The 144,179-nt window shown below is 35.6% G+C and overlaps 1 protein-coding gene across 1 annotated transcript; it reads left to right on the top strand.

Moving 5' to 3' along the window:
* Positions 1-33,252: 33,252 nt before the first annotated feature.
* Positions 33,253-126,106, top strand: PCDH17 (protocadherin 17). The gene is made up of 4 exons (XM_040991035.1): positions 33,253-36,565; positions 66,794-66,852; positions 66,986-67,158; positions 121,469-126,106. The coding sequence occupies exons 1-4, from the start codon at positions 33,992-33,994 to the stop codon at positions 122,149-122,151; spliced, it is 3,489 nt and encodes a 1,162-aa protein (XP_040846969.1). The 5' UTR covers positions 33,253-33,991; the 3' UTR covers positions 122,152-126,106.
* Positions 126,107-144,179: the final 18,073 nt, after the last annotated feature.

The raw sequence follows: 144,179 nt of genomic DNA, 5'->3' as shown, positions 1-144,179 counted from the left end.
GGTAATCTAGTAGTGGCTGATCCACTATATCTATGGCTTGTTTCTTTGTCTTTGAGAGAACAGCCGCATAACACACTACTCTTTCCCAAGAGTACAGTGTTCATGTACTGCCACGCAGCCTTGTTCCCAAAGGAATTTCAGATCATTTCTGTTCCTCCTTGCGAAACAAATCAAGTTGTAAGAAAGTATTGGAGTTGAGAGAATTAAGAATATGTCAGTTACTGAGCACACATGGAGGTAGAGATGCCATTGACTGAAAGTCTTTTCATAACCCAGAAAAACAAGGATAGCAAGAGCGTATGCTTAAACATGTGACTGAACCACTGACATTGGATACGTTCTGACATTCCAAGATCTTTTCTTGGCACTGCAAAGAGGGATTTCCTGTTTTGTTTTGTTTTGTTTTGTTTTGTTTTACTGTTTCAATCTGCTTCGGGGCTCGCTGTAGAGTGATTCTAGATCTAAGGTGTTCTCCAATACTTAAAAAAATTGTTTAGCACCCAAGAATCATGAAGATTTTTTTTTTTTTTACCACTGCACTTAAGGTATCTGGGCTCTGGGGTTCCTAGCGGTGCCAAGGTTCCATTAAACGAAAGGAGATAATTGATCCTTGCCTGAGATACAAATTCAATATCTCCTGAGTTAATTGCATTGTTTGTGAGGGAATAGCTCACTGAACTATATACCAAAAAACATGCAGAAATCATATCTTTACAAAGAAATTCACGATCATGCTATACCACAGATCTGACAAGTTTTGGTAAAATTAGTTGAAAATCAGCCTTCATATTTTTAGAAAAATTTAAGTTAATCCAAAGTTTTCTAGAATTAAAAAGCATTTTAATTTTTGTTTACAGAACTTGAAATGGTATATTAACCACCTGCAGAGGCAGATTTCTTAAACTAGTACTCTTGTTAGAAACAAGAAAGATTTTAACCTAGATTTTCTACAAAAGCCGCAATTTTATGATATTTAATCTACAATCCTGCTCCTTTTTTTCTTGCACAATGGAATATCACAAATATGTGATTTTTAGAGTAGGATTAAGCATTTAAATTTTTTCGGTTCAATTATGGTACCATGCTGTATGGATATAGGCATGTGTAGCAATTTAGAATTGATGAATACAGTTTTTATTTTTGTTGTTGCTTGGCATTTGTTTTATGTCCCTATTTGAAGGAACTACGGCATTAAGGAAATGTAAGCACTGTGTTTCAGATATAGGTGGCACCCAATGAGTGACAGTTAATATTACTACAGATGTTGTGTTTGTTTTCCTATCCACTTTTTACCTACCCTATATTCTATATCTCTCATGCTTTAAATTTTGGCAGAGTTTTGTTCCTCCACACAATGTAGACATAACTAATTTGTAACACCCTAAATTGATGAATGAAACAGTTACATACAGTAGCTACAGGAGCCTCTCAATTGACCACATTAAAAAAAAAAAGGATGTTTGAAAATGCTTTTGTGAAAACAATGGTCTTTGTAGCCAGTTTGTCAAAACAATGAAACGTTATAAAGGGAAGCCTGGTGTTGCAGGCAAAAATAATGACATTAGGGAAATTTCATGTCAGGGTCTTTCCAAACAAGTTTTTCCTTTTTTGGAACAACTGAGTTAAATTTAACTAAAATAGTAAGTCCAAGTAAACTCTCACTTTTTACGTAGGCATTTTTTTTTTTACCTAATAGGCATATTGTTTGCCTAATAAACACTTTGATAAGGTAAAATTGTCTGTGAAAATCTTTGCATAAAATGAGTGTAATTGCTTCTCACAAATGGTTTGTGCATGAATGATTTCAACTTGATTTTCTTAGATACATGGTAAGAGGTCTGTGAACAGTTTCTCTGCATTGTGCTGAAACACGAAATGTTACACACACACACATACTCCTGTAGAGTCAAATTTATTCAATTCCATTTCTGAAGTGAGATCGTTGAAGGCTCTATTATCCCAGATTTGCATTCAAATCAACACAGGTGAATTATATTTCTTGACGTGTTCTATATGACTAACTAGTCAGGCACACGCTATCCTCCACTAAGGGCTTCTCACAAAAGCTAAAGGCTATCCTAGTACCTCCACAGGAAAAAGGAAAATCAATGTTGAAAATTGGTTATAGGTAAGATCAGGTTAATCTTACTTACTTATAAATGGAAAAGCTCCCCAAGGTAGGTTGTTGCTAGCATTTTCAGCTAGGCTGCTAGCACTCTTGCAAAGTGGATGTCACAATTCAATCTGAAATGTCTCTGCTGATTCTGCATTGTTATATGTAGGACTAGTACAGGCGCTGCGTTAGCCTAGCAGTGTTGCGAAGACAAAGTATTAATCAACCACTGGGTAGCTAACCTCACTTTAGACCTCCTAAGGAGTCTGAAAATATTTTCTGCAGAGCAATTCTAATGCCTCTGGCAGTCAAAGGGTTTGGTATGTTAAACACAACTGCAATTTCCATGAGTGAGGGGAGAGAGACTCTGGAATGCTTTATGAAGCAACATGTAGCTTCCAAAAAGGTGTGGATTCTGTTGTTTGTTTCTGCATTTATTCTACCTGACAGAATCCTACCTATGTCATACGGCTTTAAAATCATAAAACTCAAAATGGATTTCTTTCTTTCTTTCTTTCTTTCTTTCTTTCTTTCTTTCTTTCTTTCTTTCTTTCTTTCTCTGGAGGGGGAATACAGGCAGACTGGATATATAAAAACTGATCTGAAAAAACAACCAAATGTATGATGATTTGCCAATTAATTTGTGATTAAATTGGCCTTGAACTCGGATCAAAGCTAGGGGATCAGAAAAATGAATAGGCTTACTTCTATGTCTACCACATCTAATCTGTTTTAGATTTCCCAAAACAATACATCCAATTTCAATACCATTTAATCATTTCCACTCATAGACACAATTCCTCAACTTCAACTGAAATTGAAACCTAAGGAAACTTGAATAGCTGCATAAAATTTGAATAGTTAATTGAAGTATTTTATCTAAGGCAAGTTTGAAAATGCAATAAATCATCCAACAACATTTTAAGCAATTTTTACTTATACTTGATTATTGTTTCCTAATTTAAGGAATTTAAGGTGTGAAACTAGAGTGAAGAAAAGAAAGAGGAAGAGCTTATTTCTCTTTTATAGAGAAAATAATCTCAATGAAATGAAAATGTACCAAAATAGAATTATCTTCCCATTTATTTTCCATTATTTGCTTTTCAAAATGCCTACAGATATTAAAAATTAAGAAATATTATGATTATAATATATTATGTAACAAAAATTTAGAAATGAGAGAAATGTACAATATGACATGATGTCTGAACATATGAAAACATACAGTATGTCATACAGTGTAACATTTAGAAGTCTGCTTTAATTGAAATAATCATAAAAATTGACTTTGAACAGAAAGTTATTTTAAATGTATCTTTTGTCCATAAAAGCTGCATTCAACACTATAATAATACCGATTATTAATGTCTTACAAGTCAATTCCACAAGTTTAAATCACATAGAATTTGTAGCATTATGAAAACACGAAATACAAAAAATTCTATTCTATATTGAGGAATTTAGGGCTTTTCTTCAATCTTCTCTCTCTTTTATGGTGAATCATTATTTCCATAAATGTTGACATTTGTGATCATTAACATAAGTTTTGATATTGTACTTAGTATTAAGTTCTTATAATACTAATTTCTTTTTAAAATACTTATTTTTAAAGTCAGTTGCATTGGGAGTGTTTCACGTAACTGACTTTTAAATCTTGACAATGGGATGCTGGACTCTCTGCCATTGTCTATGCCCACAATGATGGACATATGACTGTTTACGAAGAGCTGCGCTATAGTAATAATATAGGGGAACTCTGTGAGGAGGGGTTGGAGAAGAGACTTGGGGAGGGGGAAAGGGGTATATCCTATGGCCTGTGGAACTATATTATAAAATGATCACCATCATAATAATAAGAAGAAAAAGTTAAAAAAAAAAAGTCAGTTACGGAGAGAGGAAGACCCAGAGAAAGAGGTCTCCCACCTGCTGTGTCACACCCAAAGTGGCCACAAGTATCAGGCCAAAGCCAGGAGCCAGGAGTTTTATCAGGATCTGAATCCGGGATAGCAGATGGGTTCTCACAGGCACAGTAGTAAGCGACCTGTATCAGAAGAGGAGCAGCCAGGACAGTGACTGGTGGCCATATGGGATGTCACAAGTTATGTCTATAGCCACTTTTTTGACACTGTGTTGGTCTCAGTGTCTTTTATTAAAAAAAAAAAAAGCTAACTCTGAAGTAAAGTCTATTTGCTTTCTTTTACCTCCTCTTCCTCTCCCCTCTTCAAACTCCTTTTGGTTTTGAGTTTATTCCCCCGTTTTCCTCTTCTCCTTCTCCTTCATTTTTCCTGAAGAATTCTTTTTAAGAAACTAGCTTCTGCAGGTTTTAAATGCATCTCTTTTCACTTGGTAAAACAAATATGAAATATTTCTTTTATACTCACTTTGCTGAGGAATGCCCAACCTCGACTAAAAAAAAAATGTATGTGTACTTGAAAAATATAAACATAAGACACTGTGTTCTGTTCTAAATCTGTCCATACCTTTTGTAAGTTTTGTGTGATCAAGAAGGATTTTATTTTGCATGTGGATGCAACTGCTGCAGACGCAAAGTTTGGCAAATCATTTTTATTCTTATTCTAGTCTAGGTAACCTGGCTTTGCTTCTGGATGCCTTTCTAATTTTCAGCCTCCTTAGTGTCCCAAGGTCTCATCTGATCATACTCAAGAATGCTGCATCTTCAAATTACTTTTGCTGGTTTTATTCAGTGGAAGGTTTCCATAGCATGATCTATATCCGGTTTTCACTCAAGAAACTTCCCTAGTATGGTTGTTGTAATTAAATTAATAATAGAACTCATCAGTGCCTTCATAGTTCATTTCATTGTATTTTTAAACTTCACAAAATTCTAAATATCTGATTTTTCCTTTAAATTTGTTTTTAAAAATTAACAAACCTAATTGCTATGTGTATGTGTATATGTGTGTGTAAGTATGTGTGTGCATTTTCACTTGTGTGTTTTGGTTACGGGGCCACCAGTATCCAAAAATGTTAAAAGCTGTATAGTCTTGGCAAGTTTTTCAAAACTCAGTCCGTCTCAGTTCTTTCATTTGTGAACTGGAGATGCTAAGAATATAATTCACAATTTTTAAAAGTTTGATGAGTCATGAGTATATTCTGTGTGTAGAACACTATTTCATCTAGTATTAAATATCATTAAACACATATATAATATGTGTGTATATAACACTGTGGTTATATAAGGATACGTTATACATATAGATACATAGATATGTATATATAGAGATTTATATAGAGACCTATCTATAAATATATCGATACGTGGTATCAAGAAGCTGTGTTTTAGTCTTCAAAATATAGCATTCAGTTCATAAATTGATTTTCATACTTTAAAAGTTAAGTAATTTCACCTGCTTTATTTTCTCTTTTTAAATAATTTTTAAAGATATTTATTTATTTTGAAGGAAGATTTACAGAGAAAGTGAGACTTACACAGAAAGATCCAGAGTGAGTTGTGCCTTGTGCTAGTTAACTTCTCAAGCAGCTGCAACAGCCAGGACTGAGCCAAGCTGACGCCAAGAGTCAGGAGTTTCTTCCTGGCCTCCGATTTGAGTGGTAGGGGCCAAGGCAGCAAGGTTATATTCTGCTGTTTTCTCAGGTGACTCGTCAAGGAATTGGATTGCAAAATGGGCAACTGGGACCAGAGCCAGCACTCACACAGGATTATAGTTTCATAGCTGGCAACTTAATCCTCTGTGCTATGATGTCAACCTATGTGCTCTCTCCTTTGTTGTAGTTATCTATTTGATTTTTATATAATATCTTATTAATATTATTTTCAAAATAAGCTTTCTGATTTTATACTAATGTATTATTTTTGTATGTCTGTTATTCTGTATGTCTTTGGTAGTCATTGTTTTCAAATCATTTTTCTAAAACGACTGTTGTTTCACATGAATTGACAGTTTTCCTTTTTGGTTTTGTGAATCTGTTTCCAAAAGAGGATTCTTCCCTGGAAAGAAAGACTTATTATGGGCATCGTGTAAAGGGATGATGAGGGGACAGGGGCGCCCTACAGAATAAATGTAGTATAATTCCCCAAGTGCAGAGGACTTACTATGACAGTTCCATAAGTAATATTACTGGCAATTATGATCTTCCATTTTTAAAACGCTCCCCTGAGAAGCTAGAACTATTTTTTTTTTCTTTTGGTCCCTGACATTCACATTTGAAGCTCCCCGCAGAATGTTTACCATTAATTTAAAGAGTAGGTCTTAGTTTAAATCTCAGCTGCAACACTTACTGACTGTGCTTTGCATGTACAGCAAAGTGATGAAAGAGAGTAAGCTCGAGCTGACTCAGATGTTGTAATTAAAGCTCTGTAATAAATTACCTTGATGCCTTCTTCTTCTCATATTCTTCTCTTTGGATTTAGTGACCCAGAGCTTAGAGTTTCTCTCATGTCTCTTAGGAGGGAAACTTTTGGCAGGTGCTAATTATGTTCCTGTTTCATCTTTTTAAATTCAAACTCACTTTATTTTTCCCATCCAAAAAATGTCTGGCCAACTGCTTTGTGGATAGTTAAATGTATTTTCAGCATGTTATGGTTGTAGCTTTTGAAGAAAATTATTATTATATTATTATATGTTTTTATTTGGAAGATAGAAGGAGACAGCTGAATCACCTCTCCAAATAACTCATAAAATGGTAATTCCCTAATGTTAATGGCTTTTATCAGAAAAATTCAGTGCAATTTTTATACATTATTTATATATGCACATATTCCTCACTGGTCTTGATTTATTTCACCCCCACTGGCAGATAGAAGAAACTGTAGATGCATTTTCATGACAGATAACTTCCAGCATACACTCTTCCTAAGCTCTCTGTAATAGGATAAGACCTGAGTGACTGTAGTTTTGCTTGCAAATACTTATATTTATGATAAGAATTTATAATTAAAGTGTATCAATCAAAAACAAAATTTCAACAATATATTACTAGTTTATTTCTCTTTTGTATGCTCATTTCTTGAATATTTTCTGGCAGTGTCAGAATTATATATTACATAATATTTTGTTTTTCCATAAAATATTTTCAATGCTTTGTCTGCACTAATGTACATCTGAGGGATTTTTCAAAATATTGTAGAGTACCTGGCACTATGATACAACCAATTAAACTGCTGCTTGAAATTCCAGAATTGGGATGTATACTGATTTGAGTTGTGGTTATTCTCTTTCTGATCCAAGTGTCTGCTAATGTGACTAGGAAAACAGCAGATGAAGCTTCGAGTCCTTGGATCTCTGCCCCCCACATGGGACACTCACATGGGGTGCCAGGGTCCTGCTTTTTATAGGCTTAGATCCAACATGTATAGCCATTTGTAGAGTGAACTTTACTACTCAAATAAATAAGGGCATTTTAAAAACATCACAGAAAATGATTATGAGAAAAAAAGAACTATAAATTTCTAAATTTGCTATACCAAAATACATATCCTTTAACTCTACTTTTTCATGAACGTTTAACCCTGGCATTGTCCCTATGCACAATATCCTTACCTGGTATATTCGTGAGTCCAGTAAGGACCATGGAAAATTCCAATTTCAAAAGACTTATTTATTTATCTATTCATTTATGAGAGAGAGAGAGAAAGAGAAAGAGAGAGAGAGAGAGAGAGAGAGAGAGATCTTCCAAAAGGTCACAATAGCCAGGTCTGGGACAGGAAAAGCTAGGAACCTGGAACTCCATCCTCGTCTTCCAAACTGGTAACTGGCATTTTCCACTGGCACATACAGAAAGCCAGATTGAAAGTGAAGTAACCTCCTGCACCAGCAAGCAGGGGTGGTGACCCACCATTTTCCTGCACTGATAAGCTGACCAGGGGGTTGTGGGTGGCCCATGTGAGCCTGAGGATGTAGGCTTGGGTGGGGGGAGAACTAGGGGCACAGCACCAGTGGGCATGTGGGGACCTGGGAGCTCACCCCTAGGCAGGTGGGGCAAACCTAGGGATTGCCCCATATGCTTGGTACTGGGAGTTAGGGGAAAGGAGAGCATCAGGTCAACATGCTGCCTGGACTAAGCCTGGAAAACATCAATGGACCTGTATCTTGGGTGTATGCAGGGATAAGGCACCAGAGAGCACATGGGTCAGGAACTTGGGACTCTGGTGGGCAGGGTGCTCTGGATCACCACTGGGCCTCCAAAGGCTGGGTTGGAGAACCCATGCATTCTTGGGCACAAGGACTGTGGATTGATTAGGGAAAGGAGCAAGGGTTATGAGTAGGGAAGACCACCATAGGAGTATCTTGCAGGTGAGTAATGAATCCTGAGGGACTCCCAACGACAAATGCCACTGTACTTGCAGGTAAAGTGAGGGGACTGAGACCTAGTGGTTTGGAGGGGAGAGACTGGAAGACTTTTGTAGATCAGACTGATGCACCAGCCCACATGAGAAACCTGAGCTGGGCTTGTTAGCATGGAACATTGCTGACCAGGACATACCAGACAACACAAAAGCTAGGGATGGGGGACTGTCTGACAGGGCTAGATCCCAGTACCTGACTGAATGGGCCAGGTTGGTACAGGGGGCCAGGTTGTGGTTCCCACTGGTGAGCGCAAGGGCCGAAGTTGGGACTGTTGTCTGATCTGGACATAGCTGTAGTATTCCTTGGCACAGGTGTGAACTGGTCTGGGATGCAACAGACTGGATACTCACTGGTTCTAGTGGGTATAGGATAGGCTGGGCTAGGCCTTTGTCCCTACTGAGTCTCTCGTGTCTGGATGTGGACCAGACTTGGCTGGGTCATAGCACCCAAAAGTAAGAACCAGAATGGTTAAGGGGCCATCAGGAAAGGCCACTATTCCTGTTAGGACAGGAGGTGGACTAAGTAAGGCTGGCCCATTGACCTCATGGTGGGCATGAGATCTGGCATTAAGAGAGGTTCTGATGAAGGAGCTTGGGAAACTCTGCTGCAGATGAGTGCAAGAAGCAAGATAGGGAGCAACCCAGAACAGGCCAGGTAATAGTACCTACCATCATACATTTGGCTCAGGTCTTCAATGATCCAGGGTGGGCCAGTTCATATCACCTGCTGGCAAATTCAAGAATAAGAATGGTATGTGGGTTATGCCAGCTTGGGACGCAAAATCAGCCAGGACTGCGGGTTGGCTGGGCTAGGCTAGGTTATACCCCACCAGCATGAGCTGAAACTGTGGGTGGGCTGGGCCGGGACAAGCTACAGCACCCACTTTCAAATGCCAAGGTGAGGCAGACCATGTCAGACTGGGCCACAGCACACAGCCAGCACACATGTGGGATCTGAGAGGGCAGGTGCAAACCTGACAGGGGATTGGGGGAGCTCCCCTTCTGCACCATTACTCCCACTGGTGAGCATGAGAGCTAGGATTGAGAACAGACAGGCTGGGTAGAGTTACAACACCTATGGCCTGTATGTGAGCTGGACAGGGAGAAAGCCAGGCTGGGCTGACTGTACCTATGGTGCATGCATAAGCCAGAATGAGTGTGGGTTGATTGGGCTTTGCTACAGCATCAGCCAACAGAAGTTGGCACAGAGGGAAAATTCTGTCAAGCTAAACTGCAAAAATTACCAGAAGAGTGTAAGATCCAGGAATGGAAGTGGGCCCATTAGGGAAACAGTGGGTCCCAGCCTCTTGGGGTGCCACTCTCATTGGTGAGCATGAGAACCAGGACTAGGGGCAATTATAACTAGACAGTATCAATGTGGACTGGATAGTGGGGCTGGTTGGGGTGAAGTAGGCTTAAATGCCCATTGATATGTATAAGAGCTAAATGGGATGTGAGACAGACTGGACCAGTCTGCTCTACATACTGGCAACTATGGTAATCAGGGCAGGGGGCAGGCCTGGTGGAGGTTTGGGGGGTTACTCCAACTAGGCTACAGCTCCTGCTGGATTATGCAGACTGATTGTGTGATAGACAGGGTCAGGATGGGCTGCAACACCCATTGGTTTGCGTAGAAGTCAAGGCTAAAGACAGAACTGACCCAGCAATTACAATTACTAGTGTGTGTATAGGCTGATTTGGGCAATGAACTGTGTTGGGTCTTGTATTCGTAAGCACACATAAGAATCAGGTCTGGGATCACCTCAGATGAAGTTCCTTTGGGGATCCTCCCAGCTGAACCGCTGGACTCAAAACCCCATCCATGAAGAGAATTGCAGGTTGCATGGTATGACCATGAGTGCATGTGTCAGAGTTGGGCCTCTTCAGTGAATTAGACAGAGCAGTGGATAGTATTCCGGGTGTACATGGAGGATATGGCAGTACATTGAAGCCTGTTGAGGACACCTGGTACCATGATAGAGGACAGAGGACAGAACAAATTAATCAACTACCCCAGCCAGGCATTGGCATTGATTACTTGGGCAAATGGAGTCTCTATGTTTGACTATGTCAGCCAGTGGAGTCTAGAGAGATTTAAACATGATTGGTGTGGCAAGACTGACAGTAATTCAAAACCACTAAACTATCAAAACCACTTGCGGGGACCCTTGGAACATGCCCCACACTGGGGATCCTTGGATGATTGGAAGGCGGGGTGTGGCTTCTCCCTTTATCTCATCCCTCTCCCTAGGTAGAGCAAGGAAAAAAGAAAATGTGGAAACAATGATCTCACCCACTTCCCTCTATCTCTTGACCCTCCGCACCCTAATCAACTATGTAAAAATCATCAAAAATAAAAATTTTAAAAAGCAGAGTAGCAAGGACTCCAACTGCCACTCTGAAAGAACATCATAAGCAGCAACTTAATAGGCCTTAAGTAGGATGCCAACCACAGTTATTCCAATTCTATCAGCAGCTGTTGACATAGTGGAGTTTGTGTCATATGTAATTTAGGTTTTTCTCATGGAAATATAAGAAGCATGCAGTAACAATAACATGCCTTTGTGTGATGTAAAATAAAGAGAAATTTCCTTAAAACATATGATATTCTTTAATCTTACTCATTTTTTAGATTTATTCATCTTTAAAAGGCAAGTTTTACAGAGCTAAGAGAGATAGAAAGAGAAAGCCTACTCCCTTCCCCTGGCTTAGTCCACAAATGGCCACAATGCCAGAGCTGTTCTGATCTGAAGCTGGGAGCCAAGCTAGTCTCTCACATGGGTGCAGGATCCCAAGGCCTTGGACATTCCTCCACTGTTTCCCCAGGACAGAAGCAGAGTTGTATTGGAGAGGAACAAAGACAGGAACAGTTGCCCAGATGGGATGTCAGTGCCACAGGCATAAGATTAGCCTGTAAGGCCACTACGCTGGCTCCCAGACATATGTTATTTTTTTTTTTAAATGGTAACTCTGAACTATTCACACTGAAGGAAATCCATCATGTTAACAGAGCGTATACAAGTGATTCCAACTAAATATTTTGCACTTTGTAACAATTTGATACCAAGGCTAAAAACTAAGGTAGTTTAAGCTTGAATCTTACCTTTTGTGTATTTCCTCAATACTTTCAAACTATGGAAACATACATGAGGATGGAATAAAAATGTTAATATGCTTAATTTTACAGAAAATTCAAATTGATAATGTTTATCCTTTTGGTGGAAAGGGAAAAAAGGAGTAACCGTCTTGTTCATTTGCTGAGATGGAGGAATGATTAATTGATTGCTTAATATTTAAGCTGTTCTTTCATGTGCATGAAATTAACTCCTCTGTTGATAGGGTGGCTGTCATGCATTATGCTTAGACAGCTTAAATAAAGAATTATTTCATTAAAGAAACCAGAGTATCATCATTGTTATTTGTTATTCATACAAATTATGCTACTGATTGTCATGCCATATTTTATGAAGCTTAACTGAAGTTCTTTAAAATTAAGCAATAGTTTTGAGGCAATAATTCTGTGGCATCCCATTTGCAAGAGAGGGGTTGCTTTTAGAAGATGTATTTTAGTCCACAGTTACAATTTATTTTTTTATATGATAATTATTATAATTTATGAATGATGAACTTTGTAAGTGATATTAACAACTGCTGCCTGACTAGCTGAAGCCAATCAAGAGGCCATAACCACAGTTCTTCTCTTGATTTACTGTGTGCTAAGACAATTATTCTTGAATTCTCTTATTTTCAAAAAACTGTTACAGAAGAGGGAACAGAATACAGCTAAAGACACGAAAATAAGTTGGACAATATAATTCACTTTTCATTAAGGGATTATTATTTTTTAAAAACATTGCACTAGCTTCTGTAGGGCACAAATAGATAAGCGCCTTTGTTTTCCAAGTCTTAATAATTTGGGCCTGAAGACAGATGAAGAAACAATTAAAGAAAAGTGAAAACATGGGAAAAAAATAAAGTGTGTGTAAGAAATTATAAACACAATTGAGAGATTTTACTTAAGAATTAAATCATTTGAAAAATTAATAAACATACTTATGAGTATTTTAGAGAAAACAAAACTTTCGTTATTTTCAAATCGTGACATTGTCACTTACCAGTTATTGTTCAGAAGTATGTAATTCAAAGCTTATTTGATTTCAACAAAACTACATCGCTTATTTGAGATCCTACTTCCTTTTCCATAAACTGGGTAACACAGATGTGCCTTGATAGTAATATTAGCACTAATGTGCATTTTCCAAATCAATGATTTGACCAAGATAAAGGCTAAGAGACTTCTCCATGAGTGCACAGCTGTAAAGTCTCAACCCCAGATTTGATGAAAGCTCGTCTCCCAGAGTCTACGCTCCAGTCAGTGCATCCAGAGAAGAGACCAGCTGAGGAAAGCAAGAAGGACTGTCACAGCAAGCAGTGAGTGTCAGTATTTTAAAATCACTTTACTCACTTTTGCAGTTTAAAGTTTTTATTGGAATACTACACTTATCTATCATAAAATAAGCAGCAGGTAGCATGGTATCACTTTAGTGAAGCCATAGAAATAATTTGAAAGGAAAAAAATATTAGATGAGGATCTTGTTTTTTTTTTTCCACAAAAATAAACTTTAGAAAGTGTGAAATTACACAGCTGAAATATCATGAGGCAAAGATTTTGAAGGTGATCTTTCTGTCTTTATCCTGACTGAAACCTGTTTTTGATATGAAAGATCCTGGAGAAACATCAGGCAGACCAACTCCGGCCATCAAGGTTCTGCATATTTCTTTTTATGTAACCATTCTGGGACAATGATCTAGGCAGGGGCACTTTGCATTAGATGAGCCAGTATATCTCAAAGCATTCTCTTTCCATATCCTGTCATATAAAGGCAGTCAAGAAGTTTTCTTTTTTGCATTACAGCTTATTGTGCACTTTTTAAGAAAATGTCAAGAACATACTATTTAATTATTTCTGAAAATAACACACTTTAGATGCAATATAACATCATACTTTCGTGAAGTCACGGAGCACTAGAACATCATATTGGGTAAACTGGCTTTACTGAGTACGTTTGAGAATGGTTTGAAAAGAACAAAATTGGTTTCAGAGCAAAAGAATATTTTATATAGGTCATTTTTGATCCATTAGTATTCCAGCACTTGATCCCACTTTTCTTAGATATCATGACCTTTTTGTTTCTTATTCACCATATGTGCTGAATTTAATATATTATGTTTTAATCCAAACTCATTAAACTACACAATTAGCTGCATATTTAATGTTTTTTTCTTACTTTTTCCCAAAATGGTTTTCAAAGATTTACACATTAAAAGTAAATGAAATGTCCTTGAGGAAGGCTCAGTAACCGGGATTTAGTAAATATTATAAAAACAATAGTTTCTTCATCAGTATGTGGGACCACTTTCAAAAAGCTTGAGGAATATAAATTAAATGTTCTCTGGGAGAAATGGAAAAGGTTAAAATTCATCATTTTAACTGATAGGCTTTCAAAGGGAAAAAAGCAATGCAAAGAATACTAAACACTGTTTCAAGCTTAACACCTTCCCCAATATATTTTCTAAGGAGAAAAATGCTTAATTATTTCTATAATAAATTTGACTTTATGATATTTTTACATTTAATTTCCTTAGTTTTATGTATTTCTTTTTTTAAGTTTTACTTATTTGAAAAGCAGAGTGACTGTGAAAGCAAGGGGACAGAAAGATAATTTGATGGACTCCTCAGATGACTGGGGGTAGGACTGGGTCAAGGCAAATCCACAAGCCAGAGACTCCATTCAGATTCCCCATTTGGAAGACAGGGACACAAGCAGTTGCGTAGCCATCATCACCTGCTTTTCATGCACATTAGCAGAAAGCTGTATCCTAAGAGGAGGTGAGATTTATCCCAGGCATGCTGGTAGGATGCAGACAGCAACTTAGTTTATTGAACCACAACAATGTACATCTGAGTTGTAAAACTGTTGACAGGATCAGGGTCACACCATGATGTAATGGATTGAGCTGTCGCCTATAAAACTGGCATCCCATAGGGACATCCCTGCTGCTTCACTTCTGATTTAGATTCCTGATCATGAACTTGGGAAAGCAGTGTGAGATGACAGGGACAGATGCAGAAAGATTTATATTCACTTATTACTCTCCACATTTTCAGTTATGGCTAGATAACACGGAAGCCAGGAGCCAGGAGCACAGTTGAGATCCCCTACGTAGCAGTCACCCAGGAGCCTGAGCAATAACCTGATGCTCTTCAGGGTACACAACACCAGGAACAATCAAGACCACAACCAGGACTCAAATTGAACAATCAGATTTGAGAAGCAGATGTGTTAATCAGTATCTTAAATACAGTGCTAAAATCTAGCCTAACTTTTTCAAATTTTCTTTTTTTAAAAAATTTTTTATGATTAGGTTCACAAATTCCCCTCCCCCTTCCAATCTTAACCAGGGGGTGGTTTAGCCCTGCCATGCAGGCATGATTAACATTTTGAAATATATAAATTTGATACACTACATCAAAAAATGAAGAAAGAAGTCATATACTAGTCTCAATAGATGCAGAGAAAGCATTTGATAAAATCCTACACTACTTCATGCTAAACACTCAGAGAAGCATAGAAGGAAACATTCTACAACATAATCAAGGCAATTTATGAAAAATCCAATGACACCATCATAGTGAATGGGGAATATCTGAACCTTTCCCACTATAATCTGGAACTAGACAAGGATGTCCACTATCACCACTGCTATTTAACATAGTCCTGGAAGTTCTCACCGGCAGTATTAGACAAGAAAAGGAAATTATATAAATTCAAATCAGAAAAGTGGGACTCAGACAATCGCTGTTTGCAGACAAAATTCTACAGAAAGAAGTACCAAAAGACGCAATAAAGAGACTACTAGAGCTAATACAACAGGTAGCAGGGACAAAATAAATGAATGCGAATCAGTGGCTCTAGTGTATGCAAACAACTGCAGTCAATTCATTCCCTTTCAAAACAACAGAGAAGTCAATTAAATACCTTGGAATAAACTTAACTAAAGAAGAGGGAGACCTCCATAAGGAAAATTTCAAAGCATTGAAACGTAAGACTTTGAAAATGGTGAAATATATCATGTTCCTGGCGGGATAGGGTAAACATCATCAAAATGTCCACAATACCAAAAGTAATGCATAGATTCCACATGATTTCAATGATTTCTAAGTCAGTGTTACATAGGTACACAAAAAAATTGAATTGATTTAAAAGTAAAAGATACGAAATAAAGCAGAGGAAGATGGCTCAAGTCCTTGGGCCCTTGCGATCACTTGGGAGAATAGGAGGAAGATCCTGGCTTGGCTCGGCTCAGCTTTGACCTATATAGTTACTTGGGGTGTCAGCAGACAGATGTCTCTCTACTGTCTTTCCTCTCTGCAAACTCAGCTTTTCAATAAACAAACAAATAAATAAATAAATCCCTTAAAAGATACTAATAAATTTTAACTAACTAGCTTTATACAGTTGGTATTGAAAAGGCAAAATTAATCACAGCATGTGCCACTCTGAGTACTGGATGCTTTATGCATACAACCATGTATTTTTAAAGTTCTGTTTTTATTACTATCATACCTATTTAATCCCATGTTGCTAATGAAATCTAGGGTGTGGGTGACATCTGCTTTTCAGGCCATTTACTTTTACTTTGTTTATAGATCATAACCAAAATCAAAGGCGCATTGCCCTAACATTGAATGTTTTCTGTTATGAGGCCAGCCGACCTGGAAAAATATGTTGTTCTTTAGTTGCAACTGAAAAAAACAGAAACGTCTGAATCTGTACAACTGAAATCACCGAGTTTTGGTTGTTTTTAAATCAGTTACCTGTGTAAGTTATTACTGTCTCTCTCAGATTCTTAAAAAACTTCTTTCATACATGTCATTCTAGGTTGAATGTTTGTAATTTATTCAATGCATTTAATTTGAATAATTCATACAGGAAAAGGTACATCAAAAGTTCATGGAAAACAAAATTAAAAGCTTGCCTTGGTGCAATTTGAAATGCATTTTGAAATTCATGTACATGAGTGCTTTCCTCAAAAGTCACAGAGAATGCCTAGTGTTAATATGTATGTATGTGTGTATATTTGTATATAGACATACACACATATGTACATATATAGACATATACACATATATACACACCTATTTTTTTAAAAACCACCAAAATAAAATATTTAACTACCTTTTCCCATGAATGTTTTGAAGAACCAATACTTTATTTCACAGAAATGAATTGTAGCACTTACTGTGAGGACACTCCAGATATTAAGACGTCCTACAAGAAATCCCAACTTTCATTACATTCTCTGCAAATGAAAATATTATTTGAACTCATAGGTCAGTTTTCCTTTAGCATTAAGTTTGATTAATGATCCCTGTTCATAGCAGTGGTGTGAGTTAGGTTTATGATTCCCACAGGGCTGTTGAGCCTTTAGATTTGCACATACACCTTTTACCATTAGTTGGCCTCTGAAAGTGTGACTGAACATTCCACAACAGCTTATAAATCATGACAATTAACAACTTTCAAACTGCCCATCCAGAGCAACTGGCTTGACATGCCATCTGTTATTTTCCCTTTAAAACCCTCTAGTCTGTTGAATCTAGGGCAGCCATTTAACATTTAGAATGATGTCCCTTTTTTAAGGTGTGTGATGGTTGATGAAGACAAGCTTTTGTTTTAATTATCAACAAATTCTGTGATGCGATATAATTTGTGCAGTGCTAACGGCCCTTTCTAAATAAAAAGAATACAGCTAAAACAGTAATTAATGTCAAAGACTAGTCAAAAAGGCTCTACTTAATTAAAAAGTTCTAATCTTTGATTAAACCTCATCACAAATTCTCTTGATTGCAAACTGTTTCTTCAAAAGGTAATGTAATTGGGAACATAGTCTATTGTCTCTACTAAATGACATCTGCAAATTATATAAAATTACTATGGTGTGCCCCAAAAGCTAAAAATTAATCCTAAGTCACATATTTATTTTAGCTGTTCTCTTTTTAACAGTAAAATTGGAAACCTTATTTTTTATCAAATTTTATATAAGCTAAAAAACAGAAAGATGAAACAATTCACTTACAAATTTCAAATCCACGTATGTCAGCATATTTAAGATTGACTATGTCTCTTGAAGTTAAATTAAAAAATAACTAATAAAAAATGTTATTCTTGTAAAAAGGCTGTAAGAAATATGAAGCATCGAGTCAACTCATCATTGTACTTATTTTTATAAATATTTCAAAATCTATTTTTTGACTCCACATTTACCTTTTCAAACTTCATGTTCTAAAACACATTTTTACTGCATATTGCAAACACTGAAAATTCAGTTTTCTTTTGTATAATGCCTTACATTATGCTTATTACCTTTGTGGCCACAGGTTCTGATTTCACAATAAGACTCACATGCTTCAGCATAAATGTTTTTATTTGATGTAGGTTATTAAAAATTAAAAAGCAAAAACCCCCAGAAACATGTTAGTACATCACTAGAAAAACTTCATGTCATCCATTTCTTCAGTTTGCTGGCAAACAACTACACTATATTCAATACGGCAACAAGATACTCATTCAAATTTGATAAGGCTGGTTGCAAAATTGATATTTTATACAAAGTGGTTTTGATCTACTTTAATCCATGCTGACATGTTTTACTATCCATATCCAACCAATTCTATGGCATTCTTTTGTATGACCAGTCTAATCTATGTCATTTTTAAGTATCACTGCTGTGTGCAAAGAATGATTTAAGAAAAGGTAGAAAGCGTACAATCATGTATTGACCTCTATTGATTGTACTTATAAGATATTTAATGTTATTATTTGCAATGTCCATAAAAGTAAAAGATGAAATATATTTTATTATGCTGATTAAAACACAGACAGAATAACGAACATTTTAATGGTACTTGTGTTTGCTAACAACAATTTGGTATCTTTCAAATCATCCACAATACTATGATCAAATTAATGACTGAAGAAATAAGCATGTATTCTTGAGTCTATATAATGGACACTAACACACAAGGAAGTGAAAATGATGCTTATAGTATCAACTTCTTCCTAATAAAACAGTTAAATATACCTTGATAGTATACTAGATTTCCTACCTTTGTCTGCTCCTACAATGAATCATGTATGTTGTATATTATACAATATCATGTAAGTGTATTGTGATACACTTAAATAGTAGAATGTTAAACTTGTAACTATTACTAAAGGATGGAACTATGTGTAAAAAATATGGAGGGAAATCAGAAGAGAGACAAACCAAGAAGGTGGCATAGGAGCACCAGGGAAGAATTCCATACCTACAACACTGTATCATGGAAAGTAATACAAAAAATAAACAAAATGTAAATAAATAAAATGTAATTAAGTACTTGCTTGACATGCACATCACTATGGCATTAAGTCATTTTTATGTATATTGTTTAGTAAAAGTTCTCTAAAATTTACTGGTATCAGTGAAAGGTGAAATTATCTTCATAGGATAATTGAAACAATGCAAGTGTAAAAACATCATAAAATGATCCTCAAATTGATTCCTTCAAGTATTTAATATGATTTCAAACTGATAATCATCCACTTCAAATGAAAATACAAATAGAAATGCTTTTTGAATTTTGATGACTTGCAAATTTTACAGATTATTATAATCTTTTTACATACAGTCATGTAGTAAATTTCCTAAGTCTAAAGATAATTTTTATAATGAGAGGGTTAAAGGAAAATTTCCACCAGACCAATTGAGCTAGCAATGGAAAGTAAAGTATGGCTCCCTTAGCTCAACCTGTATCCAGATAGCCCATTACTCAAGGGACTACAAGGAATATGAAGAAATAAAACCCTCACATGGGCTATATATTAACTTCAACTTCTCTAGCACAGTATTGTACCTTATTTAGGTTTTCCTAATGGCTATTTTTTTTTAAGATTTATTTATTTATTGGAAAGTCAGATATACAGAGAGGAGGAGAGACAGAGAGGAAGATCTTCTGTCTGATGAGCACAAGGGCCGATGCTATGCAGATCCAAAGCCAGGATCCAGGAACTTCTTCCTGGTCTCCCACATGGGTGCAGGGTCCCAAAGCTTTGGGCCATCCTCGACTGCTTTCCCGGGCCACAAGCAGGGAACTGGATGGGAAGAGGGGTCGCCGGGATTAGAACTGGCGCCCATATGGGATCCTGGCGTGTTCCAGGCGAGGACTTTAGCCGCTAGGCCATGCCGCCGGGCCCATTGTAATGGCTATTTTTAAATGGAAGCAGATATGGAAGAAGGACAGAAAGGAAAGAACATATAGCTGTAAATCCTGCTTAAATTAAGTGCTAAGAGGCAGGAATTTGGTACAACACTAGTGATTCTTTGCAATATTCATATCGAAGCATCTGGGCTTGAGTCATGACTACCCTTTCCCATACCAGCTTCTTGCCGATTCACATCCTGGGAGGCAGCGAGTAGTTGGCTGCATGATCTACACGTGGGAAACACAGTTTGAATTGTGGATTTCCACCCTCGGGCTGGCCAAACCCTTGTTATTGTGACGCTTGGAGAAGTTAACCAGCGAATCCAAAATCTCTGTCTTCGTCTCTCCCTTGTCTAGTTGTCTTTCAAATAAATAAACATTTTAAAATATTTTAAAGGAAAGCGAAGGACAAAAGGAATAGAAATACGGCCAAAAGCTTTGGGACCCTGCACCCGCGTGGGAGACCCGGAAGAGGCTCCTGGCTTGGGACCAGCATAGCATCGGCCGTTGCGCTCACTTGGGGAGTGAATCATTGGACGGAAGATCTTCCTCTCTGTCTCTCCTCTCTGTATATCCGCCTTTCCAATAAAAAAATAATAAAATAAAATCTTTTAAAAATATATTACATCATTTTTACACTAAAGAACACTTTAACAGTAATCCTGATACTGATTAGGAAAGAATGCATTGTTATAATGAGTCAATATAACGAAACCCTACATACTCATTCAAAAACACCATCTTTTGGCAAGGATATATATGGCTAATAATTGATTACTTGAAGAAAAATGACATCTGCAAAACCCCAATTAGCATGATCTCGATTATCCAACAGTGGAGTATTTCAGTTTTACTGAAACTATGACTAAAACACATTTTGAAAATCAACGTTAATATTATTTTTTATAAAAGACAAATTTTAAATAATATTACTTTTAAAACAAATCTAAATGCTTTAATCACTTTCAAATTCTTTTTAAAAATGTAGATATTTCACAGCTCAGCAGTGTCCTGACATTAAATATATCAGGTACAGTGTATACTGTACCTCTCAATGTATCTATTTTATTCTGATTTCCTTATTTGTGATGGCAAAAAAAGAATATCAAGTATTTTATTAAATGTAAGATTTTTTAATAACAAGTTTTCATTACATTTTAAGAAAACATTAATGGTTTGGATTATGTAAAATACTATTATTAATTTGATTGTTTTGGTAATAAAAGAGTCGAATTTCACATGATGAAGCTAACTGAATCTGTATGAAATAGTTATCAAAGTCATTTACAGAAGTTGCCTTTTGGATCAAGCTGCAGAAAGTCACATGTAGACCTGTCCTCTATATAATGAACCAGTGTGTCAATTTCCTCACACCAAAATCATACAACAGGCAGCAGAACACTGCTGCTAATTGGTGTATTTTTTCTTTGAAAAGTGAAAATTCTAACCTTTTACTTGACAGATGTTTGGGTAAAATGCCACATAACATTTTGAGAGCTTATCTATGCTCTTTACAGTTATGTTTATGCTGCCTCACATTCAAGAGGCAAACAAGTGAAAAAGTAAACAAAAGTAGAAATATGACCTCATAAGCCATTTGCAATAAACATGTAAAATCAAAGAAAGTTAATCTCAGATATGTAACATATTTGATGAACCAGTCAAATAAAATATCAGCTAAGAAAAGCACATTTGTTACCATTTGGAACATATAAGAACAAATGGCATTTGCAATTGTAAGTAAATAACATTTATGACAACAAATTCATAATTTTTAAATGTTCACTCTATTTATTTTCATTACAATTTAACTATAAATATCTCATACTCTAATAATGATGGCAGCTGCTTTTTAGAGCTAGCAAAGTTTTTCCAAATATAATCTGATTCACACAAATGTGAGAGGGAGAAACCCCAGATTTTTATAATATTTTTGAGATGAGAAAATTCAGTTTCTGAAAGGTCAGTTGACTTTCCTACAGGATCATTTGAGAATAGAGCTTTTTACTGATAACATTTTCCACATAATTAATGATACATATTACCCCGAAGAGTCCACCACCACCACTCATCCTAAGATTTTATAAGAACGTATGTACAATGAAGATGGTCAGTGATACTATGCGCTTTATGATGTATGCTGATCTTGTTTCAAAATGTATTGTTGAGCAAATTCATTTGTAAATGCTTCCACTGAAGATTCTTATGAAGTCCACATAAGCCAGTTAGTTTGGCTTATGTTAGTTTATACAGTACTGGTGTCACAGACAGCTTTAATCAATAAGAATAATGATAAATGAATCCAACTGAACAAATGTGAAGGTATAATGAAGTAATCCACATTTGTCAAAGGGGGGAAAATGTCCCGCTATTGTGGCACTGATCTAAGTGATTCAATTTCAAAAATTAATCCTATCTTGGATTTCACATATACAATAGTATTGAAGTATGATAGCTTATTATACTTAAAGAATTTAGTCAGAATTTTTTTAAAAGGCAGGTAACTTTTTTTTGAAATGTTACGGTATCTCAAAGTCAGTGAGTTCTTCTTTTATTTATCCATATGTTAAATTCTGTCTCACTGATATTTCCTCAACATTACATCATAGTTAAAAATGTTAGTTAAGTATCTATACTAAAGATGCTAATATTCTGCCTAGGGACAAATTATTTAATATGAATGTTAATGGTGGAAAAAAGCAAAGAATGTAGTATAAGCAATCAACTATTTTGGAACTCCTGAATTTTGGAAAGTTGATTGATATCTGTGGGAAATAAACCTTGCCTGATGGTAAGAAGAATGAAAACAAACATAAATTCAATAATACTTCTATTAGTGATAGTAAACTGATGGCAACTAAGGGCATTAGTGTTGGAAATTGTTTTATCAGGTTATTTATATTTTTTTAACATAAGGGATGCTGGCAACATTAACTTTTATATCACAGCTCCAGCTAACTCAAAAAACCTTTGTTTACCTTTTCTGGAAACAAATTGACTTTCTTTTCCCCATCTGATTTATTTGTTTAGAATTTCTGCCATTTATAACCATATTGTGAGAATGGGTATCCTGTACCTCTCAATGTATTTCCTTTACTCTGATTTCCTTATTGTTTCACTCAATCCATTTCTCTAAGTAGTAGAAAAATAGCTGAGCTTTTTCCGGCATTTCTCTATGTCTTCTCTACTGCTATCATGTTATCGATTGACTCATTACGCATTTCACAGCACTTTCATTCACAGCCATCTATTCAAGTTTAATGGTATCACTCCCTCCGAGAATCATTATGAGACCACAAGCTTCATTTTTTTAAAAACAATTTTCTTGTTTATGCATTAATTCTACTTCACAGAAATATAAAGCAAGATTTTTTCAATGTGATCTTGGAAAGCTTACCTGCAGCACCTGTTATGCAGTGTGACACACACACCCTGGTCATCCTTTCAAAGAGAGATCGCTAAGGCTTAAGACAGACCCTCTAGGATATCTCAGACTTGTACTAAACCCAGACAGAAGTAGGGGCTTAGTGCTCCAGCACACTTCCCAAAACTGCTACTACTACTTTAAAAAGGGGGGAAAAATACTTAATCACCTCTTCTGAAGGCCTATCTTTTGTTTGTTTCTCCTCTATTCAGATGTGTTTAATTGTGCAGAATGTTTTGTGATTTTTGTATTTCCTGTTTCTTGCTTATTTTTATTTGAAAGGCAGAATTACAGATATGCAAAGAGAGAAAGAGAAATCTTTTTTCCTACTTCAAGCCCCAGATCCCTACTGGGGCTGGGCTAGACTGATGTGAAGAGCTTAGAAATCTGTCTTGGTCTCCTGTGTGAGTGCAGGGGCCCAAGCACTTGGGCCACCCTTTGCTGCCTACCTAAGCACATTAGCAGGGAGTTGGGTGGAAAGCACTGGAGAACAGAACCAGCATCCATATGGGATTCTGGTATCACAGGTAATGGCTTTACCTGATGTGTCACAGTGCTCTCCCACCCATTCTAACTTAAAAAATAACAATAAAATTAATTCACTTGAGGTGTAGAAAGGCAAATAAACACATAAAAGAAAAGATAGAGAAAATAGTTCACTGTCTATGCTCACAAAGGTTGGGTGTGGGCCACAGCTCCCATAAAGGAAACAGCAAGCCAATGCTTTCAGCCAGCATCAGAGATGCAGCCAGCCTCATGGTCTAAATCAGCAGCTAGCTTGAACTAGGAGCCAGGAGCAGGAACTGAGCCCACAGAGTGTGAAGTGGGATCTGGGTTTATTAACCTTGAAGCTAAATGTCGCCTCCCATGGAACTATTCTTGAGGACATGACTCTAGAGTCTGGGGCATTAAGACTTGACTTTGCTTCAATCTTGATCCATTTCACCTCCTTCTATAAACTGTCTTTCATTATTCAAATATGCTATTTGCTCTTTGATAATAAGCATGCTTCTTTGCTTTCCTTCATTTTTGTAGTAATAATTCCAGTAGCAATTCAACAATATTTGAGACAAAATAAGAGTAAATGTAACTACATGTCACAGATGGCCTTTAAAACAATGTTTTTAGAGTTTGCTTCATTTTAAATAGCTTCTTCTTTCAGCTATATAGGCACCAAGAACCAACTATTTAGGTTTGATTCTCCCAAGCAATTTCATTATTGGTCAGCTTAACTCACATGGGGAACTATATGCTGTGCTATCCAAGCAGTTACAGTTCTACTTTGGGATCTATGGTTCACAAGGAATTCCATGGGTTGTTTATTCATGAATGCCCTTTAACAAATATTACATATTTCAAGTATATGTAAGTACCGTGGAAATGGATTTGGGTTTTAAATATATGTAACATGTTCTTAGGAGAGTCTACGATTCCATAACTGAATTAGCACATTCATAATATAGTTGGTTAATTTATATTTGTTGAAATGGCTGAACCATAAAATAAACTTTTAAGTCCTTATCATTTTCATGTCCTTCTTAGCTATTTCTTGTTCACATCAGCAGTGCCCTTTACCTGTAACTAGAACAAAATTATATTGTCCATCTTCCCTCAGTCACAGAAAGATCTCTATATCTTAGTAGACACATTGGCGATAAACCTGAGTTGTAAAGCGAGAAGACTGCACCTGCTATATTTCACGCTTTTCTGCTGATTATGATCTATTTACCTCACAGTTGTTACAATCTAGTAAGCTTCTCACTGCAAATGAAGGCTGCGGTAATAAGTATAGGAAGATTATTTTCTTTTATAAATGCACTTCTCAAAAAATTAAATCAATTATTTTAAGTATAGTTCATCATACAACTTCCTCCCAGCTCTCTCAAATTTCATTTTTTGAGGTTTATTTATTTACTTGTGTATCATTTAAAAGGTTGCTTGAGTTGGAGAGAAAGAGATAGAGAGATCACTCAGGTAGCTACTAGAATACTCCTCAAGTAGTGGTGAGGGTCAGGGCTGGGCCATCCTAAAACCAAAAGTTAACATCCCCAGGTAGGTCACGCAGGACCCACGGGAGTGGCATGGATCCAACCAATTAGTGAAATTGTCAACTGTTCTTTCCCAATGCTGTGCATTAACAAAAAATCAGGTCAGTAGCATTGAGAGGCCAAGACTCAAACCAGACACTGCAATGAAGCTGCCTCAGGTGGCAGCTTAATTTACTGTGCCACAATACCTGCCCTTCCTAAAACTTTTAATAATAAAAGAGCAAGGCCACTTGTTTGACACTTTTTCTAAGCAGAAGTACCTTTATGTATTTATAGCCTAGTGTACTAGTCAAGCAAGTAAAATTCCAATATTAAGTTTGTGAATATATTTGTATAAGCTAAATTTATGGATAACCATCAAATTTACGAGAAATGGTTCTGTAACATTCAGCCTATTTTAGAATGGGTTCTTGCCACAAAAAGGCTTTTTAATTAGAACTGTTTTATGGATGTATTTTCAGAATATTATTAAGTTATATCTACATAAATGTTTGAACAATGTAACAAATTTGAATTCCTTCCTTTTTTGTACCATTCTCTAATTCTTTTGTAATGATCATTTAATTAGGAGAAGAAAAATAGAGCACCCCAATTCATCTACATTTTGCAGTCAATGTTTCCGAAAGTCAGTGTATATGATTCTAGGAAATATTATTCAATATTTAAATATTCATCCATCTCAATTGCTTTTAAAAATATTACTCTTATATTTATCACATGTTGGACTTTCACTTAAAAAATCCATTGGGGAGGAAAAAAAACCCTATCGCCCATGCTACTACTTAATTTCTCTAACATTTAAGTAAAATACTACAAATCATGCTATATCTATTTTGGTATTGCTATTTGCAAATGATTCTTCTTTACCTGCCTATTTTTCTATGACTTTCTAGAAACAGGTGATAATTACTCAGAAAATTGTGGATAGTCGTCAAGAATCTGAGATTAGACATCAGATTTCTGAAGCTTCATAAATCAGTCAAACCAGGTAATTTAAAAAAGCTTACATTCTAGTGATTCCTTTTGTTTAACATTGCGGACGATCTCAGCAATATCACTCAAGTAAGAGCAGAGACGACTGTAATAGATGGGTATTTGTTTATGTGTGTTTTAAGGGCAAAACCTATACAAAGGTGCTTTATCTAAAACAAAAGTGTGCTATTTCCAGGGCAACAGACAATAGCTGTTTAACAGTGCCTGGTTTTTCAATTGTTCTATTCCGAGAGTTTTTAAAAGATGAAAGAAAATAATATGCCTAGCTCACAGTGAAGAGGAATTTACATAAGTGAAACATAATTATCCAAGAAAGACCTTGTCTCTGAAGCTTGGGAGGGTTAATGATTATGATGATAATTAAAATCCGAAGGATTTGTAGAGCACATATTTGTTTTCTGAAGAGCTCAGCGTACTTTCCGTATATTCTTCCCAGATCTCTGCATGATAGCTATGTAACAGTGTGCGTGAATACCTTAGAACAATGGCAACACATGTATGACTTGTTATAACCATAAGTGATTATAAGCTTTGGATTTCTGCCTCACCTAAAAGGCAGGACCTCCTGTGACACAGCTTTTGAAACATCTTTTCAGGCCATTCTTGTAAAACTGACTCTGAGGAAAGAGTGCCACCTACTGAAGCAAATTCCTGGGTTCTATCCAAGGGCTGGTCTCCCAGCTATAGCATTGTCCTAACATGTTTAAGCATAAGATGTCATGGATTACTGTATCATGATAAAAAAAATTATATCAACTCTGCTTCAATTTACAGCTAAATTATGTTAATGACTCAGAAATCACATATATAAATAAATATTTCGTTCATCAAATCTACAGTTGTTTTAAAAGTAATGTACAAAGATTAAGCAAACCTAATAGTCCTATTAATTTTCCAAATGCCAGAATGTCTCTATTGTCAACATGACCACAAGGGGGAGGTGGTGTGTAACTTCTGATGGGGCAGGAGAATTGAAGTTCTATAATTAATTGAACCAATTTTTTTTCTGATTAAGTTAGGAAAAATTCAAATATTGCATTTTGTATTTATGAAGCTCAAGGTAATATCTATTAAAAGTACATTTTATTTAAGGCAATTTAACTCCCCTTGTACCTTAACAAATATATTTGAAACATTGTAGCATATTTGGGAGCTGCCTCCCCATGGTCTACCAATATCCACAAACACAATTCATTTTAACTACACTAAATAGCTTTTAATTATAAAATATAAATATAAAAATATTTAGTTATATTTTACATTTCTCTCAACACTTCCTAATATAGGAATTGTTCATTACTGTCAATGTATGTTTTCTTCTTAATTACAGGTTTAGAAATATATCAGCACTCATGAATTTATTGATTTAGTAAAGTTAAAAATCATCTCTTAAAGTTATAGACTACACCTTTTTGTTAGGTCCATCCTGGATTTACTCTGAGTTTTCACTGGTAACATATGTTCATGTGCTTGGAGAGGGCACAAATAGACCCATGTCATCATAATATCTGCATGACAGAGAAGATTAGTACATAGCATTTTCTGCCTTGAATATTTTTCACATACCAGCATTTTATCATTTAATAAAATCTATAAAATGTAGTTATGCTTAGATACATTTTAGATACCAAGTCTAAAATACAGTTTATAGAAATGTTTCATAATTCTTTACTGTTATGAAAATCTATTTATTAAAACATTTAAGTTCTAAGGTATTTCTCTTAAAATGTTAAATCATGTAAATAATTTGCATTACTTATTATTGTTTATTTTTGTTATTAAGAAGAAACATGTTACAGCAATTGTCTGGTTAGTGATGTGGATTTCTCAGTTGGTAAAAGGTTAAACTTTGACAGTCATTCCTCAGTGGCTAGGAATTAGAGATAACCACAAATACATCTCAAATATGAGACCAATCAGGGGAGCTAGTCCTGAAGGGAATATTATCATTCATTTCACATTTAAATATGATTGTGAAGAATAATTCTAATATCAGTAATTCAGGTATTGTTTTTCTAGAGAACCTCACTAGCAAATAGAAGTGCATAAAGTCAGATAAGTAAAGATGGTAGAAATGATGGGGGAAAAAAGAGGTAATGGAAACAAGCATTATTTTTCATGCAAACCAATAGTCATTGCATTGAAACATTAGCAACAGAAATATCTCCTAAGAATTGTATTTTATGGAATGAAAAAATATACCAAGCTGCTAAAGAATGTAAGAACTGCTATATCATGACTGCGTACACGAGCTCTCAGACTCCTCAACTACAATTAGTCAACAGAATAATCTTAAAGACTGTCTTTAAAATGGCTAAATCACATCAAGTTCTATTAAATTATACGTTGAAGAATTTTAATCAGTAAAGATGTCGTGAATGGTAATGCAGAAGTATCAGTCATGCTTCATGAGTCTATAAAAACACTCCAGTGCTTCTTTGTGTGAAGCTAATGTAAGCCATTTGACCTATGAAACTGACGGAGACCTGCACGTTTTCTTAAGTAAGCAGAGACCATTTTGATACATTTTCCAAATGCTTTTTCTGAATAATTGTGCATACATATAGTGCAGATAATCATGTAAACACTCCGGATGTTCAGCATACATGTATGAAGCAGAGAAAAAAATTTTAGCTTACCATGGGGACTAATATCTTTATTTGAAATAATGATTATAAATCAGGAAAATCTCACATTTTTCTCTTCAGGAAAAATGTGAGATCCTTATGTAGAACATCGCCTTATCCTGGCCTGTTCGGTGCAATGGCAACTGCCCATGGCTTTCTCCACTATGAAAACCAGTACAGTTTTTGAGCTGTATGATAGTGATATTCTGTTTTCTTTTAAAACTATGCTTAATATTTTAAATGTTGTTAAAAAAAGACGCTCCTCAATAACTAAATTTTAAATAGAAAAAAAGCCTGTAGAAGATAGGATTTGTGACATGCTTAAAAATTAGGAGTGGCCATAAGGTCTGGTTAAGGGAAAGGCCAACAGTTGGAACTAAGATATCAATTGATTCAGCCTGATTTTAAAAATAAAACAGCTGTCATACAGAAGAATACAAATTACTTAAATCTCATTTTTAAAAACACCATTACAATAAAATACACAAAATATTATCCAATAAGTTTTTTTTCCCCCCTCAACATCCTGTGGTATTGACCTTATGTTTGGCAGTTCTTTTTCCAAACACTAGGGGGAGGTATGACATAATAACTCTGGAGGGGTGGGGAGCGATCAGGACAATTTTCCTACAACTGGGTTTCTAATTAGACACCTTCCTCATCTCTGCTCAACTGCAAAATACTTTAGCTCATTAATGCTAACCAATAAACCGTAACATCCTTTTCTAGGAAAATTTGAACTTCCCTGTTCTTTTGTCCTATGGAAGCATCCCCGAAGGATACGCAGTGCAACACAAAATGCAGTATAAATGATTAATAAATCTGTGTATAATCACCACTCTTAAATTATCTGTTGCATGTAAGGCCTCAAAGCCTCAGCTCACGAGTCCATGTCTTTCGACAGAATCTACCCCAAGGAGACATGACCCTGCAGCTGCATCTGGTGGTGTGGCTAACCACTCAAACAAAACAACCACGACTTCTACAAAGTTCTACCTTCCTTGCTTAATACAGTCTATGCATGATAAACTATCTACTTGGAAAATACAGACATTTCAGGATCTTAACGTCTAGCTGTAAAGAGCTTCTCTTTGAATTTTTAAAGCGCAAAGCCTCCCAAGGGACATTTTGGATCCAGATCAAACTGCAAATTCAGACTATAGGTTATCTTATTGAAACCGGGAAATAAATAGCTCCTTTACTCGAATCTTTAAGCAATTATCCCAACAACAATCTTCAGAACTTCCTTGTAATTGGTCTGGATTTGATTTTCTTTGGATCGTGAATGATTCATGTTACAGACTTGTACGTTAGTCATTCACAATTCATAAATGGCAACTTAACTTCAGTATTTATGAATTGCAATCAATACTCTCGCAATCAAAAACTCACCTTTTCTATTTCAATGCTTCAATTTTCTTTCTCCACTTATTTATTTTTCTGTTGATGTTTTTAACTCTTTCCCAGAATGGCTGGATCGCCAGCCTGTTGTGTTCACTTGGGTTGGTTTGGAGAGAGTGTCGTGTGTGAATGAATTACAAACAGAAGTTGGAGAACATCAGCTGGGAATTCTGGTGGTGGTGGTGGGGTGTGTGTGTGTGTGTGTGTGTGTGTGTGGAGAGAGAGAGAGAGAGAGAGAGAGAATTACAAATCACGAATCCTAGAGATCTGTCAATCTGCTTTCATGTTTTACAGGTCACTGCGAAGGAGCTACAGAAAATGTGATGTTTCAAGGGCTATTTTGCCTTAAGGAGATAAAAATCAAACCGCCCTGAGGAACTCTGAGGTTGGAGTTGCCCGAAACAGCAGAACTGTTGCGTGTGCACGTGTTTGCCTTACCTTGACCCCGGGCTGAGGCGGAGAGGGGCACGGAGCGAGGAGAGGCCCCCTCAGCGCCAGGTGGGCTGCCCTTCTGCCAAGTGCCAGGGCGCAGGCTGCCTGGGGACCGGGCGGCCTCTCTCTCAACGGGCGCCTGCGTCTCTCCTGAAACACTTTCATAAGCCAGTGAGTCGCCTCGCGTGGGCGCCTGGGGACGACGGCTATTTCTCTGAGGAAAGTTCGGTGTTGACTGGCGTCCCTCGCGGCGTGTTGGCACCGACCGCGCGGGCAGCAGCGGGCCTAGCGAGCCTCCCCCCCGGAACTCCCACATTCTGCAGCAGCGCACCGGGAAACGCGGCCAGCCCGGGCCGAGCTGCACGCACACCGCTCCTCGCTCGCTCGCTCGCTCGCTCCTCGCAGTCGGGGGTCAGGGCGTGTGCCACACACCGCAGCTCCCACCTGCCGCCAGCCTCGTGTGTGTGTGTGTGTGTGTGTGTGTGTGTGTGTCGGTACATCCCTGTGCCGCTGGTTTATTATCAGGGTTCTGCGTTCTCTTTCCCGGGTGGGGAGGCCGGCGGCAGGGCCGTTCCCGGGACTGGGAGGGCCCAGGAAGGCGAGCAGCCAGGACAACCCCGGGCTCCGCCAGCCCCGGCCGGTCGCCCATCTAACCGAGCTAATCAATGGCTCGGAGGCGCCGCCGTCTCTGGCTCCGCCCCCCGCCGGGCTCTTCGCCACCTCCCATTGGGCGTGGGCCGAGGAGGCGGGGCCTGGCTCCTCGCGCGGATTGGCTGGCAGGGAATCAGTATCAATGTTTAAGCGGCGGCGTGAGGTGAATAGAGTCAGTCAGCGAGAGACGCTGAGGAGAAAGCCGGGCCGGGAAGCCGGGCGGCGGCGGCGAGGGCGGCTGGGGAGGCGCTTCTCCAACTGTTGAATTGAATTTTCACCTTTCATCCCCCTCCGCTGCTCGGCTGGCGGAGATGGATTTATTTGCTTTGAAATCCGCACGTTCTTCACAGGCTTTGGGGTGATTCTGACAGGCACCAGATTGAAAGAGACCACCCGTGACAGAAAAAGAAGAATTAAATTTTTTTTTTCACAAAAAAAAAAAACCCTCCACAGCAGACTGCACAATAACTATGCCCACCGACCCTGGACTTTTTGACTAGAAAATATTGAGAGAGAGAGAGAGAGAGGGAGATCGTGACTGTGGTGCAGGACTAAGCTGTGAGGAATTTCTGGAAGCCTGCTTTTTCTTTTTTTTTTTCCCCCAAGACTCTGGCCCTCTGAGGTACCTCCCGCCTAACCAGAAGGACAGATTTTTTTCATAAGTAAATAAATAAATAGATAAATAAATACACCTAGCAGAGCAGACGCCTTGCTTTTCCAGAGCCTCGGACTCCGGCAGAAAGAGGTAGAGTAAAAGTGCTGCTGGATTCCTCTCTCCCTCCTTTGGTCTCGCTTTTTTTCTTTTTTTCTTTTTTTTTTTTTTTTAAACCCCAACACGTAAACCTTTTTTTTTTTTTCCCCTTCTGTAGGGTGAGTCAGAGAAAGCGTTAGGAAGAAGCCGCAACTAGGGTCTGTGGAGAACCGTGAGGCGAGAGTGAACACGATTCGTTCCGGCGACCGCAGCACCTGCATTTCTGGATGTGTCATTCCCGGGAACAGCCGAACTGACCGCAGCGGCGCGGGGTCCGGCGCGGCGGGGCGGCCGCAGCTCCGCACACCCCCGGCCGCCCGAGTGGCCCAGGGAGCCCGAGCCGGGGCGAGACTGCAGGGACGCACCACCCAGCCGCAGCCCGCTCCTGCAACTGAAACATTTTTTTTTTTTTTTGAAAAAAAAAAAATTGAAGAAGAGAAGGAAAACCTGCACGTTGTTGGTTTCCAAGAGTCATCACTTTTCGTTCCTGGCCAAGGTTTTCCTTTCTTGATGAAGAGGACTGGGAGGCTCGACCGTTGGAAGGAGAAGCTGAATAGAAAGAAAAGAGAGGCACTCGACAGCTCGGCCTTATGAATGCAGAGACTGTTTCCCTTCTAGCGAGAGACTGAGAGAGAGAGAGAGAGTGTGTGTGTGTGTGTGTGTGCACGCGCGCCCGCGCGCCCCCGAGGACTGCGAGGGTGGCTCCCCCTTCCTTTTATTCCGCCCCCTCCCCCTTCAGATCTGCACGTCCAACCATGAGTTGCCTGTTGATTTCCTTTTGCCTGGGAAGAATAGCAAACTGGAATTAAACTGCTTGCAGAGAAGTCCCGGCAGGCGGGGAGAGGATGGGGTGGTAGCGGCGGTTGCTGGCTCGGCGTAGGGAACGTAGGGCAATCGCGGTGTGTTCCGCGAAGAGGGGAGGAGAGAGAGAGCTCTAATTCCCTCCTCCCAACAGACTCACACCACAAATGCTGATCAGGCTGTGGCTTTCTTGATTTGGGGGTGGGGGGGTGAGCCTTTTCCGAGGAAGAGAGGGCGGAGCCTGCAGGGGGAGGAAACTACAAATCGGGACAGTTCTTTGCGCTGCATTTCCTCTCCTCTATTTGGCTGCTGGGAAGAGAGAGAGAGAGAAAGAGAGAGAGAGAGAGAGAGAGAGAGAGAGAACGCTTGGCTGGGAGATGCAGTCCACCGCCGCCGCCGCCGCCTCAGCCAGCAATGCAAGATTAGATCTCTAAATGCAGCAAAACACTGCCTGAAAACAGAGCAGCCTGCGCAGCGAGCAGACATTTCACGGTGCGCCGGAGAAGATTCTGAAATAATCTGTGACTCTCGCGTCCCCACCAATTTCATCCCGGTAGACGGGTAACAAGTAAGGATTTCACTTTCCGATCTGCCTGGAGACACACCTCCCCTCTCCCTCCCCCGCCCGATGGGAAGCCTGCTCCGTAGGCTGGCGGCGGCGGTGGATTTGCGGCTCCCTAGCGGGAGACGGGGAAACCTCCGGATTCTTCCGCTCGTTATCAACCCTCCCAGGCGTGATTTCCTCCTTCTCGCCGGCCTCCTCGCTCAAGTTTGAACCCCCCCCCGAAGTCCGAACGGCAGGGACAAAGCCCCGGGCTCGCCCCCAGCCGCAGGGAGCCGCCGCCTTGCTCCCAAGCCCCTGCAGCTAGCTTCGCTGCACCCGCTGCTCTCGCCCGGTGCGGATGCTGTAGATCAACAGGTTCGGGGGGAACTTGAGCGGAATCCGGAGAGACTGCCCAGTGCCGCAGCCCGGGTGCGGAAGAACCGAACGACCCACAGACTTGGGACTCTCAGCTCCCGCGCTCGCCGAGGAGCCCGGAGCCCCAGCCTGGCGCGCACCCGCCAGCTCTGCCCTCCAGTCCGGCTGCTCCTGCCCCCACCCCGCCGGTCTGGGATGTACCTATCCATCTGTTGCTGTTTCCTCCTCTGGGCCCCCGCCCTGACGCTCAAAAACCTCAACTACTCGGTCCCGGAGGAGCAAGGGGCCGGCACGGTCATCGGTAACATCGGCAAGGATGCTCGCCTGCAGCCGGGGCTCCCACCGGCCGAGCGCGGCGGCGGCGGCGGCGGGCGCAGCAAGTCCGGCAGCTACCGGGTGTTGGAGAACTCGGCGCCGCACCTGCTGGACGTGGACGCGGACAGCGGACTCCTGTACACCAAGCAGCGGATCGACCGCGAGTCCCTGTGCCGCCACAACGCCAAATGCCAGCTGTCCCTGGAGGTGTTCGCCAACGACAAGGAGATCTGCATGATCAAGGTAGAGGTCCAGGACATCAACGACAACGCTCCCTCCTTCCCGTCCGACCAGATCGAAATGGACATTTCCGAGAACGCGGCCCCCGGCACCCGCTTCCCGCTCACCAGCGCGCACGACCCCGATGCGGGCGAAAACGGCCTCCGCACCTACCTGCTCACCCGCGACGACCACGGCCTCTTCGCCCTGGACGTCAAGTCCCGTGGCGACGGCACCAAGTTCCCGGAACTGGTCATTCAGAAGGCGCTGGACCGAGAGCAGCAAAACCACCACACGTTGGTGCTGACCGCCCTGGACGGCGGCGAACCGCCGCGCTCGGCCACGGTGCAGATCAACGTGAAGGTGATCGACTCCAACGACAACAGCCCGGTCTTCGAGGCTCCCTCCTACCTGGTGGAGCTGCCCGAGAACGCTCCGCTGGGCACGGTGGTCATCGACCTGAACGCCACCGACGCGGACGAGGGGCCCAACGGCGAGGTGCTCTACTCCTTCAGCAGCTACGTGCCCGACCGCGTCCGGGAACTCTTCTCCATCGACCCCAAGACCGGCCTCATCCGCGTCAAGGGCAACCTGGACTATGAGGAGAACGGCATGTTGGAGATCGACGTGCAGGCCCGAGACCTGGGGCCCAACCCCATCCCGGCCCACTGCAAAGTCACGGTCAAGCTCGTCGACCGCAACGACAACGCGCCGTCCATCGGTTTCGTCTCCGTACGCCAGGGGGCGCTCAGCGAGGCCGCCCCGCCCGGCACGGTCATCGCCCTGGTGCGGGTCACCGACCGGGACTCGGGCAAGAACGGGCAGCTGCAGTGTCGGGTCCTGGGGGGAGGAGGGCCGGGCGGCGGCGGCGGGGGCCTGGGCGGGCCCGGGGGCTCGGTCCCCTTCAAGCTGGAGGAGAACTATGACAACTTCTACACGGTGGTGACGGACCGGCCGCTGGACCGGGAGACCCAGGACGAGTACAACGTGACGATCGTGGCGCGGGACGGGGGCTCGCCTCCCCTCAACTCCACTAAGTCGTTCTCGGTCAAGATCCTGGACGAGAACGACAACCCGCCGCGCTTCACCAAGGGGCTCTACGTGCTGCAGGTGCACGAGAACAACATCCCCGGCGAGTACCTGGGCTCCGTGCTGGCCCAGGACCCCGACCTGGGTCAGAACGGAACCGTGTCCTATTCCATCCTGCCCTCACACATCGGCGACGTGTCCATCTACACCTACGTCTCCGTGAACCCCACCAACGGGGCCATCTACGCCCTGCGCTCCTTTAACTACGAACAGACCAAGGCTTTCGAGTTCAAGGTGCTCGCCAAGGACTCGGGGGCGCCGGCGCACCTGGAGAGCAACGCCACGGTGAGGGTGACCGTGCTGGACGTGAACGACAACGCTCCGGTGATCGTGCTGCCCACTCTGCAGAACGACACCGCCGAGCTGCAGGTGCCGCGCAACGCCGGCCTGGGCTACCTGGTGAGCACCGTGCGAGCCCTGGACAGCGACTTTGGCGAGAGCGGGCGCCTCACCTACGAGATCGTGGACGGCAACGACGACCACCTGTTTGAGATCGATCCGTCGAGCGGCGAGATCCGCACGCTGCACCCCTTCTGGGAAGACGTGACGCCCGTGGCGGAGCTGGTGGTGAAGGTGACGGATCACGGCAAGCCCACCCTGTCGGCCGTGGCCAAGCTCATCATCCGCTCGGTGAGCGGCTCCCTGCCCGAGGGCGTGCCCCGGGTGAACGGCGAGCGGCACCCCTGGGACGTGTCGCTGCCGCTCATCGTGACCCTGAGCACCATCTCCATCATCCTCCTGGCGGCCATGATCACCATCGCCGTCAAGTGCAAGCGCGAGAACAAGGAGATCCGCACTTACAACTGCCGCATCGCCGAGTACAGCCACCCGCAGCTGGGCGGGGGCAAGGGCAAGAAGAAGAAGATTAACAAAAACGATATCATGCTGGTGCAGAGCGAAGTGGAGGAGAGGAACGCCATGAACGTCATGAACGTGGTGAGCAGCCCCTCCCTGGCCACCTCCCCCATGTACTTCGACTACCAGACCCGCCTGCCCCTCAGCTCGCCCCGGTCCGAGGTGATGTACCTCAAACCGGCCTCCAACAACCTGACTGTCCCGCAGGGGCACGCAGGCTGCCACACCAGCTTCACCGGACAAGGGACTAATGCGAGCGAGACCCCTGCCACTCGGATGTCCATAATTCAGGTAGGACACTTTTAGTGTAGCTGGGACTTCACTTTTTTTTTTTCCCCCCCTCCTGGTTTTGGAGCTGTCCTGAAATCTTCTTCACAGGACAAGCCACACTATCACAGCAGTGACGGGGATGTGGGAGTGGGGAAAAGTTTGGAAAATGAACTGGTTTACACTTCTGACAGTGTGTATACAGTATATTCCGCATATAGTCCTTCCCGTGTAAATGAGCAAAGATCCAGTCCAAAGATGTAAATGTCTTACTTCTGTTCAAGTTTTAAAGTTTATTTTTTATGGGTTTATAAACAGCAGCGATAGCATTCATTTTGTTTCTTCGGGATTTGTCCACCTTTCTTTTCCATAACAAACAGTTCTTAGATTTTTTTAAAAGCTTTAATTATTACATAATTTCAATGCCAGTTAAAAACAGGCCAAAAATGAATGACATGTATACTCAAACTTAAGTAGTGAACTTCTAGAAGTAGAAAATAGCAGCCAATCAGAATTCTATGACTTAAATCAATTTCAATTGAATTCTCAACCCCTCAAAAAGTCAATTTTATATCTCAAAAGTGCTTCAAAGAACCTCAGTCTCATGTATTCTTCAGCTGAAACTGCAGCATCATGCGTTGGTTCAGCTGAAGCTTTTGAAGTGTGAGTTATAATTTGAAACATCTACAGAAGTGTGAATAAATGCAGTCGTGGGGTCATGATCATCAGCTATGCAGAGAAAGTTGCTGTTTTCTGTTTTCTGTTTGTTTGTTTGTTTGTTTTTGCTTTGTTTGTTTTTTTTTACCTGGTTTTGGGATTCACTGGGAAATGAGGAGAGCACACCTCTGGGTCATAGGCTTATTTTATGCAATTGAAAATGAGAAGCAAAGTACTCTGAACCCCTGATTGTGTTTCCCTTGCATACTGTATATTTTCAGTATATCTAGGTGATATTTAACATGAGCTATATAGTATGATACATAATTACCATAATGGCAAAAACTAAAGACAAAGCGTTAGGATTGGCGTTAACATGGGGGGTGGGGACTGTTTTGTCTTTAGTCACTGTCTAATGTAGCCACTATTGAGTTGTGATGGAGGAAAACTTAATTCTTGCTTATTATGAATGTGTGTTGCTACAAATTACTCTGGATGAGCAGTGCTTGAAATGCAAAATTGAACTTAACTAAAACTGACACTTCAGGAGGAAAATTAGTTTCGGGTAAATGAAAATAATTTGTTATAATTTTATGCTTTGAAAGGCAAATAACTTTTAATGACACTTGAATCTGTAATGTTTTTATTGTTAAAATGGAGTCGTAAAAATTCATAATATTATCTTTTGTAACATAGGTGCTTACTTACACTACTATCTAGCAAAACATATTTCCTATGAAATTATAATGTCCCTAGCAAAAGCTTGATACTACAAATCTTGGCTAAAGTATCAAATATTAAATCTCACTTCTGTAGAACTTACTGGATATCCTTACTCATGTTTTTGAAGTGTACATGAGCCTGAAAAGATTCATTGAAAGTTTTTCTTTGTGTAAAATTGGGATTTCTGGTAGCGTCTGTTTAGAAAGAGATATGCTAAAACATAAATCCACAAACCTGATGCATTTTATATAAAAAAACAAGTATTATCTATCCTTTTTGTGATTCTACGACTGAATATAAAAAGATGTCACAGAAGGTTGGTGTTTAGTCTTCCACTTTAGTTGCTATGAATTGAATTCTCTGCTAGTTTCTGGTAAAAATGAAGCTGATACTGTAGTGTTTTCAACAAGCCTTGCTTTTGGTCAAGGTAGTCAGGAACAATCTTGGATTGAAACATCCAGAAGGTTTTGAGAGGTTGCTGGTGCTTATATGCTGTATCTATCGATACATTTCTTTCCATGATGTTCTTCTTGAAGGTAGCCATTGCCTAGGGTCTTTGTTGGTCATGCATCTCCTTAGCAGTAAATCTTAAAGGAAAACACACATATACACAGGTTAAATCAAAAACACAAGACCAACCATCATAGTATTCTTCTAAAATTGTAACCCATACAAAAAGACACAAACTGAGGTTATTTCTAAGTTTTTGAAACTCTTTGCAAAGTGGATCAGTTTTCTATATTTTTATGCTATTTTTTTAAATTTCTCTAAGGAGTGCTGTGTAATTTGCTAATGTACTGATTTCCTTTTATATTGATCAGATTTACCCTAGAATATATCCTGGAGAAGAGAGTATATTAACTACTATGACTTTCTTCACCTAGTGTGCTTCAAACACAGTGTGCTGAGGTGAAATACTTAAAGCACTCAAGTATCCCATAGTCTTGTTCTAGGTGCCTTTATTTGTGTATATATTTCATACAGTCTGTTAGGGAACCACACTGGTAATCCACACATACTTCTGAAGGCAGACTTTTGATCCAAAATGGGTACTTGTTTTAACAAATTTAGTTCATCGTAATTTTCTGGAATCTTGTGTGGTTTTTAGAAGATTCACAATATATTCTGATTATTGAAGGGTAAGCAATTTCAAATTTTTTTTTTATAATATGCTGTTACTTTGCAGTGATGAGAAATTTTAGAATTTTATTAAGTAAAAAGCTCACATTACAGTTTAGGTTGAGATATCTTTACAATTCAAAGCATTTCTGTGCATCCTGGTTCTAAGAAAAAGTTTATATTTGCAGGTTTATAGTGATGAGAGTATTTTTGCTGAACTTGGGTGCAGAACAATGGTACAAGCTGGTGCAGAGTCAGTGCTTTGTGAGGAGAAATTTTGCTTTAGGTATTTTTCAAATTCCTCAAGCGAACTAAAGCCAGTGAGTGTTTAAATAGCAAATAAGTGAGTAAGATGTCCACCATAGTGTGATTCATAATGTGAGAGTTATAATAAAATAGTTTACTCATATAAAGTGATAGAACTAATTTAATAAACATGCAATTTGTAATACATAAGGCAAACAGACTGTCACACAAATTTGTAAAAAGATTTCTAGAAGTAATTTTGTTTAAGTTGTCTCACGTATTAATATGAAATCTAAATTTGAGCAGAGATCCCTGTTAATACCCGAGAATAACTTCCTACTATGGTTTATCCAAATTAGTTGTTAAGACTCAGGGTAACTTTTCAACAGGTGTTTGCAAACAAGGTCTCTGGGAAAAGGGTGAGAAAGCCAAGGACTTCCTAGTAATAGGACTTTTCAATTTGTTTAAACATGTTTTGCTTCTTTTGTAGCACTAAGACATACTTTCAAAGACAATATATTGAGCCAGCAGTAAAAGTTTTGTGTTAAAGTTGCATAAGGAATACATTCTTACTTAGTAAGTCCTAAAGATTCACACTGAAATTGGCCTTAAAACTTTTATATCAAAAAGGGAAAATTCCTTGAACTTAGTTATGTGACCTTTTCAATAAAGGAAAACCAATCTCATGGTAAATTCATAGAATCAATACAAATAGATAAAATTAAGATTTAAAAAAGATGTAGAGGATCAAGTATAAACAATGAACTATGTGTATCAGAAAGGTGTGAGAAGAAAAATGCCTTCAATAGCAAAAAGATCTACTTCTTGCCTTCATCCCCATTTCTTTAACAAAAGAGGCCCTAGAGAGACTCATTCAGGGTATTCCCCAAATCATGATCTTCAGTACTCTAGTGGATTAATGAAGTTAGTTACAAACACAAAATATGAGAAGAATTTCATCATTTGTAATTTTTTATATAGCTTGCTGTAATTTTTATTCTTAGGGATCACTAATTACTTTCATTGGTTAGTTTCTGTATATTTCATTGACATCTCTATTTATAGGGATTTTGGTGAGCTGCATCAGAAGAGAATGTCTTTTTCTTACTACATGTCTTCTGGAGTGTTGATTACTTATTTTTGTTAAATATTTTGAAAAGTAATTTCTAGTCTATTATTATGAGTATACAATCATCAAATATTTTCTATTTTATTATACATTAACTGTAATACAAAGAAAGTAAATAAAACTAATTACTATTTAGACCTTCTTTGAAGAAGATTTAAACGCAAAAGGTATTACTTTTATCTTTATTTTTACTCTTGTTTATTTTTCCTACATCTATGAGAATTTTAGCTTCTCTGCAAATCTGTTTGAATTTCTCCATTTTTACCATAAATGACACCCTAGAAGGTATGAACTAGAAACGTACATGAACTAGAAACTACAGGATTTCTTTTTAATACTAGTTGATGTAGCTTTCTACATTATAACTTTTTATTCATTAGTTCTTGGTTTACAATAAAATAAATGCCAGCAAAGTGACAATCACTGAGACTGGAAATTGTAGGAGTAAGATAATTGTTCGTTTTACTTGGGTTGTACAGGTAAAGCTTTGTAATTTTAGTAAATATTATATGCAACTCTGCACCATCAGTTTTGGGATTTTATTCTTGGCATCTTTTTAGAAATAATTATGAGGTGCTTTTGAAATATCATGTAAGAAAAATGTTTTTGAAAATTCTAACTTAAGTACTTGAGCATAGCTCAAGTAAATAGTCAAGAAAAAAAATGCATTTCCTAAAACAAGTAGCATCCTTTGACTGTATTTTTAAGCTTCCCTCACCATATTTTATAGAAAAGTTTCTCCATATATTCACACCATTATATCTGTTATTCACTTTTTCATTATATAGGTACAAATTCTAATGTATAACATTAAACAATTTATTTTTTGTCAGAATAATTATTATTTAAATGATCCCAGCTTTATCTCTACTAAGGACAACTATATTCATTTTAAGAGTGAAAACCTTCAAGATCTTCAAATAAATATTTAATAGTAATTAAGAATGCAACATACTTTTCATATTTAAGTCGTTTACAAGATTTTAAGAGTTCAAGTTTTCTGTTACTGCTATTGTTTAAGTAATATACTGTGGTAGAATTATATCTTTAAGCACAAAGGCATAAATTAAACATATTTATAATTTTTAAAGTTAATACAATTTTCTGTGTGGCTATTAAGATCAATCTGCCTATATTTACGTTAAACAAATAAAACTTTTTGAAGCACTTTAGTATGTGTGCAAATGTATATATGTATTTATATTTTCACTGTGATGTAATACTCATGCAAGCACAAATATTAGTGAATTTTTCATTTTTAGCTGAAAAGTACCTGTTGAAGGAAGTGGCTCAAATTTCTCCCTTGAAAATATGTTAAAATTTGAAAATGTCATGGTTTAATTTTGGTCAATTTGAAGTACGTTAAAATAGAACCAATCCTTTTAAAGAAGAGAGGGTATTAAGAACTTTAGTTGGCATTAGTTTTGAACTGAGGTACCTCAAGGGAAAAAAAAATTTCATTTATTCAAATCTCTTGTTTGGGATGATCAAAGGATTGCTGAAAGTGTTATGATAATATATGCTGTAAGCCTGATGATGAAACAGTCAGAGGAGAAAGCCAGTTAGGAAGTTAAACTTAACTCCCTAATGCTGAAAGTCTTGCAATACACTCAATAGCAGGTAAATTCTTGCAAATGCACCTGTTAATTATGATATTAGTCATTGCTCTCGAATGTATTCCCTTTGGTGATGCTTCTGTTTAACAAATCCCATAGGGCATTATCGTGTAGTTATATTTTAGTAAAGTTATTAGGGAAACAATATTTTTTGTATTGAATTCCTTCAACCAGTGGTGTTGGAGAATGGCATGAAGTTCATTTTGCCTATCATTTTGAAGAGAGTTTGACTTTTGCCACCCACCTACCAACACTTACAAAGTTCATCAGACCTACACTAATCTATTGTCAACCTACTTTAGTAAAGGAGACTTTGACAAGAGTTTTCTTCAGTAGCATTCAGTGTTTTATAGTTAGTCATAGCTTTCACTACTAGCTTTGACAGTGATGTATTGCTATCCTTTGGTCTACTGAAATAAATCATCGATAATAAAGAAGTGTTTAATGACATCAACATCTCTGCTGTGACTAAGCAGAAATTTTCCTTTATTTTTGTTGCTACAGAAGTAAAACCTCAAGATTTTTAAAGTAAGGGAAAAAATCTCTAATAAAATTGAGTTGCAAAATTTTAGCTGTGTGAGTAAGATTTGTTATCTACTTCTGAATAATCAGTTACTCCAGTGGTAGATAATATACATTGTTTTAGACAATATGTAAGAGAATTTACTGATAGAATTTGTCTGTTCTGGTTCTGGTAACATTCGGATTACTGCATTTGTAGGACTTGCCCTGAAGCTACCTCAAGCAGTTTTATTGTAGAGTAATTGTACTTAGCAATCATTAAAGACCTAGCATGACCATGCTTAGCATGATTGGCAAGTTTACATATATTTATTGAATAAAAATAAGATGGCTAAACAGCATATTTATGGGAAAATGAATCACAACAATAAAAGACCATTTAAGTTAACAAGCTTTGTGATCAAAGGATAAATACAGGTTGGATAAATGAGACTTTAAATGTAACTAATCTACATAATTAGAATTTGGTCTGATTGGAGGAATGGAATATATTAAAATAATGTAATGGCATTAGAAACAAATTTTATTTCATTCAATCTTACATATTTAAATATATATTTTATTTGTATTTACATTGATAAAATAATCTCATTATTCATATTTCCATTGTGTGAATAATATGCAAGGTAAATATAATTTTATGCCTGTCTAATTTGAATATATGCTGTCTGAGCAATATTTAATAATGTTTTTAATTTGTATTATATTTGATTGAGTTTAATTAGTGGAATGCGTTAAAGGGACCATTTAAAATACAATTTCTTACTCTCATTATCAGCCAAAAACAGCTGATAGTTGGAAAACTAAAGCAGATAAATTCCAAGTTTTAAAGCTATACACTCATAATTCTTTTGTAGATATTTGTTATTTTTAAGAAACCCTGACTATGTGATTGTAAATTGTATTCATACTTCATGCAGATTACTACTTCAGGCTTTAAAATAGCAAATACAACTTACAATCTGACTAAATGATTTCTTTCCTATGATTGTACTGCTTTAGATATATTTTCTTAAGCCTTTGGAACATGATACTTTAAAATGAAATTAGGCATAAGGTATAATTTAATCTATTTCTTTATATTATTTCTACCTGAAACCTTAATAATTCTTGCTGGTCAATGATCTGATTATATATATCCATTAAAACAACATGTTCTTCAATTTAATCAAACTGAATGTGTAATATGTACATTTGAGATTGCAGTTACATCTTAAATGTCAACAATTTGCTTTTATAAAATGGAACTGTGATAGGCATTTTATTGCAGGCAGAAACAGTTAAAGGGATCAAAATATTTTTATTGTTACAATATGGTTTCAGTTTATAAGTTCTTAAATTTATGTTTGCTGAATATTTAAATTAATTTTAAAAGCATAAAATCATATTTTCTACCCTTAATATACGTGTCTAATAACAATATCCAGTGTAAATATCTTTGCCAAAAGATGTTTGTTTTATTTTTCACACAGAATTTTATAGCTGAGTACACTGAAGTTATTTTATGACTGAATATTTGATATATTTTTGGTATTATTTACACATACAAGACCAATTACGTAAGTCATGCTCAATTCCGAAAGCAATTCACCTTCGATTTTCATGAGAACTATTTAAACACATATGTAAAATGGTAGTGGTTCACATTTCAATCAATGAAAGAATTAGAATGAGAAATAAAATACTAAAAATTTACTAAGAAAAATGTAGGTTTTAAGAATTTTGGGAAAGAAAGAAATCACCTTCAAAAACTAGATATTTTTCAAGTAAAATCTGATATTGCTTAATGAAACAATTTTATATAAATACCAGTCTTTCAAACTTTCTACATACTCTTAAAAAGATTTCTTTGGATTTTCACAGTAACATTCATAATTCGGAGAATTGTATTAGCTTAGCTTTTTGGGACACAATATTTCTTCTGTTTATTTTGCTTTTGCAGTTTTCTATTTATTTTAAAGCAGAGTCAGAAATTTGTGAGTTTTTAAAGAAATGTGCATTGACACCTACATGACATACTATGCATGAAATGCATTTATAATTTTATAAAACAGTGAAAGCATCTTCGTGTTACAACCCAAGTACACATTTGAAAAGATACTTACTGAGGATATTTATGAAAATAATACACATTTTAAAACTGATGTTTAGATTGAAAAATAATTGTCTATAGCTATGTAGCTTTAAGTGCTGTCAGGTGCAATTATTTGAAATGTCTTCAGTTCTTGACCTTAGGGAAGCTAGTGTTCCTCATGGATGAGAATAAAAGTGAAAATCAGGGAAATACAGTATCTAAATCTGACTCAAAGAAATTTTCGAGATTCTGCCATTAGCCGACTCTACATTGTGACCCTGATATTAGATACAGCAATACCACCAAGTGGAAGTAACGTGCGGGGGTAGAGGAAAACGGAAAAGGACAAGTAATACTTCTAAGGAGACTTTCTTTTTCCTTTTGATTTTCAGCAATAGGCTTTCCACGATTTTTTATAATCAAGACAATTACATAGTAATTTGGATTAGAATGCAAGCCCAGTTCCCCATCTGAAAACCCAATTTGTTACCACCTGTGGCTATTTCTATTAAAAAGAAGAAGAAGAAGAAAGAAAGAAAGAAACATAATTACTACGAGTCTCAGCAGTCTTAGAGTAAATTTTTGCAATTACACTACCTCCCTTGGACAGATGTGTGAAAATGGCAGATTAATTCCTGCCAGTTTCTTTCTGTTTCTTGTGCATTTTTAGGTTTGGTGTTGGCTACTTATTAAAGTGATCCTGTTTGCTCTGGTTAAAGGTTATGTCATTGTTTCTATAGTAAGTCTGTAGAAAGAAAAATCCACAAGCCAGTCATTAAATTTTGCCCTAGGCAAAAAGTTGACATATAGTGTCTCAGCAAAGAAGCAGATTTTTTTTTTTTCATTATGCTCCTCTGTTACCTGGTTAAGGTTGATATAAACGGTACAAAATCATTTGGCATTGTAGATAAGGAAGGAGTTAGACTAGCAAGTAAAATGAAAGGAAGAGGTTATGTAAAAATAATACCTAATTCAGTATAGCAGTGTAAATATTTTCTGTTCAAAGTTTATCTCAAAACTAAAGATTTTTAAAGCCAGTAATATGTGTATGCACTGTAGTACAGATGGAGTCACTGCTTAGAATAATCACATTCTACATCAAAGTGTTTGGTTCCTGGCTCTGTTTCTAACCCAGGTTCCTGTTAATATGCACACTGGAAGGCATCAGACTTAAACTGAAATGCTTAGGTCAGTACTACCCACATAGCGAGGTCTGATTCAAGTTCCTAGTCCTTGCTTTGGCCTGACCCAACCCTGGATGTTGTAGGCAGCTTTTAACTCTGCCTTTTAAACAGACAAAAGCAAACAAAAATAAAAAAAAATTAGCATTAGACGAAACCATTATAGAAGGGAAAAATTATAAAAATTTTACAATTAACTGGCTAACAGGGAATTTAGCACTCTACTAATTTCATTTTATTCCACATATATGCAAATTAATGTGTGTATAAAATATAGATGTGATGCATATGCTTTGTTTTGAATAAGGATGTGATTAATTTAGAGACCATATAATGGAATAGATTATGTTTGAACAATGTAACAATGTAAAGTTTCTCAATCAGTGTTTTAACTCTTTATTAAATTATTTTGTTTCAAGGAAGTGTGTATAACAAAACACATTGATGAAATTCTGCACAGTAGACACTTCAATAAATATATAAATTGTTTAAGAAGAAACTGACATTTCTATAGTTAAGCTGTTTTCAAGATCACTAATCAGTTGTGTGTTAGAGTTGAAATCCAACACAGATGTAAGCTAGAGCAAGCTCTAACACATGCATTTGTAAATAAGAAGTCTGAATATACAGAAATAATGCCTTAGTGGAAAATAATTTATTTCAATATGGTTTATTTTGACATTTTTTTGTAGTTCCCACTTTTTAAGTGAAAATGATGAAAATTCCTTTTTAATTCTTTTGATGCCATTACAGATTCATGGATAAAATCTGGCATTTGAGGGTTGTAAGCATAACAACACGAATAGTATGTCCAGAAAACCATGTGCTGATCAGAGTTATCTTTGCATCATGTGTCCCCCTTCCTTGGATAGCATATACAGTGTTCAATTCAGATGTTGTATCTATTTATCAAGTCTTTAAGGGTCACCTAGTGCCAATTTTATTTGAAAGGTAGATTTACAGAGATAAGGAGAGAGAGAAAGATCTTCCATCCGATAGTTCACACTCCAAATGGCCGCACAACTTAGAGCTGAGCTGATCTGAAGCCAGGAAACAGGAGCTGCTTCCAGCTCTCCCAAGAGGATACAGGGTCCCAAGGCTTTGGGCAGTCCTCCACTGCCTTCCCAGGACACAGGCAGGAAGTTAGAAGGGAAGTGGAGGAGCCGGGACATGAACCGGTGCCCGTTTGGGATTCTGGTGTCTGAAAGGTGAGGATTTACCTACTATGTTATTGCACCAGACCTGAAAATGTAATTTTAAAATGTTTAGGATTCATTATCAGTATTCACAAGCAAGAGAGACTTTCTGTGAGATCAAACCAAGGTTAATAATCATTATATAAGATTAGTTTCTAATTAAAGTGTTCTCAATATAGATGTGTATATCCACATTTGTCTAAACATCATAGTTCAAATCAATCTATAAATTCACCTTAACATATTTAGTATTGTTTGGGGGAAAAAAGGCACATCAGCAATCAACACTGCTCAGTGCAGCTGCAAGGAATGCAGCATATGCTTTGGCATAAGGTTACTGCAGGAAGACTGCTCCAGGAACACATGTTTTCTCAGATATCTTCAACCATAGAACCTATATTAATCTGTTTGTCCACAATTTCTTTATATGTGTGACTTAGTTTTTACTACACACACGTGTTCATTTAAATAGTATGGCTTAGAATTGGGTTTGAATGCAATTTCCAAAAATTGTAGAAGTCTGAATATTAATGTTTACATCTTCAGTCCACTAGTCTTCACATTGAAACATATATTAAAAATTATTGGATGGGTGTTTGGCACAACATGCATCTCAAATCAGGGATTTGGGATTTGGTTCCAGGTTCTTCATCCTGCTTCCTTCCAAAGCATACGATGGAAGCAAACATATACTGGCTGGAGTACTTGGGTTCCTGGCACTCATGTGGACAACCCATACAGGAGTGTCTGGCTCTAGAATTCAACCTACATTTATAGAGTGAATCAGAGGTTGGAAGCTCTCTGTTGCTTTTCTTTTCAAGTAAAATGAAAATAAATCATAAATTAATTTCAAAACATGTATATGTGAGTCCCTCTAAAAGGTCTTGGAGATGAAATTAAAAGAAATTAATTTTGAAATGCATGCACATATAGAGCCTTCGAAAAGTATATGGCCCAATGTGTATTATGAAAAAAAATGCATGCACTTACAAATAATTTGCACCAAAATAAACTTATCTGTTAATTTGAGTTTTCACAGACTTTTTAGTGTGTGACCTCATGTCATTTGCATAAAAATGTTGAAAACATCTTGAAACATAAGGGAAATATCATACACAACCCAAAATGTGCAGGGAATCAAAGGGATGGAATTATTTATGTCTTATACTGCCCTGTTTTCACTTTGTTCTCTTCCTTGCTATCTTCTCTCTAATATGTAACATCCAAGTCAAATATGCACTTTTCAGTAAGATATTTATGACCTTTTATATTTACATCTTATGTAAAAATATTTTTTTAAAGCCCATGTGTATGTTAAAGAAGAATCATGGCATTAATGCTTAGCTACATGTGCATTTCTGCCTAAAATCCTTCAGTTGATTCTAACATAGTAGGAATCTGTTGAAATAAGTAATAATATGTTCAGAATTTAAAAAATATACTTAATAGACCAGAAATTTTTATTAGCTATTTAAAATGAAATATTCATTCAATCTCCTCTAACTAGGTTCGACTATGAATTTTAAGAAGAAGCAATAAAATAGATCTTTACGTGATTCCTTCGCTTCATTCTTCAGGCATGCGTGTGCTCTGATAAGATATAGTGGATATACAATTTTTTTATTAATATATATAATTTTATATATATAGATTATATATATATATAATTTAAGGTGTATATATATGAAAGGAAAAATTAGATAGAAGCAGAGACAGTGAGAGAAGCAAATCTTTTACCTGCTGATTCACTCTCCTAATGGCCTCAATGACTGATTAGAAGCTGAGAGCCTGGATATTCTTCTGGATGTCTTATGGTTGCAGGGACCCAACAACTTAAGCCATCTTCTGCTGCTTTCCTAGGCCATAAGCAGAGAGCTGGATTGAAAGTGGAATCACCAACACTAGAACTAGGCAGTTGTATGGGGTTCTGGTGCTAAAGAGAAGCTTAGGCTATTTAACCACAACACCAGCATTAGGTACAATTCTCATTCTGCCACTGCTGAAAACAGTGTTTTCTTTCTTTCTTTTGTAATAAGAACTCCTCAATATACTTTTTCTCTATGTTAATACCTGCAAATCAGGGTTAGCATATGTGTCAGCTCCTCAAATTTCCTAAGAACCCCTGAACTTAAACTTGACATTTGTTTTCACTCATTCTTTAACCTGAGAAGTCTGATTATACACAATACATGATATCTTGGTTTTTGTTTTACTGGACACAAGTATGAGATGAATAAACCTGTATTAGTATCCCTAGGTGATGTGGATATCAATAATTGTAAGGTAGAAATATCATTTCACTTGTTTCACGGTAATAAACCTGTTATCTTGTTAGAGCATTAAGGGTAGAGTCAACACGTGGAGCAATAGAGTCTGTGTGAATACACTCAAATTCAATCTTCAGATTTCATTTCACCCATTTGCTCCAAGGAAATATAATCAGAAATTGGATCCATTGATCTTTAGCTGCTATTTTAAACCAGTTTTAAAATTTGGGTTTTCAAGCTTGTTGATGAAGTCAATTTGCTAAGAGCCATACTCAGTGTATTTTTAAGTCAATTACTATTTTTAGTTTTGCAAAATCTGAAAAATAAAATGAGACTTAATGGGCTAATGTATATTTGATAGAGACTTGAACCTAGTTATTTAATCCTTAGCATAGTCAAAAGCAACTCATGTTCAACTTCATTGAAGTTTCTATTTAGTAGCGAACTCCTCAAGTTTTTACTATTATTTTATGCGTAGGCTCTAGGTTGTCATTGGTTATTCTCTGGATCCAAAAGTCTCTAAAAGCATGCTTTACAGCATCCAGTTACACTAATTAGGTATCATAGCGTAAGAAAAGATCAATACAGCTTTTTAGTATTTCAGATGGTTGTCAAATTTTGAAATCATGGACACCCGCCACATCTTTTATCAAGCAAATACAGTGCCATTGAACCTTTCTTGGATATTTCTTGTGTCTTTACTTAGAAGAATGATGTATGAGAAAATTATGTACTCAGTATAAGAAATAACTTATTTAAATTGATCAAGATTTCTCGTCAGCATTTGTGCATTGCTCTGCTCACTGAAATTTTTGTGTCTTGGAAAAGTGTCATGATTCGACAGGTGTTTCTTCAGCCTTTTAGATCAGATTTCTGAAATATTTATATAACAGTGAGCCAGATGTACATGGCTTAACCTTATAATCCCATTTCACGGCTTTTCTAAATATTTAGAAACTTGTTACATGTGAAGCTGATTGTTTTGGCAGCATATCTCCATTAATGGGATTTAGATATTTCTTATTTGCAAGCCAGTGCTGTTAATCTAATCTGTTGCATTAAATCAACAGAGAAGTTGAAAAAGGAGAATCTATCCAAAGTGTAATTGACAGGGATACTTTCTTATGGCCTTTAAATCTTGTTTTTATTGACTCCATAATATCAGAATATTTCTAGTACAGTGAATAATGTATACTTTTTGGATATTATGCTAGCTCTGATTTTGATGAGAAGTGGTTACTGCTCACATTTCTTCTATTTCTATCATAATTTTAGTATAAGCCATACAAGATCATGCGTCTGTTCTTTAGTGGTACTCCATTCAGCATCATCTTAATTGCAAAGCTTACTATAATTTGACATGTGAAATTATTTCAAATGCGCTCATTTTTTAAATGAATAGAGGCAAAACCGAGTAATGTAATAATGTGTCAAGATTTTCATTATGCTTATTTATTGGTTCTGCAATAATAGGAAAAAAAGCTTATTGTTATGCTTTCAGCTTCAGCTACTTATGCGCTGTAGTATTGGGTGCACCATTTTATATTTGTAATATTTTGTCTTCTGAAGATACAAAACATAAGATTAGGATCTTTAAACTAGTTTAGGAAGAAAAGACTATATATATATTATGCAAATATAGCTGGGTCTGTCTGACTATACTTGAAAAAAAAAAAAAACTTATACACCTCCAGAAGAAGGAGGAAACCCATTTTTCCAAGGTATATGTGACAACCTGAAATCTTTTGGCGGGGTAGAAGGGAGGTTTAGGGAAGCACACAATCAAAGAGAACAACTATTTTTTTCATTTCTTAGGGAAAATTATGTGCTTTGCTACTTATATTCATGTTTATACAAATCTATATTTAATGCATAGATGAGAAGGTAATATAATCAAGTATTAGAATTGAGAAGCTTATAAAGAAGAATTTTTGAAGCATTGGTGAGATGTACATATTAGAGATTTTGAATACTGGATGTTTTACATAATGATAGAGATGCCAGAACGAAGCTATTCCACTGAAATGTTGTGCCTCTGATCCTTTGTTGTTGAGATTCAGGTGCTGCTAGTCAAGTATGTTCTGGATTTCAACTACCCTATGATTTAACCAGGAATTTGTGCTTAGCCTCCAGGGGTGCATCACTGGCATTTGACTTCAGGGCCTGTTACCCTTCTCTTGTTTGACTTTCAGTGATTCAGTAATTACCCTACCCCCCTAAAAAAAGTTTCTCTTAAGTAAAATGACAATGAATTCCACAAAATCCTGATATGCAGGAATTCATGTTTTGTGTCAAAATATTTTCAAGTTGTTTCCAGTATGATACAAGATTTTGAGTTTCTTTTTTGTATTTTAAAATTTTAACTACATTGTTTGCCTTTTTAAGTGGAATTCTCAGTTTAAAAATTGTACTAAAAAAGTGATGTGTACCAATGTGTGCTCTATAATAAGAAGTCATTATATAATTATGCACTAAAAACTAAGAAAGTTGCATTTACATATATTAATTGCCTGTAACTTACTCCTCAGAGATAATTATTGCCAGCCACTTGTTGTGTGGTTCTATAATTCCTTCTCTTCAGCCATACTGTCTAAAGGACTGAGGTTTGATTTCAGTTAAAATGATTTATAAGCTTGGTTTATTCTACTTAGTGTGTTAATATCTTTCAATTAGGACAAATATATTTTTCAAACTTTCATTGTAACCATGACAGCCCTTACAGACAACATCCGAAGGCAAGGATTTTGATTAATGGCTTGTAGCCTGTGTGTCTTGTCTTCATTTATGTGCAAAAGCACACATTTAAATATGTATACATGACTAGAGATTTTACAATAAATGTTTTGTATAGATATATATTTTTTAAAGATTTAACTTTTATTGGAAAGTCAGATTTACAGAAAGAGAGAGAGAGAGAGAGAGAGACAGGGAGGTCTTTCAGTGTCTGGATCACTCCCCAAGTGGCCACAACAGTCAGAACTGAGCTGATCCTAAGAGAGGAGCCAAAAACTTCTTCCGGATCCCCCAAACAGGTTCAGAGTCCCAAGACTTTGCAGCAAACAAATAAGTAATAATTTAAAAAGCTTACACTGGGCAACAAATAGAGTACTTTCTATAAAATAATTTTTGTAGGATAACAATAATTATTAAAAATAGATATTTGTGATTGCATCTGCTTTCATTCACATTTCTTTTCCTATAAGGAAATTAAACTACAGTAGTCTTTTCCATATAGTAGCCAGTGATGAATACAGAACTATGGTCATCTTACTCAGGGGTTAGGTTTCTTGCTCATAAAAGCATGTGGGATGTCTTGATGGGCATACATTTATCATACTGAGCAATCTACAGAGTATGAGGACATCATTTAGCATGAATAACTACTGCTATGAAGTACTGCAGCTTAGTTCTAAGAGTACAGATGAATTTGGAGAATTCTTTAAAGCTTCCATAATTCCAGCCACAAAATATTCTTCTGGGACCTATATATTGTAGAGTGCCATAGGGTCTTTCAAGTAAAAGTCAACAAAGTTTTAAGAGCTTCTCTGGATTGATATAAACAATATCCGCATTTTTGAGATACCAAAGGCAAACCCAGGATTCTCACACTTAATCAGGGAAGTGACTTTCAGTTTTTAATCTATTCAAAATTATTTGGGCATCCTTTTGGTTTTCATTAGTTTTAATCTAATTCAGAGCTGACCAGTTGCAAGAACAAAGCCGATTTGCAATGTATGATCTGACATTAGAAATTTTGTGGGGAATGTTGATTAACAAGCATTGTTAGAATAAGAGTAATAAATCTGTGAAATACATGTGACAGTGATAAATAGAAAAGAAAATCTAATACACACAAAAGCTAGCTGAATCATATATTACTTAAAAAATAGAACACAATGGGAAACGTTCAAGTTAGGAACTCACTTTGGAGACTCTAAAAAGGCCTTTCATGAGCTCCATAGGCCTCAGTTTCCCAATCCATAAAAAAACACTAATTACAGTCATTCTCTAAATGAAGTTGAAAAGTGATAGCTCCATAAAATAAGTAAAAAAATCCTTTGGTGCAATAGAACAAATTCTGGATATAAGAATGAATTCTTTGAAGAAATCAAGTCCTGAAGAGCAATGGTGCTGGGAAGCGAAGGGTATTTACTCGCATCCGAAGTACACTCCAGGGGAATTTGTAATATACTTCAAGAAACTTCGTGTGTCTAAGTGCATTTTGTTTTCAGGTGTTCCCATGGTGGTACTGTTTCTGCAGTTTTAAGAAGTTTGAAATTCAATATAAGCATGCTGCAAATCACCTAACACTGAAATTCACCTAAAAAATAGGAAGAGCTTGCCAACTGTATGCTTTTTTATATGTATACCCCATGAGAAAAGCTTAAATCTCACAGACGAAGAAATCACTTTTTTCTTTTTTCTCTGACAATAACATAGGATATGTGTAGAAATTCCTCATTAATATTTTATCTGTATGCATAATAAGAGTACAAATTTTAATTCTGTGATTAAAAATTGAGACTTGCACTTTTTAAGCAAGGTATAAACAACTTTCTCTGTCAAGGGCCAGATAGTAAATATTTTAGGGTTTGTGGGCCATGCAGTCTCTCAAGCATGAAGACAGCCATTAGGTGACATATAAATGACTGACATGGCTGAATTCCAAGAGAACTTCACTTTCAAAATCAGTGGGCCACAGGCCAAGCACTATTCTGAGGCATTCCTTTAAAGAATACTTCTTAGGTTTTTGATTTTCTGTTTATTTTTTTCATTCAAGTGTGTTTAAGGAAAAAAAAAAAACTGCATCGTGTAGTTTTTAAAGAATTCTTAACAAATCCAAAATGATTCTTATTTTTATGTGTCCCTACTACAAGCCTATGCTACAAACAAGGGAGGCTTATCGTCTTAATTAAGATTTTTTTCTTTTATTGGAAGAGAAAAAAAGTTAGAATTAAAAGATTTAAGCCAATAAACACCCTGGATGCTTAAACTAGACATTAGTAATACTATGATAAAGAGGAGAGATATTTTAATTAAATGTATGTTGGTAATAGTAGAGACACGTTACTTTATTTTAACTGGGGATATAGATATCTACCTAGAATAGAATTTTTCCACTGAATCAAATGTTTTAAATATGACTATTATTCTTGTCATTTACTTCTTATTTATTTACTTTCTTCAGAAAGTAAATGATACATATTTTGGTAATTTAACACTTAAAATTTTATTAACCATAACCTTTCCTTCAAATTTAAGAATATATTTTCTTTTGTAATAGTTGTTTCTTAAGCAGAGCATGTGTAACTGTGTGTCCTAAATCTCAATACTAATTGCCTCAAGTTACTACTATGTTTTAAAATCAGAAATTCAAATCCAATGTGTCAATTTTGGTGGGATTTAAAATTTTCTGTCATTTTTTTTTTTTTCCTTTCTGGGAGCAGCATATGAAATCACCTCTGAAGCCCATGTAAAAGCTTGAGGATTTCATAATGCCTCCCAAGGATTTGATAATAGTTGGTTAATTGATTTACTGTTTATAAGTGCAGATCTATTATCTATGTCAGTCAGGACAGAAAGGGAAAAATTACAAACGTGTTTTAGCTGTACATTTCACTTTGGATTTCCATTTTCCTGTTAGGAATTAGCATGTGCATGTAAAGGTAATGACTTGAATGACTGAGCTAAAATCAGATAGAAACTTGAAGCTATAAGAAATGTTCTATTTTATTTCATTTGCTAAATATACTAAATATAATTTCTTAGCTAAGTAATAATTGACATTATCTTCAGAAGAGTGATTTAATATTTTGAGTTGCAAGACTGATGAGCTTTGTTTAACAATATCATTGCATTCAGAAAGTATTAATTTTAGTGGGTGGTGAATAAGCTGATGAAATATAACATATATGTAGTTGGTTCATCTTTAAATATTTGGGGGGAAAGATACATAATGGCGGATAATTTCTTTTGTGCTTATAAGGTGAGTATTCAAAAATATCTGTTTTTTTTAAGTTTTATGAGTATAACGATGGTGAGTTATCATGCTGATAAGGCTAGTGAATGCATTAGAATATTTGATAATAACTGGCCATTACTACCTTTTATGTTATTAGTCAAAGAAAAAAATCCAGTTATTACATTACTATATAAGGTTCAGCATATTAAGATAATTTAAGATGAAAGTATAGAAAAGTAAAAGTGCAGATTCTTTGAAGAGTCATCTGTTATTAGCTTTGATAATGTACTATTTCTCTTAATCATAACTTTTATAAGTATTTCCAAGAGAATTTACATTCCTCTTAGAGGTGCTTAAACATTACCTTTGAGGCCGATGCAAAAGCTTAGGGGTTGCAAAATGCACTGAAAGCATTTATTACATTCATTTCTAATCAACTTATTTCCAAAAATGTTAGGTTTGTTTATTATTTTTCTTCTCTGTGTCACATAAGAAGTACTAAAAATGACTGGTGCTGGCAGTCTCTGGTAGGATACATTGTTTTACTATGAATTGAGTATACCGTGGCAGTTCTATCAAAGTAACTTAGCTGCAGCTTCTCTGTTTTAGAAATGTTGACAATAGCTCCTCTGTGTCTCTGAGTAATTGAGAAGAATGAATAATAAACATTAATAATAGTGTCTTGTAGATTCTAATACAAGAGTGCATGCACCAAATCTCCAAGAGTAGAAGGCACACAATGCCAATGACATTATGAAATGCATTCGGATTTAGTGTAGCTTAGTTTCAAAATATTTCCCTAACAGCTAAATTTATTAGACTAAAAACCAGTTTGAATATAAGCACTTCATGTTGTACTTTTTTGGTTTATTATGAAGCTTCTTAACCTGACCAAATATGAATAACTCAATAGTCATAGTGATAGTTGTAAAAAAAAAAATCATCAATTTGTCTCTTCTCTCTTTTTTTCTCTTTACATATTGAAATATTGGAAGCAGGTATTTTGAAATTGTAATGCATTTTCATTGGTCACATTTAAACCTTGAGTTTTTATTCCTGGGGGCCCAATTGTAGAGAATCCAGCTGTAGAGTTTCTTTCCAGTCGGGAAACCCTTCAGTATTATTAATAGAGATGGAAAGAGAAGATGGGAGAATAAAAAGGAGAGGGGTCTCCTGAGATGAAAATTCTAGCTGAGAAGTAGCACAAGGCAAGAAAGAAAAGGATTTTGAATTTCCCCTGCCACCACCATTGGAATCAAAAGGAAAGTCTGGGTATTGGCTAGAGCTGAGATGCGCAGCAGACCACACTGCAGGGAATGGGGGAATTGAGGATGTTGGTGTTAGCAATAATCAAGTAGATTTTGATTTCCTTCCTAAGACACAAACTCATTGCACAACACTGTACCCTTGTTAAGGAGAAAGCAGATCCAGCATGCAGCAGCACCTCAGTGGTTTGTAGTATTCAATATTCAACAGATATGTAAAGGGAGTTGTAATTCATTAGTTACCTAGTGAACTTTAACAGATATAGCACTCAACTTGCCTTTGGATTATCTCAATTTTTTCTTGTTCTTGTCAAAGAAGATTTTCTTCAAGATTCATAAATTATATTATTAAAATTTTGAAACAAGTTTTTAATGTTATCGGTGTCATTTATAAAATAATTAACATGTACAAGAGATTTTAATATATAGCCATATCATTTATACAATAGTCCCAATCAACCATGTTATCAAAATTCAGAACTCTTACATGATGCAGTTGCTCTGTCATTTTTAATTTAAAGGAATACTGTTTTTTGCTCAATGTAGTAAGGCTATCCTATGCTTTTATTGTACTTTTAGTAACAAAACACAAATGCCAAACATTCTATACTTGTATAAAATGTGTTATTTTGAAAACCACTGATAAATACAGTTGTTGCCATATTTCATGCACTTTAAGAATTCGAAAGCCATAGATGCTGTCAGATAACTTTATAAGTGGTGGCTTAAAATGCTGTTGCTACTTCAGCAATGCAGAAAGCACTGCACCGTCTATTCTGTTGAAGGTAGCGCTTTCGGAAGCAATGCCTGTGTGAAAAGGCTTAAAGTGAATGATTTCCCTCTTAACACTCCTTTGTGTTAAGTCTGCTGCAAAAAGAATGCTTGTTACCAGTGCAAAGGCAGTGCCTTTGAATGCATAGAAAAGTTCAACTTGTTTAGTTTTCTGTTCAATGACACCTATGTATGAAATCAAGCTTCTGTCTGTAGTTGGAAGAGACGTTTCAAAATTCCACTCTTCAGTTCCTCAACACTGAACATCCAAGTTTAACCGAATTTAGGAGTACAATTTAACACCTTATCTAGCATCATTTACTTTTCAACAGCACACTGTTTCCCCAACACCTGCAAGCAGATTCGTTTTTGAAAGATAAAATGATTTCTTCAGGGACTACAAAGAGGCCGCCTTACTTTCATTTTCTCTCAAGAATTTGTGTTCTAGACAAATACCTCTAGAATTAAAGTTCTCTTCATCATTGTAACTAGTTTTTAAATATTTTTGATGTATCTATTTACCCTCTAATACATTATAAATCTATAAAGGTAGTGTAGGCACAAATATATAGCCTATATAGATGTATACAATAATAAACTTCATATTACAAACAGTTATTGAGGCAAACCCTTCTGGAACCTGGAGTGGAAGGTGAGTTTTCTGTCTCAAGTGTCTAACCTGCTGCCAGGTTTATTTAATGTATTTTGAATGTAAAAGAGAGCCATTTTATTTATGGAAGTTTCTTTTGGATCTTCTTAGTGTCTTCCATTTACCTCCTTGGGGTCTAAGATTAAGGTGAAACCAAAAAAAAAAAAATTAAGGTACAAATTCTGAAGATGCCTTTCTTTACATTCTGCATTTACACTCCGAAAAAATGAGGTGATCCTTGATGGTTCATGGAAAATGCCTGGTATAATGAAAGCGTGAATTGATTTCAAAAATTTTTTTCAATGAAATCAATGTTTTCAATTCAAGTTTTCCATGATCTTTGAGCTACATTTTTGATATTTCTAATAAATTTCTCAGGTTATTGTCATTTGATTTAATTAACTCTATCATCCTTATATTTTTCATTTATAATTTTTCTCCCAGGTATGAGTTTATTGCATGCCTTGTAATTGCTGATTGGATCTCAAATATTTTGAACTTTACCATGTCAAATATTGGTTTTTTGTTTCCTATTTTCCGAACTAAATGCATATGTAAAAGATGAATTTACTTACTAGGCTGAACAGTACACTCCGTCCCACAGGTCTGCTCTATGAAAAAGAAAGAGAGAAAGGCAGGAAGACCTCAAGAGTGCTGAAAGATTGATTCTTTCCTACACCAATCACTCTGGATATGCCAGATTGGTCTTGGTGTGTCAAATTTGTACCCTGCATAGGAAATTTTCTTTCATGTGGCTCTTCAAAGGATCACATAATACCAAATAATTAATTCTAGGAATATATTTTATTTATTTTGTTACCAGAGTTTGATCTCAATATCACATATCAAATTCAATTCATTGTGTATAATGACCGTAGAATTTTATTAATGCTCATATTAATTTTATTAATGCTATTATTCTTTCTTCCTTTTGCAGGGTTATATATATACATAGTATCTTGAAACTTGTTGCTTAGAATTCATTACAAATAAGACTAAAATAACGAGGCCTTTGTTTTTTCATCCAACAGGTACCCCGTTTTATAGACATCCACATATCATTTTAGAGCTTATGATACTTTTATCCAGTTTCATCATTTTGTGATCATTGCAGTGTCTAACATAGGTTTTTAAAACTTAGAGTGTAAATTTACAATATAACTGAGTTTTCTTACATTTTCTTACTTTAGCATACAACTGTGTGTTTTAGCTACTATTATCCTAATTTTAACTTTAAAGTTATAAAACATTGCTTTCAATGTTTTCTAAACATTTTTCTACATCTTAGATATTAATTACTTTAAATTACATGTCTTTTTAGTCTTTACAAAGAAATACCATATATCAATTACAAATGAAGAATCAATCTTAGGAATTATTTTCTAAATTTAAACACTTTCCCTTTCGGAATGTGGATTCCAGTTTTTTATAATCTGTTATTTTTATTTCCTGTGTTAAGAAGGAATCTATTCTTCTGCAAGAAATTTTTAAAAATATTTTAATTACTTTTATTGTAAAGTCAGATATACAGAGAGGAGGAAAGACAGAGAGGAAGATCTTCCGTGCATTGATTCACTCCCCAAAGTGGCTGCAATGGCCAGAGCTGCGCACATCTGGAGCCAGGAACTCAGAGACTCTTCCCAGTCTCCCATGTGAGTGCAGGGTCCCAAGATTTTGGACCATTCCTGGACTGCTTTCCCAGGCCACAAGCAGTGAGCTGGATGGGAAGTGGGGCCACTAGGCTACTGCGCTGGGTCCTCAACCTGAAATCTTTATGCTACCTATTAATGGCTGAAGAAACATCTATACACAGGAAAATCTTTAACAGAAATGAAATTTGAGTTAAATTACTCACATTGAAGATGATTGCCTTACAAAACTATAGTTGTATTTGTTGATGTAAAGCATCTCTATATTCCTACTCTATTTGTATTTTATATAACTGAAGATGAGCTTTAATGGAGGATTTGGAAGCTGCTGCATATTATTTTAAGAGACAAGTTCATAATTAGTGCTTGCTAAGACTATTTAATAAAATCTACATTTTTACAATTATTTTCTTTTTTTTAAAGATTTATTTTTATTAGTTTTTGATTAGAAAGGTGGATATACAGAGAGGAGAGACAGAGAGGAAGATCTTCCATCCGATGATTCACTCCCCAAGTGAGCGCAACGGGTCGATGCTATGCCGATCCGAAGCCAGGAGCCTCTTCCGGGTCTCCCACGCGGGTGCAGGTTCCCAAAGCGTTGGGCCGTCCTCCACTGCTTTCCCAGGCCACAAGCAGGGAGCTGGAAGGGAAGTGGGGCTGCCGGGATTAGAACCGGCGCCCATATGGGATCCCGGGCGTGCAAGGCGAGGACCTTAACCACTTGCGCCACCGCGCCGGGCCCTACAATTATTTTCTATGAGGCAAAATAATTCTGAGCATATATAAAGTGTAGATGATAATGTTAGGCACACAGGCACACTGTTATTACTGTTATTAAATTAATATACAGTATGATCAATACTTTTGGAGTGTATAGATTTTTTTTTAAGACTTTATTTGTAATGGAAAGACAGATTTACAGAAAGAAGGCAAAGCAGAGAGAAAGACTTCCATTCACTAGTTCACTCCTCAAATGGCCACAAAGTTTGGAGCTTAGCTGATCTGAAGCCAGGAGCCTTCTCTAGGTTTCTCCAAGCGGATGCAGGACCCCAAGCCTTTGGCTTACCCTCCACTGTTTCTCCAGGCCACAGGCAGGAAGCTGAATGGGAAGTGGAGCAGTTGCAACAGGAAACAGCGTTTGAGCTGTTTCACCAAGACAGGAGTGTATAGATTTCTTCACATGTGTAGATTCAGGAAACAAACAAGATTCTCAAAAGCTCCATCACCTTAGAAGGTTTCTTTATGCTCCTTTATTAACACATTTATTCAGTTGTAGGCATGAGCACAACTCTATCTTAAACCATTCTTATGAAGTTTTCAAGCATGCAATCTTGGCATCTTGGCCTTGTTTATTAATGTGTTCTTGAGATTCATCCATGCAGTTGCATCAGCATTTCATTCCTTTATTGCTAACCAGTAATTCATTGTGAATAGGCACTAAATCTATTGAAAGACATTTAAGCTAAGAAAGCTTTAGTCAAGTAAAAAATTCTAAGTATTCCTGTACAAGTTCTTGTGTGCATAGAATTATGAGTTTTTAAGGTAAGGGCCTAAGAAATCGGATTGTTGAGCCACATAATTTTTGTTTGATTTTATAGGTAACAGCCAAATTGCTTTCCAGAATGGTTGTGACCATTTGATTTCTGATGCAGATGAGTTGAAATTCAGTTGTTCTTCATCCTTGTCAGCCATTAGTCTTGCTAACTGAAAAGACTTTATCTAATCTAGTGGATGTCTGGTAATATTTGACTGACTATAATTTGTATTTCCTCAATTTCTAAATACAGAAAATACTTCCTTATATTGTATATGCCACTAATGTATTTTAAATGAAGTATCTGTTCAAATTATCTCTTTTCCTTACTGTTTAGTTTTTTCCCTTATTTATTGTTTAGAATTTGTATACATATTTATTCTGTTTGAAGGGCAGAGACACATGTAATGAAAGGGACAAACAGACGTACACATCTTCCATCCACTGACTCACGCCCCATGTGCCCTTAGCAGACAGGGTTCGACCACGCCAAAGCTAAGATAAAGATCCGAGAGCTCAGTCTGGGTTTTGTACGTGAGTGTCAAGGACACAAGTAAAACCATTTTCTGCTGCTTCCAAGAGCACACGTTAGCAGGAAGCTGGAATCAGAAGCAGAACCAGGGATCTAATGGTGTGGCTTGGCTAGCAGAGTCACAGCCTTTAATGTTAGCATCCTGTGTGAATAATAGTCTGTGTCCTGGTGGCTCCACTTGTGATTTCTCACTCTGTGAATAATCTGGGAAAAGCAGCAAAAATGGCCCCAGTGTTGGCATCTCTGCCACCTACAAGGACCCAATCTAAGTCTAACTGTTTTGGCAATTTGGGAAGTAAAATAGCAAATTTATTTCTCCCTCTCTCTCTCTGGAATTATGATTTACAAAATAAACAAATAAATAGGCATTAAAAACAGAAAAGAATAAGGCATGCCAGTATGTGATGTGGGCTTACAAAGCAGCGTATTAACCATTATGATGAAGACCCACCCCTTCTCACTGTTTAACTTAGAGGACCTTACATTTACTGCGCACTCTATTATAGGTATTTTCTCCAAGGCTGTAGTTTGATTTTAAATTATGTTGAAAATTTCATTTTTTAAAAACCAGTAACCACTATTTTCAGTCCAATATTTTTTCATTCCTCTATGGATCATGCTTTAGCAAGAAGTCTAAGGGCTCTGCTTAATGTCAGGTTACAATGATTTTATGTTAGGTTTCCTTAAAAATTTTATAATTTTACACTTTGTATTAATCCAAAAACCCATATTTAGATGTAGGTCATGGAGCATTTCTACTGAATGATCAATTAAACTGTTGTTTGTGTAGGTCTACTTCTGGATATTCTGTTTATTTCCCTCTTTTATAGGTCCATTCGTTTGGCACTACTCCCTTTATGAATATGTATTCTATAATAAGTTTTTAATTAAACCGTGCTGTAGTAGGTCCTTTTGACTTGATTCTGTTTCTCATTTTTTTTTGTTTACCATGATTTATTTATATTTTAATGTAAATTTAAGAAATCTTGTATTTGCCTCTATAGAATATCCTGCTTGGGATTTAAATGGAATGGTATGGCATGCATGAATTATCTGGGAACATTGACATCTTTCTTATTCTGAATTTTGTACTCTGCAAATACTCTGGATTTAAAAAGTATTTCATCATTCAGCATATCTTTTCTACTTTTTTTTTTTTGTATTTACTAAGCATTTGATCTTTGGGTGCTGTTATAAACACATCATTTTGAAGTTTAACTTTTCCAATAGCGTATTCTAGAATGCAGAGATGTGATTGATTTTGTGTGATGAGCTGGAATGTAACGATTTTGCTGAATTCAGTTTTAATTACCTCTCAGAAGTGTCTTTTTACAAAGCGGTATTATCTGTAACTATAATAATGTTGTTTGCAAATCATTTTTCTTCTCTTCTTAATTGTACACTTTTAACTTATATTTTATTCTGCCTGATTGAACTTGATAAGGTTTTTAGGACAGTGATGAGTAGGAATTGTGAGAGTGAAACTCCTTGCCTGGAGAAAAGTTTCCATCTGTCATCGTTAAGCATGATGGTGGCTATAGCTCTACTCTTCTTTTTGTAGATACTTTTGATCCAGTTGATGAAGTTCCTCTCATTCTCAGTTTGCAGAACATTATTTTTAATACAATTAATAAAATTTGCTTATTTGGTGAGGTTTTTTTTTTTTCAATTTTTAATCGTAAAAAAAAATTCTCCTTTGACTCAATTCTACTTTCAGGTCAACTTTTTATGGCACATTCAAGCAGCCATTTAAAATCTACTTCAACAAACAAAGAGCTTTCCTAATTTCAACCAATATAGTTCACTATCACAAGGTGCTTTTGGGGGAACTTTCTAGGGGGCACATTGTTTTGAAATCATCATTTGTGTTATTGAATTCTAGTAGAGTGTACAAGTTGTACAGGGTGTCACAGTCTATTTATTTAATAGTGCTGACAAAGTTTGAACACCATTTGTAAATATATTTTAGTCTCCTGGTTAATGACAGAAAAATGAATCAAGGCAAATAATGAATAAAAATCATATCCTGGAGACTTTATTCACTTCAAATGTTAGTTTACCTGGTTACTAAATTTGTTTCTTTGTTCCCTGAACAAAATTTTATTATCATTAACAAGTAAACTTTTGTAAAAAAAAAATAGAAAAATAAAAATAGGACACAATTGGTTTTATGTCAGTTCAGATCTGTTTTTATAATTAGCAAGTAACACTTTAAAATTAAAACTTCAAAAATAATTTTGCTTCACTTATTCTTAGATATTGAAAGAATAAATGAATATAACTTAATTTTTCATAATGTCTTATTAGCATTCATGTATATATCCTCTAGTTCAAATTACCTTATTTTTTATCATAAAACTACGTATTCCTGAAATAATAGTTAAAAGTGACTATGTTTAAATTAAGTTTCAAGATAAAACACTGTAGCAATTTGTAAGAAAGAAGGAAATATTTTCAAAAGCTATAAATATGTATATATAAAATTATTCTGCAGAGAGTTGAAAACTTAAAAGAATATACCCTAATAATTATTCTTTTTCTGTGACTTAAAACTTAGGAGTTGTAAATGTAGAAACTAGAATTCAGCTTTTAGAATACAGTGTTGTAAATTATCTAAAAGTACTACACTCTCCAAGTTAAATGATGCTGGGATATGCTTTTCCTCTTTTTAATTTTTTTTATTCAAATAATGTTATTTGGTATCCATATTTTTAAATCGAGTTTTGAGATGCCCTTGTAGCTTCTATAATGAACATGTTACTTTCTATATTTAACTTGTATGGTTTTAATACTGAATTAGTTACCTTTTTGTTAAAAGGCAAATGGTTACTTTCATTATGGTAATTATATTCCCACTCTCAGAATTTCCCATTCCTAATCCTCTTTAATGGATAAGTTCAGACATTATAATAAACTTTCGATACTTTTTTACTTAAATTGCAAACCTTTAAATTGCACTTCCTGAAATTCTGCAATCATATGCAACATTTCTCTCTTTCTTCCTTTTATTTTTTTTTAAATTAATTTTTATTTGCTTCTCTTGGCTTCTCACCTGGTTTCCTTCCCTTTCCATATATTTTTGTTTCTGCTTTTTTTTTTTACTCTGCATTTTCATGTGCTTTTTCATCTGTTTTTGTTTCTCTGTGCTTTCTCTTTTTCTTTGCCTAAATCCCTGTATTTCTCCTTACTTCTTGCTTTCTTACTTTCTTCAAAACAAGGTTTGGTAGCAGCAGCAATCAGACATTCTCATTCTTTCTAGGTTCACATTCACACAAGGAAACAGATGCAGCTATCACCCTTATTAGTTCTTCATTCAATTGGGGGTGTATTTTATTTCTTCATGTGTTTCTCATTGTTTTGCAATTGTTTAGCTTTTTAATACATTGTAGCGTTATTTATACTATTATTATTAAAACAGAAGAGAAAAGTGTTTCCATTTATTTCTGTCTGTAATCAAATAGGCCTTCTACTTGATTAAAATCACAAAACTCTTTAGGATGATGAATAAGTTTCTATTTTCACATTGCATTTTATCTTTTTTCTTTCTCTCCAAGATTTTATTTTCCTCAAATGTTCTGACACTTCTTCTAAGCTTTTAACTGACACCAATAATTGATTAGATTTTTTTTTTTTTTAAATCAATTCGAAGGGCTAGCTAGAGTCTGTTCAATTTGTGAAGTTTCCAAGTAGTCATTGTCTTAAAATTAGTGACATTTTCTGGAAAACATTTTCACTATGGAGTTTAAGCTTCACTATTAGTTATATAAGCAGGTCAAGCTATTATTTAAATTGATAATTTATCATTAAAGTCACAAAAACTAGTACAACATGATAATGAAAATATCCTTGCCACCTAATAGTTAAAAGTGAGAAATTAATCTGCTCCCCTCCCCTTGATATTTATACGTAGTTTAAAGAGAATCCTTTGGACAAAAAGCATATACAGAAAGATTACAGATTGAGAAATTTTTGGTGGTTTCCTTACATCTAAACTCCTAGTAAACACTCAAGCTTAACATAAGGCTTGAAATATTTGCCTTAATATGTTTTTTTTTTCAATAGTTCACAAAGCCAAATAAATTATCATATAGAAAGAAACAGAATACTCTTACTTTAAACTAGCCTTGTTGATATAGAAAGCACATATTGAACTACATTAAGCCTTACCTTGGGCCCTCTGCTTCCTGTGTTACTGATACTTGTGTGCTGGACGGTGTTGTACGGACCCATAGCTGCTTCAGAGCATAATGGTGTGATATGAAGTGATGAGAAAACAGGCGAAGCTTTGTCACTGAGTCAGCTGCAAGAGAAAGAAATGTGTATGAATGTACAGTATAGGCAGATCTATGAAAGATCCAGTCTCTTTCTCCCAAAAGACTCTGTTCTGTGATACAAGGAGAATTCAGTTCTTTTTGGCAGACGTCCACACCAGTTTGGAAGCAGTATAAACAAGCAGAAAAACAAGAAGCCTAGTTCCTGAACGTCTTTACTCTGCATGTTCTAAGTAACACTTTCCCTTCCTAATTTTTATTTTGGTTTTCTTTCAATATCCAGAAAGAATTACATTTTTCCTCTACTGAATTCTTTGAATATTATTTCAGTAATCGGGATATAGTTAACCATGAATGACAGAGATGAGTTCATCCATATGTGACATCTTTGTATCAGTTACTGGCAAAGTTTGAAGGAAAGGCCCCGTATCTGTTAATTGAGGAGTGAATGCCTTCATGTGATATTATATCAGTAAGGACATAGAATCCCAGCAGATTAGGTAATTATGCTTAAAAATGAGTATTATTAAATAATTCACATTTTTAATACGAAGAAATGAGGTCATTTTTCTGCTCCTCCCACAAATATTCAATCTTTATATCTAAGTAATGAAACAACACAGTACTATCCATCCTGGTGCTAACAGAGAATGCCAGTTCTGACAGGCTCATTGTTTACTTTAACAGGTAATTTGTGGACCGGAATCATTTAATTGTTCTGAGTACATAATTACATGTCAGCAATTTCCAATTTAATTAAAATGTACAAATCTGAAGATTAAGGGAATTTTTGAATTATTAATCATTTTTCCACTAGGAAATCTTGTTGCTCTGCAGGAGATTTGTCCAGTGTACAACTATACGTATTTTTTTTCCTTCTCTTTCACAGACAGACAATTTTCCCGCAGAGCCCAATTACATGGGCAGCAGGCAGCAGTTTGTTCAAAGGTAAGGCCGATTAAATAACTTTCTCAGCTTCCCCATTTGCATTCCTGTCAAAATTGCTTTGCAAGAGACTACACTTCAGATTCAAACTAGTAGAGACAACACTTTCTCTTCTTTGTCTTTATATGTATTTCAGTAGCTCGACGTTTAAGGACCCAGAAAGAGCCAGCCTGAGAGACAGTGGGCACGGGGACAGTGATCAGGCTGACAGTGACCAAGACACTAACAAAGGCTCCTGCTGTGACATGTCTGTTAGGGAGGCGCTCAAGATGAAAACTTCTTCAACTAAAAGCCAACCACTTGAACAAGGTGAGTGATGTCTTCGAATGCTTACAACATGTAAAGCTTAAGCAGCCATTATAAACCTGTTAGTAGGAGCATTGCAGTTTATCACCGGGGAATGGATCCTTGATAATGAATCAGAGAAACAGAAAATCCTGTGATTGTCCCCCAAAGAAAAAAGCACATATTCAATATCACCGTTGTAACCAAAAAGTGAAGGCCATGGTTATCAGACTTTAATCCTCTTAAAATGAGAACTTGACCTACTTGTTCTAATTTTGTGATCAACTCCTGAACTTTTCTATTTTGAGCTGAATTCACGACAAAAATATGAGACACATTAGCTACATATGTACGCTACAACATACTAATTTACATTTAAGAAATTCAATACATTTTTTGGTAAAATGATAAGTTCAATGGAAATATATAATTATAACCAGTAATTATTTTTCTTTGGGATTTTAGCTTCAAAATGCTCCTCTTTAAAAATATAAGACAATAATTCTGTATTTCTTTGAATGGCAGAATTACAGAGCAGTTGAGACCTTTAGTCTGATGGTTTACTCGCCTAACGGCTGCAATAGCCAGGGCTGGGTTAGATGATGACAGAACTGAAGGTGTTCCATGTGGGTGGAGGGCCCAAGGACATGGGCCATTTTCTGCTGGTTTCCCAGGCGCCTTAGCAGAGAGCTGATTTGCCAACAGGAGCAGCAGGAAGATAAACTAGCTCCTGTGTGGAATGCTGACACTGGAAGCAGTGGCTTAACTCAGCCTCAGTGAAGCCCCGAAGCTGACTTTCAAGAGCATTAACTAATGTCTAAGTTAGAGTTTTGGCTCCTTCCTTTGATTTATATCTAAGTCTTCATGAATACCAAATACAAAAATGTTTACACTAACATAGTAACCATTTTAATACAGATTTATTAAAAACTTTATCTCTGATTTATTTATTCATTTGGCATTTTATTAGTTATAGTTTAGCATATTAAACACTGAAATATTTGCTGATGATTCATCTGAAAGATAAGCTATTTTTACATGGAAGACCTAAAAGACCTAGAAATAGGGCATTTTTTTTTTTAAGATGTATCTATCTGAAAGGCAAAATACCAAGAGGAGGAAAGAGTCATAAAGAGAAAGTCATAGTTGGGAGTAGAGGATACAGGGAAAGAGAGGGAGGAGAGAGCTTCAATTTGTTGGTTCACTCCCTATATGCCTGCCACAACCAAAAGCAAAGCCTGGGTAGGCCAAAAGCAGTAGCCAGAAACTTTATCTGGGCCTCCCACAGCAGCATCAGGGACTCAAATGCTTGAGCAGTCATCCACTGTGCTCCCAGAACATCAGGATGAAGCCGGAGAGGAAGTCAAAACCAGTTAGGCACAGGTATTCTAAACTGCCGCTCAATATGCTTTGCCACCAATAATAATTTGCCTTAGTAAATAGGTTTTTATATTCCACTGTAAAAAATGAAAAGATACGTTGTAAAAATTAGACTTTAAAATTACAGATGTATTAGGATAGTTGACATAAGTCTTCAAAATACTCATCACTTTTAAATGCATTTAGGTTTTATTATTTCATACTTTTAAAAATGAGAAACTTAGAAATTTCGACTACACACAGTTAGCTTCTGAGTTATTTGTTGACTGAAAATTCCTAGAATATAAGATTTTCTGCAGTTCAGAATATACTTCTCATACTTACAGCAGCAGATACATTATTATTAATATTTGAAATTTAATGCAAAAATACATATAAGCCAATATACAAGTACAAACATTTTTAAATTGAAAAGAAATAAATATGTATTCAATATAAAAATATATGTTAATTTTCCTTCATTGAATATATATCACTAAGTTTATTTTAAAATTGACTTCATTATGAACATTGTGAAGTACGAATTACAGACCAATCAACTTATTTTCCTTATATTTTACCATGGTAACTTTCTTTGTAGCAATGCAATGCTGTGTTTGAAATTATTTTTAGCAGAAGCAATTTACAAATGTATTCAATATTTACAATTATTACAAATATATATGTTTACTTGACATGATCTAAATGGGTATTATGTGCTGTGACCCTGTGCTACTATGATATATCAGAATTTTTAGCAGCATTTTAACTTGTTTGCTGAATCATAATAGAAGGAAACACAGCATAAGATATGTCCATCTGTGTATATGACACATCCAGTGATTGGTAGGTAGTTCATTGCCTAGTGTTTGAAAGACTGCATAAGATAATTTGCATGTGTCATCTTTATGAAGACTATTCATAAGAAAAAACAAACTGAAGCAAAAATCCTCTTGTTCACATTAACTCTTTAATTCAAATCCATGTACCAACTTAGTGATAAATTTGATTTCAGGGCATCATTTTCTGCTATAGAAAAATCAAACTTTATCTCATTTATTATGCCTGAAATGTAGTTCAAGTTGAAAAGCCCTATTTATAAACCTGATACCAGAAGTAATGTCTTAAGAATGTGGTCTTCACACTTAAGAAAAAGCAAAAATTGGGATATATTTTAGTTAACATAATGTATAATGTATTTCTAGTTTAAGAGTATGAAATGCCTATCAAGCAAGTAGTTTTAATGTATCTATTGGGAAATATGAGGAAATTTTCATGAATCTAGCTACATTTAAGTAATCTGTGAATCATGTAGGAGTACAGATTCACTTTACCTTATTTAAAACATGCTTTTAAAAATTAGCTAAAATGATATTTTATTTATTCACTGACCCACTGGTTTTATTTACTTACTTATTAAATATCTGCTAAATTATTTGAAGCTATAATAGTGTTAGACTGATCAAGGTTTCAAAAATACATTTGACTTGAAACCTGCCTTCAAATAATTATATGCTGCTAGTAGAGATGAAAGATCTCTTTGTCTACGTCTGTGTCTCTGTTAGTCTTTTTTTTCTCTCTCTCATCATTTACACCCCTCATCTCTTTCCCTATTTACCTCTCGATATACATCTCATCTATCCTTGTATCATTCTCCATTATCTATGCCATTTATCTATTTTAGATCTAGCTATGTATTCTTGTTTATATCCATCTGTCTATCCATCCAACTTCAGAGGCAGGACTTGAATTTATTGAATTCTTACCACTTACTATAATCAGTGCAGACTTACTTCGAACATTTACCTATCTAACCTGAAAAAAAAAAATCTAAGCAATTTGTGTCTATCTTTCATGTAACAGAACTGATCTTTTCGGAAATGTGTTAGTCAACACAACAGTTGGAGTTTACTCTTACCACAGGCAAAACGTGTGACTTTTGTGTGTATCTTTGATTCAACATAGAAGAATTTGCTCAAATAATCATTCTGATCCATTGATATAATGTGATAGCAAATAAGTATGGAAGAGTAAGTTAAGAACTGTTTTAAAACTGCAAGTCAAGGGGCAGAAGTTGAATATAGCTCAGGCACATGACCAAACAGCTATTCACACTTTGCTAACATTTAAAGTAAGTTGTTTTTAAACCATGTATAGGCAGGTGGGACACTTAATAAATACAAGGTAACTTTTTAATGTTCTACAGTTATAAATAGTGAAGTCAGCTTCAGAAGCATTTTTGTTTTGTTTTGTTTTGGTAATACCTTCAAAACCTGCCCTTTTAGCCTATATGTTACACTAGTCACACAATTTTTTTTGTTAAATCAGAAGCACTTTTAAGCTGTTTAAGTAGCTATTGTCTGGGTCAGTGTATTCTGTGAGTTTCCCTGAGAAACATTCTAAGAGGTGAATGTACACAAATGTAAAGAAATTTCTTTCTAGATGACTGATAATAAAAGCTGCACATCATACAGACCCTGCATGTTAAACCCAAAGTTTCCTATTCTAAAATTGATTTTAAAATGTAATACACAAAGCTTCTGTAAGGAAAAGAAAAATACAGGTAAATAAAAATAAATCTATCATCTTTTTTTTTTACTAGGAAATTGTAGTGGTTGAACAATTTTCAATGAAAACTCAGCAGCATATAGCAGTTCATATTGTAATGTTTAGGTAGATTATATTCCTATGTAAATTATCTTATTTTACAATGTTTAAAGTTTAAGTTGAGATATTTCTTTCAAAATGGAAGTTCCAAAACCAATCACATATTTAATGCCATCCTCTTTGCTAAGAATGATTTTCTTTTGGAAGAGACTAGGCTCTTTCCAGATGTTATTTGATTAGCTCAAATGTTAAATTGTTTCTCCTTTGTTGAGTTATTTTTTTCCCCAAGTGTTCTGTTCCTGGTTTCTGTGCAGTTTGACTGCTATCAGCTTAACAATCCCGAATACTTAAGAATATTATCCAAAAATGTTTGGAGGAATTCAACATTTAAACAAAGGTGTTATATATGTTACTATACCTAAAAATAACCATCGGGATATTATGCAAACATATCGTCTTGTTGAAAGAAGTTATTTCAGTTTGTTTTATTGCATTGAAAAAATTCTTAAAGTATGTTCTTATTTTTCGTGATTGCATTTTTTGCTCTGCTTCTCTATTTGCTAACTAGATTTTTTTCCATATTCTGTTTATATGTTCATTGCATAAAATAGGTTTGTTGGTAGGCAGTTGGATACATAAAGTAATCTAAATATAGATGAAAGATACACTTATATTTTATATCAAAGCTTTTTAATTTATAAACATATGCAGGAATTTGACACAGTAAGAAAATATGATTTAAAATGACAACTACTCAAATATATCTGTTATTTCTCCTGTAAAGAGTCATATACAGCTTAAAAATCACAAAACTCTTCTAGAAATTTTTGAAATTATGTTATCTCTTATGCCTCAGAATTTAATTCACACTGTGATTTCTTTAAAGAAAGACTTTAATTTTTACTTCTCTCCTCTAGGTGCTCTGCAAGTTATTTTGATTGTTGATAGTAACACTTAAAGGTTTCATAAGCATTAATCAAAATTCAATCATCTCAATTGATTCATAAATGATAAATATGAAGTCTTCATAAATGCTTATCAGCAGTTTCTTGGCACTCCTTATTGATAACCAAATGATACTTCCTAATTGTCCAGGGCAATCAATCTTTTGATATTTTTATAATTGATTGAAACCAAGTCCTTGAATTCTGATGCCAGTGGAACAAAATCATTTCTCTTAGTTCTGTTGATGGCTTCTCTTTAGGATAGCAGGAGGAATGTCACAAATTCTAACGCCAGCTCTGGATAGCCAGCTGTCAGTTCCTCACCCTGTAATGAGATTCAGAATTTTTTCTGTTTTCCCAGGATTTGTTCTGTTCAATTTCTTTGAATTTTATTGCTGCTCTTCTAATTTATAGTCAATTTTCTAGTCAGTTTTGTGGCTATCTTGTCTTTCTATTGTTAGGAAATCTGAGTTCTTAAATTGTATTCTGAATTTAAAATATTTGACAACAGAATCTGATTAAAATCTAATTTTAAAAGTTCAGAAAAAAACTTGAAAATAATAGAAACATAAAATTCTCTTGGTTTTTCATGGTTGATCCTAGTTTTAAAATTAAATGACTTCCTTACGGACTGCCTTTCCTCTCCCAAAAGGACATTTAGAAAATGATAGAAAAACGATTATTAATTTTTATTAATTTTCTTTCATTCATATTTGAATTTTTTGGATGCTGTAACCAAAATTAATTTAGGCTGGTTTAAAATAACTGCAGTATTTGTTATGCCATTTCACAAATTAGAGAAACCTTTGAGCCTTACTTCTTTAAATCCCCTTCCCTAACTCACCATGCAATGACTGTAGTTTCATGTTATTTCTAATCATGTCTGGAAACACTTCAAGGGATATTCAACAACCCATAATTTACTGTATGGGGGGGGGGGACTATGAGGAAAACTGTGTTAAGGAAATAGAAGAACAAAAACGTTTGCTCTCCCAGAAAGTGTAGATATTCAGATATGGGTGGTTTTTCAGATTGTAATTTTATATCTTGAAACCTCTTTTGTGTCCTATTTTACTGCAGCTCTGATAGTTCCAAAGCAGTCCCTTTCCCAGTCCTCTGCCGACAGCCAGCAGCACAATCCAGTAGCACATTAACGAGAACAAGGTGGTGACTGCATCCATCCTTGTTAGTAACCTTCTGTCCATCTCTGAAAATAATTTTAAAGAAAATAATGCTATGAGCTTATTAAAAGTAACTTTGCCTTCTAAATGAAATGGAAAATCCCTTGCATTTACGGGAGACAAAAAGGGACTACTGAAAATTCATTTCCAGAAAAACAAATCATTTACACATTTTTAAAGGCACACAACTTTTAATTTACATAGGTGGCATTTAAGACATTGTGTGATGTTTCCACAACTTCCTGTTACTTTTCAAATTCTGGAAGTCTTGATTTAACTGGATTCAGCCAGGAGCACCTTTATCTCGATATTCTAGCCTCCTGTGTTCTCTTTTAGGACATTCACAGACTCATCTAACTAATATTTTACAAGACAAAGTATTCCCTGAATTTTGATCCATTTTAGCTCATCTTTTCTTATCAAACATCGAGGCTGCCCCACAGTTCACTCAACTTTAAAGGTTTGGTGACATCTCTTTTTCTTTTGTGTAATCATTTGCTTTTCCGGCCCAACAGCTGGTATCATGAAAACAGAGATTTTATCATCCTCGCCTTTGTTGCTCGGTGTAAAGCCATGTAGTAAGCGTTTCGTGATTTACTGCAGATTAAATCTGATTTTGAGCTTCTTATCTTGCTTTAACTAACACAGCAATGACTTTTGCTATAACACTCCAGTTAGGGAATATCCCAAGAATATTTTCCAAAGGCTAAATAAGATCTCCTCTGAACCCCAATACAAAGATTTTTACCTTTATAATTTCTGTAAATAATATTATTTGCTATTATTAAGTACTACTTTATAAAGTAGGAAAATGCGTAAATTATAATTTAAAGTTATTATCAGTTACTTTGTTAAGTACCATAAAATAATTTTAATGTAATAACTCTAAAACATTCTCCAGAAATGTTGATGATATATCATTTGGTAGGCTATTTTAGTATTGGAAGGTATAGTTCTCTTGATAGCTGCAATACAAAATATTACAGCCAGAAGATTCCTTTAGGTACAACTCTTCATTTATAGGCAATAAAAGCAAAAAAAAGCTTATGTCATCTTCCACGATAGAGTTCTCCATTCTAAATGTTAAGTCGTTTCTTGCCTTTCTTCCAAGCCTCCAAAGTTTGCCTGTGATAGCACCATTTATTTCATTATGAATCTGAAGATTAAAGGAGTCATATTTGAGTACTTGATTGCTGATTCATTAACATGTACAAGCACGGAATTAAAATTCTAAAAGGCCAATAGAATGTACCACTCATGATGGAGTCATTTACATTACTTCATTGTTTATTACCAAGCACTAAAAAATATGAATTTGTTTAATATCTGCACAATATGTTCAGTTCTTCTAATTGCTGGTATTTGATATTTCCTTTCATTACCTAAAGACTGCTGCTTGCAGAAGAGATTTTTGTTCATTCACTTATTCATGTACCCATTCTTTCTGCAACACATGACAGTGCCGGTGGACTCAAAGATGACCTAAGGCACAAATGAGTGTACAGGAAGCTCACAGACTAGTAAGTGCATTTGACATATTTACCATGGAGTCAGCGCAGTGAGAAATGCATACACAGGATTAAATGGAGTCATAAGAATGAAAATCCAGACCAGATTTAAGGGATCAAGTGAGACTGCTGGAATAGGAGAGATATGAGTGTATGCTTTGCGAGCTTAGCAGAAGCTAGCTGGGAGGAAGAGGATGAAAGCATTCCCAGAGTCACAGATGAAATATGGGAAGTCATATGTGCTGGACAAGGGGCAGGGTGACTAGAAAGCTACTGATATGAAGTTTACAAATCATTGCTGCAGATGTTCAGGAAGTAACAATTCAGACTTTATTTTAAAAAGAAAATTTTCTGACAATGTTTACAGAGATAGGGATTCAGCTGAAAGGCTGAAGAAGTAGCTAAGGCAGGATAAAATGAAATCTAGAGTAGTAAAGGGAAAGCAAGAATGTATTAATAAAAAAATTGAAAACTTATTCTGGTAGATGCCACAATTTTCTAATTTTAATGACTTGCTTAATATTTCATTTGAAGTTGATTTTAGTGTAGAAAGGATTTCTAAAAGAAAGGGAAAGTATTTGCTGCTCAAATAATTGGGATACCATTAGAATTATTTGTCATAAGTTTAAAATTGCCTTTTTTTTTTTTAAGAAAAAAGTTACAGAAAGAAGGAGAGACAGAAAGATTTTTCATCCAGTGGTTCACTTCCCAAATGGTCTCTGGCTGGAGCTGAGCCCATCAGAAGCTAGGAGCCTAAAGATTCTTCCAAGGTCTCCCACCTGGATGCAGCAGCTCAAGAACTTGAGATATTCCCCGCTGCTTCCCCAGAACATAAGAAGGGAGCTGGAGCAGATGTGGAGTAGCTGGGACACAAACTGGACCCTACATAGCATGCTGGCACTACAGGCAGAGAGTGTGCCACTGCATATTAATTTTCTGCAAGCAATCAACGCTTTTTAACACATAGAGCTGACTGAATTTTATGGGTCATTTGAAACTTTATCATTGAGACTTGTTAATATAAAAATTCAATAAAACAATTTCATTTAATCATTTCTTTGATAGAGTCTTCAGAGTATAGTAAGGGAGTTTAAAACTATATGTTTCTGATTACCAGGAATATGACTGATGTAAATACATAGATAGTTCAACATAATCAGGGTGACCTCACCATAAGGAAATTTTTGAATAATAAGAAAACATAGTTAGAATTTAGACAACCATGTCAGAAAATTCTAAGCCTTCTATGAAGTATTATTAGGAGAAGCACCTAACAACTGTAGTACTGCAATCACAGAAGGCATAATGTAAAAATTTGGAAGCTACTGACATAGAATGATACATAAATCAAGCACATGGATGAGAATGAGTTTCAAGAGTAAAGAGGAACTAGGTAAAGATCCTATAGGAGAGTTAGAAGTTGGAAGTTGAAAGAGCTTGATAATAATGCAACCCTCCCAGAGAAGTGCTCCTTGACCTCTGTGGGAACCCATAATTTTTTTTTTTTTCAGAGCTCTTGAGGAATATTTATTGTATGGGTTTTCTGGGCTTTAAGTTTTTCCAAGTGTAAGAAAATCCCTGAATAATTGTTTCTTACATTCTAGTTTTATTGACTGTTTCATTTCTTTTTTTCTTTTTTTTTATTGTTAATAACATTGTATTATGTGATACAGTTTTATAGGTACTGGGATTCCCCCCACCCCTCCCACAACCCTACTCCCATGGTGGATTCCTCCACCTTGCTGCATAATCACAGTTGAAGTTCAATTGGGATTCATTCATTGCAAGAATATACCTAGCATAAAGTCCAGCATCTTATTGTCCAGATAAGTTCAACGGTTTCTAGGGGAGACCTTCTCTAGTCTGAAGGTAGAGCTAACAGAGTAAAGTCCCGGTCAGTTAAAAGCCCCTACAAAACATCAGCAACAATTTACAATGTTATGAAATTGATTGACATAGTATTGAGTAAACAATATGTTAAAAGTAATGCAATTTCAATTTTTCACAACACATGCATTGAGACAGGATCAATGACAGGTTCAAAAACAAATAAACCAACAAACAAATAAAATTACTGGTTAAATTAAGGCAAACATGTGGTATCTAACCTTTTGGGATTCACTCATTTCCCTTAGCATTATAGTTTCCAGTTGGGCCCATTTAGCCACAAAGAACTGCAATTTGTTTTTTTTTTTTTTCTAATAGCTGAGTAATATTCCATGGAGTAGATGAACCAAAGTTTTCTTATCCAATCTTCTGTTGATGGGCATTTCGGTTGCTTCCATGTTCTGGCAATTACTGATTGTGCTGCTATGAACATAGGGGTGCATGTTGGTTTGTTGTGAAACAGGTGTTTTGGATATATTCCTAGGAGTGCTATTGCTGGGTCATATGGTATGCTGATTTTGAGTTGTTTAAGTGTTCTCCATACTGATTTCCATAAAGGCTGTACCAACCTGCAGCCCCACCAGCAGTGGAGTAGGGGGAACCCAAAATTTGAACACCTCTAGATGATCTATTCAACTAAAACCTTGAGATTTTTGGATTTCCTTTGCAACCAAAAATGATTGTAGCCAAATTAAGTCCATCTGTTTATTAGTTTAAGCTCCTTTTGATTAAAACACAGTGATAATAAGCAGACTCTACGGCTCACAAACTGGTTTTGAAGACAATCCTGAATATGTTGGTGTGGTTCACTGATGTAGATGTGTAATTTCTCAAGCTTCCTGTTTTGAAGGAAGAACCATCACAGTTTGAGTTTTTAATTCTTTGTATAGTGACTATTAAACGTATGAAATTATTTCAGTTTCTAGGTTGAATATTTATTCAATGAATATTTATTGGGTTTCTGGTAAGTGCTTGGCATTATTTCAGTGTAAGAATTAAACAGTAAGTGAAACAAATGTTGCCATTCAGATGGAACCTATATTCCAATGAAGTTATGTTTCACTAGTGTAACTTCTTGGGAATCAAGAAAAATATTTTTAAGGCACTTATAGTTTACTAATAGAAATAAAGCATCTAAAGTAAAATAACATAAATTGCATACTATCATGTTGTTTGGGAAAGAATCTGAGTTGATTTTCAAAAAGTAGCTTGGAATACTGATTGTTGCTAAATGAAGGTTTAATGTAAGACAACTTTTTTTTTCAAATTTCATTTTATGACACAGTTTCATAGGCTCTAGGATTCCAGTCAGGAGATTAAGCCAAATAAATCCATAAATTGGGAGATTATTTAAATAAAAAAAAAGATAACATATGAGCTTGGCTTAGTGGATAAATTGCATTTTTATTTTGAAAGAAAGAGGAAGCTCAATAAAAAGCATGAATACAACTCATGGAATATGGAAAGCTCACATAGTTCTTTAGGGATAAATAACAGTTCTTTTTTTAGGTTCAAGAGGATGGGCAGAAAGAAGATGAGTTAACAATCCAAACAAAAGCAGGATAGATGGTGAAGGAGGGGGCAGGCTGGAGTTGGCACTGAGGCTTAGCGTTTTATGCTGCTGTCTGAAGTGCCAGCGTCTTGAATGTGTATTGATTAGGGTCCCAGTTTCTCCTGTTCCAATTAAACTTTCTGCTAATGAGTTTGGAAAAGCACTGAAGGATGGTCCAACTGCTTAGGCCCTTGTACCCTCTGGGAGACCTGAATCAAGCTTTTAGAACTTGGCTTCAGCCTGGCCCACACTTAGCCTTTGTAGTCATGTGGTGAATGAGTCAGTAGGAGGAGAACTTCTGTTTGTCTCTCTGTCTCTTGCTATGTTTCTCACTCCACCTTTTCTTTAAAGAACCCAAGAAACTCAGGCTGAAAGGACTGTATGTAGAATCAGGGAAATACCAAGATACTCGACTATGAGTTACACATCCTTCAAAACCAGATGAGTCCAAAGTTTTGTATTTGTTGTTTGTAAGATGTGGTAAATAAAGACCTGCATTGTGAAATAATAGGTTCAAAGTGTTGCACTGCTGACAAACTGTACTGCAGTGCTGCTTGCTGACCACTTATTTCCTATTCAGCTTGCTGCCACTGTCCCTGCAAAGACAATGGATGATGGCTCAGGTACTAGCACCACTTCAATCTATGTGGAAGACAAGGATGAAGCTCCTGGTTCCTGGCTTCTGCCTAGTTGAGATTTGGCTCATGAAGCCATTTAAGAAATTAAGCAGAAAGTGAAAGAATCTCTTCCTCCCTTTTTCACCATTCCCTTTCTGTTGTTTTGCCTTTCAATCAGCAAATAAAGGAAGAAATTTAAGAAAAGTCAAGAAACAATAACCTGTAATGCATCAAACTGAATATAATTACATTTAAACTAACTCCTTTTTTTATATTTCAATCATTGTCATTGATTTTAAAACATTTATTTATTTGAAAGGAAAAGTAACTTTGTGATAGGGAATAACAACAAGAGCCAGATCTTCCATCTACTAGTTGATATCTCAGAACAGCCATGAATGGGCTAGACAGAAGCCAGCAGTCAAAAATCCTACCTGGATCTCTCATGTGGGTGGCAAGATATCAAAGGACTTGGACTATCATCTACTGCCTCCCAGCAGCATTGGGAGGATATTGGAAGTGTGGAGCAGCTAGGTCTAAAAGGCACTCCAATACAGGGTGTCTCATGTGGTACTTAAAATTTTATGTCACAATACACACTCGTTTCATGATGTTTAACTTGAGTTGCATTTTAGAACTTTTCGTACCTAAAATATTGAGAATAAGTCTTTCTAGTGATAAATCATATCAAATGACACCACACACACACACACACACACAAACACACATGCACATATTTACCACTGAAAGACACTATTTATTCTAAAATCTTTGAAATCCTAACAGAACTGAGCAGTTGGGATTTTGTCTCAGACTGAATAAAGAAAAAGAATAGCTCATCAGCACTGCAAGAGTTTTGAGATATTTACTTTGAGAAGTTATAAAGCAACCTTAGCAAATGTGAATGTTAAATCATAGCATGCTCATTTTTAAAAATATTTATTATATTTTTATTGGAAAGTCAGATCTTCAGAGAGAAGAATAGACATCTGTTAGTTCACTCTCCAAGTGACCGCGATGATCAGAGCTGAGCTGATTCAAAGCCAGGAGCCAGGAGCCAGGAGCCTCTTTGGGGTCTCCTATGTGGGTGTAGGGTCCCAAGACTTTGGGCCATCCTTGACTGCTTTCCCAGGCCACAAGCAGGGAACTGGATGGGAAGCGGGCTGCTGGGATTGGAACCAGTGCCTAAATGGGATCCTGGTGTATGCAAGGTGAGGACTTTAGACATTAGGATACTACGTTGGGCACAGCATGATCATTTTGAGTAATCCTTTTAAGGTTCTCAGGGCAGTAATACATGTGCCTAATGTATGGTATTTGGCTTATTCTTGAAACAAATCTATATTTTATACAAGTTGATTTGTCTGCCCTTAACTTTTATTTTCTTTGAGTTTCCTAAAATTTATAGTGAGGGTATGGAATATATTTTTTTCCTTTTTTGTCCTAAGTGATTTGTTTCCCAGTTTTGATTACTGACTTTATTATATAATATAGAATAGAATCTAAGTTTTCACTCTGACAAACCAAAAGTTTCAGAAAATCTTAGAAAATTTTAATGATTATAAAACAGCTTTTTAATGTACAAAAGCAACTCATTGTACAACTAACCATAATCTAGTCTTATTAAGTGAATGTTATGATATGTATAAGATAAAATTATTTCTCATATAGAAAATAATAATTTCTGGAACTGGATGAGCTTTTGAGGGTCTAGAAAATGGAACAAATTGTGAATTTAGGATGTAAAGATGGAATGACAGTATTGTTGAAGAATTAGAGATGTGACATGTTATTGCATAATCCAGTAGTAGCAAAAGAGGAGAAATGTTTTTGTTGGGAGCTGAGCGTAAAGTTAAAATTATCTACTGGACTCTGAACTTGATTAGATCATGAATGATCTTTAAAGAAATGTTAATGAATTAAATTTGATTTCATAGGCAGTTGAAAACTTTTATTTGGGTCTCCTAAGCAAGTTTTTGATTTAGGATGATTAAAAGATAATAGACCACAGGAGGGATAGGAGTAAAAAGGACCCACTGGCCCAACTGGTCATTTGTCAAGTTCACAAAGGCAGTGAAGTGGCTAATATTTTCTAACTTTTGATACATAGTGATTTTTATAATTTGATTGCTATAACTGAGATTTTTACTCAAATTATTCCAAACATTAAACAACTCAGAAAAAAGATTGTGCAATTCATAATGCAGTCTTTATTTGTTGACTAATCAAAGTTTTTTTTTTTTGTCCTTTCTGTCTGTGTTCACAGCAGAGTTGAAACCCATACCTTAAAATGCTTTATGCTGAAGTCCTTAAAATATTAAAGATACAGAAGACATTGTATGGGGTTAGAATATTCAATCAGATAACTAAAAATTGCTAGTAATACTAGGAAATTGTACATTTAACAAAAAACACTAAGCACTTGTTATTAAGGAAATGCACCAATTATTTTTCAGTAGAGTGAAGGTATGACTATTATGACCTTTAACAGATCAGAAATCTGTGTCCTGGAAAAATGCCGATGCTCTGGGCAGTGCTGTAGTTGTCTGTCTGTGATGCGTCTGTGCTCTTTCCATGGTCATCCTTTTTGCGTGTATCTGTTTTTTAATAATGATATTAGGAGGAGAATTTGCAGGACGGTTACACTTGTACATGCACTTGAATACACGATGTGAAGAGTCAGTCGGTGGTTTTCCTGTCTGCAGCTGCAAGGTCCACCTCTGAAGATGCAATCTTGTGATCCTACCTTCTACTTCTCTTTTCAGTCTTTCTGTCTTCCTCACTATACCTTTTGAGTTTCTACTGTTGGCATTGCTCAGTTTACTTGGAATCTCTTCAGTTCCTTTGCCTTGGGTGTTTCTCTCCAGCCTGTGCTGCTGCTTTAATATTTTCTCGGGTAGACTTGCATGTTCTTTTCATTATCAGCAACTAACAAAGCAGTGATCCTCTTTACATCTGAATTCAATGTTATTCCTCCAAGTTAAACCCTTTAGTGACCTTCTAACTTTGACCCACAAGCCTGCTGTCACTCCCACTGGCTTGCCCTACGCTAGTCTTGATGTTCTTTCAGTACAGGTCTGTATGCTGAGATCTTCCTCCAGAGGCCTGCATATTGTATGTGAGAAGGAAAAAATTTAGTTACATTGTATATATATACTAGTTTTCATTTTTATGTACTCTGGACAAATTAGTTATCATTTATATAAACATAAATAAAAAGTAAAATCATGGCTAAAGAGAAGATTTTAGAAAACCTGAAGTCACTATATAACAGTTAGAGGCTTTTTGAGCTGATTAATGACATTTTACTGAATTTATCTTAAAGCTTTAGTGAAGTCAGTCTTTGTGGTCAGACACAGGTCTCACATGTACTATCTCTTTGAAGAAATGAGTGATGTTTTCTTGTGTGAACCATCTCACTTAACATAGATGATTTTCACTATTTTTTGTAAGACCGGCATTATCACTTCCATTTTAAGTAGAGAAAGTGACACTTTCAAGGTCACCAAGATGTTATGTGTGTGAATCAGATTTTCTCATTGGGGCAGCTAGTTCTATGCTTCATGGGTATTTTAATGATTTTACTGGACCAATATCTCATGTAAAACATAACGAAATCCTAGCCAGTCTGAAATATAGGTGATGCTTAGGAAGGAATCATAAGGTTGATTAAATACAAACACAAGCTTTAAATTCTTCCTGATAAAATGTAAAAAAGTATAGTAATATTTTTCAGAGTTAGGCATACCCACAGGTTTCAACACTATTACTGGGCTATAGACTAGAATTGGTTTGGCTAACATAATGTATAGAGAAAGAAAAGGACCTGAAAATAAAAAGAATAATGTAAAAAGTGGACACAGTTCATTTTGAATGAAGTTACTACAGAACCTCAAAACAAATGTACTATCCAGAGAAAGATGGATAAATTATGGCTAGCCTTTAAATGTTCAAAACTCATATTGCACTATAAAAATACGCAAACGTGAGAGGAAGTGGAAAGCTGACACATTCAGGAAAATAGTAAATCCAGTCTATACAATGAGAAAAAAATCAATATTAGAACCTTATGCTGATAAAGATTCCACAAGACTCAGCAGTGACATTTAGTGTTACTGGACTCAAAAATATTTGAAATGAAATAATAAGATTTAAATACTCACTTAAGAGGGTTTATTGGTTTGTGAAATACTAATTAAGTTAACCATGTTAGTGTACTGGTTTTAAAAACAGTTTTAATAAGTCTTTTTTTAATTCTACAGCAATACAAATGCAACAAAAGTAACGGCAGATAAACCATTTGTCAAAAGGAATAAGAAATCATTACTAAAAAATGAAAGAGTAGCAAGGTATTCACTTATATAGTAATTTGTAAAAAGAGGCATAAGTTTCTTTTCAGGGTGTGATGTGAGATCCCCTTGAGTTTAAACTTTAAGAAGAACATATATTTAAAATGATAAAGGTTGAAGAGGTAACTCCTTGGAGGACAGAGTTTTCCTAGGTTTCTTTCTTGCATTTCACCGAAGACATGAGGACCATGTTTTCTGTACACATTTTCTCTCTGTGACAATGAGACTTAAAATACCTAGGCTACACAAAACCTCAGAGGTTAAGAAATAAATCTCTTGGATTTTTTTATGAGGTGCATATTTTTGTATCTGTTTACTAAGTATTTTCTGATTTATATTCACATGCATTTGCATAACAATATATGCTTTTGTGATTACAGTTATATGTATTTATCCTGAAATTTTAGTTAAGTATATTCTATTTTTTAATTCCACTTAACCTGTAGCCACCAGAATAGTGTTAACTTCTTAAATATATTTTAATTGTGCTGAGAAATTATACCAGGTTTTGGGGGACTTGTCCTTGAAAGCACAAAATGTATAAACAGAACGTAATGCATTTTCACAAGACTTATGAGCACAAGAATATGTAAAACCTGTAATTTGTCTGCCTAATTATTTCTAAGTTCACAATACATTTCTAAGTTGACAATACTTTATTAACCACTGTTTTAAATATTTAATGTAGTAAAGGGTACAACCATTTTCAAGCCAATTGTAAGTTATTTGCTTTACATTATAAGTGCATAATATATTTTATGAATAGAGATTAAGTAGTTGCTTAATTGTTAGAACTATGGATTTGTAAATGGAAATATGCACATTCATTTTCATATATTTTTCACTCAGTGTCACCAGTACATTTGAAAATTCTGATACATTTGTTAGTATCATCAGTGAGAGATAAACTATCATTTTCTTCAAACATAACCAATTTTTCACTGATGTCAGTTCAAAAATGACAAACTATTCAAATTCACTTTAATAATACAGTGTAGTCATTAATTCTACCTTGGAATGAGCTGTCTGCATCATGAATGGCATTAAAAAATAAGTTCGATTTTTATTTGCTTTGATTCAACTCACACTAAAATTCAAATTGAGTCAATAATATGTTGCTATATAAATCCTTATTAAAATCTTCAAAGATGAATAAATATGATAGATAGTAATTGGCGTGTTAACTATGATTTGCTTCAAAACTTTTTATGGGAGACTAAAAGCAGTTTTTCATCTTTGTATAGTAAGTAACCCCTTATAATTATATTTATACTTTTAATATTTTTGATGCATTAACAATATTGACTAAGGTAATAATCTGTCTACTAAACTATGGTGATGTATGTAGCATTTCTGATTATTCATAGAGACTATTCATAGAGATTATTCTTTTCATCTGCTCAAATAGAGTCTGCATTAACTGTTTCAACAATAAGGTACAGAGTTGAGATCTATCACAAAATAAACCAAAGTTCTCATCTCGTGGAGCCTGTTTTAACTTAGTGAATGGTATGCACTGCTTTTGAAACTGATCTAATTTGATGTTCTAATAACAAACTGAGAAAAACTTTCCATCCATCATGTGAATATCTATGAAAGTATGATAATTGACTATACAAATCCAATAGAGTAAAAATTTAGTGTAGCTCAGGTGTGGAGAGTTGAAGGATGGGCATTTTATTTCTATAGTGTAAATGCAAACAACTGAGCAGTGAGATATTGCTGGAATGCCCAAACAGATAAAGGAAATGAAGGAAAAATGAAGTACATCTAAATAAGTATGGTATCTAGTCAACAATACAGGAGTCAACATTAATTTTGTCAGTAGTTCCAGCTTGATCTGAGATACTTGAAACTTTCGCAGCATCTTTTTAATTTTTCTATTAATCTAATGCAATGCAGTTTCTTTCTTTTTTATTTTTTTATTTTTTTTTTTTTTTGCGTTAAGAACTAAGTGGTCAGGGTGGCACAACTGGCCACTGAATAGGCACTAGCATCTCATTTCAGAATGCTGCTTCAAATCCTGGCTGCTCTGCTTCAGATCCACTTCCTTGTTTAACATTCATGGGAATTCCTGCCATTCACCTGCTAGACCAAGGGAGAATTTCTATCTTTCAGTCTGCTCACCTTGGCCTGGCATCGTCCTAGTTCCTGTGGCCATTTGCGGGGATGAAACAATGAATGCAAGGTCTCACTGCCTTGCTCTCTCTCTCTCTCTGTCTTTCTCTGACACTCTGTTTCAAAACAAAACAAAACAAACAAAAAAAACTACAAACAAATCTTTGAAAAATTGTTAAGATCTGGCAAAACAAAAAACATGCAGACTAATGTGAACATTTGCAGTAATCAGTAGATAAGCTGCAGGCAGGAGCTATTACAAGTAATGTAGTCACGTAGGATTTTTTTTCTATGATGTCATACATTGTCAATTACCTGTATGTAAAATGATAATCTCAAAATTCATGTGGTGATTGTTGTGAATGTAAAGAAAAACTAGGGTAGTCTGAAAATAAATAATTACCAATGGTTGGCAGTACATTTTGTTTAAAATGTATAAGTGAGACAAAATCTGAGTGATTTATGGAAAACATTTATGACATAATAACCTGATTTAGAACAGGAAAATAAAATGTATTTTATACTTTAAAAGTTGTTGTACCTAGAGAAAAAGAGGATATATTTTCCTTTAAAAGGCTAAGTATAAGTTTAACTATTTCCTCTAAGAATGTTGTAGGAGCTAAGTAGTTTGAAAGTTCCGGCAATGAACAGAAATTTGGGGAAAATTTTTAGCTTAAAAATTTTCAGTAGTGTATTTCATAAAATCTTATTATCATTATGATCCTTTTTATTGGAAATAGTGTCATTTTCACATAAACACAAAATGAGGAAGCTTTTTATTGTATATTAATACAACTAAGGGTTGTTACTAATTAAAATGAAATTTTTAGCTATCATACTAATTTTAATGTGTATACAGAATATTTATTAATGATGAGAAAGCCTAAAATAGTACATTGTTTCAATGTCAAACTTATACAATTTTGCGTAGTTAATCCTTATTTTCAACATTTGTACTTTTCATTATTGAATTTGTTTGGCATTTCATCATCAGAATAGGACATTAGCTGAGGCACTTTTAGAGAAATATAATTGATTGGAATTAACTAATTTGAAAGTGACCCATAAAACACCAGAAAAGGCTTAAAAGAAAGAGAAATGGAACTTATTCCCAAGTGTGTGGGACAATTCTCTTGATGTCAATAGAGATTCCTAGAATGTTTTTGAAGGTAATTTAACTTGTTGAAATCAGAAGTAACTATTAGATTAAACACCATCTCAATTAGATATAAATTTGCATTTTATAGGCTTGGTTGGCTCCTTGGGGTCATTCTTATTAAAGAAGCAACTCTTCATTAAAACAAAAAAATTTAAAATTACATTACAAAAGAATAGCTATGAATTAGTCTCCGGGGCAGGGAAGAAGGAGGAGGGAAAAAGTCATTACTGATTTCTATAGTGCTTTTCAATTGGGTTCAGTAAAGCATAATTATAGTATTGCAATCAAACTGGATGAAAACGACCACCAATCCAGCCATGAATATTGTAAAAGAACAATTGAATTTTTGTCCCTGCATATTGACCATAACGAAGTGTCCTCACATCATTCTTTGAGCAATGAGTTACAGACATCTTACACAATTTTTTCTCTGATAGGAAAGTGTAATTTAAATATTAATCCAGGCCAATTTCAACTTCTTCGAGATTTTAGAGTTTGTCAGCTCTTTTGGATAACGTTGTGGATGGTTTGGTAATTTTGATTCGGGTGGGGGGACTTATCCTCTGTAAGTTTAGTATAGTGCTCTTTCTTTTTGGTGGTGATCTTTATGCAATTAGGTATTTATTTATGTAAGAGAAAAAGCAAATATCATGATTATTTTTATAAGCCTAATCTTTCATTTTAATTTAGTTTTTATTTGTGCAAGTGTGTTCTATTTAAGTGCTTCATGACCTTAGCGTGTGAGTTAAGGTTATGGAAGTCTCTTATTTTGTATCATCAAATGTACAACAACAGACAAAACTGTCTATCTCATCGTAATAAATTCTGTCATCAGTAGACTCAATTTTAATATTGACTCAGTAGTAATAACATTTTCATATCTTTTACTTTGAAAGCTGCTTAACTTGGTCATACCACAAATACCTTGCCTTACCGTTTTTAGAGGGCCAAATTAGATTATTCTAACTTGTGTTGCCACTTTTACATTAACAAATACACAAAATTGGAAATTGTGATGTTTGCCATTTCAAGTTTGATTTGACAGCGTCTACTGAAATTCTACCTATTGTTTTCTTGATGTAAAAAAGTGATGATTTCCCCAAGGATAATATGTATAACCAATAATTTTTTTAGAGATGAAATTAATTTGGTGTTTTACAAAAATTTCAGTATTTAGCTGTTACAGTCATGACAGATAAGTAAGCAATGAAAACCATTATTGATTTAACTGTTATTTTGTTGTTGTTTCTTTTTTCTTTTTAAACTGAGTGTCTGCAGTAAGTTATATTGGAACAAGCAAAGACAGGGATCTTCATCAAGAAAATGTCATTTAAATCAAGACTCGCAGGTAGTGAGGGAGGGCAGTCTTGAAAGTAATGACATATACAAAGCCAGGAGCTCTTTCCACGGACGGAAAATGACAAGTGCTTTTCCATTTGTCTTGTGTGTGACATAAAAAGTAGATAGGCCGATATAGCTTAGGTACGGGAGAAGATGAGCTTGAGGTAGCAGAAGGTGTCAGGTAAGGGAGATGGGCGGGTGGAGGGAGAGGTTGAATTAGTAGGAGATATCAGATTAACAAGGGGAAAGGTGGAAGATGAATTATACACCATGTTGTAGCTTCCTTTGAGTGTGTGTGTGTCACAGTTGCATACACGTCGTTTTTTTTTTTTTAAGATTTATTAATCTGAAAGGCAGAGTTACAGAGAATAAAGATGCGTGAGGAAAAGAGAGATAAGAACAATTTATCCACTGACTCACTCTCTAAAACCTTCAGTGGAGGGGCTGTACTAGGTTGATGGAAGGATCAATATTGATCTCCCACTGGGTGGCAGAGTCCCAAGTACTTGAACCATCTTCTATCACCATTCCAGACTTATTAATAGGGAGCTGGTTCATAAGTGGAGCAACTGCGACTCATATGGAATGCCAGTGTGACAGGTGGTAGTTTAACGTTTTGTGCAACTTGGCCAAGTTCTACATCCAAATATTTGATTTGTGTGTTTCACTTAATATTGCATATTGTTCAAATCGCTGGTCCTATATTTATGCAGGATCAATAGTCTGATTCAACTTATAAGAATGGTAGTTGAGCAATTATTTTTTGATGCATGCCTCTCATTTGGAAATGGTACATTATACATCTTTTAGAATTAATTGTATAAGTGATATTATTCTAAATGCTTGTAGATAATATACTGCTGAATATATATATTATGATATTCTGTAATGATTGTGATCAGATATAATGCAATAACAAAAACATTGTTTCAAAGAATGTAGGTAGGTTTAGATTCTTCATAAAAACTAAAAATCCATTATGGAATTTAATTAAAATTAATGAGCTATATATTTCTGAAAATACTCTCATGTAATATCAGTCAGCATCAAATAAGGAAATCTTTTTAGGAAGAATAGTTGTATCTTCATATTTTATATTTAATTAAGTTTATGAAATCATTTGTGGCAAACTAATTACTTCGGTCTTGATCTGTACACTTAGGGTTTTGCTATACTATTGGCATTGTATGAGCAATAATATTTACAGAAATTGATTTTCAGAATTATTTGTTTTAATGTAATAAAGATTTAGAGTATTCTAATCAGAAGTTCTCTAATTAAAATACAAAGAGATTGTTTAATATTGTGTAAAAGGGTTCATATTCTAGATACAGCAATTTAGAAAACTTAAAATTATGAACATAATATTCACAACTGAATATACTTTATTCTTTCATATTGTGCTTCTGAAGCGATTGTGAAAGATGGACATGAGCATAATAAAAATTTTAAATAAGTGAAATATTAAAAATGTAACCATAATAAAAGAATGTGATTTCTGAAAGAAACTAAAAACTTTCATGGAAACTATGGTGCAACAAACAATTTCTGCAAGTTCTTGATAGCATAATTTACATGTATAATATAAACCATGTGGTTTTTGCCTTGTGCCAAGTATAATTTTCCCTATAATCTAACCACAGTATTTTCACTAATTGTATTACTTTAACTAGGTATGCTGTGTGCCCTTCAAATGACAGTATAACTGTATAACCTTTGAAAATGGAATCTCTTGTGGTTTTTAAATGCAGTATCAACGTTTTGGCAGAACCATTTTGCAGACGTTTAAGTTACATGTCTTTGAGTTAAAAATTACATCCTCAGAAAATTGTCAGCAATCCACTTTTTTTTGTTCACCTATTCTTGCTCATTGAAAGCATATTAAAATATTACTTCTTTGGTGGCAATTTTATAATTTATTAGTGAAAAGTATTTCTGAGTCATATGTGGAGCAATATTGAAAAATAATTATTTTAAACAAAATTCTGTTAGAATTTGAATAAATATACAAGACACAAATAAATTAATTCATTTTAAGTGAACTTTATTCACACATTAATTCATAAGCATTTTCACAGAATGTAGTTACTGTATTTAGCAGTGTGATCATGTAATTTATTATATAAAATGTCTAATTTATATGGAGGGAAGAAATATTTTTAATACTGTCACTGAAAGTTTCACATCAATGTGAATTTATGGCAATCTTCATATAGAAATATTATTCAAAATAATGGCAAAATGGATTAGACAAATCAGATATAAATAAATGGAGAGATTAAAATGAAAAGTTAAACCAAGTATCATTTTATTTGATTCTCTCATAATTATTTTTTAATGTCAAAGCTTTTAACATTTGCATTTTAATTTTTAAAAAGATTTCAAGCTATTTCTGTTACAGATAGATGTGCACACATCAATTAAAAGTTTAATAGCTTTAGAAATAGCTTTGCACATTTCCCTTGCGTATATAGAAGGAAGAATAAGGAAGTTAAAAGGAATCCATAAGAAAACATTATTTATATTATAATTCACAGATAAAATGGCCTGTAGTACAATGCTAGTTGCTAGTAATGTGTAAGCATGTTTTCTTTACGTATTTTATCTCCTTATACTAAATAAAAAGCAAAATTACACCAACTGATAAAGTTACTTTCTTTTTGAATTAAGGGACAATCTGTATTTGAATGCATATCAGACCGTGTCTTTCTATTTTGAAATGATACTAGAACTTATTAATTTTTAATACAAGTAAACCAATTTAAGGTGACTTATGGTTTAATAAATGCCAGTGAGAACAGGAAGTTAAAAGGCCTATAAAATTCAGGAACATGATTTGAACTTGATAATGCTTCATTTTGCAGGTGGTGAACATTTTCTCAATATTTCTTTTCATTTTTTGTTTTCTGCTATGCAGACATTGATTTTCTGCATTTACATGTTTTGAATAGCAGTTCTATATTTATTACTAAATTATCTGTAATATTATATAGAAATAAATGAGAGCTCTTAGCTTTATCAGTCATGTCAAAGAAACATTCTGCCAATTTTCATTTCCATATGTCAATAGTTATTTCATGGTTACTTGTCTCTGCAGCCATTTATTTTAAAATTTTACTTTTTCTCCTACAATGTTTTGAGATTATGAGACAGAGGGTAATCTTATTAGCTTGAGACATTTAACACTTTTGTATTAAAATGACTTAAGTGAACCAAATTAGTTTTATTGCTTTATAATTTATCCAATATATGAGCTATATCTGCAAATTTATACTTAAATATTTCATGTTTTATTGTAGCATCTCTAAAAGTAAAAATCTGAAAAACAATATTAGATAACAGAATCCAGAAAAAGGAAAGCACAAACTTGCGTCTTAATATTCAACTATTTTAAAGATTTTAATATTTTCTTTTTACTCTTTTTGTTGTTTATAGCTATTTATTTTCAACCCTTTAAAGAAGGAAGAATGATTGCTGATTGATTTTACCTTGTCAATTTTAAAAAGTAAATCTCATTTTCAAGCTTGTTATTTAAATAAAAAATTGTGTATTACATACAATATGTTATCTGATTTACATTTTGAAATTATTTAAAAATTTTCTTAATATGAAGAGAATAAGCTTCTCGCATGTTGTAGTTGCAATTCCAAGAGTTACATCTGCCTCCCTCCTCTCTCTCCCTCAATCAACCTCCTTCTTTGTTGTCTTTTTTCTTTAATTATTGCAAAGTCATACCTTTAATCCTCTCTGTAGTCACAGACTTAATACAACACTAATCACAATACTCAACAAATCAAAAAATACGAAGATCAGCATTACACAGGAGTTTATACAAGACCTAAAAATGGCACTTATGATCAAATTATCTGTTGACTGTTTTCACTATGATTGCTACATTATAGCAGCTGCCTTTTTTACTGTGAAGAATTATGTCAGCACCTGTATGCTTATCATAGGGGTCAATTGCTACAATCCAACATGTGAAAAGACTTTGAGAATTAAGGGAATTCTCATATATAGTCTTTCTTACGAAAAGTGCATGTCCAGAAAGTATCAGAAACATTACTTACTTCAGTTTTGAATAGAAAATTTCAAACTTCAAAATATATATTGCATGAAATCATTCATTGTTGAATAATACTACTTGCATTCTTTAAAGGAAACTGTGTAATGTTAAATTCTGTCCTTTTTACACTCTGCCGAAGTGAAGACCTTGTCATGAAACCAGGATCTAATTATTGTAAAAGCAACATTTTTGTTGTAAATTGAAACCAGTTATAATATGTCATGGTATAATGGTTTTATTTTAATAATCTATTTTCCTTTAGTCTTTGGAGAGATCCTATGTAGGACATTGCCAGTTGTGTCATTCCACAGTATATTAATCAAGGATCTGAATTAGAAAGTCAAACCCTGTGTGTCCAAAGAGCTAGGTCAGGATGTTTCTGTAATTCCCAGATGAGAAGTGAAAAGATATTGCCCTTTTGTGTTATATAGATTACAGTGTTTTGTACTGCCATTAACTATTTAATGGCTGTTTAATATAACCATTAAGTAGGGCACCCATTTAATCCAGCAAAACTAAAAGTTTCCCTTACCTAATTGAATAGAATTTTATTGGAAATGTTACCTAAAAGAAATGAAAAAAAAAATGTTTTTTCCTCTTTATAAATAAGTGAGAAACAATCATATGGACAATGAAAGATTAAATAACCTTTTCTATTTTAGAGTATCTGGTATAAAGCAATGGCTTCAAGTATGTTGATCACTGATATTAAAAACATATTCAAAAAAGGAGGTAGATTATCATGTTTGCATCGTTTGTAAGTCACTGCTTCCCATTTAGCAATTCCAGCTTAACTCCTTTCTTTTGAGACAGTGGCCAAATTAGAATTGTCTTACAAAGTTAAATAAATGTTATCTATTTTACCTAAATTATCAAGTTTTTAAAATTTACAGTCTCACAATCACTTTTTCTTCCACATAACAAGCTTTCCTGACTCACCATTTATTTTGAGAATTTTCGGCAGGTTTAAGCATTATTGGCCAATGTAATGGAATATATATATCTGCCAATTATTGTGTCCCTACTTTATACCTAGCTCTTTCTCTCTCTGTGTGTGTGTGTGTGTGTGTGTGTGTGTGTGTGTGTGTGTGTGGTGTGTGGGTGTATCATATCTGTCCTACAAACATTGCTATAATTTAGATGCTGTTCCCATGCTGCTAAGATAGAATTCTCAAATTGTATTATTGTAACTTTAAGTTATATTGTCGTTTCTAGCTTGATTTAGTTCATTATACATAGCACAAGTTCCTATAACTCCTTGAGTTCAATATCTGCTTTTGCAACTCAAAACTAGCAAACGCTTCCTTTTCTTTAGAGATTAAGTTCAAGTGTTTTGGTATATGTGAATATCATGCAGTATTCTTTGCAAGAAACAAGATCTTCACATTTTATGTTTAACTGCTGCTTTATCAGTTACTTTTAGATGTCAGCCAGCAGCACTCATTAAAAATACTGGCTATCTTAGTTTAAAAAGTAAAAACTACAGATGGTATAAAATATTTAAATGCTCATTTTAACAATTTTTTTATAGATATTCAGAAAGGATATCCTCTGACAGTTAAGCACCATTTATGATGTTTGTCTCCCTGTTAGAGTACATGGGCTTAATTCATGATTCCAGTTTCTGAGCCTAACTTCCTTATTATGGGTACCTGGCAGAGCCTGTACGGATGGTTTTCCTATTTGGATTTCTACCACCTCAATGGAAAATCTGGACCATATTCCTGTCTTCATCCTCCAGGATTCAGCAAGGCCCCCAGCCATTGCTAGTATCTGCAGAGTGGATGAGGAGATAGGCTCACTTTATTTCTGTTTGCATCGATTTCTCCATCTCATTGTATCTCAAGCAGATACCTACCTACCTACCTACCTACATACATGCATTTAAAATTCTATAGTTGAAAAGGATTTACGTCCTCATATAAATTAATTCTATTTTGAACCTAACATTTTAAGAAGAAAATGATATTTGGAGAGAAATATGATAAAAGGAATTGGCAGAAAATATCAGTGTGACTCCAGACAGACTGATTTAACAAAATAAAATGCAGATACATATTATTTGACCAGGTTAAAACAAATTTAAAAAAGTAACCAGACTATTCTTAAATATTTTAGAATGAATTTCTTACTGCTTAAAGTGTATTCAGTTCACATATCAAAGGTTTGAGATCAGAAGGAAAAAAACTAAGTAGTTCTATTTTACAAACAAGATATAAGATTATTTTTCACATTTTGAGCATTAACAATGGAGATTAAAAGTGATAAATTGAAATGCACAGAGACAAACCTTGTCTCCTTGTAAATGGCAGTGAAACTTCTAGAATTTTTTGTCAGTGTAATTAGAAAAAAATGAGTCAATTATCAAGGTTGGGAGTGCTTCATCTGCTTAAATTCCTCCTACATTCATGGCTGATTGACACTCTCAACAAATTGATAATTGCCCACTTGGTTTGTTTTAAATAATTCTTAAAATTTTTGGATTTTTAAGTAGACTTGAAGAAACCATTATGAAATGCTTGCATCAAGTGAGATTACTTGCTTTTTTAAGGTAAGGAAGTCATCATTTATGGAAGCAGTTTTCTAGCCACTGGGGCACATATTTAAATTTTCAGATAGTTCCGTTTGATTTATCAATTCAAAACCATGAATTCAGGGCCTGGTGTGATGGCTCAGTGGCTGAAATCCTCACCTTGCATGCACAGGGATCCCAATTGGGAGCTGGCTTATGTCCAGGCTGTTCCACTTGACATCCAGCTCCCTGCTTTGGGGCTGGGAAGGCAGCACAAGATGTTCCAAAACCTTAGGATCCTACACCTACATGGGAGACCCAGAGGACACTCCTGGCTCCTGGCTTTGGATCAGCTCTGCTGTGATCATTGTGGCCACTTTGGGAGTGAACCAGCAGATGTCTATCCTTCTCTCTGTAGCTCTTACTTTCCAATGAAAATAAAATAAACCTTGAAAACAAAACAAAATATGAATTCAGGCTATTTTCCCACTTTCTATCAGAGTAGCTTTATTCATTAATAATGTAAAGAACCTAAACTAGAAATTTTGCTCCTGAGTTGTGCTTCTGACTCTTCCCACCTAGTACCATAGTAGAATGGCTTTGAAATCTGCCTGATCAGACTTTCAGATCTGAAGAACTCAAATGAACTGGCTCCTTCATGTGAGGTAGAATGTCTCTTTCTCTTTCTCTCTCTCTCTCTCTCTCTCTCTCTCTTTTAAACTGAAGTGGTATCTAGCACCTGTAGAATACCAGAATAAAATACCAACTAACACTGTTATGTCAAAAATTGAAAAAGGAGAAAAGTAATTAGAACCACCTTGAAATCTTTCCCCCTACTCTGATTCATTTATATGTAAACAGAGCTCCATTTTGACAAATGTTTAGCTTGGGGCACAGATTGAAGTATTAGAGGTAATGGCAGATTTATTAGATTAACGTTGTCAAGATCTCTTACTGTCCTAAATAATTACTAGCTCTGGTGTACCTGAATGCTTTTGGCTTGTATTATTTTAATGTTGAGTATATCCTTATAGGCATCTATGTTGTGTTAAAGAGATATTATTAAATTAACACCACTACTTAGTTATGTTTCATTGAATTTTTTTTAAAGTTTCTGTGTATGAAATAATTTGGATGTGTTTTTCTTCCCCGTATAAAAAAAATGGGCATTGCTATTACTTTAGTGAGCGTTAAGAAACTACTCTCATCCATCTTTATAATTTTAATTATTGATTTGTCATTCTTTGATTTTCCAAGTCAGCCCCAGAAGAATCCCCTCATCAAATTTGCACATTCTGTTTCTCCCTTCTGTTTTGTAGGATTAATTTGCACTGTCTACTTGAGTTTTCCTTCTGTATTGAATGTCTTTTTATGCTTCTTGCATTTGTGTGTTGCTTACTAATGTTTTATAACAGATTTTTCCACAAGGCAGGTATTTATTGCTGCATTAGGTCTTAATTTGGATTAAAGTGTTTAGAATTTCTAAAATGTTATAAAGACTTTGTTAGCATGGCTTATTTTTGTTAATGATTATGCAGACTGTTTTCCACAAAAATAGTAGATTTTCTTTGTGAATGGACAGAATCTTACTTGCAATTAGTATAGAATCATGTTTCAATTCCATTTTGCATAAACACTTTGAAGTACCCTTGCACATTATTTTTTCTACTTTTAGTACTTCAAAATCTGTATTTTAAATTTTATTTGAAAGACAAATATATAGTGAAAGAGGTAAACAGGGAGGGAATTCTTTGGTCCACTGGTTCACTCCCAGGAGTGAGCTATGATGCAGGAACTCCGTCCATGTCTGTTACATGCTTGGCAAGGGCCCGGGTCCTTGGGTTATCTCCCCATGCTTTTGCAGGCACATTTTCAGGGATTGTAAGTGGATCTGCCAAGACTGTGATACAGGATGCCAAGGGTGGCTTTACCTGCTTTATCAACATGCCAGCTTCTCAAATTTTATATTATTTTTGAGAAAAATAGTTGTAAGATGTAGAACTCAAATTTGGATTAATTTTTTGGTGACTTTTCAGAACAAAGGATGCTAAATTGGATCTTCCTACTTCTCATGTATATAGTGTTTATGTCTTGGTTTACTCAGAAAATTTGTTTAGTACTATTGTTTAGATATAATTATTTTAACTATTTATTTATTTGTTTTAAAGGCAGATTGAGAGAGAGAGAGAGAGAGAAATCTTTCATCCTCTGAATTACTTCCTGTATGTTCCTCATAGATGGAGTTGGGCTATCTGAGCCCAGGTGCCAGAAGCCTCCTCCAGGTCTCCCCCATGGCTGGCAGCAACCCAAGCTCTTGCTTTCCTTGGTGTGTTAGCAAGTAGCTAGATTAGAAGTGGAGCTAATGGGACCCAAGCCAGTGCCTTAAGGAATGTTGGCACTTGAGGTAGCAGATTTTCCTGTGATAGCATGACACTAGACTTAGGTACAATTATTAATATTGGACATCTTTATTTTCAAAATTGCCTTGCTTTATACGATATTACATGTAACTAATTTGTTATTGCTAAGAAATTAATCCAAATATGTGTAAGTACATTTATAGATGTGTATAGTGTACAGACAGTCTAGACTTGATAGCAAGCACTTCAAGAAATGCAATTCTTTCTGCAGTGTTCCTTGAAGAGGTAAATAAGAGGTACTGTTGGGTACCATTTCTTTCAGGGTCAATAAACAAAATGCAAATACTCAGTAGAAGGTCAAGCTAAAAATAAATCTTCCTTATTATGCTCTCCCACTATTACATTCTATTAGAAAAGAATGCTTTGACAAAAATTTGGCCTACTAGAAAAAAACATCAACTACCCAGAAAAGCTAGCATCAGCTTTTAGAATGTATCAAATTACTTTGTAACAGCACTACTTTACATTTTTCCCCTGCCTAACTTTGTTTGGTCCTTAAGTTGTAAAAGTGGCTGTAAGGGCTAGAGTTTATATGGTAAATATCAAACATGCATTTTAATCTCCAAACTACTTCTAATTAGTGTTTGGCTCTGGCCAAATCTCTCTGAGATTTCCCAGATTTTTTTCTGGAAAAGTGTCACTAATATTTGATGAAAATCCATATAATTTTTCTTTGTATTCTACAGTTTGAATTTTATTAGAAAAGTCATGTTAACTGTTTTTCATCTCAGTTATATTTAGGAAAATATTCCATGTCTATTTTTTTAAAAGATTTATTTATTTTTATTGGAAAGGCAGATATACAGAGAAGAGGAGAGACGGAGAGGAACATCTACACGATGGTTCACTCCCCAAGATGCCGCAGTGGCTGGAGCTGAGCCAATCCAAAGCCAGGAGCCAATTCCAGCTCTCCCACATGAGTGCAGGGTCCCAAAGCTTTGGGCCGTCCTTGACTGCTTTCCCAGGCCACAAGCAGGGAGCTGGATGGGAAGCGGGGCTGCTGGGATTAGAACTGGTGCCTGTGTGGGATCCTGGTGCATTCAAGGCGAGGACTTTAACCACTATGCTATCACACCAGGCCCCCATTTGTATTTTCATATTTGATTTTGTTTAACCTGAATAGAGTTCCCATTTACAGAATCATGTGGATAGATAATAAAGATTCTGAAATTTTGAGTTCATTTGTTGTAAAAATGATCTAAAGAGAATGTAATTTATTAAAATGATTTTCATTTTATTTGTAAGTTAAAGACCACTACCAAAATATTACTCATATTGTTCATGACTTACTTAAACTGAGTATTTTATTAAGCATTTTAAAAGCAAAAGAAATAATACATTTATATGTTTTACATTGTAATGCTACAATGTAAGAGAGGTTTTTAAGAAATTTTGGATGAAAGCACTGAAATGTTGTATGCTGCCCATAAAATGTGCAAACATCATATGTTCGTCAGGTTTTTTTTTTAAAATAAAAGAAAAATCTTAATGGGAAATGTGAATTATGAAAATACAAAACCTGATTCTCAATAATTTTTTAAAGTCTTTTGTTTTTTTTAAGGCTTGAATCTAATGTTTAATTATGTATTTGATAGAGTGAGAGAGGGGAAGACAGAGAGGGATTCCAGCTGCTGGATCACTACTAAAAATGATTACAATGGCTCCCCAGTGCCACGCAAAGGTAGCGTGGAGGACCGTGATTCTGACCTCCCACTTGGCTGGAGTAACCGTTATTACTGCTTCCTAGGTTCCTCATTAGCAGAAAGATGAACTAAGGATCCAGTGGCAGGACCCAAACCAAGGCTCTCTGATGTGGAATAAGAGTGTTGCAGCTAATTTCTTAATTGCTAGCCTGAAGATGACCCTACATTATTTTAATTCCATCTTTTCTTTGAACTTTCTGAAGTAACCTTTAAAGCCCTGCAAATAAGTGGCTTTGACTTGCAAAGGTCTCTTTATAGAAATGGAGTCTGTGCCATGTATATATTTTTTTACTTCCTTTGAGCTCCTAATCCTTTTTTCATATTATAATCTACTTTCTGTATTCTGAGTTTTCTCATGGACTATCGAGTGTTTCACAAGTATGTATGCCTGTAAACCTCACCTTGTGAGGTCATCACCATTTTACACATGAGAGACTAAAAGCATAAAACTTGAGAAAGCTGACCTAGAACCATGCAGCGGAACTTTAGATGCAGCTACGGAGAGTTACTAAATTTAAGCTCTGTGCAGTAAGCAAGTGCATGTGACAAGTCTTGCAATTGCTGACTTACAAATGACGTACATGGACCCACAGAAGGACAGTACTTTTTGACTCTTGCTATCTTTGCCACAATTCTGACTTTGCTGCTGAGAGGAAATTTGAAAACTGGTGGAGAGGAAATAGCTGCAAGAAACTTCACATTCAAGGACGCTGGAGGTTGCAAGATCACACTAGCCTTATTTCATTTTGCCAAGGAAGGAAGGAAGGAAGGAAGGAAGGAAAGAAAGAAAAAAAAGGTATGGGGTGTGTGTATGCACCTGTGCATATATGTGTCTTTCAAAAGAGAGACAGGGCTAGAGAAACTGTCATCCTGCCAGTTGCTTGGGCCAATTATTTAACAGCAAGGAACTCAATCCAGGTCTCCCACATTTGTGACAATTCTTGTTCCAACTCTTGTTCTAATCACTAAAACCATCCCAAACTCCATGAAAGATTTACATTGTCAGGAATCCAGTCTCAGGAAGCAGAGCTGAGAATGTAATCCTGGAACACTGAACACAGATAAAGGCATCTTAACCAGACTCCATCATGGAGCTAAACACTCAACACCTGCTTCCACTTTCCTATTACCTGTTAGTTTTCATTAAAATTTTCCAATGAGTGCAGGAAGTGGGCTTTTGTAAGTATTGTCCTGCTCTTTTTAAAAGTACTCTTCACTAAATTATATCAATTTATAAAAGGTGTCTTTTCTAAAATGACAAGGTATTTTATTTATTAAGTTGAATGATTCTGGATATAACTGTTAAAAAAACATTTATTTGAATGTTAGAGCTACAGAGAGAGGGAGGGACAGAAAGAGAGATATTCTATCTGCTGATTCACTCTCTAAGTGGCAGCAAATGAGCAGAGCTTACTGAAGCCAGGAGCCAGAAGTTTCTTCCAAGTCTTCCACATGGGTGCTGGGACCCAAGCCATTGGACCATCCTCTGCTGTTTTCCCAAGTACATTAGCGGGGAGTTGGATTCAAAAAGGAACAGCCAGTTCTGTAACCATCACCCATAAAATATGCTGACACTTGAGGAAGAGGCTTAACTTGCTGGGCTACAATGCCAGCACATCTATATAACAAAATCAACTTATTTATTTATTTATTTAGGCCCTCTGTTTGTTAGATAGGAGCTTGACATTTAGAAACTCTTCCATGAAGGAAAAAATGACTTTAATCTTCAGGAGTAGTTAATAGGCCAACATATTATTCCTCAATTGAATAATAGATAAGGGCTAATACATAAAGGTGTGTTTGAAGCAGTGTCATTCAAATAGAGGAAAGAAAGGAGAGTAAAGAACTTCACAGAGAAAAAAATCGGCTTCATTCATTATAGTCTTGTGCCTGGAATGGGAACCTGTTCTTTTCTTTCTTCCTTTCTAAAGATTTTGCAAATTTTGTTAACTAACTAAAAATCTATTTCACTAAAACCTTTCCATGTAGAAAAATGTGTTTGCAATTCAGAGTAAAGGTAAGATAAACTTCAAGAAATTATCACAAAAATTTAATTTGTGTTTAAGGAAAACTCAGTAGTTTTATTACTTAGTCTGCCAGTGATGTTTGCTTACTTCATTGCATTTTAGATATTCATAGATAAATTTTCAGATAGAGTTTATTCCTGATGTGATTGGATATTTTTGTATTCTTCACTACCATTCCCCTGGTTACAAGGCTAAAACGAGTGAGAATTTAACTGCATAGTTTTGTAGTCTCTGAAATTTAATCACAACTCAGTCTGTACCTGTCAGTGTGCCATTTTGTTTTGACATCAAAGTGAAATGGTTTAAATGATTTCTCTTTTCTTTATAGCCATTGTCAAGGATAATGATGATTACATAGCTTATTATGTCTTCATGACTTTTTGGTGGGAATTGCACATAATAAGTTTTTTTCACTAAGGTAGTCTGTTAGATTTCAGAAATGCTATAGAAAACCAAACACTTCTCAAGCTATTTTCTGCTTTGATTGTATTTTTGATAATATTTTAAACTGTCTTGTAAAATGTAATCGGTGTCTTTGGATCACAATAATAATTGATAGACAAAAATAGGATCATTTTTTATTTTAACAACTCTTCCTTATTGTGAAAGATGGCTTAGTAACTCAAATCCCTATCAAAAACACTGAAACCTAAAATTTGGGTATAATACTTGGAAAGCGCTGTTTAAAATAAAGCGACAGCGAGTAATTTTCTATACTACAGTAAAGCATGTGTTGATTTTTTACTTAACGGAACTGAAATAAAACACAGCAGATACATTTTGTTGTGAGCAATATCGCTAAACAACAAATGCTATTTTCTCAATTTGTGTCTAGGATACTATTGTCAGTTTTGAAACACCTTTAGGCTCAGTGTTTTTGAAATATATTCTAACTTGATAAATATTACAAACATATGCATATATGTGCACACTCAAACACACGCTTCAAAAAGTTCATCGAAAATTGAATTACAAAATAAATTTATTTTGCTGAAGAAATTCATTCATATATATAACCGACGTATTGATTTGAAAGGTGAATGATACAGAGAAGGAAAGACAAAACCAAACAGATTTTCCTTCCACTGGTTCGCTCCCCAGGTGATAGCAATATTTGGGGGTGGACTGTGTTGACATCAGAAACCAGGATCTACATGCAGGCCTCCCATGGAGGAAGAGGTGCGTGGGCCATCTGCAGCCTTTTGGGTCACCTGGGCAGGGAGCTGGACTGGAAGCAGAGCAGCAGACTCTCCAACAAGCCAAGGTTAATCTGGCTGAGTCATAATACCAACCCTTCCAAAGGGCATATCTGAAGATCTGTGCCAGCTCTGATACTGGGTACTAGATGTTTATGCCACAGGGAGATGCGTTATCTGATGCACCACAACACTGGCCCCACTGTTCTTAATATCTATTTCTCCACGAATTTTTTGAAGGCCACTTATGTGTATATGTGCGTGTTTGCACTTATGATTTCATCTACTAAAAAACACCCATTGTGAAACTGACTCAATTTGTTTGTTAATCTATTCAGTATTTACTCTTCGTTTTTACAGCTGTTTTTTCTTTCAGAGACAATCATGTCTTAGATAAGAAAAATATATCATAATGTTAATATATAGGGATATAGACTCCAAAAGAAACATTTGTGTGTACTGAGCTTAAAAAGAAATTCCTTTGCTAATAATGTATATAATTATTGATAATAATTCTGCTGGAATCCATCATCATATTTATTAAAGCAGATTCCTACACATCTACCTCATTTTTCCATGTAAATTACTTTATACTGTTTCAATATACATATTTCTAATATATAAGTTCTTATTTTTCAGTAAAATGACAGCAGTTATTGTTATATGATTTGGGATTGTGTTGGGGCACATTTATTTGAATCATGTGTTTAATATCCATGTTATTTCTGATGAAGAAATATATGATGCCATACAGAGATATATTTTCTCCTATTATTAATCAAAATACTTATACACATTATGTATGTTTATCCAGTCATCATTTTTGATTCACTAGTATATATGAAAAATGTAAGAAAATTTACCCTTGAGGTTGATATGAGAAATGTGATATACTGTACGTAAAAATCAAGCGTAACACAAATTGACATGAGAGGCCTCCACTGATTTAGAAAATAAGACAAATGAGCTAGTAATCTCCAATTGCATTGTAAGGAAATATTCCACAGGTGCTCCTCAGTTTGTAGTAGTGTTGCATCCTTTCTCATCTGCTGGTTCATACCCCAGATGGATGGCTGAGCTGGAGCCAGGATCTCAAAATCCAACTAGAATATTTTCTTTCTTTCTTTTTTTCCTTTCTTTTCTTTTCTTTTCTTTTCTTTTCTCTTCTCTTCTCTTCTCTTCTCTTCTCTTCTCTTCTCTTCTCTTCTCTTCTCTTCTTTTCTTTTCTTTTCTTTCTTTCCCACATGGGTGATTAGAATCTGACTGCATAAATAATTACCACTCCTCCTTTTTTTTTAACATTTATTATTATTATTATTATTATTATTATTCTTGGAAAGGCGGATATACAGAGAGGAGAGACAGAGAGGAAGTTCTTCCATCCGATGATTCACTCCCCAAGTGAGCATAACGGCCGGTGCTATGCCAATCTGAAGCCAGGAGCCTCTTCTGGGTTTCCCACGCGGGTCCAGGGTCCCAGAGCCTTGGGCCATCCTCGACTGCTTTCCTGGGCCACAGGCAGGGAGCTGGAAGGGAAGTGGGGCTGCCGGGATAGAACCAGTGCCCATATGGGATCCCGGGGCGTGCAAGGCGAGGACCTTAACCACTTGCGCCACCACGCTGGGCCCTTCCACTCCTTCTAAGCACGTGGTTAATGTCTGCCCATTGAAACTGCATTTCAGACATAGAACCTTTGGGACATCAACCCTTATCAACACGATGATTGGTAGAGCACAAATCCTTAACTGTCTTGGGTAGGTGATTGATCTGGGTCTGAGATCATCTCTGCCAAGCATTGGCAGAGAAGAATTAGCCTGGAAAAAAATAAAAACTTATAATTTGAAGTACAATTTCTACTGAGTACATGTTGCTCTTTGATCACCATAAAGCCAAAGAATGTTTAAACTCTACCATTTTAAGTCAGAGATCACATGCACTTCAACGTGTATGATATGGTTTGGAACAGTTGCATGTATGTCTCCTGGATTACTTTAGTGAAATTTTCGAGTTAGAGAGCAGAAGCATTGTTATTTTTCTTTTTTCGCTTATTTCTTGGCATGTGAACTTAATGCATTTTGCCTTTGTTTTAAACTCTTTTTTTCAGATTCTGCTTGCTAGTTTCCTCCATTGCCATTGTCATCAGCTCTTATTTTCTCTTGCTCTCTGGATGCTGTGTGTTTTGAAGTTTGGTTTTTGACAGCACGCATTAGTTTCCTGGGGTTGCTGAAACAAAGCAGTGCTATCTAGGTGTCTTAAAATCACAGACTCGATTCTCTCACAGTTCTAGAGACTGTGGAGCTGTACTCTTTGGTGGCTCCGGAGGATGGTCCCTAAAGCCCTTTCCTAGCTTTTGATGATTACCAGCATTCTTGCACATAAATTCCAGTCTCTGCCTCCACTTTCCTGTGATGTTCTCCATGCTTGACTGTCTCTTTGTGTCCTATTTTCTCACAAGGACAAGGTCTTTGGATTAGGGCCAGCTCTAATCCAGTATGACCTCATTTTAAGTAATCATATTTGCAAACACCTCTTTTCCACATTAAGGTCATATTTGGAAATTATGGGTGCACATGAACTTGTGGGACACATGAAGTCCACAACAAATAGTCTTTTTTCTCTCCAACTAGATGAGACATATTCGTTTAATTAAGGCAGTTTTTCCTTTAGGTGATTTGGTTGTGTTTAAGAAATGTGAAACTTTTGAATATATATATATATATATCTCACATTAGATATTGATTACTAAGCCTGGACTATCATACAATGAATATGAAGTACTGCTTACATCTTAAAAATGTGAGAAAAGCTCAATTGGTTAAAGCATTGAAAATTTAAGAGAATTACATCATATACAAAAAAGGCAGATCTGGTAAAAAAAAAAAAAAAGGATAAATGAAGGCCATAGATGCTAAACTATGTTTTATGTGTAGTTGGCAAGAACTATCATTCCTACAGAATTTTAAAATGAGCATGATAACAATGTGACTTAGAGATTATATCCTCTTCCACTACACAAACCTTCTGTATGTTCTACGCCTTCTTTTTTGGCTAAATATCACAATAGGCATAATTTAAGCATGTGCATGAAGCAGACTTATTTTCAGGTTTTTCCATCTGTTGTGGGAATACACTTTAAGAACAGGGAAGAAATATACACAAATTAAACTTGAAGCCAGGGAGGAAGGAAAAATCAAGCAAACATCTGCAATACAACAGTGAAAAAAACAGCTGAGTTGCCCGTTGCTAACTATTCGACCTGTTTTACATGGAAATCCTGCATAGTAACATTTCAGGGAGGAACAACAACAGATGTTAAATAAAGGTTGAAAATAAGAAAATGAGACTATTTTAAAAACAGTTACTCTTGCTCACCAACAGGCATTTTTTGGCAGGATTATTTAGGAGCAATTGATTTTTCATATTCACTGTACATTTCAATAACATTAATGCAAAACAGAATGTTCTTTCCTTTTTGTCCTGGTGTAAGAAGTATATCAGTTATGCATACCCATAATACACCGACGTTGAATGTTCATTAAAAATACAGCATTTTCTCCTTTTTTGAATTGATATTGCATACTACCAAATAAAAAAAAATGTTGCAGAAATTATGTATGGAGAGAAAGAGGCAGAGGGAGAAAGACTGTTGAAGCTGATGTGTTGTCATAAAAAGCAAAATTACTAATATTTTGCTGTTCTCAATTCTATAGCAACATACATTGCGTAACTAACATTAAAATGCAGTAATACACACACACACATATATATTGCAGTAACATATATATTACACATATATGTAAATGTATACATATTAATGTATCAGTCCTTCAGGGTATTGTAGAATAGACAATTTGTGATTTTAATTGTGGTGATGTGTTTGTTTACAGCTCCTACCCACTTTTATAGAAAATGATTTATTTAAGATGAAGGAAATGTATTGTTATCAGAAGACTATTTTTTCCCATTGATATTGGTTTTCTTATAGAGTTATTTGCATTGTTTTTATCTTATCTGAACTGAGCTATCCCTGCCCCCTTCTGCCAAGAGTAATTTTATCCCAGTAAGACTAAGCCTTATGTATCATGGGAAGTGTCTACAACCATATTTTCAGGAGTTGAAAAACATAAGGCATTTAAAAATAAAATTGACGGTAGTAAAGAGGAATCCATGATGCAGTTGGCCCTTTTATCTCCACTTGGTTTTCTATTTGTTAACTAAAAATATTTTATTTTTCAAGCATTCCCGACTTTGCTTTCCTTTGCTATCCTCACCCTACACACCATCACAAGTAGACTTCAATCTGTTGATCTGCTTCCTCCAGGTGAGCAATTTCTTCGTGTGCTAGCTTTCTTCTCTGTGATTCTCTTGTTAGACAATGGCACTCTTGACTATACAGTTGCTCGGCAGAACTTGTAGACTACTTTTGTAAAGGACAAAAATGTAGTAAGTCATTTTGATTCATTATTTCTGCAGTCATGCTGTTCATATTGCAGGAAAAGCGATGCAGTTATGTGGTTTTAAACAAAAGCCTAAATATTCATTTAATTTGAGGTTTTTCATATTTATTATTATTAAGTGGGTCTGTGTTGGACAATTCTTCATGAGTTGTGTAAAACATTCTGCCACTTACACTAATTTCACTTTGAAGATAATATGAGAAATGATAAGGAGAGTGATGGAATGGAGAGTGGACTGGTTTAGAAAAGAGGCACTTGATGATAGAAGTTGTAGGGGGAGAGCAAGCTGCTTGGTTGTTGGAGTCTCTAGAACTGTCTCAGCTGAGAAATTGGGCCTCAAATTCTTCTTTCTGATTGGACAGCCAATCCTACATTGTATTAGATAAGAGTTACTTTGTAGAAATATATGAAAGGCTGATTTACACTTTATTCTTAAAGTTCTCTACATAATACCTTGTGAAACTTTCTAAAGGGAGGGCAGCGCCAACTTTCTATAAAAGTCAATAGCTACTGAAGCCCAATGGTAAAATAAAATTTTACCGTTATACTTGAATCTCTAAGTATGTCCTGGATATGATTTTGATAATCTGGGGAGGGACATTAAGATTTGAAATAACTGAATGAAATGAAAAGTAGGAACTAGTAACTCTATATCAGAAAAAGGTTAGCTCACCATATCCTATTTTTCAATGTGTATTTTCATATTGTCAGTGTCTTTGAATCATCCGAATGCTTTTGAGATGTTTGATTGATTTAGTTTACTACTTATATGAGGAAACTTAAAGAAAATAATTGTGCCTGATTGTTGTTATGTGCAAAGTATATAGTTGTATATTACAGCATCTAAGAGACATTATGCTTGTGTTACTTTGCTCATACCAGGAGAGAAGAGATATATCACTTCTTGTGTGGAAATGAATGGATATGGTGAAAAAAGTAGAAGAAAAGAACTTAGGAAAGTTACAGTTGTCTGTTTTTTGGGAGAATGAGAAGCTTGAGAGCAATATCTGTTCATGTGCACATTACACAAAAATTTAACTTGTTTTTGTTAAATAAATACTCTCACATAGACTATTTCACATTAAATCTTTTTTTTAAAGATTTATTTATTTTTATTTCAAAGTGAGATATACAGAAAGAAGGAGAGTCAGAGAAAGATCTGTCTGATGATTCACTCCCCTAGTGACTGCAACGGCCGGTTCTGTGCCGATCCGAAGCCGGGAGCCAGGAGCTCTTCCAGGTCTCCCACGCGGGTGCAGGGTCACAAGGCTTTGGGCCGTCCTAGACTGCTTTCCTGGGCCACAAGCAGGGAGCTGGAAGGGAAGCAGGGCTGATTGAATTAGAACTAGCGTCCATATGGGATCCTGGCACGTTCAAGGTGAGGACTTAGCCACTAGGCCAGCACGCTGGGCCCATCACATCAAATCTTAATCAATTAAGAAGAATAGTTACATTTTTAAGTTCTTCAAAAATTGAATTTTAAAATTTCACATATTGCATATGCTAATACAGTGTTTTAATTTTTCAACATAAATTTTGTGCATTATTTCATATGATCTTAAATATGTTTGTCTTGATCTGCCATACATGTTTGCCTCTCTTGTAACAAAGTGTTCACCGGTATGTCAACACATATGAGCACTTGTGCTTGTTTAAGTTCATTAATTGATTGAACAATCAAAAATATGGAGACAGGTAGAAGAATGTCACCCATTGGCTCATTTCCTAATTGCCTTCGACAAGGCTCGGCTGGGCAGAAGTCGGGATCCCATAACATGATCCCCAGTACTCTAGGACAGTGGCAGTCACTGCTGACTCCTAGGACTTGAATTAACAGGAAGTTACAATCAGTAGCCAGAATTAGAAATCCAACACGGTCACTCGGATGCAGGATGCAACATCATAACTGGTCTACTTCTACACCCTTGCTTAGCCATGGTCATTTACCATCTTGAAACACGGCACTAGCTAACAACTGTGTCTGAGTGCCAGGCAAAACAGAAGATGTTAGCAGGTAGATTAAATCTTGCTTTTACGTTCAATAAATAATTCTAGGAATCTTTTGCCTTTAGTCTCAGACATTTCCATTCATTCCCATTGGATATCAGACTTTTGTTTTTCTATCACATGTACAAAGGTGCATTTCCTAAGTTCATGCAAACTTGTTTTTTAGTTGCAGTTCTTTTGTAACAATTATGTCATGTAATTGATGTAATTCTGTCATCACCAGACTTTTCTTTTATCACTTAAAATAACCAGATAATTAAGTTAGTGAAACTACCATACATTTTCTGTCATCACATATGTTGTAATAAACTCTTTGATTCAGAATATAACTATTAACAATTATTAATTTTGTCCTACACTTTGGCACATGCACGACCATTGTAATAGAATTATATTATACATAATATAATCATTTTATGTGTTAGAAAATAACATGAATAATTATATCTTCCAATATTTGCTTAAATCATTATCTCCCAAATTGATGCTTTTTATGGATATTATTCTTGTGTTATATAAATAGTAAGAGACCAATGCATTATCAATTTAAGAATGTTTCTTTAAATGTATTCTATTATTCAGTGGATACTGGGTTTTAGTTCTGGACAATTTTAAATCTAAGAAGTAACTGGTATGAATCTGCTAAATTGTTTCCTGCAAGTTCAATATTAGCTTGATATACAAATTCAAGTTGCTCTCTCATTTGTTTGGATTTTGTGATGTCAACTATGTGTCTGATAGAAGTTGCTGCTTCTCTAATTGACAGTGTTTCAAAAGGAATTTTAAGTTCAGCCAGAATATTGCTGCCATGTTCTTAAAACATTATAAAAAAAATTTGTTGTGAAAGCAAATATACAAATTTGACATGTTGGATTTTAAGTTTACTTTCGTCTTAACAACAAAACTACCCACAGAATTTATTCAGGACCGATTATGGGAGGGCTTTGAACATCAAACTGAGTAGTTCATATTACGTCTCTTTTCAACTGTGACCAAAGGAATTGTTAAACAGCTTCTTGAAAATAGCTTTGGTAGCAACAGGATTCTAAATTTCAGCACATGTACTTTTAGAGGGAAAATGTCAAACGTAGCCTGCTTGAATCACAGAAGGTTGCCTTGATAGGTTCTCCTTGTTGTTCCTGTATGAAATTTTTAGACTGGGATTAGATTACAAGATTTTTTTTTCTTTCTCTGTTATTATTATTCTTGAGTTTTGCCAATTATTGGTTGATCAACAATTAAACCACAAAATATATGACCTACTTAAAAAAATTTATTGGAGAAAGAGAATGAGAAAGAAAGAAAGAGAGAGAGAAAGAGAGAGATAGATAGAGAGAGAGAGAGAGAGAGAGAGAGAAAGTTACCATCTGCTGGTTAGTTCTCCAAATGGCCACAACAGCCAGTCCTAAGCAACTAGGAGCTTCATCCGAGTCTCCCATGTGGTGACAGGGGCATGAAGACATGGGAACATCTTCCACTGCATTTTTTAGCACATTAACAGAGAATTAGATCATAAGTGAAGCACTGGGGACTGTAACCTGTATCCATACAGGATGCCTGTGTTGCAGGCAATCTTTAAATTTGTCACTCCAAAATAAACCACCCCAAATTATTATAAACATCACTCTAGGCACCTTCTTCCATATAGGCTGTTATATGTAAGGAAAAGTTACAATGCTTTTTAAAAAATATTTATTTTTGTTAAGGCATATTCACAGAGACAAGGAGAGACAAAGATCTTCCATCTGCTGGTTTACTTCCTAGTGGCTGCAATAGCTCCAGCTGAGCCAATTCAAAGCCAGGAGCCTCCTCTGGGTCTTCCATGTGGGTGGGGGCAGGAACCCAAGGCTTGGGGACATATTCTACTGCTTTCATGGGCCTCAAAATGGGAACTGGAAGGGAAGTGGAACAACTAGGATATGAACCAGTGACCATATGGGATCTTGGCACATCCAACGTGAGGATTTAGCCATTGAGTCATTGTGTCAGTTTCAGTTTTCAACACTTTAAAACTATATTTAAGTGTGTGTGTAATTCAGAGCTGGCCTTTCCAGGTGACTCTTCTGACCCTTAGTTTGATGCAATACCAAGATAACCCAGGCTGCTGAATCTCCGTTCTGTGTCTGAGATTCCTGAACACATTTCCCAGTTTCTTCATTGCATAAGCATTTAAACAATTATAACTTGAAACAATTGGCATGTCACTGCCAGGGAAAGCCATTACAGGAATGGTTTCTGTATATTTACTCTGGATCATGGATATGGAATGCATTGATTTTGCTTTAATTCTTGAGATGACCCAGTTATCCTGGATGAAAAAGATAAAAATCACGATATCCCATTAAACATACAGCACATTTGCAAATAATGTAAAACTGGCTTTAGAGGAGTAATTCTAAGAATAGCTTTTTATTTGAAATATCAGTGATCTTTCCTTTTCTTCTCTCTTTTTCTCTCTTTAGATAGATACATATTATGTAGAGTAACAGTAGTATTAATAATATTGATTTCAGTAGGTTGGTAGTAAGGGCCTTTGTTGGAGCTAGATCAAGATCAAATTTATATGATTTTATATACTTTATTGTACAGTTAGTTTTCAATTTGAATAGCTCTCTCAAAAATATTATACTTCATAGGATGCATTTTTCTACAAATTCAAATATTTATTGTCATGAATATGTAGAAATGTGTGTTAGTGTATACTTGTATACATCTTAAATGAAAACATTAAGCTTTGGTTTGCTATTAAAATTTTCGTCTTCAAATTGTTTCTAGGTAAGTGATTTTAGTGGGAGCCATTTATGGAGAAGTACAGTTTCATAGATATTCCTACCATTTTAAATCTTAAAGTATAACTTTATTCCTTCAAACATGTTATTTTTGAAAATGCTGATATTCTGTAAGATAATTTACCTTGCGTCTACCCAACGCAAGGTAAAATTAGAAACTTTATTTCTACCCCTGAGTGAAATTCTGTGGGTTTCACAATTGGTTTTTGAAGTCTGGAATACTATTGTAAATATTAGTATATTAAAATTTATTAAAAATCTTTCTGTGCAATTGGATACTCCTGTATCCTACCTATTGGTAGGCATTAATTACTAAATAAGAAGGAGAGAATTGGTTGTTCTGAATGTACTGCAGTCTATTTTCTGGGAATGCTGAAAAATGACATTCATTTTGTTTACTTGTTTCTAGCAATCAAAAAGAATAACGTGTTAGAAATAAGATGAACTATGGAAATTAAACTGGTAAATAGATGTATATACCAACAGAGGTCAACAGCAGACATGAGAGAAAAACACTATTAAGACTATCTTGCTCGCTTCTTCCAAAGAGTTTGGCTTAATAGCATGTCTTTATTGACCTCCCTTCCAGGATTACCACTTTGCTAGGAAGAGGTCTTGCATCTTAGATGAATTCCTGCATGTCATCAAAGATGCTGCCATTATCAGAGGTGGGGTTAGCCCAGAGTCAATAAAGTCACTATAAAGACAACATCCTCCCTGAAGAAGAGGAATAGTAACAGATTTAAGTGGTCTTTGGTCCGAAAACCCCAATATCATTTAAGTTGCTAGATTTTTAAATTTTACTAACTACTGCATGATGCCAGAACATAGTTTACACTGCATATAGATCAGGTTCTCTTTGAAGCTTTATTACCCTTTCAATACGCTAATATGAAGGACTTTTAATTAATTCATATGTTAATAATACATGTCAGATTAAGTATGATATACATATGCGATTAACATAAAAAGGGTATAAGCATCTCATTTGATGCAATGACACAGTAGAAAAAAAAGGACAAAGAATCCTAGGAGATAAGAAACCGAACAGGTGCTGAGGTATTCGTTTTCAGGGTACTCATTGTTTCCTATAATTTAAAATTGTAAAGTGGTGACCTCTTAAATGTAGTTTTGGCATTCAATATTCAAGAAAAATGTCACTGGCTTAAAAAATCTTCTAAAGGTTGACTATTTTGAGTCCACGATTAAGTGGCATCTACTCATGTATCAATCAGGATCTCTTTCCCTTGAAATTTAAAGTAGTAGTCAATATGAATAAGAAATTTTGGATTTTTATTTACATATGATATTTAATAGATACACTATTATGTAAATTGAAGTATATATCATAGCAACGGAATGCCATTATAGACAATATTATATAGTCCCTGGTATCACTCTGAAAAAAAAAAGACATTGCAGACTCACGCATAGGTGATCCTGAATTGAAACTTTGTAAGGAATGATTATTCCTATTATGGATATTAAATAATGCATAATACCTTTCAAACTTAACCTTCTTTTACATCAATCACAGCACTTTTTGCAGTCTGAGGATTTTATGTTTGTGTTCTGTGTTTATAAGTGGCAGAACACTAAATACTGTAACTTGGTATGCAGCTACTCCACAGTTATACAAATGAGACAAATTGATTGTAAAAAATAACAAGGCTTATAGAGGAGTCCTAGAGTATAAAATTCAATGGTAAAGTGAAGTCATCTTCAGTCAAAATAACACTGCTTATTTGGGGAAAATTTCGGGAATTTCTTTATTTTATTTATTTTATTGATAGGGAGTTTTGATTTGTAAACATCACTGAGATTCAACCTCTGCCTTATTTTTGTCATTCTCTGCTTTGTTGAAGTACTTCTCATTTATTTCCTAAATACAGAAAAGTTCTCTATTATTCACAACTTTTCCTTTTATGGTCCTTTCAATTTTCTTTAATCTTTCAGATATATGATCATATGCAATATCATGGCAGGTTAATAAAAACAGAAATGAAGGAAAGAGGAACCAAAAGACAAAATATAGAAAAAAAAATGTTTTTCAAATTCAGTTGTAAAAGGCGGGATTTAGGGTGGTAAATAAAAATGCCAATTGAAATTTTTATGTAGTGTAGGAAAGTTAGGATGGGATTCAAACTGAAAGACAAATTGTGGGCTGTAATGCCAGCATCAGTGAATCATGGTCGGACCTTATCGGAATTTGCGCATCAGGATCCAAACTTTAGAATATCTGTTTTCAGTATTAATGTTTATTTGAAAATTCTTTACATTTTATCACCGATTTTTTAAATCTGTAAATGTCCAATTTTCTATCCAAGCATCCAAAAAACATGTAAGAATAAGTTATTAAATTAGAGCCTGATTTTTTGCCATGTTGTTTGTTTATTCATTCAGAAATGTTCCATTTTCTTCTGATCGTAGCTGTTTTCCCTGATATTGTTATTTCATTTTGGGTTTATAGCACCAAGTCTTGACATCTACAGCTGGTATCTCATTCTACTGTGAAATGCACCTCCCTGTCTGATATTTGTTTCTCTTTTTAATCCCTCCACTTGAGCACCCTCCCCTACTTTCCAAATTGTTGGAATTCTAATAATAATTTAAATAATCCATAAAGCACCCACCTCTTGCATAGTCTTTCATAACGTTGCAATGTATGCTTTTCTTTGGATCTTTGTTGCTTAACATTCATGTGATATAGTTCAAGTGTAACTGCATATGAAATTTCTTCTGTGCTGTCTTCAAAACTGGTTTCTAAGTTTCCACTGCAAGTTTTAATAAACTTCTTGATGAACAGATACAATGTTACAAGTTGAAAAACGATAAACCTGCTAATACCTAAGCTTATTTACCATAATCCTCTGCCTGACAGAGTGCCTGTCATACAACATTCTCTTAAAGATGCTTCTTTTCATCAATTCTAATACCTAGGTACAAAGGAGGTAATTAATGCATTTTTTTTTACATGTGAATTACTGAGTAAAAGCTCTTAAAGTAACTGCTAAATTACACACATGTATTATTCCCATAGAATTTAAGCTGTTATTACTCTGTGGAGACCCTGATTTGTATTGCTTTTCCTTGAGAGGGTCTGTCAAAGTCATTTTTCACAAAGAAAACAAACACCTTTCTCCATTGGAATAGGATTGAGCATTAGAGCCAGTTCTCTTCAGGATACAGGGAGAAGACAGCTCTATTTAGCCGCGCTTTCACTTCCAAGCATCTGTTGCTGCCCTCAGGTGATGCTTGTGCCTACGGAATAGGACTGAGGAAGGGGATCAACTAAATTTTAAATGTTAGTCTCAGAGCAATATGCCATGGGGCACAATTATGTGGGCTCTAAATTTCCTGTGAATGCTTTAGATTCGTATTGTTTTATATTCCTAAGACTTTTGTATCAAATTCCCTCATACTTAATATAAATATAATTTCAGTGTCTCTTAAATTTTCTTCAACTCACAGCTCTATTTATGTGTTGTCAGTAAAATACCAGAAAATTCCACGCTGGTAGATGTTTTACTATGTCCAAAGGGTTGCACTTAAAACTATCCCTGAAGGTGTGCAGCTGCTTTGAATAGTAAGTGAAAATGCTCCCAATAGTTCCAAATACCCAGCTGTGATTGGATTCACCGTAACATGAAACAGGCCAGTGGTTTCTGGTGTCTGAATGCAGCCGTGGTAATAGGTTCAGAAACATTGTGCAATGCAGGTGCACGCTAGAGAATCAGTACTTCAAGGCAGCCATGGTTTGATTATTTGATGATGATATAATAACTTCTCCTTCAAAAATGTTCTATCTGCCTATCAAAAACAGGTAGAACAACATTTCACAATGAAAGTAATATCTGAAAACTTGGTTGGCATTGAATTCACCTTCATTTATATATATTCATATGTATTTAATTATGCATATCATTTAATTTTTGTTATATGATCTGTGCTTATAAATTATGGTTCCTTGTAGCTGATCATTAGGAAAGAAGTCCAAAACTGTGTTCTTAAGAAACAGAGGAATTGTAGCAGAATACATACCTCTTGTGATATGAACAAATAAAAGCAGTGAAGTACATCTTACATCCTGTGTCTGCATGTCAGTTATAGTACTTGATTAGTACAACAACAAAAAATACCTGTGCTTCTATGGGTTACATGAGAAATTCACTGAAATAGAAGAATTATGACTTAATAACGCTATTGATTCTCTCATGTCATATGTTTTCTTTCCTAAATCTGTTTTTACTTGCATAATGAATACAGAACACATTCAAAAAGAGTGCTTAAGCAAAACCTGCTTGTTATTGTGAAGGATTATAGGGGGAAAATCTGCCTATGTTGGGACTGTACAATAGAATGCCCCCTTGGTTTCAATTTTGATACCCGAAGAAAGCGTATTGAGATAGTTTGTCTTTCCTGCAATATTAGCAATGATATTGAAAGTGATTTTTTTTTTTACTTCTTTCCTGGGCAGAATGAACAAAGTCAGAAGGTGTATTTTTAACTTTTAGACAGTAAATGCGGCATAGAAGTCACAAATGGAATTAATGAGCATAGCTTGTTAAGATGCCATTTGTATGACATGAGTCATCCTGCACCATAGCTAGTATAACAGTTTATAGAATGGCAAGAGGAAAAAAGTGAATAATCAATCATCACAAAAAAAAGAAGCCACCATTCATGTTAGAGACATGTCACTTCAAGATGTTGTCAGTTATGCAAACTTACTGGGAGAAAAATCCATTTTACTTGATGTTTACTGCACTGTATTCTGGCAAGATTTCTATTTTAGCATTGATATTCTTGATAATGTTAGAATATATTGAGATAAATCATAATTTGTTGAATACATAGAAATGTGTGCAAGTGTTGTGTCTAGTTGCACATGTGTTGATGAAAGAAATATACTTATAAGAGGTTGTTATACCACTGAAACCACTCAGTGGAAAGCTGCTGCGGAAGAGCTAGCATTGAAAGGTCCTGGTTTCTTGGTCGCCAGGAAGAGACATCTGTTAGATCCCACAGAATTAACCTGCAGGCCCCTAGTGCCACACAGAAGCACAAATGGATTCCTACGGTCTACATTTTCTCCTTTTTTTTAAAAGATTTATTTTATTTTTATTGGAAAGGCAGATATACAAAGAGGTTGAGAGGCAGAGAGGAAGATCTTCCATCTGATGGTTCACTCCCCAAGCAGCTGCAATAGTTGGAGCTGAGCCAATCCGAAGCCAGGAGCCAGGAGCTTCTTCTGGGTCTCCCACACGGGTGCAGGGGCCCAAGGTTTTGGGCCGTCCTTGACTGCTTTCCCAAGGCCACAAGCAGGGAGTTGGATGGGGCCACCGGGATTAGAACCGACACCCATATGGGATCCCGGGTGCATTCAAGGCAAGGACTTTAGCCACTAGGCTATTGCGCTGGGCCTGCTGTCTACATTTTCAAACAGCTAGCTAGGTATTGTAAAAGCTTATGTGCGTGAAAGGAGGTAATTCACAAAATATAAAAAAATGAGAACAAAAATTTGACCTCGCTTTATAGAACTGTCTACTTGGAAACAGCTCTTTAATTAGGATGCTGTTGAAAGAAGCATCCGACCTGTGGTACTATTAGAATACTACTGTTCCTGCTCAATCCTGTTTATGAAAAAATATAAAAAAATTGTTGTGACAATCATGAAACACAAAATATTTTCTCTTAACTACTCTTCTCCCATGGTCACATCACCTCAGAACGTCTCCATTGATGCCCTTGATTTATGCAACTTGGATTTGGAATTTCCATGCAAAAGGCTTTTGCACTATTAAAACAGCAAATCAGAAGCAAATGCCACATATGATTCTGAAACTTTTAGATGAAACTACATGCTTTTTTCTCAGGCACAAATATGTGAGTCCTGAGGCAACAGGTAAGTGTGAAACTAAGAGGCAAAAATCTCACAAACCTTTCGCTAAGCTGAGGTTACGGCTAGACTTAGCCTTAGTTTTAGTTGCCTTCACTTTCTTTTTGGGTGGCGTTTTAAAATGTTTTGAAGACTGAATAAATAAGTTTAATCTTCTCATTCATGACACATACCTTCCTGGGAACAAAACACAATAAAGAGGTAGAGGCACTCTAAGAAAATTGAAGATGTATCCTTTTTTGTTTCCTCCACAAAATCGAATGGTACAAGCTTCCTCTGAATTTTCCAAGGTACATATTTTTTACGTAACCACAATTAACTTCTGTTCATTCTTCCTGAGTTAAGAAATGTTTTCCTTCAAATGTAAGTCTTTCACGTGGTCAATTTTGACATCCTCACTGATTGAAATGCTTTTACATGTCTAATGATGTGTTAACGTTATTGTTAAAATCACACTATACAAGTTAAATTTTGGTAAATTTTGAGGAAGACTAGTAAAATACAATAATTTAAGTGCAGCTAATTTTCTGTTTTACTTAAGCATATTGTTACTCAGGTAGATAGAATTTAGGAAAACTTCTTTGGCAGGTTAGTTTCTGTCAAAATGTATTTTCACACAAATTGATACCCTGCTTGATATCCAAAAGCTTGAGTAGTTTAATTTCTTAGAGGAAAGGAGAAATTTCAGGTAAATTAGCAATTTAGAATTTGCATATTGCGAGTGTCTTTATGTCCAAATCAATTCTAATTACATAAAATTCTGAAATCAGAACTAAAGCTCTTGATCTAACCACATATTTTATGTCCATAATTGTAGCACAAGATAAAAAAATGCTATTTATTGGTAATTTTAAGTCTAAATTTATACTGCATATGCACATAAATATGTGTATTTTTATTTACTTATTTTAAAACATTACTTGAAAAGCAAAGTGAAAGAGTTTCCATTTTCTGGCTTCCTCCACATATGCCCACAGTCTTCAGGGTTGGGTCTGGCTAAAGTCAGGATTCCTGAACTAAATCTCTATCTGGGTGGAGGAATAAGACAGGCTGCCACTTTTTTTATTATTATTAAAATAGCAAAATATTATCTTATTTACTAAATGGAATTCCTTTTACTAAATGTAGAAATTTTCTTTTAAGCCACCAGTATTTTTCTTGTGGAAAATATTAGGAATTAATATTCTGAAATTCACTAGCTAACATGTTAAGATTTAGAGGAGGCAATATTTAGGAAAAAGCTCAGTGTTACGACATACATACCAAAATCCTGTGCGTGTGTGTGTGTGTGTGTGTGTGGCTGATTGTGAAGCTGATCTGCAAGTACTATAATGATTTGATTACATGATTAGCAATGATATTGCATGAATTAAGATGCAAAATTGAGCTAATTGTGGTTATTTTATGGTTTTTTTTCTTTTTGGAGTGTGTATAATAATGTAACTAGTGAGGAAGATAATTATTAATACTAAAGACATGTTCCATGTCACTTCATTGCAGCATGATAGTTCACATAATTTTACATTCAAAACATTAGCTACTCTAAGCCTTCCTCCTATTTCTAACTTCCAACTATTGAATAGTTCCCTGTTTGCAGTGTAAACATACAGCTCTCTTAGCTTCTCACTTGCATACCACTGGATTTCTTTCCATCTTTCTTGACAAGGGGAGACTTTTGTGAAAGGGTGATGATGTTGTGTTCAGGAAAGGTTGAAAACAAAATCAGAAGGGAAAAGTAAATATTGGGTCAATTATTGTGTTTTCATTGTTTCTGTCCACGTTTTCTGAACTTGTTTTATGACACAAGTCTCTAATCTGTGCAAGTACTTACTATCCTCAGCATTTGCTTCCTTTTTCATTGGCATGGCTTACGGTTCGATGCAGCCATTCCCATGTCCAGTGTCCCTAAGATACGCTTAGACTGTCTACCTTTACAACAATGGAGCAAGAGAAAATGTACCGTTATTTATCAACACACCTCAATTATTAAGAGGTCTCTAAATGTCTAGTAGAAGGTATGACTAGCACAATTCCTCCCGATGAAACTTACCTTGTCTTCAACGCCCGTTTTATGGCAGTGTCTAACCCCTTTTTCTATTTCTCCTCCGTCCTCTGTCTTTTTCTGTCTATCCTCTTTCTCTGCCTTCACCGCATCAGTCCCCCAATGTCTTTTCGTTTCCTTTCCCTGTTCTGTTTCCCTTTCCATCGTGTCTCCCTTCTTTCTACCATATTCATTTTGTCTTTTTGTGTATAGTCACTTGTGGTACATTACTTGTATCTTGTTTTCTGCGTCTACCTATCCATCTATCTATTTATATGCCTTTAGAAATGATCCCACTGTCCATAAATTCTCACTTGACTCTTAGTTTGTAGTTCACTTTGTGCTCATAGGTTTTGCTGTTTGTACAAAGTATCCATTCGATTTTCTTCACTATCTCTGAACTGCTGCTGTCAAAATTACAGTCTAATCACAAGGTGAACAGCTTCTAATGTTTCATAATCAATACTCAAAATTTCCTTCCTTGGGCGTGACATACAGGAGTCAAGTTCAAGCCTGTGTAGTTTCAGCTGCAAAGTGCAAACAATCATTTTATGTTGGTAGTTTCAAATTCAAGGTCAATTCACACTTTCGTACATCTGCATTATTCTGTCTCTTGCCTCTTAAATTCATTTTGAATTCATTCAGTGCTGACTATCCAAGCAGTTGAAATGGAAGCCAGTCAATATTGGAAAATAAAATGATGTTGGCATATTTGAAAGGAAGTACCTTGGTTGTAAATGAATTAAAGGAAAAAATGTGGCTTTAACAGATAAAAGCATTATCCAGTGAAATAGGTTGTGAAGTCTTCTACTGTGATATTGATAGATAAAAATGGTGGGAAGAAATGATATTGCTATGCCTAATGCCTAACAACAGATATAGATTTAGGTAATTGTGATTATCATGAAGAATAGATTAAACAATTTATGTCTGAGTGAATTTTTCTGGCTTTGTTTTTTCTTCTAGTCTCAGCTGTAATGTGAATGTTTTTAAAAAATCTTCTTAGAAGATATTTTATGCCTCTCTGCCCTTGCTGTTGTTTTTGTCATACAACAATGTTTCAAATCTTAGCCTTTCTGTCTGTGGTACATGGCTCACTCTGAGACTATTTTTTAGCATTCATGTCAGTTATATATGCTCAGTGGTGACTATTTCATATACTTAAAGGGAGATATTTATTTTACAAATGGGAAAAATAAGATGGAAACCAAATTTATGTCTAATATTATGTAAGTGTACAAGACATATACTCTGAACTACTACAGCAACTTTGAGATGTTAAGACAGTTTTTATTACTTCCTAGAAAAGTTTCATAAAAAATTATTTAATTAGAAAACCATGTGAGATAAAACAGGTGTGTGGTTTTGATCAGGAATTATATTTATGGGTTTTAAATAAAACACATTTATGATTAAAAGGCAATTAAGTAAATATAGTGATGATTTTAAACTTGGTACTCTTTGTTGTAAATATCTTCCATGGGGAGTTTTTTTTTTTTCCTTTGAACAGATACTGTAATATTGTAGGGATCATCTATCTTAACTAAAAGACAATCTCAAGAAGTCCTAAATGCATAAGGAATTCTGTTCTTTAAATTGTGAATATCTTCTGCTGAAAGTCTCAGATTTTATAGTGATCATTAAATGTAATGAGAACAAATGTTTGGAGAGGTAAGATGCAACAGGGGAGATGAGATTTAATGTCACACTTTAAAATGCTGGAGCCAATGAAAGTATTTAAGTATTGTCATAATGAAGGAATTTTCTTTTGCATTTCCTTGTTCAGCATGTAGGCTGTCTGGATGTGAATTGATGAAGGAGAAATGTAAAAAACTGTAGTGAATGAATTATTATTTAAAATAGAAAATTTGTCACTTATTCTGGACTATTCCTGTTGAGTGAATCCATTTTCACTTACTTACACAAAGAACAAAAGTAAGCTGATGTGAAGATGACTGATTACATGATCATATGCATATCTCATAAAAGTGTAGCGTGCACTTCTTAACAATCACATTCATAATACATTTTGATAGAAAAGTCTATTTGCCATTCTCCATAGGAAAAGTTGGCTTTTTATGGAAAACCTTTATTTCACGACTGTCACCCCCCTCCAAAAATTACAAGCAAATAGAAAAAAATTCATTTTTTTAAAAAAGTGCATAGGACTTGCTGTGAAAGATTTCAATCCAATTTTACCCTATTATTTGATTTTAAAAAAATCTTGGTAATCCTTTTGAAGTGCACTGTTTCCAGGATGGGGTACAGAGAACAGAAACTTTACTGATATCCCCAGGAGTTCAGATGACAGTGAGCTCTATTCTATTGAGAATTATTCTTCAATGGCCTTTTTTTTTTTTGCTTCTTCCTAGGCTATGGGAATTCGTTAATAACTAGAGAATAGATAAAATAAATCTATTGTCTCAACCAGCAGGTTTATGCAACTATCATGAAATGTTTTAATTATTGTTTTATTTTCCTTTTTAATTAAGAGTGCAGAGGTCAAATAAGCCCACTGAGAGTTGATCACAGCCTCTGTCGAAATTTAAAAGAAAATAATGATTGGATTTGCTGTTTTCTTTTTTTGTCTTACAGAACCAGAAGAGTGTGTTAATTGCACAGATGAATGCCGAGTGCTTGGTCATTCTGACAGGTGTTGGATGCCACAGTTCCCTGCAGCCAATCAGGCTGAAAATGCTGATTACCGCACAAATCTCTTTGTACCCACCGTGGAAGCTAATGTTGAGACTGAGACTTACGAAACTGTGAATCCCACTGGGAAAAAGACTTTTTGTACATTTGGAAAAGACAAGCGAGAGCACACTATTCTCATTGCCAATGTTAAACCTTATTTAAAAGCCAAACGTGCCCTGAGCCCTCTCCTCCAAGAGGTCCCTTCAGCATCAAGCAGCCCAACCAAGGCATGCATCGAGCCTTGCGCCTCGACAAAAGGCTCCTTGGATGGTTGTGAAGCAAAAGCAGGAGCCCTCGCCGAAGCAAGCAGTCAATATTTACCCACTGACAGTCAGTACCTGTCTCCCAGTAAGCAACCGAGAGACCCTTCCTTCCTGGCTTCTGAGCAGATGGCGAGGGTCTTGGCAGATGTGCATTCCCGAGCAAGCCGGGATTCCTCGGAGATGGGCACTGTTCTTGAGCAGCTGGACCATCCCAACAGGGATCTGGGCAGAGAGTCGGTGGATGCAGAAGAAGTTGTGCGAGAAATTGATAAGCTTTTGCAGGACTGCCGGGGAAATGACCCTGTGGCTGTGAGAAAGTGAGAAACAAAGAAGCATTGGCATTTTCTCGTGTCTTCTGCTGATTTATAAATGATCCCTCCTGGTGACAGCCCATTTTACAGGGAAGAAGAAAAACCAATGCTGCTTTAAGGCTTTTAGTGAACATCTGAAGTGCCCACAAGTATGTCCTTTTCACTGCTGTTTCTTTTTCAGAGGTAACAATGGGTTTGTTTTGACCAAACTTAAAATAGGACAGAACTAATGATGTTTAAAGAAAGAAGAGAGAGAGGAAAAGGAGAGAAGAACAAGGAAAGAAGACCAAGAAGGAGGAAGCAAGTCACCTTTTGACAATCTGTAGGAAGGTGTGCAGTGTGAGAATCAAAGTATTTCTGATCACTCTCAAGACTGTCCTCCGTGATTTACGCTGACTTAACTGTTTACCTATAAACCCCGTACAATGCAGGGTCAGAATTCGTGATCTGTGGTGGATTTTAGCAGTCATCACAGGCTTCTACTGAGAGTCCCGAAGAGACCTTGCAGTAGTCCAAGCTACACCAAACATTAACACATTTGTGGTAAACATTTCTGTATAAAGTTACCTGCCACACATATAAACATGAAGAACATTTCATGTCATTAAACAAAAATAAAAATGAAAAACACACAAAAAAACCCTTGATCATTTGTAAGATGCCTCATTCCGTATAAAAGTTAAATGTAAAAAGATATAGTCCATTTTGTCCTGCACACACGTAGACTAATTCATTTCATTAAAAGAAAAAGAAGAAAAAAATTTAAGATTTAAAATGCCTATGTAGCGTTTTAGTGTCCAACAAAAATATGAATCATGATAAGTGTGTTTTAAATTTGACATAGAAAAGCCCTGAAAAGTAGTTACCATTGAGTGATTTAGCGTGATTAATGCATTTTATTCATTTGTGGACACTAAAATAGCTCAGGAAAGTAAAAATGTCTTAGACATACACCAATCACATAACCATTTAAATGTGCAAATGTAAGAAGATTCAATGTGTTTACATCAAATGACATATTTTTATTGATTTATTGCAGATTCCGTGCATATGAGCCAAATTGTTGAGTGTATAAGAGCTATATTGTGTATTTTATTAAATTAATATATAGTTGTGTTGCAAAAAATATTTGGGCTTATATTGTAAATGGCAAGTGTTGCCTCGGTAGCTGTCGAACTCTATGAGTTTTGTTTTTTCCTGCTTCCTTTTCCCCATGGAGTGTGGGAAGCAGTGCCTCAGAGCAGAGTCTCTTGTTTAATGTATAGTCTACCAAGTACTACAGTACATAATCTGTTCAAAATGTGTTTGAGTGAGCTGATGAAGCTAAGGTAAAAAAAAAAAAAATACATCCATTAGTCACAGTTATGTGCAAGTCCTTGTACAAGCTTTTATTAAAGTCATGCTAAATCACAAGAATGACATTTGTACCAATTTCTGAAACTTCATGTTTCTTCTATTTTTTTTTTCAATTTTGATTATAATCTTTGCCTATGTAGATATCATACCAGGTTGGTTCTCAAAAGTATCTTAAGTGGTTCAAATGTGTGCTCTCATTCTCTTTTCAAATCATGAAACTGCTTTAATGCATGTCTGGTACCAGCACTAGTTATTTGCATTGTATGGTGTCTTTCAAGAGATCTGGGTCTTAACAAAATGTTTTTCTTTTATCGCAGTGCTCCTCTGCTTTTTCTTATGGGTGTCCTTTGAGAACAATACACCTCCTATTCTTCCATTTGCTTGCACCTTTTCTTGTGACATTTAGCACATTTCAAACTTACTTCCATATGAGGCTAAGAAACCTCAAATTTCAGGAATTGGGAAAAATTAAATTAGCACTTGCAGAAGTAGCAGCAGATGGGAAAATGCCTTGATTGACATTTTCCTTCAGCGTTTAAAAGTTTTGGCATTTTACAGCTTCATGACAAACAGTTTTGAGCCCATACCTTCGAATATGTGGTGCTGAGTTAAATAAAGGCTGTTTGTGCACTGGAGCAGAAAAATGCATTATTTGCAAACTGGTGGAGAATTCTGTGCCTTCTTTTCTGGCCACCAAGCCAGTGTAGAAACAGCATACATGTTGTAAAATCCTTATATTTAAAACAAAAGCAAAAGCAAAAACAAACACTGAATCAAATTAAGTTTTGTAATTTTAAACCTCAAAAAATTCTACTGAAAATATTTCTGTCCAATGCTGTCAGGATTTTAGACTGTACCTCGTTGGCAAAATTGCTTTGAGAGGGAAGCGTGGACAACTCCCATCAGCCTTATTCTCTTGAGAACTATATTTGGTTCCTAGTTACAGCCTTTCCAAAGCTCTACTCTTGATTTTTATTATTCGTAAATGTTTGAATTAGAAAAGAAGGGATCTTGTACTTGTGAAACCTAACTGACTATATTTTGGACAATTTATGTAATTGAAATGTGTTGTCTCTGTTATATGATGTTGCTTTTGCCAGGAGACTACAGGCTGATTTGGCTTGATAGTGGAAATTTAATGGAAAACTGATTTCCATTTAGTCTTACTGAATGTTGCCTCTCTCTTACTAGCCAGACAACTACTCAGTAAAATGTAGAAGTATGTACATCAAGTCCAGAAAGAGAGTGGAGTTTATTTTTAAACATGCTTAACTCTGAGTAACTAGTTGTTCGGTTTACTGTATGTTTCTGAAGACATTGAAACAGTACGATTTGATTCTAAGATTTGGTTGTGCCAAGGTGTGAGAGATTTCCTTGAGGCTCTCTGCCACCAGTGGTTTACTAGCCCTCGCTACTTAACCCGTCTTCTGTGTTTAGTAGTGATTATTTATTTACAAGTTGGTGATAATTCAGCAGCCAGGACACTAAGCCTTTATAGTTGAGGGAATCTTGCTTTTAATTCATTTGGCTGGCAACTGCCTGTATCACAGACCTCTGGTGCTTGGCTTTCAAGGAAGCCGATGAGATGCCAAAATCACACCTTTTGGGAGCACTTCCTCTAACGGATGACCCATGATCAAACTGATATTTGCATGGGTTTCAGCATAATTTAGAATAAGAAATAAAAACCTTGATTAATATCTTTCAAATGCTAACTGCTCTGGAAAAATATTGCATACATTCAAAGGGAATAATTTCATACTACTTTGTTAGGTCCTTCCATAACTGAAGACAAGCACAGAAAATGAGCTTTTTGCTGATGAACTAAAAATAAAAATAATTAACAAAACTTTTAATTAAATATTAGTGATAAAAAGTTTTAAATCAAAGTTAAACGTAGTGAGAACCAGTGTTAGTTGTTACCGATACCAAAGTAAACATTAAAGAGACATATCATGCAATTTCAATGAATGCTTTCATACTGTTTCTTAACCCGACATCCTTATCCTTATTATGGGCAGAATACAAAAATTTGTTAACTTCTTTATAAATTTAATGAATTCCTAGCTGGGAAATTGACTTGTTTTCTTTATCCAAATTAGCTGAGATCTTGTAAGACATTACTTAATTTAAAAAAATGGCATCCTAAAAACAAGTCAGGAAGGAATGTAGAAATATGCTTTACTAGAACGGGGTTAAAAGCTGTTTGCTGTCTAATGGAGTAGAAGTTGCTGAGGTCAAGAAAAAGATTGAGGTCTGGCATAATATATGCCCACTCATTATTTTCTAATTGTCTTCTTTTGACAACAGACAGCATAAATTCAAATGAGAGTTTTGACTATCAAGATGTGTTGATTAGGAACATAATTGAATGAAACCTGATTGCAGTCTGACTTTCCTGGCCCTAGTGTTTTTCAGGTTAGCTCCGTCCACGTATCATCCCCATCACTCCATAAGGTTCCTAGCTGCACCAAGTGATTGGTGAACAAGGACAACAACAACAAAAGCAGCATACATTGTATGGATTTATCTCAATGCTATTGTTTAATGGCTGTGTTTAATGTGACCTATCTGGAAAATGAGGACTCCGAATAAAAAGCTATTACTAATAGTGGTGTTGCCTTCCCTTGAATTCATTAATATAAGCACAATGTGTTACATACTGCATGCCACAGGGATGCTGATCCTAGTTGTTTTGGAAAAGCAAATGTGGCACATAAACGTTTTTGCTACTGATCTGTTTTTAGTAAAATAAGATGTTAAAGATTTACTTAACAATGATGTAGTAATTAATATCTCAATATGAGTACAGAAATATTCTTTCAGGTGCCTTGGGTAAGTTGGCTCTTCAGATAATTAACATGGCATCACAATCTAATGATTTGTAACTTCTAATATTTACAGTTGGTATAAAGATGATTTGGTGCAAGATCCCAAAGGATTTAAAATGATCAATTTATAATCCCTCACATAGTTTTTCATATGAGATTGAAGCCTGGATTTATGAGTGACATTTTAAAGTTAACACATGTTGGTTAGAGCAATCCAAGATACTAAATGTCTCTTGCCATTGGCTTATCAAAACAAGGCCCCATCATTGGGTGATGATCTGGTGGGAGAAATGGCTGTGTAAGTTTAAACCTTTGTATGCATTTGTTTTTACGAATTGGATTGAACTGGTTGCATTTTTCCTCATTTAACCCACCTATGTTATTTTCCGGTTATCTTACTCACAATGGTGGCATATCCTAATTTATAAGCCAACACAATATTCTGTTTGTTTCAGCTTTTCTAAATATGAGTTTCTTTAAACAAAATACATAAAGCAGTACATGACTTTTCCCAGTTTAGAAGATCATGTGGGTTAAACTTAGTCATATAGATTAATAACTCTGCTTATTCTTTTGTTCAGTTATTTATTGCTTTCCCCCTTTTAAATTAAGTATCGTTAAAAATGGTATGTGCTAAATAAAGATCTTAAGATACAATGAAAAACTAAGGTTTACACATTGCCCCAAAAAACTAATAATTAATGCTTTGGTGATAAAAGTATATGCCTACCGTGTTGTAAATTGATTCATGTGTGAAGGTAGACTAAGCTGTGAATGAGTTGTCTGAAACATTTGATGTATCTTGAAGGAGCACTGAGGCATTCAGGTGAGGAGGTCTAGTTGGCCATGTTACACATAGAAGGAAATTATAAATGGAACATACATCACAGACTAAATAGACCAACTAGTCAATGCATCATTTTCAAACTAGAAAAAAAAAATCTATTGGTGATTAAATTATCAGTATTAAAACAAGGTGTAGCTTTATTTCCTATCTTTGCATTATCAGAAAGAGATACCAAAAGCTAAAAATTTTATTACACTGCTTTAAATAACAATAATTTTCTTATATTCAAGAGTTAATTAAAGGGGGGAAGATGTTAGTAAGCTTTCATAAATCATCTGGCACATACATTGATTTATCATAAGTGCCTCAAAATAGATGCTCTAGTTTTGGAATTTAAAGTGAAACATTCACTTTGAGACAAATGATTTGTTATTTATTCTACTATCCTTTTGTGCATCAAATTATTTAGTAAGTTCAAATCTGTTAATGTTACTCTTAAAAGTCTGTTCTCTTGAACTTCGTGAGTCAAATACTTCACCGTATTTTAAAATTTATACTCTTTATATAGATTTACACCTTTTATATAGATTATCACTGCTTTTGCTGCTAAAAATTGAAGCATTTTCATCTTTGTAATAATGTTGAATGTAAAGATTTACAGTGTTATCCTGGCCAACTAGCTGGACAATTTCACAGATCTACATTTTAAGATATTTACTTATTGATTGATTTAAAAGCAGCATGAGAGAGACAACAAAAGAGATAGAAAAAGGGAAAGAGAGAGTGAAAAAGAGATTTTTTTTCATCCACTGTTTGACTTCTGAGATAAATCACAGCCAGAGTTGTGTCAAGTATAGGTCAAATGTCAGAAATCCATCCTGGTTTCCTGTTTGAATGACAGAAGTTCCTTACCAACTGTCATGTCAGGAATAATGGCAGTGGTGGCTTAATTTGCTGCACAACAATACAAGCTCCTCAGAGGCTAAATTAACACTGATAAATTCTGACTGTAGTCACTATTGAATTGACACAGCACTTTTACAGATTCACAAAGATTTATAGAATTAATGACTTATGTTCAGAAAGTATTTAGACTTTTTAAGGGCACTAAGAAAGAAGCCAGACACAGATTTATAAGTAAAAACTCAACCTGTTGTAGATTTTCTGAATCTTACAATCTTTCACATTTATCTCTCTAGTATCTTCAATTTATCATATGAAAATATTTTAAGGAATAAAATAGTTTCCCTATTAAATGCAAAGTCATATGTTGGCTTTAGGTGATATCATCGTTTTATAGCTTAGTGTAAAATCATTTGAAAAACAGAGATGATCCCCAAGGAAGTGAAATGGCATCATAAGAATTTGTCTCTTAAAAATGCTTTCAATTTGCAAAATGTTTCAGAACTTCAGAGGTATCCTATTGGAGAAATATCCTCAAATGTTAGTGTTTCCTAGATAAATTTTGTCCATTCTCAAGTGGAAATAATCACGTTCACTTTATTTATGTTGGGAGGTTTTGCTTTCCTAAGATAAAACAATTGACTATCTTCTTGGAGATTATTGTGGAAACTCTACATTAGAAGGATATTTAAATATTTAATCCATATATGTGGTTCAATGTGTATATTTGAAGATGTGGGAGTCTATCAATTCCTAAAAAGGAGGAGGGGAATTGAAACATCAATCGTGTGCAAGACAAACTGCACATTTGAAAACTTGAACTTGCTTCATCCACACTGGATAATCTCGGATTATTGACATCCTCAATTCAGCATTGAAATAGCCATCAAATTCATTTTCAGATGGTTAACCAAAAGTGAAGTGAGTCTAATTCTATTTGAATTTAACCTGCTAAATATTTGTTCAATATCTTTTCCTATGACTTAGAAAAAAAAAATAACCTTCTCAAAAGGTTCAGCAGTAAATCTGTGCCATGCCATTTTAACTCCAATTGATTGTTTTGTGTTTCAGAATTCTAAGTTCAAACAGAATGAATGCTACATTCCAGTTACTGGATTGATCTGCTCAATATCTCAGCATTACATCTTAAACAGTAGCAAATCATATTCTGTTATTGCTTTTTCTCATAGATATAGTTTAAAGACTACCTTAAATATAATTTTGCTTTTAGATAACATTTTTGGACTTCTTTTTCATACTTTACCTTTAAAAATCAAATTTTAGTCTGCATCTCTTTGTTCATATTATCAAACATTCCATGATGTTGGATAATATCTTCCCATGCAAATATTCTCTTATTATCTTATCATTCTCTTATCATCTTCTCTCAATATCAAATACATATTACATAATATTTCTTATCCATGTGTTGCTCCACTAAAATAACCACTTTATGCTCATGTTATAATTTACTTAAAGAAGAAGTGGTAATGACTTACTTAATAATTATGTAGACATTATCCAAATTATTTTTGAAAGCTTCTAGAAAAACAAAATTAATTTTAGATGTAACCTATTTGTAATGTGAAACTGACAGTGTAGATAATGAAGTGTAACAGGAGACACACAAAATAATAAATAGTGGAGATGGAGAATCTTAAATACATCTTTGTGCATGGGTGCTTCGCTATTTCATTGAAACACTGTTGTTATAAAGTCAATTTTAGTCTACTTCCAACAGTTCCTACTAAAAAATTATCATCATTTAAATTATCATCATGTGAAACGTTTGACTTTGATTAAATGTAACAAAAAAACCCTTTATTTTGATATTATGTCCTTATGATTTTGCAACCTGTTTTGCTCCTCAAAACATCTTTGAAATATTTTAAAATATTAGAAGTACTTCATCATTTCTTTCTTTGAACAACTACAAAAATCTACTGATTTTATAATCCAGAGGAGGAAAGCAAATAAGTAAACAGATCAGGCGTGACATCTCTGATGCCGTTCTTTCCCGAAATCAGGACAAATTCAGTTAAACACTTCATTTGTTGGACACACATTGCATATTTTGACAAGGTGACGTATATTGATAAGAACAAAGCTGTTGCTGCCTCTGTTTAGACAGTATCTTGAAATAATAGTGTATTATTTATAGTTCCTGACATTGCACAATTATGGGGTTAAATTTTAAGGGACAAGTTCTGATACAGTGGTTAAGGCACCAGTAGGGACATACACGTTTCCTGTCAGTGCCTGGGTTAAGTCCAATCATTATTCCCAGTTAGCTTCCTGCTCATCACACGGGTAGGAGTGGATTGAGCAGTTCAGTCACTGCCACCCGCTGGAGAGGCCTGACCTGAGGTCCTGGCTTCTGGCTTTGGTCTGGCATAATCTGATATGCTGTGGAGTGAATCAGCAGATACTAATCTTTGTATAACTTCTTTACTGCTTCCCTCACTCTCTTTTATCTTACGACGACTACTACTACTACTACTAATGATGATGTCAAACACAGATGATTCTAAATCTAAGGATGGGGAAACTTCAGAATGTACGTAATAAACCTGTACTATGAAAACATGCGGATGGGGCGGGCATGGGGTAGCAGTTCAGGTTCCCATACAGCACATCAGAATGCCTAGTTCTGAGTTCTGGCCCTGTTCCTGATTCGAGCTTCCTCTTCATTTGCACCCTGGAATTCAGTAGATAGTTTAGGTAGTTTGGTCTCTGTCACTGCTTCCTAGAAATCTAGATTCATGCCTGGCTCCTGTCTTTAGTCTAGCTAAGTCTGAGCTATTGTGGTGTCTGAGAAGTGTTGCAAGGAAGAGGTAAATGAAAGATTACTGTTTGTGTCTCTCCTCTCTGTCTCTCTGTCTCTGTCTCTCTGGCATCTTTTTGCTTCTGAAATACATTGAAATAATTCCTTGAAAAAATGAGTATCAACATTTTATTCCAAAATAAGCCTCTCCTAATTCTCTTCTTCACAAACTTTATGAATTACCCTTGCATAAGCTGCAGTGAAAAAAGAAAGATACAGAGAGAGACAGAGAGAGAGCGTGAAAGAAGGACAAAGTAGAAAACAGAAATCAACAAAGCTGAGGAAATCGGAAGTGAGAGGAGGAAATCAATAACAACTTTCCCAGAAGAGACAGCGATGTTTGAATTGAGCATTTCAGGTGAGACAGGGTTTTGGCAGCAGAGATGTTCAGGAAATACGTTCAGGGAGAAGAGACAGGTGGCACGTACAAACAGGTTTAAACTCAGGAAATTTTCAATCAGAAAATTAGAATTGTAAAGTTAATTTGACTTCATGGGGGTGGGGTGTGTGTACTGCATGAAGAGATGCCATCCTAATATCTATCCTAAGAAAGAAGCCTGGGACACTTGAATTCACTTCCCTAGCTTGGAAAGCTCTGTAAACAGCTTGCCAAGTTGAATGTGAATTCAGGAAAATAACACCAGGACAGCTTGCTGCTGCCTCGAGAGCCATTCTTTGCAACTCGCTGCCTAATAGCACCTTGTTCCTGGGTCAGGTCCAACCGTCCGGAGGCAATGCCAACGTTGCTGAATCTTGCAATTTTCAGCTCCAAGCCATCACTAGAGTGTTTATGTGCAAGCTTATAACTTCCCTGAAATACTTCTTCCTTTGAAATTTGTAACCATGCTTGAAGCTTTGAGAAGCAAACAGACAGAAGAGAAGGGGAAAATCAATGGCATCATTACTGATTTTCATTCTTGAAAATGTAACTTTTTTATTATTCTGAATTCTCTGAGCATCTCTTGGAACTTGCTATGTGAGAATCTGTTACAAAATATCATTTTAATGCTAATCATTCTTGTGGCACTCTCCTGGGCCCTTGAAACTGGCAGAGGTATCTCATTTTACTACTTCCACGATAGTATCTACCTAGAAATTTAATTTTTAAAAATATTTAGATCCTGATATAAGAGCCTGAGATGAACTGTTCACGACTTGATTGCTGACACTCGGCAGAAGGATGCCCTTATCTTCGGCCTCTGGTGATCAAAGGCTAAGGTTGCTGCTGAACATCCTGCAAAACACAAAATAGTCACTCAAGGAAAGATTTAGCCTTTGAAAAAATGCCCATAGTGCTGGACTTAGAAATATTGAGGACAGAAAGAGAATAGTTAAAAACAAGTGTGAAAAACACCAGGGCTTGCTTATTTTATATCCATCTTTAGAGATATCTTCTGGAAATTATTCTAAATATTTCATTACAAAGGACTTATCTTGACCTTGTTGTTGAGGTTTTCATCACTAGATATTGGCAGGTCCAAAGTTTTCCTGCAGCTGAGAATATGATTTCTGACTTTAGTCAGTGCCAACAATCTTCATATTGGAAGAATTTTCATAGGACGAAAAAGATGTTTGGAAGGATGGCTTATTCCTTTTGGTGGAAATGAAGGCCAACTCCCTGAGATGGGACATGTGAAACAGAGTTCACCAGCTGTAAACGAAGGAAGAAAGAGTGTGCCTTTGGGACTGTGTCAAAGATTAAACCTTCTGTCACCTTATGGGCAATTGGCATGATCAATTTATTCCCCAAACTGAAGACATCTGTCCTTGGTGTATATGTCACCCCTCTCCCTATCATGACACTGAGTTTGTGGAGACCAAATTAAGGAAAGGTGACACCAGGACGTACGTGACAGATCAAGAAATGATAATATTCAAGCAGAGGCGAGATGACCTTATGTGTGCCTGAATACTATAAAAAAAGTATTTCTGCTGTTCTCTTATGCATCTTTGAACAGTAAATACCGATTTTAAGTCTTTCAAAGTAAGACATGGATTGCCAATAAAGGTTGATTTTCTAAATGAGATTGAGAAGAAGGTGGGTGCAAATGGTTTCTTCAAAGTTTTATTTTTCTTGACACCTATTCTGTTTTACGTGTATGTGTTGCAGGGTAGAGGGTGTTAGTGCACATTGTGAAATTGAAATGACTCTAGTTTTAAAATAATAATGGTAATGTGTTTAAAATAGTGAGAAGAACACCAGGGGCTAAGTTGAGAGTCTATGCATTGCCAGCACAATTAATATAAATAACAATTACAGCAGCCAATCCACCACAGAGATTTTATTTTATTAAGTTAATATATGTTAATTGTGTTAGAATTCAAGTTATCACACATCATAGTGAATAACAGTGTTGCCACCAGAACAGGAAATTTTGAACTTCATGAAGAAGAAGCAGTGGTCGATGAAGATGAAGACAATGACTAAGATGAAGAAGAAAAGGAAGGAGAATAGCTACTACAACAACCAAAGCAGGGGCAACACGGACTCAGCAGCCTTGGATATGACCTGTAGAGGGGACATGTCCTTCCATAGGACAACGCACAGTTAGATGTTAAAAGGTAGACATAGAAGGACATTTAGAAAAGGTTTGGCTCAGTGTTCAAGGTGATTGAGTTGCCTCTTTGGACACACACATTCCGTAATAAAGTGCCTGATGTAACTCCCAGCTCCATTCAATCCCAGCTTCCCACTACAGCAAGTCCTGGGAAGTGGCCTGTGGTGGCTCAAGTAGTCGCATCCCCAGCACTGATGTGAGATAACTGGATTAAACTCCTGATTTCTGCTTTTGGCCTGATACCACCTTAGCTATTGTGGGCATCTGGGAAGTAACCAGCATGTGAGATCTGTCTATCTCTTTGCTTTCCTCATTAAAAAGTTCTGTAAAAGATAAGACTTGACAAATTCTTGGGAATGGGATTTAAATATCATGTTTTCCATGAACTTTTGGAGACAGCTAGTATCTTTCTATTTTAATTCTTTCTACATTAAAAGCACACTTGTGATATACTGTTACTTCTCAAGCTGATATACTTCCTAATGTTCTATTTCCATATTGGAACTTGCATTTTATTTTACAACAAATGTTATGACTCCATCTAGATTTTTAAAAATAGAAACCAAAACTAAGAAAGAAAGTAGAAATCATTGAAAGAGAATGAAAATTGGAAATGTCCCATCACCCATCCACATTTGGCAGCATGGAATCTGGCAGCCAGGATAGGGCATAGCAAACTTTCCTCACATACAATCATACTGGTTTTCAATTGTCTCCAACTTCCTGCTGTCCTCCTTCTGTCTCTTTTACTCTGTGTGTGTGAGTGTGTGTATGTGTGTGTTTAGATGAGTGTGTATATGTGTGTGTGTGTTATGGATATACTTACTTTTTCAGTTAAAAAAAGTTTATTTTCACAGGTCAAAAAAAGTTATGGAAAATTCACTGTGAGGGTTTATTTTGATAAATGCTAATGAGAAATAATGAGTCACATGCAGACCTAGAATAATCTAACTAGTGGCAGTAAGGCTCCTATTTACCTGACTTTTACTGGCTTCAGACAGAGGTTCCAAACTAGAGATCAGAGCTCAAGATAATAAAATATCATTATGACTCTTGCATCCCCATTTCAAGGTTCAAATCTTAAGGTGACAGCTGCCATTTAAAGGTGACTCGTTGCAGTCATTTAGAGTTCCTGTACAAATACTTAGGAGTTTGTTTCTGAAGGAACATTGACAAGTCAGACTTCCCAACAGCTTTGGATCCTGTCATCAAACTTAAACACATCTGTGTATTACCTTATTGCATAAAACTAATGATATAATGAGGATTCCAAGGTGTTGATTTAAAAAGATATTAATTAGCAAAATTATTATAAAATAAAAAACGTAGGTGAAACTTATTCAACATGTTATTTCTTAATTTATGGTCAAACTTCTGAGTTTTTTTTAAACTGAATTTTGCACTTATGTTGTTGTTGAGGAGAGTTCTTAAGTGTTTCATAGGTAAAAGCATTAAGAAGAAAACTGACGATATCAACACTGGAAGGATCTAATTAAAACAAAGTCAGTTTTCTCTTTGAAAACTTTTACCACTGCACAATACAGGTTCCTATTTGAATAGCATTGGAAATCGTTTCAAAGAGGAAGTGGGTGATGCTAGTTAACGTCACCGGTTGTACAGATGAACTACCTGAATTAGAATCACAGCACTCACCATGCACTCTAGCTATGTGACCTCACGTTGGGAGTGAGTAAGATAGAGTCACTGAGCCAATTCCAACCTCGGTTTGTTTTTGTAAGTGAAGATTTATTGGAAGTCAGCCATGCTCCTTTGTTTACCTATTGTTTCCAGCCAAAGAGTTGAATTGTTAGAATAAAATTGTGTGTTCCACAAAGCCAAAAGTACCATCTGGCACTATATAGACGAGATTTGCAAGCCCTGTGTTAAGCAACTACTGTATATTTAGTGTCTTGAGCTGTAAAATGTGTGTGATCCGAACAACTCCTGAGATAATTATAAGGAATGAACGAGGTAATACACATATATGAAAACCTTAGAACCAATTGGACACATTATAAGCTCTTAATATTATCCATCATTGCAGATAGAATCTTTTCAGGTGTGAACCTACCCATACATTAACACAATGTGCGCATCTGAGATCTTGTTGAAAGTCTTTATTCTAAAATAAAGCAAAACAAAACAACAACAACAAAAAAGAAAACTACAGACAAACAAAAACACAACCACCCTAATAACAAAACCATTCAGGGTTGACTCAGTTAGCTGTAGTCTCCCACTCATTATGAAAAACCATATTCCTTGCACAGTTACAACTAGTAAGTCACTTAAGCATGACTACTATTTCACCAGAAACCTGGAGCCCTTTACCTTGTTTGCCATGAGTTTGTGGGAGTCTGTAGTCCATGGTCAAATGCTTCTCAGTAAAGTTAAGCAAGTGGCAGCTGGCACCATACAGCTCTGTTATAATGAAAACATGAGGTGGCTGCCATTACACAGTCCTGCACTAATGAGAACAGTAGGAGGCGAACATTACAATGGTCTAATGAAAACAGGAAATGGCTGGCATTAAACTGGTATAATAAAACAGGAGGTGGCTAGCATAACACTGGTAGAATAAATAAATTAAAAGATGTCAGGCCTCCCTGTTTTTTTATCTCCGTTGTGTGTGACCACAGTACTCACATTTTAGAGCAGATTCACTCAAAGTCAAACCAGTGTTGGATGAAAACACTATTTGTCATACTACACTTCCAAGTGTCTTTTGTTTCCATTTGTATTCCCCCCAGGCCAAAGCAAGCATGTTGTAAAATAACAATAAAATGTGCAATGAGTTATTTTTTTCACCCTTAATTCCATAAAAAGCAACAAAGCAACATGATTTTCAACTCAAAAGACTGGCTAGAATAAAATGGAACAATTCAGAATTTCTAATTTTATCTTTGCCTTTTCCCTTTAGATATCCAATTGTGACTATTCAGAGTTGCATAAAACACTACAAATGAACACAAAAAGGAAAAAAGTTGTAGAAAAAAAGTGAAACAGAAACTCAATAATCAATGGATTTTTTTCTGTAAAAAAAGGTTTCTTACATATTGAGTTTTTAAAAAAAATATGAGTGTATATAGCAGGCTGTTGTGTTTAGTATTTAGACAGCTTTTCAAGAAATCTATGCTCTATTGATTATACACATGGAACTAGCTGTATTTGATTCACTCTGTCCCTTCTCTTCCCTACCCCCTTTCTCTCTTTGATTTGGGTAGAAAATTGAAAACATCAGCACAGTTCAAGCTTGGGTCATTCATCCTCTAGCATTCAGGGTCTCTGTGTTAGTTGCCTCATTTTTTGAATAAAATGAAAATACATTCATACACAATTGTGACTTCATCACAGGAATAATGCGGACTTTAAAAAAAAGATTTATTTATTTTTATTGGAAAGTCAGATATACAGAGAGAAGAGACAAGGAAGAAGATCTGCCATCCGATGATTCACTCCCCAGGTGGCCGCCATGGCTGGAGATGAGCTCATCCAGAGCCAGGAGCAAGAAGCCTCTTCCGAGTGTCCCACACAGGTGCAGGCTCCCAAAGCTTCGACTGCTTTCTGAGGGCACAAACAGGCAGCTGTATGGGAAGCCGGGGGGCTGGGATTAGAAGTGTCACGAGCAAGATGAGGCCTTTGGCTGAGAGGATACTGCACATATTTTAAAGAAACATCCTGCTTCTTCTGCAGGCCTTGGTGTCCAAAAAAGAGGAAGTCTTTTAGCAAGTTATCCAGAAGAGAAAACCATATGATACAAATAAGTTAGAAATATTGATGATCAGGTGAAACACTTGCTTTTAAAAATAATCCATTCATTTATTGGAAAGGCAGAGTGACATAGGAAGAAAGAATGAAGAAGAGAAAGATCTTTTTTGCTGACTGATTCACTCCTCACATAGCTGCAATAGACAGGCTAGCTAGCCAGTCGGGAGCCAGAAGACACAAACCTCTTGAGTCTCTTCCAAGTGATTGGCAGGGACCCAGGTATTTAAGGAGAGACCATTTGCTCTCTCCTGTGCCTCAGCAAGACACTAGATCAAAAGCTGAGGACCCCATACTCAACTTGGACTTAAAGACAGGATGCATGTGTCCCAAGCAGTGGCTTAACACAGCACCATAATGTCTGCCCAGATAAAATGTTTTAATATAAACGGTGGTGTTTGGGCTCAAATCGCTAATCCTCCCCCTCCAAGTGTTAGCGTTCCATCTGGGTGCTGATTCATGTCCTGATACTACACTTCCCATCCAGCTCCCTGCCTGCAGCCTGGGCAAGCATAGTGGGATGGTCCAATCCCCTGGGACCCTGTGCCCATGTGGGAGACCTGGAAGAAGCTCCTGGCTGCTGGTCTCAGATAGGCTTGGCTTCAGCCCTTGTGGCCATTGGAAGAGTAAGACAGTGGATGGAAGATCTTTCCTTTTTTCTCTCTGGAAATCTGCCTTTCCAATAAAATTAAAGAAATCTTAAACAAACAACAACAAAAAACAAGTTTTAATACATTTTAATTTGGTGACTTTTTTGTTTCATAATTTTTAGTGTTAACAAAGTCTTCTAGGCTAACATAATAAACAAAGCCCATTTCACCACTACTATCCAATAAAGAAGCAAGAAACTGAGGAGAAAAATAATTATACAATTCCTTTCTTATTTCTCTAGCTAAATTACATCAATTCTTTTCTTCTTGAATCTGCCTTGATTAAAAATCATAACTGATATGAAACAGTTGAAACTCATGGATGCCAAAAAGTTAAACAAATGAGTAATAATTATGGACAACAAAAGGTTAATTAACTTTCCTTTTTTTTAAAATTGAAAATATAATGTAAAAAAAAGACACAGTAGTTCTGTCACATTTTAAAGGCAGAAGTAAATCAATGAAGCACTGAATACTAAATACATGTCTTGCATGAAAGCTGGTGCTGGGCTTGCAAGGGACTCACTGACATGGCTTAATCGAGACACAATGTGATGTGTGCCATGCATTCGAAATCAGCATCTGGCCCAGGGCCACTAAATTTGGCATCCCAAGAACTGATTCTATCCTGTGCCAGTTTCTGCCCCTGCAGAAACAAGACTCACTGAATTCTGAATCACAGTCTCGAATTTGCCCTGCAACAGAATCTCTTTGAATTGTGGAACCAGGAAACTTGCAAGTGAATGTAAAAAATCATTACAGAATACAGAACTTTGCAGATAAAAGATGTTTGCAGATTGTGAAATATTTTCAGTTAATCAATTGTGATAGCGAATTGCTAATAGCAAGCACAATGTATTTAAAACTACTTTTTCCTCACAGAAACCGAGAGTAACTTACAAGCTGTCCACACTGTCAAACTAAATGTAATAATGATAACAATAATATATGAAAGTTTATGAGTTCACCAGGTCATAAATTTACTTTACAGACCTCATCACAGTGTAAGGAGATATTTTTATTAGTTAACTTTGTGGAAGAAATGACATTTTGCCCTATATTCCAATCAATCAATTGTGTCAATGTCTGACATCTTTATTATATTATTAAATACCTCAGTCAATACTACCCAGTGTGATTGAGTTTTGCCATGTATTGCAGTTGTTAAAACTATGGATTTTTTGCTTTCAGAGTCAGATCAACAAGCAACAATATTGTTTTAATAAAAATTTTAGCATGTATGTATAGCTGCTACACCTATTACTGATTTAAACTAATGAGCTGACCTTTCCCCGACTGTGCTCAAAATCACTTCTCCTCGTGTTCCACTGAAATTACTGCCTTAAGCATCTGAGTGTACGTGCCAGCTTTGTGTGGCATCTGCAGTTCATGAAACCGGCACCTGGAAGTGACAAAGGGCTCATGAGGTGGCAAATGCCAGAGAAGTTGAAAAGACTTCCTTGGAACTGAAAAGGAGGGAAGGAAGGAAAAGACCACATAGAAGAAGACAAAGAAGTAAAAGAAGCTGTATTTTGGATTCTTAAAAAAAAAATCTCTAAAAGAAAATGCTTAGCAAGTTTTTCTGAAGGCCAATACAATGATTTTTAAAAATGAGTAGAAAAGATGCTAACGGAAGAAATTTCAAAGAAATAAATTGCAAGTGTTTTGTTTCCTTTCTTCCAAAGCTCATTAGAAGAAATTTAAGGGCCTGTGTAAAACAACGCCATAGGATTAAACGTCCACTGGTAAAATCTCATTTGTTAAAAAAGAAATCAGTATTTATTCTGAACAACACACCTTAATCTCCAATGTCTCCCTAAGTTTGCAAAGTTAACCATTTTGTTGTGATTTTCAACCTGAAGTAAATGTTTTTTAAATTGGATCATAAACGATTAAAATTTTCCAGATACATCAGTTGTACCATTAACATACCAGAACTGTTAGCATTTATCATAGAGAAATTTTGTTAACAGTCTACACTGGTATAATTCACATGTGAATTACTTTGCCTTCAATCTACCTGAAAATGAGAAGACAAAGTGAAAGTTAACTAATTGAAATTGAAAAATGCAACTTAAGAAAGCATTCATTTATTATTCTATTTTTAAGTAAAAACTGTCAAGCCACATCTGCAATGCCCTGTCATCGTTGCTGCACCACATAAACTGTACTCACACAGGGCAACAGCAAATGTATACATCACAACAAGAGTAGTTTGGTTTAAACAGTATTGTTAGGAAGCTATTTCTTCTACCTTATGTAATGAGTTCCCATCATATTTTTATAAGAAAATTAGTTAAAGTAGATCTCACAGATGACTTGCAGAAGCACATTCATGTTCATTTAACGCAGTGTCTCTGAGAGCGGGCTGAAGTGGGACCTGGGAGCACCATTTGTCAGAGCTCTTCAGAGAAACATACCCAGATACAGCATAATGTTACTGCTATCAATAGTGAACTCCATACAACAGTGTGCCTGTTGGGTTGTATCTTTTGGTGTCATATAACCACCTTCTATGGGGATGCATTTCATGATGTTCACACAACAAAATCACTTCACAGCATATTTTCAAGTTCATCTCCATCATTGACACATGACTGTATATAAACACAAATAAGCATATAGAATGAAGTATATTTGCTAAATTTTTCATTATATAGGCAGAAAAGATGACGTGCGTTTCATAGACACAATTCTAAGATGACCATGCTTAACACCTTCTCTCTCCTCCTAAAATCTATTGCTTCCTTTTTCTCTAGTTTCTGAAAAACATAAATTTCAATCTATTCCATGATCACTTAATGAATCACTAGCCATAGCATTCAACCAGTAAAAAGGAGAACAACCACAATTCCACAGGAACATGAAAGGCTAAAAGCAACAATCAAATCACAGTAATTCAATTGATAAAGAAAAATTGCACATTTATGGCATGGGATTAGATATTTTGGAACATATACATTGTGGAATCGCTAAATTGACCTAATATATTCCTTATCTCATATCCAAAGAATCAAGTATGAGAAGTAGACCTAATGAAATATTGAACGTAATTCACATTTGAAGTTCACACATATTTTTAGCAAGAGTTTTGTGGTCTAGGAGGCTAAGCTTTTGCTTGTGATCCCAGTTATCCATATGAGAATCTGTTAGAGGACTGGTTGTTCCTCTTCTAAGCCTGATTCCTGGTATGACATCTCGGCAGGCATCAGAAGATGGCCCAAGAGGTTGGGCCCTTGTTAGTCAAATAGAAGACCAGATGGAGCTCCACTCCTGCCTGGCTATTATGGCCATTTGGGGAGTGAACTAGCAGATGGAATCATTCTCTCTCTCTCTCTCGCTGGCTCTCACTTTCTATCTTTATCTGCCTTTCAAATAAACCAATCTTCAAATTTCTGTTAACATTAATTCAAGTTTAAAAATAGACATGATTATGTACATGTTTCTACAAAGCTAGTAGTAGGTTTTGAAATAATTATCTTGGGAAAAAATCCTTGAAATCACCCAAATGATCTCTGTTACGGCTTTCACACTCATTTCTATCAAGCAAGAAACAGCATTTGGACATACTGCATATTGGGAAAAGAAGAGAGGATAATTACATCGCTACGACAAACCATAGGTCCACCCTTTATCTGACAGAAGCTGATAATGTGACCGACTCCTCATTTAAAAACCCACTGACAGACCCAACAGAATACTTTTCGACAATGTAATGTCAATAAGTAGAAAGACCACATGTTGTCTTTCTTAAAAAGTTGTATTCTTTGGCTGTTTTTTAATTTCTTGGCTTAAACTTTTTTCAGGAAAGTATGCCTATTCAATCTCACCACTCTTTCATTTCAGAGGTCTTAAGGAATACTGGCTAAATCTGAAACAGCCCACAACATACTAGTAAGTGATTGAGGCTTAGCCAATCTGTCACTAGGAAGGCAATTGGGGACAAGATTGTCCATGTGCTGGTGCGCAGTTAATCCACTAGATTCTCATGAAGGACACAAGTGGAGTACTATAAGAATGAAGAAAATCTTTTAGAGCTATTTTTCATGTTTACCATTCTAATGTCCAAAGGGAGTATAGGATGAGTAAAATAATCGGTGTTTGGCACCAGAAATACATTTTTAGTATGCATTTAGTATTCAAATTACATATGAAAGAAAATGGTAGTTACCTTTATATGTCCATTTCTTATTTTAATCATAAATCAATAATTATTTGCCTATTATCTCTTTCCTAGTGACACTGTTTCTCTGGATAACCCCCACTAATACAATATTGCGAAGGTATTTCATAATATGTAACCATATTGCTGTATCAGAATACTGTCATTGTCTTGGGCTGATTTGTTTAAAGCTGGTTTTGAGTTTTACAACAGTTGAGAACCATGTCGTAACATGTAACGTGGATGAATTTTATGCCCAAGGCACACAGAAGTTTACTTTCCCCATTGTAAAGGATAAGTAGAAGCTTCTGTAGTGAAAGGAGGGATTTAGAAATGGATGAAAATAACAAAATTCTCGAAAATAGAATCATTGCACACTAAACCTGAAAGACTGTGGCTTGTTTAGAACATTTTATTAATAAGAACCTTCCTACTAGAATCATTAATTGCTGTCAAAAACTGTCATCTGATTGAGTGATTTCTTGGCAAATATGTTGTAGAGAATACTTTTTTCAATATTACTTTAGAACATCCTAACAGTTTTAGAAGAAATTATATCTAAAAATCTAGCTATTGTAACAAATTGTATTATTAACTTAGTTAATTTTCTATAAGGATAAATGCAGGAGTAAATGTGACATCAACGCATTTCTAATTTTAACTAAAAAATGAAATTTGCCAATGATATGCAAATGGCAATACAATATGTTAAGACTCAAATTATCTATACTGAATTTCAGATGATGAGTGGCTGTTCTTATTTTTAAAATAAGCTTATTACTTTTTTTTTTGTTTCAAAGGCAGAGCTACAGAGAGAGAGAGGAAAAAGAAAGAGATCTTCCATCTGGTGGTTCACTCTCCAAATGAGCACAACCTGGAGCCAGGTCTCCCACAGGGGGCAAGGGCCCAAGCACTCGGGCGATCTTCTGCTGCTTTCCCAGCCATGTTAGCAGGGAGTTAGGCAGAAGCACAACAGCTGGAACTTGACCCAGTGTCCCTCTGGCATGTTGATGCTGCAGGCAGTGGCACCGCATACTGTCATAGCTCCACCTTAAATGGCTATGTTTCACTGAACCCAAACTGCTGCTAAATATGACAGAATGCTCTGTTCAGGGACGGACTGCTGGTGGTTTCAACTTTGGTGTATGTCGTGAATTTAACTACTCACCTCTTCCTGATCTACTGCATCACATTGGTTAGTAGACACATCCTCATTTCTTTTGACCATAGTATTTACATATTCATTCTCTTTCCTTTCCTCTTTTTTTTTTTTTTAAGATTTATTTATTTTTATTGGAAAGGCAGATATACAAAGAGGAGGATGGTTCATTCCCCAAGTGAGCTCAACGGCCGGTGCTGCACCGAACCAAAGCCAGGAGCCAGGAACTTCTTCCAGGTCTCCCACATGAGTGCAGGGTCCCAAGGCTTTGGGCTATCCTCGGCTGCTTTCCCAGGCCCCAAGCAGGGAGCTGTATGGGAAGCAGGGCTGCCGGGATTAGAACCAGCGACCATGTGGGAGGCGAGGACTTTAACTGCTATGCTATTGTGCCTGGGCCCTTCCCTTTCCTCTTTTGTAACTTTTTTTTAAAAATTTGATTGTTAGACTTACAGAATGATAATGAGAGAGATAGACAAAGAGAGAGAAAGGGAGAGAGACTTCCATCCATTGATTCCTTCCTCAATTGAATGCAGGCTCTAAAGCCAGAATACAGGAACATGGGCAGCAAAATGACTTAGAGAAGAAGTGGCACCCATATGGCATGTTACCATCGCAGGTGGTCTCTTTACTTGATATGTGACAGTGCCAGCTGTTACAACACCGTCTCGATTGCACTGTAAGGATTATAGTGTTCTTTAGTTTCAAACATACAAACTAAAAATGTTTGCTGTTCCAAATGTAAAAATTACACTCTAGAGGTTTTAGAGAAAATATCTAGAGATATTTTCCAAATAAAATAAGAGGCTGGTTTGAGAGAAACCAAAGTAGAATGCGCTTATGAACTTTCTTTTTTTTACCATAAAATTGTGTTCAAAACCTTTCTGTTTTCCTCATAAATTTTCCTGTGTAATAAAATAAAGCTAAAGATGTGATTGGAAGGTCCATTAAAATATGACATATTTAATTATATGAATATAAGTGAAGTCTGAAACTAGATAAGAATGCCCATTTTCACTAGTGCTGTTAAAATATTATTAGAAGTT

The sequence above is a fragment of the Ochotona curzoniae genome, unplaced genomic scaffold (genome assembly GCF_017591425.1).
Source record: "Ochotona curzoniae isolate NIBS_2020 unplaced genomic scaffold, NIBS_Ocur_1.0 contig_64, whole genome shotgun sequence".
In the NCBI taxonomy this organism is placed as follows: Eukaryota; Metazoa; Chordata; class Mammalia; order Lagomorpha; family Ochotonidae; genus Ochotona; species Ochotona curzoniae.
The sequence above is the reverse complement of the archived record's forward strand: the minus strand, read 5'-3'. Positions and strand labels throughout refer to the sequence as shown.

Coding starts and splice junctions, on each gene's coding strand:
- PCDH17 (XM_040991035.1), top strand. CDS start 33,992: ATGTACCTATCCATCTGTTGCTGTTTCCTCCTCTGGGCCCCCGCCCTG. Junction 36,566..66,793: donor CTCGGATGTCCATAATTCAG/GTAGGACACTTT, acceptor TCTCTTTCACAG/ACAGACAATTTTCCCGCAGA. Junction 66,853..66,985: donor AGGCAGCAGTTTGTTCAAAG/GTAAGGCCGATT, acceptor TATGTATTTCAG/TAGCTCGACGTTTAAGGACC.